The 132,903-nt window shown below is 38.7% G+C and overlaps 3 protein-coding genes and 3 long non-coding RNA genes across 13 annotated transcripts; 3 read left to right on the top strand and 3 right to left on the bottom strand.

Moving 5' to 3' along the window:
- Positions 1-20,961: 20,961 nt before the first annotated feature.
- Positions 20,962-23,576, bottom strand: LOC122644249. The gene is made up of 3 exons (XR_006330260.1): positions 23,446-23,576; positions 22,849-22,857; positions 20,962-20,972 (listed from the first exon to the last, which is right to left on the bottom strand). It is a non-coding gene; the product is annotated as an uncharacterized LOC122644249 (long non-coding RNA).
- Positions 23,577-41,397: 17,821 nt separating this feature from the next.
- LOC122643021 lies at positions 41,398-42,047 on the bottom strand. Its single transcript, XR_006330145.1, has 2 exons — positions 41,872-42,047; positions 41,398-41,624 (listed from the first exon to the last, which is right to left on the bottom strand). It is a non-coding gene; the product is annotated as an uncharacterized LOC122643021 (long non-coding RNA).
- Positions 42,017-61,467, top strand: LOC122643022. The gene is made up of 3 exons (XR_006330147.1): positions 42,017-42,027; positions 48,688-48,693; positions 61,390-61,467. It is a non-coding gene; the product is annotated as an uncharacterized LOC122643022 (long non-coding RNA).
- Positions 61,468-61,859: 392 nt separating this feature from the next.
- LOC122641789 (nuclear intron maturase 4, mitochondrial) lies at positions 61,860-64,513 on the top strand. Of its 2 annotated transcripts, none has more exons than XM_043835089.1 (2): positions 61,860-62,001; positions 62,174-64,513. In XM_043835089.1, the coding sequence occupies exons 1-2, from the start codon at positions 61,887-61,889 to the stop codon at positions 64,498-64,500; spliced, it is 2,442 nt and encodes an 813-aa protein (XP_043691024.1). In that variant the 5' UTR covers positions 61,860-61,886; the 3' UTR covers positions 64,501-64,513. The 2 variants fall into 2 exon arrangements, with proteins under 2 accessions (XP_043691024.1, XP_043691025.1); XM_043835090.1 differs by having other exon boundaries at positions 61,952-62,060.
- LOC122641791 lies at positions 61,938-93,087 on the top strand. 2 transcript variants are annotated; one of them, XM_043835091.1, is made up of 8 exons: positions 61,938-61,948; positions 78,331-78,983; positions 88,981-89,075; positions 89,155-89,277; positions 89,364-90,188; positions 91,192-91,405; positions 92,120-92,504; positions 92,541-93,087. In XM_043835091.1, the coding sequence occupies exons 2-8, from the start codon at positions 78,689-78,691 to the stop codon at positions 92,635-92,637; spliced, it is 2,034 nt and encodes a 677-aa protein (XP_043691026.1). In that variant the 5' UTR covers positions 61,938-61,948; positions 78,331-78,688; the 3' UTR covers positions 92,638-93,087. The 2 variants fall into 2 exon arrangements, with proteins under 2 accessions (XP_043691026.1, XP_043691027.1); XM_043835092.1 differs by lacking the exon at positions 61,938-61,948 and having other exon boundaries at positions 78,307-78,983; positions 92,120-92,484; positions 92,521-93,087.
- Positions 93,088-95,985: 2,898 nt separating this feature from the next.
- On the bottom strand, positions 95,986-109,316 carry LOC122643047 (transcriptional adapter ADA2-like). 6 transcript variants are annotated; one of them, XM_043836678.1, is made up of 14 exons: positions 109,032-109,316; positions 108,245-108,300; positions 107,511-107,689; positions 106,512-106,577; positions 106,244-106,369; positions 106,064-106,139; positions 102,143-102,206; positions 102,001-102,059; positions 101,770-101,883; positions 98,675-98,897; positions 97,544-97,754; positions 96,824-97,141; positions 96,056-96,253; positions 95,986-96,011 (listed from the first exon to the last, which is right to left on the bottom strand). In XM_043836678.1, the coding sequence occupies exons 1-13, from the start codon at positions 109,079-109,081 to the stop codon at positions 96,062-96,064; spliced, it is 1,734 nt and encodes a 577-aa protein (XP_043692613.1). In that variant the 5' UTR covers positions 109,082-109,316; the 3' UTR covers positions 95,986-96,011; positions 96,056-96,061. The 6 variants fall into 6 exon arrangements, with proteins under 6 accessions (XP_043692613.1, XP_043692611.1, XP_043692614.1 ...); XM_043836676.1 differs by lacking the exon at positions 95,986-96,011 and having other exon boundaries at positions 96,024-96,253; XM_043836679.1 differs by lacking the exon at positions 95,986-96,011 and having other exon boundaries at positions 96,024-96,253; positions 102,007-102,059.
- Positions 109,317-132,903: the final 23,587 nt, after the last annotated feature.

Here is a 132,903-nt window from a genome sequence, read left to right as displayed (position 1 = left end):
ATGTACCTTAAGCGGACCGCGGTGATCTTTTTCCCATATAATATCTAGCTAAGGAATGGCTTAGAGTTGCAATTTACCAAATTTTAGACTTGAATTCAATCATATTTATTCTTACATATTTATATATTCTTTTTCAGTATTTGACCAGCTTATTGTTTTTAGGACTAAGTTTTCCTCCACCCATAGAGGAGGACTGTTCACCCACCATTAGGGTTCACAAACCTCTCCTAGGGTTTTAGTATGTTTCCAAATACCCTCCCTATACCGTCCCGCGGTGAATGAGATCCTATTCACCGTGGGTGGAAGAAAACTCATTCCTTGTTTTTAGTACTTACAAAACTCTATTGAGATTGAAACTTGACATGTGAAACAATGATCTTGAGCTCTAAAATTCCATATATTTTTAACCATGGATTTAGTTATCAGGATACGGCCGATCCATATGGGTATAAACCGTTGACAATATTGATACCAACCCGATATCGAATCACTGGTACAAAATTAGGGAGGGGAAGTGTTTGAGAATAATTGGGAGGTAAAATCATCCTATCAAGCCTGATCGCAATATGGCTGATATGTAACAATATCCCGTGAACTAAATCCATGATTCCAACCCCTCTCGACCTCCCACATAGCAAAACTTGGACTGCATTCAGTTTGCATTCTAGGTCAAGAATGCATTCCAAGAAATCATCCAAATGCAATCGTAGTCTTCCACCCATGATCTTAAACATCTTGACCCACTATTTATTTAACTTATATTTGTCATCTCATCTTCTCAACCTTAACATTTTGTGGGTCCTTAGAATCCCACTCCCGAAGATCTTGAGTTGTGGTTAAAAGAATATACAACTATACTTTGAACGCATTTAAAATTATATAGTAGACTTTTTCAAATTAAAGAAGCATTTGATATGATTTCTAGAATGCATATATACCAAACGCATTATTAGTGTTCATCCATGTATTCCATTGCCTGGATAAAAACTTGGAAAAATTCAAACCCACTTATACAAAGTTTCATTTTCCATTTCAATCTTTTTTTAATTAGACTAAAATTGACAGTTCCTCATAAAAAAAATTTACACAATTTTTTTTCACAAAGGATGTCTTGTGCTTGTCACCAACCCTTTTGACCATGTCTCTAGATGACTCAAACTAGCACGGCACATGCTTATTATTAGAAGCATTTTTTTAAAAAAAATGTAATAGAGAGTCAAAGAAAGGTGGATGAAATGATTCTCTCTTCCTCATAAGGTGGAGAAAATTTGATCCAAATCATATAAAAAAATACTTATTTTGTAACTAAATTAAGGTCAACTACCGGATTCTTTGACTGACATTATCAATTAGGATTGACATTGACATTGAGAGACTGATGAAAGATGTTTAGTTGAATCATTCAATGGGAAAATAAAAGGAAAAATGAGTTTAGAGTGATTTTGGAAGTTTCCTTAGATTTACTATCAAGGCTATACAAGGTTTTGTATTACTCTCAATAGTTTTCTAAGGTAGCAATCAAACCCTTAAAACTGATTTTTTTCCTCAGCTCACTACAAACTTAAAAAACATTTTTTCACGAAACACACCACAACTAATGACAACATTATTAGTTGACATTTTTTGTGTGACCCAAGCCTCCACACAAGTATAAAACATTCAACAAATTAAAGTGAGAACTAGTAACCTCTAAGAAGGTAGAATATTGCAAATGCAAAGCACAAATTTCTCACAATCTCTAAAAACCTAAAAACAAAAATGATTCTTAATTATAGGTTTTGAGCAGTGTTGTTAAAGGTTTGAAAAACTTATATTTTGAGATCGCAAGGGAGGGTAAGTTACCAACATCTGTAGACACTGATGTAGAATCCTTTTTTGTTTAAAATAAATTAGTTCGAAATCAACTTTAAAACATTGTTCAGAGGACCACTCAAATAGTGTAGACTTCTGTTGGCCTCCAACGGTAATATATATATATATATAGTCTTTAGACTTCCAACAATAAAAAAATATCTATTGGATTTCTAACAGGTGAACGTGTGTATAGGAGTGCTGATGTTTGCGGCAGTCTAGAGGATGTTTGCATCAGTATGCGAACATCTGTCAGACCAAAGGACTTAGTCTTGTTTAAGATTCAAAGTTTTTGTTTCTGCGTCCGCTGAAGTATGTCGACGTCTCCTTAGAATACAGACGCCTACACCAAAATGCGGATGTACTCAACCAAGAGACAAAAAATTCTTTAACACTAATCGGGCATCTGCACATATGTGTGGACATCTATCCAAGGATGCAGATGTCTCCTTAAGTCATGCGGATGTCCTTAAGTCATGTCTCTTAAGTTATGCAGGCATACTCTGACAAAGGACTTAAAAGATATCTGGTTTTTATCGGACATCTCCACAAGAGTAAGGATGTCTTGTCCTTGTCAACAAACGTTTCTTTAATCACGCAGATGCACTTTGACAAAAGGCTTAATGATCATCCAATTTTCATTGGACATTTCCACAAGAGCACAAAGACGTCTCTTATAGGATGCAGGGACGACCACAGACAATTTTTTTTCTTCGGTTTGAAAAGATTTAACACAATTTTTTAGACACCTAAGTTTGGGGAATTATGCAATTGTATCTATAATGCCTTTTAAATTAATTTTGAGAATGAGGGATATACACCCATAGGATTACAAAGAAATACAAAATAAAGCAAAGACTATGCCATATGGAGTCTTATTCTTCTCGATTCTTCCAAGACTTAGTTTCTTCATCCTTTGATAAGCTTGGGTCTGTGAAACTTTCTCGATCATTAAATCTTTGAGACATGTTTTAATTGTTCTACATGATTCTTGCATACACAATGATAATCTTCTTTAATGTCGAACTACTCATGTAATTAATTAATCCTTTCACATGCACACACATATTAATAATCCTAACCATCAATATCTAAAAAGCTATTTTATCATCAAAACATGAGGTATGGATCTTATGGTTCAACGTCAAATCACCTTGGATGAAGAGATTCTCTCTTCATCTTCGGTGGATGGCGGAAACCTTTATCCATATATATGTAATGAGAATTTCTTTGCAAAGTTAGTTGTAACAACCAACATTCAATGATTCAAACAAATTTGACCCTAAAGCTAAAAATGGGCCATCGGATTTTTCTTCTTCCATGCCACATTTCGTGAACAGCTATGCCCAAGAATGAATTGTGATATAGCGCCGAATAAGCCACTGCCCATTGAGACTTTAAGGAAGAGGAAATAGGGGGCCCTATACCATACATCCTGCTGCCTCGGGACAACTGCACGTTACATCATAGTAGCACGACCAAATGGAGGGTCGTCTACGATCACAAACGGAGGCAACAAGCAAGGCCCCGACTATATACAATGGCTAGCGCACCCTTTAGAGTAAGTAAAGCGCGGTAGCGCAATAGTTTTCTTTGCGAGGCGCTCTGGTTGTGCTCCTCTCTTTTTTGTCCGTCCTTGGTACTCTCTCTTTGTTCCTACAATGTTCCCGCAACGTTTCACCCTCCAACAATCTTTGATCCTGCCATTTTGAAACTTTGCCAAAGTTCTGATGATATCTCTATCTAAAACAATAGTGTTATTTGTTTAGAGATGGGTTTAGATTTAAAATTCATGCTTAACATTTCATGATTTAAGTTTGACACTTTAGGCCGCCATCAAAAATGAAAGTTATCCGTGATTATAGCCTCATGGTTGACTGGTTAAAATCATCTTTGAGTTGTCACTTTCATAGAACCAGAGAGGAAGATCACTAGTAATGAGAAGTCTTCTTGTTTTTTTTTTTTATGAAAACTAGTGATGATAAGATTGTTTGAAAGAATATGGTAAATTGTTTGCTTAGCTCTTTAGCCTTATTACAACCTATAATGTAATAAGGTGTCTTTTCATATATGCTCAAATAAGTGTATAAGTTGTTTAAAAAACAACGAATAAGTCTACAAGTTTTGTTGGGTGTTGGACTATGTTGGTTCAGCTCCATGTGGAGTTGTTTGGGTGTTTGGGCTAAGTTGAGTCGAAAACCCATGTGAAGTCAATAGTCAATGAGTTGGCATTTACTACCTTCCTTAGTGGATTGTAAAATTAAAAGAGCCACTTTGTAAAGTGTATAGTGGGGGTTTTCTTTTAAGACAAATATATATATATATATATATATATATATATAGAGAGAGAGAGAGAGAGAGAGAGAGAGAGAATTAATGGGTTTTCTCTGAGGAGAGAGAAAATGCAAGGTTTGAGAAGAGAAAAAGGGTTTCAACTTTGTTGAGAAGAAAAGAAGAAGTTTGTTTTTAGTGCTCTTGGAGAAGAAGTACAGATTTTTTTGTGTGGAGGTTTTGTTCTCACATTTGGGCAATTGTTGAGGCTGTTTTGCTATATCTCACGCTCTACATCAACTGGGGAACCGAAGTTGCAGTTTGCCCTGTTCAGTTTGGGTTCTCCAAGTGGTCGTAGAAATTGTTGGTGGTTTTTTTAGAGGCGATTTAATTGGTAGTATTTTCATTAAAGTGCGAGGTAACCTTGTAATCTCTCCAATTGCTTGTTATTTCTATTCTTATTTTGTGGTGGATCTCAAGTTTAGGCATAAACTTGAGAAGTGAATCATTGTAATCCTCTATTTCTTTTAGTGGATTATTCTCGGAGTTGTCCCGTGGTTTTTCTTTTCACATTGAAGGGTTTTCCACGTTAAATCTTGTATTCTTTTGGTTTATGGTTGCTTGTTTTGTTTTCATTTCTCATTTTTTTGCTTCTTTGATTCACATAAGTAAGAAGGTTTTTTTGCATCTCTTCCCAAATAGTTTCACCCTCAAGGGATCTATCTCTGATGGCTTGGGACCATGCCTAAGAAAGTGTAGGTCATGAGTTTGATTTCTCTGTAACCATTGAGGGGAATCTTTAAACATTAGGGGACATCTGCCTTGTAATTGGTAAAGTGTGGAGCGGTAAAACCCATCCTATCAAGAAGTCTCAAGTTTGAACCTTGTGGTCCTCTTTTCTCCCTCCCCCATTAGAGTAGCTGAGTAGGTACTGATATAAAAAAATTAAAAAAATAGTCTTCAAGTTTCATAAAATGACATGAGTGCCATTTCACCAAATAGGAATATGTATAATGACATTTTAATAATTTTAGGGTTTTCCACATTAAATCTTGTATTCTTTTGGTTTGTGGTTGCTTGTTTTGCTTCTATTTTTCGTTTTTTTGCTTCTTTGATTCACATAAGTGGTAAGGTTTTTTTGCATCTCTTCCCAAACAATTTCACCCTCAAGGGATCTGTCTCTGATGGCTTGGGACCATGCCTAAGAAAGTGTAGGTCTTGAGTTTGATTTCTCTGTGACCGTTGAGGGGAATCTTTAAACATTAGGCGACATCTGCCTAGTGTAATTGGTAAAGTGTGGAGCGGTAAAACCCATCCTATCAAGAAGTCTGAGGTTCGAGCCTTGTGGTCTTCTTTTCTCCCTATCCATTAGAGTAGCTAAGTAGGTTCTGATCCAAAAAAAAAACTACAAGTTTCATAAAATGACATGAGTGCCATTTCACCAAATAGAAATGTGTATAATGGCATTTTAATAATTTTATGTTCACTTCAAAGTCATTAAGTTATTTTCTCTATTTATTTCATGTTCAAACTTGATTAGTGAGACAGATAGACTCGGCCTCAATTGATCGATTGAAGCTTGTGATCGCCCTGACCCCGGCCAATTACTAAAGGTGTCAAGCTCAAGCACCAACCGATTAATAATCGAGCATTCCCAGTGCAAGGTAGTGGTCTGGCGGTTGCGCGATCAGGACCAACCGAATGAAGCAAACAATAACTGACCGTTTATAGCTTTAGCTGTAGAAATAGGCTCTCTGCGAAAATAGAGGTAAGTTTGTGTACATTATGACCCTTCCCAGACCATGTAGTGGCAGGAGCCTTGTGCACTAGGTACGCCTTTTCTTTTTTTCTTTTTTATAGCCCAATTAGCACATTTAAAGACCATTTATAGCCATTAGTCAATTAGCCCATCTCCTTGGTGCAACGGTAAAGGTTGCTCAATTGTACGTGGCCAAGTGGTAATGGGTTTGAATTTGGAAACAACTTCTTTGCGAAAGCAGGGATAAGGTTATGTACATCATGACCTTCCCCAGACCCCGTAATGGCGGGAGCCCCATGCACTGGGTAAATAGATACGGGGCCTTAAATTGGCAGGGACCAATTAGGCCCAACTGAAACCAATCGGGCCAACTGATTGACACCCCTAAAACCCACCATGGTTGCTAATTCAAAAGTACAAAAATTAAGATAAATACTCATGCCCTTGTTTAAATAATTTAACAAGTATACAATTTCTACACAAGTAGGTCCAGGCAATCATCTCTTAACAAGTGTAGAGAAGGAATCTCCTCCTACCAAAAAGTAGAGGAGTAGTCAAGAATTTTTTTGGGGGAAGGAGAGGGAGCAAATTCTATGAACTAGAAGTGGAACGAAGGATTTCTAACACGTGAACATCGTATAGGAGTGCGGGCGTTTGCATCTGTCTAGAAGACGTCTGCATCAATGTGCGAACATATGTCAAACCAATGCACTTACTCTTGTCTAAGATTCAAAGTCTCTGTTTATGTATTTTATTGAAGTATATAGACATTTCCTAAGAAGGCAGACGTCTGCACCAAAGAGCGGATGTACTTAGCCAAGGGACAAAAGATTCTTTAACATCGATCTGGCTTCTGCACATATGTGCAAACATCTATCCAAGGATTTAGACGTATCCTTAAGTCATGCGGATGTCCTTAGGTTATGTGAATGCCTCTTAAGTTATGCATGTGTACTCTGACAAAGGACTTAGGGTCTTTTTGGTATCATTTTTTCATTTCGTTTTTCTTGACTCAAAAACGTTTTTACAAGTGTTTGGTATCATTTATAGACCCTATTTCTATTTTAAAAAATCAAAATAATAGAACCCATAATAGAGTTGAGACCTTATTATAGATTTTGGCCAAAAATCGTTTGTTAGTCAATTTTTTTGGAACTTTAATGAGCATATGCTTACAAAGTCCCAAAGTCGAGGGTAGAGGAGTCATTTCCTCCTTTAATTAGCAAGGACCGACCTCATTAATGTTCTGAAAAAAATGAGGAGTAATTTTTTTTGGATCTTCTTCTTCTTCTTCCTGCAAGAGTGCAAACGTCTTGTCCATGTCAATAGATGTTTCGTTAATCATGTGGATGCACTTTGACAAAAGACAATGATCATCCAATTCTCATTGGACGTTTCCGCAAGGGCATGAAGACGTCTCTTATAGGATGTGGACGACCAAATACAAATTTTTTTCTTCGATTTGAATAGATTTAACCCGATTTATTAGACACCTAAGTTTGGGGAATTATGCAATTGCATCTATAGTACCTTTTAAATTAATTTTGAGAATTAGAGATATACACTCGTAGGATTACAAAGAAATGCAAAATAAAGGAAAGACTATGTCTAATGGAGTCTTCTTCTTCTCGATTCTTCCAAGACTTAGTTTTTTCATCCTTGGATTAGCTTGGGTCTTGGTGAAGCTTTCCCATTAAATCTTTGAGACATGCATTAATTTTTGTACATGATGGTTGCTTACACAGTAATAATCTTCTTTAATGCCGAACTACTCATGTGATTAATTAATCCTTTTACATACATACAACATTAGTAATCCCAACTATCATTATCTAAAATGTTGTTTTTATCACCAAAGCATGATGTATCACTACAAGAAAAATGAGCATTTTTGACTATATATTTTATGACAATTTTTTCTCCATCTTAATAAGTATTATCTACAAGGGAAAAAAATAATTCAATGGTCGTAGTTAATTAAATTTGAAACTTAACATTCTGTCGTTAAAAGTCTATTTTTTTAGACGATAAAATAATGTTGTCGTTTGGCGACATGTGAAACCTCTCCTTCATTGACAAATCCCAATGGGTCCCTCCTACCCTCATTGTGGCTTTGCCAATGAATCAACCGACCACATCCTGCTAGGTTGCCCTTTCTCTAAAGCAGTTTGGTTCAGACGACCCTTGGCTTTTATGGTTCCTCAAACCGATGATCCAAAGTTTCATCTTTGGCTTAACAACCTTGCTTCTTTCCAAACATGGGAAAAGAAAAGGTACCGAGAGATCTCCTACTTATGCTCGTTTAGTTGCTAGCAGCTTAGGATTGCAAGGAATGATGTCCATTGCAAACATCGACATTGGTCTCCTATGGAAATTATCCCAACAGCGGTAAAAGCTTATGAAGAGTTTCAAAATGCCAACAATAAGAGTTCAATAGTTCCAGCTACTCCTCTACCTCTGAATTCTCAGGCAAAAACATCTTGAAAGCCCCCTCCTCTTGGCATTTTTAAGAACAACAGTGATGCCACTCAAAATCAGGAAAATTCTATCGGTGGTATTGGCTTTATAATCATAGACCATCTAGGTAACCCCAAGCTGGCAGCCTCAGAACCTTCCAAGTTACAATCTCCTCTCGTGGGAGAAGCCGTTGTTGTACACTCCGCCCTCCTTCATGCCATAGCTGAGTGCTTGGATAATATTCAAGTCGAATCAGATTGCAAATATTTCATCTCACTGTTGACATCCCAATCATGATCTCCACCATCTTCATCATCCCCAATCGCAGACCCTGAATTTTGTCACCCCCGACAATGACGACATCAGGACATGAGCGATCATCGGCACCTCACTTGGAAGTGGACCAACCCTGAGGAAAGCCAGAACCTTCACAAAACTAAAGAAAAGTCCCCCTAAGACTGCGAAAGTGTGACCACGGCACTGCAACCAAACCAAAATCCCGGCCTCGTGTCGTGATTGCGCACGCCTACACAGCGTTGCGCAACTTTAATGACCCCTATAAATAGGGGTCCCCCCCCCCCCCCCCGTTTTGAAGGAGGAGCTCCCCAACATCGGGAAGTGCATCCAACCCCTCTTTTCTCCCCTTTTTGCATGCCCATAAGCCCTCTTTTGAACTCCCTTTGAAGCCTTGTCCACTCCCATTCGAAACTTATATTCCTGTTACCCTGTCTGTGACCCGAGTCACCCAAAATCCCACTTTTTACTATTCTTGACTATGTATAATATTATTCCCAGCTGTTACTCTACCCAAAGTCCGAGTAGCAAGAGTTCATTTTCATCTGTTACTCTAGCCAAAGTCCGAGTAGCAAATTCTGGTCTATTGCAACCGCTACTTTTCTTAAAATCCGAGTAGAAAAATCCATTTTACATTGTCCTTCTTTTGTCTGATTAGAGGAAGGTGAGCCAATCATTTGTCTCCACCTGAGCCCTGAGATAATTAACCTATATCTTGTGTTTTTTTGTATTTTCATGTGCAAAGTATATTTTATTACATCTTTTGCTTTCATTTTTGACAAAATGTAGATCATTAAGTAATTTTCTGTTTAGTGTAAATAGTAACTTTTTTTTTTTTTTTTTAGAAATAACATGCTTAATTTCATTTTACATATTTGATTCATCATTGGATAGCCTTGAATGTGGACATATGATACATCATTATTGGAGAATGTTCGAAACCAAACATCTAGTAGAAAAATCGGTTTAACAGGACAAGGTGGGGTATTAATACATTCCCATCATCGTAATTAGACCTCTTACCTAGACTCTCTGTCCAGAGTCCAAATCATATGGAATCACGTAGTCCTTTCCATTCACCCTGAATGGAGCTACATCTATTGAAACCTAAGCTCGAATCCTAGGTGGCAACTCAATTTATTTTGATATATGTAGCATGATCCAAAACCCCCGTCACCAAGGGACCTCGATAAGCAACTACTCTAGGGATCCCGCCCACAAGGCAGATAACCCAGCATCCCGGGAGGTCACGGTACCTACACTTGTCATTTTGGACATCATATGGTTGGCTTCTCTATTTGAGGAATGTCATTTTCTCCACTTTTCTCGGGAGCTAAACAATACAACTGACTCCTTAGCCTGAAAGGTGCTGTCTTTTGCGTGCAAAACAACTGAGCCTACATCCATTCATTGACTTGTTGAATTATGTAATTCAGATGCCCCAATTTTGCCTATTTTTTGTTCTCACTAAATCTATTTTTTACAAAAAAATAAAATCGTTAATAGTTATTCAATCCATCATAAATGTTTTTCATCCGCGTGTAATCAATTTCCCCTTTTTTTCTTTTTGTTTTCCCATATTTATTTTTCATTTCTCACGAAACAAACCTAATGAGATCGGCTCCTCTATAGCGTGGGGGTGCGCTATAGATCTTGTGGTGCGGCCAGAGCTCACCATGTGGATAAGCTTCCATTTGGACGACGTGGATCGAGCTGAAAATCCAGAAAATTAAGATATCTTCTTGTCCATCATATGTGCACCACACTCAGAATTTTCAGTTCGATGGTCCGCACCATCCAAATGGGAGTTCGTCCACATGGCGAGCCCTGGTGCCGCGCCACAAGATCTGTAGCGCACCTGAGAACCCAAATCACCCACATGTCGAGCTCTGGTGCCGCGTCACAAGATCTTCTGATTTTTCCCGCTTTTTTTTTTCATCTGTCTTTCTCTATCACTCTCGCCCTAGTGCCCTAGGAACTCCTCTCATCGCTCTCTCGCCCTCGTCCTCAATCTACATCTGGTCTCTCTTTTGCTCTCAGTGTCTCTGTTCTCTCTCTCTCTCTTTGTGGGTTTTCAACAGCTCTTTGAGGAGAATAGCTCAGAGAAAACAAAAGAGGCTCCCGGAATTGCTTCGTCGAGGATAATCGGCTACTTAGGGTATTGCTTTTGCAGGTAATTTTTTTTGGGCGTACTGCGCACTGAGCAATCTGCTGCCATTCTCTTTCATTATTTGTTTTTTTGTGAAGTTTACCCTTACCTGGCTACTTCAAGAGATTGTAATGCATCTCTGTTATCCTCTCTCTCGCTCCGTGGGTTTCCAACAGCTCTTTGAGAAGAATAGCTCAGAGAAAACAAAAGAGGCTCCAAGGATTGCTTCGTCGAGGGGGACAATCTGCTATGTAGGGTATTGCTTTCCAGATTGCTTTTGCAGGTAAACTTTCTTTTGGCATATTGTGCATTGAACAATCTACTTACCCTACCAGTCCACTTCAAGAGATTCTAATGCATCACTGTTGTTCAGCATTCTATTCAAGTCTTTGTATTGAGTCTATTGACCATTTGATGTGTGTTCTTTCTAACAATCATTCATCTAATATTATAGTCTTGGGTTCCCCTATTCTTCTTACTGCTTTTGGGGAAAATCCCAAAATCTGACACCTTTATTGTATAATTATTGTCCAAGAGTATGTTTGCGGACTTAATATCCTGTGAATAATAGGTGGTGAAGTTGTAAATGCAAATAAGCAATCTCCTCTGATGGTTTTACTGCTATCCTTAGACGATTATCCCATGAAATTGGGGAATTGCATACCTCACCATGGATATAGTAGAATAAGGTTTTGTTCCTAACAAATTTGTACACTAATATAGGAAACTCAATCTCTAAGCAACAACCCAGTAGCTTTACGACACATCTATGGTTAATTTCAGAGAGAATAACCACCTCATTTGCGAATTGCTCAATATAACTTTCATCAACTATTTTTGATTTCTTAATGGCAATGGTTCTATGATTAGGTAGAATTCCTTTGTATATCTTAATGTAGCCTCCTCGACCAAGGATCTGGCTCTGAGCATAGTTGTTAGTCGCTCATTTTAGTTCTTCTGCTAGATATCTGTTGCTTTAACAAAAAACCTCCATCTGATCTTAGCCTATTGGAACGTGGGCTTCACGGACTGGAGCCTGCTGTCATAGCCACTTTTCCTATGAAGAAGTTCAATGATAATTTTTTGGAAAATTACAGGATTAGGCTAAATCAAGTTTGCTCTTACAAAATTAGCCACCCATTGTTTCAGTTAACAAAAATACAGTCTATTAAGTTTGAGTTTACAAAACTATCCAAAATAGTATCCTCTCTTAACTGAAGACAGTTTTACCCCTGAACCTTACCTTCTCTGTTCAACATGTCCACCCCAAAGCCAAGGGTGAGATCATCTACCATGGAAGATGAGCTTAAATGGGTCTCCTCTCGATCGCATACAAGAACGCCATCTGATCTTTGTGTGCAACCAAAGACAGTTTTTCCTCCTGATTTCTATTTCAAGGCATGGAACAAAGGGATTCTCTTTTGCAGTAGTCGACGACACCAATTTCAAATTTGAGATAGAAGACAAATTCGTGCCTTTCTTTGAGACATTGAATTACTATAAGGAATAAAGAGGAAGAGAACCAAGATCAAGGGGGGGAAATCAACAAAACCAAAGGACGGGGAGAAGAATTAGGAGGAGAAAGGAGCCAAGGAACAATGCATGGTGTTTTGGCCCCGACAGCCCAGTATTTGCTTTATTAAAAAAGGGAAAATAGAGAAGAAGTGTCGATGAGGGAAGAAGCAGAAATGCAGAGGGAGAAGAAAAACGAACAAGGGGCTAGGGGAGGGCAGAGCAGAAATGCAGACGAAGAAGAAAAATGAACAAGAAGGGGCCAAGGGAAAGAGCAGAAATGCAGAGGAAGAAGAAGAACGAAGAAGACGAAGTGGCAGGAGGATTTACCTGAAGTTTGAATGCTTCTAATATTCAATCTAAATGCTTGAATGTTTGGAAATTCATTTCTTTAAATTGTCGATTTCAACTGTTCAATCCTTTTTTTTTTGGGGGGGGGTAAGACAAACATTCAATCCAAGTCTGCAAACCGAAGGAAACTTTGATAATGAGCAACACAGTCCAACATTTCAAGTGTAAGAACAATAAAACAAACAAAAACTCAGAATTTATACATTATCTTGTTAGAATCATCAAAAGTGGGCTCAGTGTCGCAGCCTCCGCCTTGAACCCTCGTGTCCGTTTCTCCCCTCCTCTGCCTCAGCATCGCGCTACTCTTGTTGCTTATCCAAACGCTTAATTCCGCGTTATTCTAAATTTGTTTCACCGCCGGTCTTCTACCATCAACGAACAATCTGTAGGAAGTCCTTAGATTCCACCATTTCCTTGATCGAATCCGCTATATTCTGTTCCAAAAGGGCATCGGTGTGGTTTTCAATCCATTGCAGGCGATGGGATGCAGGCTAGGATGGGTTGAAGGAGGGCAATAGGAGCCAGAGGTGAGGTATCTCATCGGTGCGACTGGCCAGAGCCTCCAGTAGGTGGGGTTTGGGATGAGAAGAATTGCAGCGTTGGGCGGTCATGGGGTGATCGAGGAAGGAAGAGGAAAGGGACAAAAATGTCAAAAAAATATGTGGTGATGAGGGTGGGGTACTATTTTGGTTATTTTTGTAATAGTGAAATTCGATTAGGCTAGTTCCGTTAACATAAACACTGGATGGTTAGTTTTGTAAATTAAAACCCAATGTTAGCTAATCTGGTAATTTTCCCATAATTTTTTCATTTTTGTAGAATATTCACAGTAAGTTAATACTGTTCCTGTGCTTTTCTTTTTCTTTGCATTCACTCTCTCTATCTTCTATTAGACGTATAGGAGACAGAATGAATATGTATATCAGAGGTTTCACATACTGGACCTTTAACAAAGAATCCTTATCCGCTGGAAATCTTTCGCATGACACCTTCTTTAGAGGTCCAACACTGGACCATGTTTTCTCCAGATCACCCCTTTACCTGTACTATTTCAACCCCAAACCTATGATATGGTGAAAACAGAATATTTTCATAATACTGATCTTACAAGCCTTTTTATTTTATTAATTTTTAATAGTGATGTAGAACCATTCCTGGAAACCTGCTCAAAACCTCAGCAATGTAGATCATCATAATGACCGTCTGGACCTTATTATATATTTCTGCTCAGCAAGACAGCTCTTTTCCCCACTTCACTCTACCTAGGACTATGTATTCAGTTATACGTGAGTTTTCAATCATTTATTAGAACATCCAATGGCAATTTATATGAAGGATTTGACAAAACACTTCTTCAATCCATCATATTTGCTCAATCTATGAGGGTATTTAATAAGCATGTAGGGTTAGAATCAGTAAGAAAGAATAGGCATTGGACCTACTGCTAGAGAAAAGGTTGATGCTATTGTTCGAGTTCATCTACAGTTTGGGCTACTTTCTCATGATATCGATATACGTTTGAAATACATAGTTTGATTGGAAAATCATAGAAATGATTGTATTAGATATTTCATCTTATCTTCTTGGATGTTGATTAATGTAATTCTTAGTAAGAATATGGTTATAGGGATGCTTATGCTTTAAGAAAGTAAGAACATGCGTTTCCTTGAAGCCCTTAATGAGTTGGCTCATGTTTTAGTTGCTGGTTCGCATATTTTTAACCTTTGCTCACTTGATGGTGTCTCAACCACTGGGTTTCTTGCACCTATTATAACTCTGTCAAGGGATTGCTCAGTGTCTTCTACTGCTTAATCAGCAGTAGAAACTTGGCTTCCTTATGGGTTGCTGTTCCCAAACAAGCCATATAGTTACTTAGCTAGTGATTTGGTTTTGTACAAGCTGCTGCAAATTTGTGTGTTTGTTGCAGGTCTGCAGACAAAAAAATGCAGAGTACAAAGTGACTTTAGTGTATTCGATGCAAAAAGTTCTTACTTTCCTCATCAATGTGGTTGATTGGATGGAATTTGCAAATGGTTTAATTCTACCTCAATTAATTTCAACAATTGTATTAATACTGGAATAAATTAATTAAAATTTTGAGATAGGGGAGAGATTTCATTAAAGGAAACAGCCTCTCTGTGAAGCGGGGTTAAGGCTGCGTACATCTCCCCTTCCCCAGATCCTGTAGTAGCGGGAGCCTCGTGCACTGGGATGCCCCTTTTAGGGGAGAGATTTCAAATTCTGCTTGAGTTGTTGTCCTTTCTCAATTGAAGTGCCTAGAGAACCAATAAGATACCAATCAGTAGAAACAAGGAGCCTAAGCTAGTACATGTAAAGAGACATTGAACTTAATAAAGACACTAGAAGTTGGGACAAAATTAGGGTGCACATGGAGCCTAGATTATGTACTAATTGAGCAGTAGGAACAAGTAGGGATCTTTCTATCATCCCCCTTTTTGTTTAAGGTTTTCTAAAATTCTAATTTTATGCTTATAACGAAGAGGGAGGGGGAGGGAGAGAATGTATGTGTGTGTGAAGGGGGCAAGGACTATTCTGGTGATGTTGTTAGCAGCCCTTAGAACTGAATGCTTGAGTGTCTTAATTGATCACTCAACCCCTTTATTTATAATAATCCAGAATTACAACTTATTCCTACTCAAAGTAGGAATACAACTTATTCCTAATCAAAGTAGGAATGACTCAAAATAGGAATGCCCCCCTTGCCTATTCCTATTAGGAATTCCCATTACAACTAGGAATCCCAAATAGAGATCGGTCAAGGGGAAAAATTACAGAAAAGGAAATAAAAATAAAAGATAAAAACAATAAAACCAAAGGACTAAATTACCCCTATCGGGTAATTTAGCCTATCTCAACACTCCCCCTCAAGTTGGAGCAAAGATATCGATCATGCCCAACTTGACTAGATTGGGATGAAGCAATTTCCCAGACAATCCCTTGGTGAAGATATCAGCAAGTTGATCAGCAGATGTCACAAAGGGAATACAAATCAGCCCATCTTCTAACTTCTCCTTGATGAAATGCCTATCCACTTCAACATGTTTGGTACGATCATGCTGTACTGGGTTGTGTGCTATGCTGATTGCAGCTTTGTTGTCGCAGTACAACATCATAGGAAGACGAATAGGAACACCAAGATCTTGTAGCAAACCTTTAAGCCAGAGTAACTCACAAATACCTTGTGCCATAGCCCGAAACTCAGCTTCGGCACTAGAACGAGCAACTACATTTTGTTTCTTGCTACGCCATGTGACAAGATTTCCACCTACAAAGGAGCAATACCCAGAAATAGATTTGCGATCCGCAGAACCAGCCCAATCAGCATCAGTGTATGCTTCTATCCGTAGGTGACCATCTGTAGACAGAAGAATTCCTTTTCCAGGAGCTGACTTCAAATAGTGCAAGATACGAAGAACAACCTACATATGAGAAGAGTAGGGATCATGCATAAACTGACTCACAGTACTCACGGCGACAGCAATGTCAGGATGAGTGTGTGAGAGATAAATCAGCTTCCCTACAAGTCTTTGGTACCGGCCTTTATCAACAGGCTCACCCTCCTTTTCCTTGAGCTGAACAGTAGGATCCATAGGAGTATTTGAAGGATGGCAGCCTAACAACCCGGTTTCAGTCAATAAGTCTAGGACATACTTCCTTTGGGAGAGAAAAATGCCTTTAGAAGATCTGGCCACTTCAATCCCAAGAAAGTATCGTAGTTTCCCTAGATCTTTAATCTCAAATTCTTGTCCAATGAAGGTCTTCAACCGTTTGATCTCATCACCATCATTGCCAGTAACCACTATGTCATCAACGTAGACTATACGAACAGTGAGTTTTTCACCAACCCTCTTTATAAAGAGTGTGTGATCAACATTACTTTGCTTATAGCCCACAAAAATCATGGCCTTGTGGAACCGGCCAAACCATGCTCGTGGTGACTGCTTCAGCCCATATAGTGCACACTTCAACCTACACACTTTTCCTTGGTTTCTGTCACAAGAGAACCCTGGTGGAATGTCCATATACACCTCCTCATCCAGTGCTCCATTTAGGAAGGCATTTTTTACATCTAGCTGCTGCAAATCCCATCCAAGGTTGACTGCACAAGATAATAACACACGAACAGTATTTAACTTTGCAACAGGTGCAAAGGTTTCCTAGTAATCAATGCCGTATGTCTGACTGAATCCCTTGGCCACGAGTAGTGCCTTATACCTATCCACAGTGCCATCCACCTTCTGTTTTACCACAAACACCCATTTACATCAAACGGTTTTCTTCCCAGGTGGAAGAACCACAAGCTCCCATGTGTTATTTTTCTTTAAGGCCTCCATTTCTTCCATCATAGCTGCCTTCCACTTTCCATCTGATAGAGCTTCCTGCCAATTGTTAGGAATACAAACAGAAGAAAGAGAGGAAACAAAAGCACGAAAGGATGGGGAAAGAGAGTCATAAGAAACAACATGAGATATGGGATGCTGAGTGCAAGTCCTGACACCTTTGCGAAGAGCAATAGGTAATTCAGTAGAAAGAACATTACCAGGTGGTGAGGCAGGTTCTGGATCCGGATTCGGCAATTGGATGGGTACTGGAGCAACAGTTGATTGAACCTGCTTATGTTTCCTTCGATAGGTCTTCACAGTACTGTCATCAATCCTCCTCTGAAATTCACTAATAGTCCTCTGGACAGGAGTCTGGACTGGGTTAGTTTGCTCCCCCTGAATAGAGATGGTCTCCCCCTGTATAGGGATCTCTCCCCCTGACTCAGGGGAAGTACTAGGAGCAGGCCGAACTGGTTCAGACTCATTGTAAACAGACTGGAGTGGAGGTGGAGAGTCTATGGTCAGCACATCTTCACTAGCACTCTCCCCCTGAAGAGGTGGGGACACATAATATGAAACATTTTCATGAAACACGACATCCATGCTGACCAAAGTCCGGCGGGATGGAGGGTAATAGCATTTGTACCCTTTTTGTGTAGCAGAGTAACCTAAGAAAATGCAGCGGAGACTACGTGGTTCAAGTTTACTCGGGGACTTTGTATCCCTGGCATCATAGTTGTCATGGCGTCGCCATGGCGTCCTGGCGCTGGGGGAAAGGGCATATCGAGATCCGCCATGGTATATGTATAAATATCGAGCGATATGGCTTCCATGGCGTCGCCGATATATGGGTATGTCGACCGATATTTGAACATTTAATGTATAAAAGTCAGGTTTATATATATATATATTTTAAAAACGATTTAATAACTTAGATGCTTTTTCGTTAATGTGTATTGGAGGTGTAACTTTTTCAAGTTACACCTGCAATACACATTATCATAAAACTTAAATAAACATAATAACTTATACGGTTATACCCTAATGGGGGAAATAGAAATCGCAAAAGGAAAATCGAGAGGAGAGGGATCGTGACTCCGGCAACGGTAACTTCCTCGCTTCCTGCAACTCTCGAGTCTCGGCAGCCTTCGAACAAGTTCGAAGTTCGAACTTCTCCAGTTCTCCGGCAATCTCCAGGACTCCAACTCTCCAAGTAAATTTTTAATTTTTTTTTAATTTGTATCTTCTTCCTCCTCCCAGGCAGACCTCGTCTTCTTCTTCTTAACTTCTTCTTCTTCAGTTCTTCTCCTCCCAGCCTCCGGTAGTGATTACAGCCAGTAGTATCGTTTTTTTTTTGTAATTTTTTCTCTTGCCTTGCTTCCTCCTCCCAGGCAGACCTCTTCTTCTTCTTCTTAACTTCTTCTTCTTCAGTTCTTCTCCTCCCAGCCTCCGGTAGTGATTACAGCCAGTAGTATCGTTTTTATTTTTATTTTTTCTCTTGCCTTGCACAGCCACATTTACACACACAGTGACAGGGAGAGAGTCGAGAGACAGGGGGGGGATTTATTTCAGTTAGTAGTCCTCGACTCCTCTCGGTTTTTATTTTCTTTTCTTTTTTCTTCTTTGCTTGTACAGTCACGGAGACAGGGACATAGTCGAGAGACAGAGGGGGGAGGGATTCATTCCAGTCAGTGCTGTAACCATAGCCCTCTCGGTTTTTTTCTTTTTTCTTTTTTCTTCTTTGCTTGTACAGTCACAGAGAGTCACAGAGACAGGGACATAGTCGAGAGAGAGGGGGGAGGGATTTATTCCAGTCAGTGCTGTAACCATAGTCCTCTCGGTTTTTTTTTTTTCTTCTTTTTTCTTCTTCTTGCCTTGCAACTAGCTTGCTTACAGTCGCAGACCTTGGGACTTCTTGCCTTGCATTTTTTTTTTTCTTCTTCTTGCCCTGCACAGTGCACACATACACACAGTGTCACACACAGAGACAGGGAGAGAGTCGAGAGACAGAAGGGGGGAGGGATTTATTACAGCCGAACTATCTCTGTTTTTTGTTTTTTTTTTTTTTTTTCCTTTTTCTTGCCTTGCAGTTGCAGGGTTGCACAGTCACAGAGAAGGTGTTTGTTTTTTATTTTTTCTTCTTCTTACCTTGCACACAGCCACAGGCCCACAGCCACAGGCCCACACATACACAGTTACACTTACACACACAGAGACAGGGAGAGAGTCGAGAGACAAGGGGGGGGAGGGATTTAATAGTTATTACAGCCAGTAGTCCATCACTATTCACTGATTTCACTCACAGTCTCAGTCACAGACTCACAGTGTCACACACACAACAGCAGCAAGCACATATTCAACTCCATAATTTCAGTTTTTTTTTCCCCCTCCATCCATTAATGTTAATCTGCTAAAAACCAGTACTTGGATTTTGTGTTGACTGTTTTCCATCCTAGTTCAGCTTAATGTTAATATGCTAAAAATCAGTTTAATTGTTTTTTTTTTTTGTTTTGTTACCTTTGTAGTCTACTAGTGTCTTTCACTCAACTAATGGATGGTTCTACACCAATTAGTAGTAGGGGTGAAAATATTGTAAGTACTGGAGCTACTCCAGGATATGATCCAAGCAAAGACCCAGCAAGAAAGGCCAAATCAAATGACCCTGGGTGGAAGTATGGGTATTGGCCAGATCTAACAAACAAGAATGTTGTTAAATGCACCCTTTGTGGCAAAGAAATGAGTTGTGGAATTAAAAGATTGAAGCAACATTTGGTGGGTGGATATGGAGACGTTATTAAGTGTACCAAGACGAATGATTCTATTTCTCAAGTGATGAGGGAAGCTCTAAATAAAAAAAAGAAGAAACAAATTACAGAAGTATTGGATGATGATGATGGTGATGATGATGCTGTAGAAGTTGGAGGGCAAATACAATCAGAAGATACACTAGAAGGACAATCCTAGACTCCTACAGTTGCTAGGGTGGCTCCTAGCTCTGGGACAATTGCTAAGAAAAGAAAGGTTACTCAGCCTCAAGTAAGGGGTCCCATGGATGCTCATGTTAGACGGACTCCTGAGCAAGTAATCAATGAGAGGCATAATAGTAGTTCTACTCAGACTGCTATAGAGAACCGTTTTAGGACACCAGAACAAAAAGCTAGAGTTGATTATCACATTGCTAAGTGGTTGTATCAGCAAGGTATCCCATTCAATGCTATTAAGGCAAGGACCTTTGAGGTGATGTGCGAGTCTATTGCACATTATGGTTTTGGATCTATTCCACCTTCATATCATCAAGTGAGAGTGCCATTGTTAAGAAATGCTGTGAATGAAACTGCAGAGATGAAGAAAAAATATGAAGAGTATTGGAAGCAGTATGGGTGCACTCTTATGTCTGATGGATGGACGGATAAACGGGGAAGGCACTTAATTAATTTTCTCGTTAACTGTCCAGAGGGGACTTATTTCATGGGATCTGTTGATGCATCTGGTATGGTTCAAAGTGCACAAATGCTATTTGAATTGCTTGATAGCAAAATTGATGAGATTGGTGAGGATTATGTCATTCAAGTTGTGACTGACAATGCTTCAAACTATAAGTTGGCTGGTAAAATGCTTATGGAAAAGAGAAGAAAGCTATACTGGACTCCTTGTGCAGCCCATTGTTTAGACCTGATGTTGGAGGATATAGGTGGTCTGAGAGACTTTAAGAATGTGATAGGTAAGGCAAAAAAAATAACCACCTTCATCTACAGGCACACACGTCTTCTTGATGCAATGAGGAAAAGAACTGGATAAAAAGATCTTGTGAGAGCTGCAGTTACTAGATTTGCAACTGCTTGTTTGACATGTCAGAGCTTAGTTAGGCATAAGGATGCATTGAAGCATTTGTTTATTTCTGATGAGTGGAAGGGTTCTAATTTGTCAAAGACAGAGGCTGGAAAGAAAGTGGAAGAAACGGTGTTTGCTGTACCATTTTGGAACACTGTGGAGGATTTTATTAGAGCATCGAAGCCACTTATTGTTGTTTTGAGGATTGTTGATGGTGATGAGAGGCTTGCAATGCCTGAAGTTTATGTTGCTATGGAAGAGGCAAAAAAGAAAATACGTGAACATTTAGCACATAAAGAACGGCTGTGGAAGAAAATTATAAGTATCATTGACAGGTGTTTGAGTTAAAATAATACCGCAAGCGTACGGGTCAATCGTAGCTACGGGTCGAACACGAGGAGATATACGCCACTCTATTTAATTAACTTAAAAGTAATGCAAAGTAGATCAAATTAAAGTGTTAAATTAAACTAATTAAACTAATGAAAATTAATGCATCCTAACTCATAAGCATCTAACAAAATTAAGGGATTAAATTGGCGTCCTAACACATGAGCATCTAACCTATCAAACTAAAGCGAATTGAAAGGAATAACAAAAACGTAGCCACACTTCATAATCACATAAAAAGAAATAAGGGAATAAAAGTGCATCCACATACCACAACCATATAAAAAAAATAAAAGAAATAGAGGGAGAAGAAGAAGAAGATAGAAAGAGATAGAGGAAAGGGAGAATGAGATTAAGGGTTTAGAGAATGAGATACCTTGATGTGCTTGAATACTTGAATAAACTCACCATGGCTTCCTCTTCTAAATCTCCATGTCTTGTCATCAACATAGGAACTTAGACTAGGAAGCTTTAAACTAAAACTATTACAACCATTAAACTAGACTTATGAAATCAAAACTAAGAACTTGAAATCAAAACTAAGAACTTAAGCCAAAAATAGGAAAAGAAAAGAAAATTTCACTAAGTGAATGAAATAAAAATTACACTAAAAAACTGAATTAAAATTGAACTAGAAACTAACTAAAAACTGAACTAAAAAACTAACTTCTTATAACCTAGAGGGCAAGGGGTATTTATAAGGGGAAAAGAGGAGAAGAGAGAAGAGGGAAGTGTAGGAGAAATATTCCCTAAGAAAAGAGAATATTCTCTTCTCCTTCCTCTTTTACAATGCCTTGAATCCTAAGAAAAAAGAAAAAAAATAGAAAGAAGAAGAAGAGAAGATTGTTTACATAGACTTTCTATTTCTAGAAAAGTAAACTTCCAATTCTAACAAGTGCTTCCTTTTCTTTGTAGATATCTTCTCCAAGCAATAAAATCAAAGCATCTTTGATTTTTCAACTTTCCATAGGTGAGAGAATATCTTTCAAAATAAATCTATCCCAAGTAGAATTCCAGAAGTGCCCTTGAGAAGTTAGAGGAGAGAGAGAGTAAGGGTGATGACTAGGATTCCTTCAAGAATAAATAAAATAACCATTCTGTCCTTCAGAAAACGTGGAGCATGGGGTGCTTATATAGGCCTCACCATTGTGTTCCTTGTGAAAAATCACCCAAAATAGACCCAAATTTCGTCCAATTTGGAGTTCGGGAGCCCAAGATATCTCAAGTTGAAGTTGGACTGTCCAGAGCCCTCCAAATGGAATCTTTTCGGTACAAGAAATATAACTTCTGGTTATTGCGTTAAGACCCCTGGCATCTGAACTTTTGCTTCATTTTGTCCCTGTCCGACTGTCAATAATTATAAATAAACCCCTACAGACCAGTTTCGCGCTTCGTTATGGAAACGGCCGTAACTTCTTTGTTTCAACTTGGAATCAAGTGCCGTTTGAACCGTTGCGAAGCTGACTCGATGGGCTACGCATCCAAGCCATTAACACCTCTAAACAGCTTAAAAACATTTCCTTAGCATCATCTCCTCCATTTTCACAAGAATTCACCTAAAACCTGAAAAGCATAAGAAAGCACCGAGTAACTCTGTCCAATGTGGTAAAATGTATGTTTTATACCCTAAGATTTCACACATAAATGTGCTCATCAACAGGCGTTGGGAGTGTCAGATGGAGCGTCCATTGTATGGAGCCGCACTATTTCTTAATCCCGGAAAATTTTTCATGTTCAAGGAAAATGAAAATGGCGAACTGATTGCCAATCTACACATCTCATTGGTTGATGTCATGACCAGATTGGTAGTTGACCCTGCTATACAAGACAAGATAACTTTGCAAATTGATGATTATAGATATTCAAAGGGTTGTTTCGGGAGGGATATGGCGATTAGACAACGGACAACCATAAATCCTAGTAAGTAACTTAGTATTTTTAGTTTGTACCTACGTTGTATGCTACTATGTCTATGATGTATTACTATTAATTCAGTTTTTTTATTATATTTTTATAGTTACTTGGTGGAGTACAAATGGAGGTCGTGCTTTTGAGCTTTCAAAGCTTGCACGACGCATACTAGGCCTTTGTTGCTCTTCTTCTAGTTGCGAGCGCAACTGGAGCACATTTGAGTTTGTAAGTATTAAGTATTAACTTACATGATTACATTTACTTTTAATTTATTTTTTAGACTTTTTTTTTTCCACTTTTGTTATGTCTTTTTATTGAAAAATGACTTTTTTGTTCTCTCTTGTTTATGAATTCAGATTCATACCAAAAAGAGGAATAGACTGGAACATTCTCGTTTGAATGATCTAGTCTATGTTCAATACAATAGCCGCCTCCATGAAAGGTTTCAACAGAGACGTGAGTTGGAAGGCAAAAACAAAACATATGATCCACTATTCTTGATGAGCTGGATTGGTCTAGTGAGTGGATGGTTACCCAGTCAGAGGAAGATTTAGTCCATCCCAATGATGATCTCACGTGGGATGATGTTGGTAGAGCAATGGGGGCATCGATTGAAGCCCCCATCCGACCAAGGAGAACTCAAGCATCAACCTCTAGAGCCGATGTGACATATTCACGCTGTGGACATGCTAGAGGGAGAGGTAGCTCAAGGATGGCTGATGTTCAGGATGACTCTGAGCTAGATGAAGATGAGGAAGAAGAGGAAGATGATGTGAATGACGACGAGAATGTCGTAGATGACTATGTTGGTGTCGAAGAGCCACGACAAGAAAATCTGCCAAATGCAGATCTTTTAGATGAATATGATAATTAATTAGTTTTGGTCCTTTTGGATATTATGATTATGGATTGTTTAAACTTTGAAGTTTGAACTTTAAACTTTGATCTTTGAAGATTAGTTAAGGACTTAAAGTTATCTATATTTGGTTGATTACTTGACTTTAATAATTTGATCTTTGATTACTATATTAGTTATCTATCTTAAATTATTTTTTGGCTTTTAAATACATAATTTCCTCTCCTCTTTCATCAAATTCATATATATTAATATATACCTATTACTTTGTTCAGGTTGCTTTACTCCAAATCACACACACTGAAGAAAGACTATTGCTATCAAGCTTGATGAAACAGTTAGCCTATCATTTGATTTTTACTATTGCTTTCAATTATTTGATAGGTTATCTATATTTTCAATTTTTCATACTTTCATATACACTAATGGGTATTAGTTACACTTTCATGAATTAAACCATAGTGGCATAGTATATTAGTAGTAGTGTAGTACACTTTCATGTTGATTTTTGATGTTATAGGACATATATTAAAGCATACTCAATGACATTAAAAATAGAGAAAATAAAAAATTAAACATGGTCGACATGCTCGCCAAGGCAACGCCATGGCGGGCGACATGTCGATATATCGACGTGACACCCTTCCACCAACTTGGATCGCCGTGACGCCGTGACAACTATGCCTGGCATAACAAACGCAGCCAAAGACCGTAGGGGGAACGATAAAGGAAGAAGAGCCAAGTAATAGCTCAACAGGGGGTCTGGAATTAAGAACCCGACTGGGCAGCCTATTAATCAAATAGGCTGCAGTAAGGACAGCATCCCCCCAATAAAGGGAAGGGACATTGCGAGCAAACATAAGAGCTCTAGCCACCTCCAAGAGGTGGCGGTTTTTCCTCTTAGCCACCCCATTTTGGGCTGGAGTATCAACATAGCTGGTCTGATGGAGAATTCCATGGGCAGCAAGGTATTTTTGGAACTGACCTTCCATATACTCTGTCCCATTGTCACTCCTCAAAATTTGAAGAGTGGCATTAAATTGGGTCTTAACTAGTTGGTAAAAATGCTGAAAACATGAAAACACTTCATTTTTTGTGTGCATAAGGTAGACCCAAGTAAACCTAGACTAGCAGTCAATAAAAGTTACATACCACCAATGACCAGAAAGAGAAACTTTTCTACTAGGACCCCACACATCAGTATAAACAACATGAAATAAGGAAGAAGATCTTTTATTAGAAATGGGATAATTTGAACGTGTCTGTTTAGCTAAGACACAAGGCTCACAAAAGAAATCTTCCTTATTATAATCTTTAACTAATGCTGGAAATAAAGTGGATAAAGTACCTAAAGTGGGATGACCTAGTCTAGAGTGCCATTTGTGTAATTCAGAAGAGAAAGATGCCGGGTAACAGAGCCTAGAAGGTAAAGCCTGGGTAGATGCAAGGTCTCCATCAAGCAGGTACAATCGGCCATGTACTTTACCCGATCCAATCGTCTTCCCCGAGTCCAGTTCCTGAAAAACACAATGAGTGGGAAAAAATGTTACTTTACAATTAAGAGATTTGGTGATACTGCTAATGGAAAGAAGATTAGTGGTAAACTTGGGAATATGCAACACAGATGACGGTGTAAGAGAAGGAGAACAACCAACGGATCCTTTCCCTGAGATGGATGAGAGGGTCCCATCAGCAATTTTTACTTTATCTTTACCAGAAGCAAGAGAATATGTATTAAAGAGGCTGGAAGAACTGTCATGTGATCGCAGCACCGGAGTCTATGATCCAAGGAGTGGAGACTACTGATGCACAATGACCAAGAAAAGAAATACTGTCGAGCAAAGAAGGAACTTGAATTGCAGCAGATGTAGTAGAGGCGGCGGATGTGTTCAATAGACGTCGGAGAGCCTGGAGTTCTTCCTGGGAGAAACCAATGTCAGAAGTGGGAGTTGGAGCTACACTTTCAGTGTGATTGGCTTTGTTTTAAGGCTTAGCACGACCACGTTTGGCCTCAAAATCAGCAGGCTTCCCATGTAATTTCCAACACTGAGCCTTAGTGTGATATGGTTTGTGACAATGATCACACTTCACAGGCTCTTTAGCGTGCGATAGCAGCAACACTGTCGGAAGAAGTATCCGGGTGGAGCCAGAGTGTCGTAAGGCTGATCTCTCAACTTTGGGAGTGATCATCATGGCAGCCCTTCGGGTCTCTTCACTGTGAACATAAGAAAAGGTCTCCTCTAAAGTGGGGAAAGGAACCCGACCAAGAACTTGCACCCGAATAGGATCATAAACATCATCAAAGCCAACCAGGAAATCATAGACCCGAAACTGATCAACATAAGAGTGATAGGCAGTAATGTCAGTAGTAGTAGTAGGTTGAAACCGAGCATAGTGATCCAATTGCTGCCATAAACACTTGAGGGCAGCATAGTATTTAGTGACGAGACATGGGGGGCTCCTTGAGTAGTATTTTGGAGTGTCTTCACGATTTCATAAACTTGAGCACCACTACGAGCGACCATAAGTTCCCTTGACAGCAGTCCATATCTGAGTAGCAGTGTCAAGGAGCAGATATTGACTGGAGAGGTCAGTGGTCATAGAATTCAAAACAAAGGACATCACCATAGCATTGTTGGCAGCTCATTTAGTACGGGCAGCAACTTCTTCAGTAGGCTGTTTGGTGGTGCCAGTGAGATGGCCAGTGAGTCCCCTACCAGCCATGGTCAAGGATAATGATCTGGCCCAAATTAAATAATTTGTACCATCAAGCTTAATGGCAGCAGCATAGGGAAGAAAGTCATTCCTAGTCTGATTATCTCCTCCAGAAGTAGCAGTAGTCATCTCTGAGTCACCCATCGATCCACCAATTTGAAAAAAATCAGATCTTCAAAATTGACTCAAGTGTGGAGGATGGGTTTTGAAGTTGCAGTACTTTCAGCCGTCAGAATAGGCTGAAAAAAAGGTCGAGTGATCCTCTAGCAGTGGGGAAGAAGTCTTCCAAAAATTAGCTCTTTCTGATGAGCTAATAAGAAACCCTAATTTGATAAAAACTTAGAAAAAAACTGTGTTTGGAGAAATCGCAGATCTGGATCTGAACTGTACTTGATCCAATTCTGCAGTCTTCAAATAGGGAAGGTATGCCCTAATAATAGCAGAAAATAATCTCCAAAAAAAGGACAGATCAATCTTCAAGTAGGAAGAACTCGATCTTCAAGAATGGAGGAGATCTGCCGGCAGAATTAGGTCATACCAATAGTCTTCAGTCTTCAATGAGGTAAGATTGAGGGCAGCATCTAAATCTTCATCAGATTACCTCATAGTTGCTGCCCTGAGTGAGAGAGAGGAGCCGAGAGTGGTGGAGAAGAGAAAACCAGAAGCCGTGGAGAGGGGAAAGTGAAAACAAAAACAAAAAACTGAGAAAGCTGCTCTTTAGATCAGAATAGGCTCTGATACCATGTTAGCAGCCCTTAGAACTGAATGCTTGAGTGTCTTAATTGATCACCGAGCCCCTTTATTTATAATAATCCAGAATTACAACTTATTCCTACTCAAAGTTGGAATACAACTTATTCCTAATCAAAGTAGGAATGACTCAAAATAGGAATGCCCCCCTTGCCTATTCCTATTAGGAATTCCCATTACAACTAGGAATCCCAAATAGAGATCGGTCAAGGGGAAAAATTATAGAAAAGGAAATAAATATAAAAGATAAAAACAATAAAACCAAAGGACTAAATTACCCCTATCGGGTAATTTAGCCTATCTCAACAATCTCGGCTGTCCAATTGTCCAAAAAGAAATACAGCTGCAGGTGTAGGGATCCCCCCTACACCAACATAAAATTGTGGGCTTAGTTTAGGTCTTTATTTTATTTGGACTTTTATTGCTGAGTTGTAATCCTAATTGGGATTCCTAGTTTAGTTTGGAATCTTAGTTGAGAATCCTAGTTAGAGTTTAGCTTTTATTTATTTTTTTCAGCTATATATATGTAATTGCTCTGAAGAGCTACCCACGATTTGAAGAAATAAAGCTTATTGTTTTTGCAACCAGATTGTCCTGAGAGATGCTGTGAGGGTGAGATGCCCAGGCTGAGAAAGCCAACCTATCCCCCATCTTCTTCCATACTCGATCTCCCTTCTTCTTCATCAACTCCAGTACGTGATAACAAGTCATTAAACTTATCAATATATTCTTCAACAGTCAAAGTACTTTGTCGAATAGTGTTGAGCTGATCATGAAGTCGTCTCCGGTAAGGAGGTAGGTACTTCTCTGTGAGAATATCTTTCATAGCTTCCCAAGTAGTTGGTTCCATGTGACGGTGAGTTAATCTGCCCTCATGTGTGCGCCACCAATCTCTGGCCCCTTCAGTTAGTTTAGTACTCAACAGCTGCATCTTTCGATCCTCAAATAGTCGAAACCACTTGAAGTAGTCATCTAGGGCACTCAACCAATCATGGAAAGCAATGAGATCATGTTTCCCATTATATTCTTTGAGATCCAGCTTTACCTTATGCTTATCATCACAGTAATATTGCTTGCCATCATAGTCTTCATCATCTTCAAGGCCATCACCAGTGGCTGTTATTATAGCTCTATGTGCTTGGTGTAGAGGTGGACAGGTGGTCAAGGAACATTATTCACTGTAGGCTGCTGTCCCCCAGTATGAGTTGTCATCACTCTTAATTCTTTGAGCTCCCTATCCATGGAATCCATCCTCTCAGATAATTGCTGGATAGCTTGTAGAACAGCATTAGGAGCTTGCTTAGAAGCCTGATTAGAACTCTCTTCCATAGCTCTGATACCAAATAATGTAAGGGTAGGTTACAAGTAACCCTAACCCCAAAGATTACCCACAATAAAATCCAAGCAATCCCAGCAGTAGAGATCGTGGTCAACAGATCACCAAATTAGAAATAAAACCAGAATTAGAAGGTTAAAGATTAGGGTTCAAACCAGCCAGCAGATATACCTCATACCTAGATTGAGGGGAGCTCTCCAAGGGCGGAAATAACCCTTCAAATATGGTGCTGATCAGAGGAATGTTTGCAGGAATATAATAATCGATATAGCAAAAGAGATTGGCCTAGGGTTAGCCCGCTGATGTCAATTCCAAGGAGAAATTGCAGATCTTCTAAATCTGTTTCCAGGAGGTCTTCAAAGGCTGATCGATTCTAGCTTATACAGGGCAGAATCAAACCCTAGAATCTCACCTCTGTTAGTTGCAGGTATGCTGAAATTAGTCTTTGAATCACCAACAGAAAATAGAAAGTTGATGCAGCCGCAAGCTCTGGTTTGTTTCCTTCGATCCAGCTATCAAGTCAGGGTTGTTGTGGGACTCTTAGGTCTCAAAAGCTTCAATCAAACTCCAGAAACAGCACTCGGAATATTGGTTGCAGGGTTTAAAACAAATAGAAAATAAGAAGAAGGAGGGAGATCGAGTAGGGAAGAAGATGGGGGATAAGTTGGCTATCTCAGCCTGGGCATCTCACCCTTGCAGCCTCTCTTAGGACAATCTGGTTGCAAAAGCAATAAACTTTATTTCTTCAAATCGTGGGAAGCTCTTCAGAGCAATTACATGTATATAGCTGAAAACAAAAATAGAAACTAAACTCAAACTAGGAATCCCAACTAGGATTCCAAACTAAACTAGGAATCCCAATTACGATTACAACTCAACAATAAAAGTCTAAATAAAATTAGAATGGTCTATTCATCTCTCTGTTGCTCTATTTATTTCTTAGTTGGTATAATTTTTTTTAAAATTACTCTTTTTAGTTAAGCTCTGTGTTGCATTGCAGATCTGTGATGTGAACCAGATGATCTCTCGGTTGCTCTCGACCTCTGCTCCTTTCTCCAAACTCCAAATACAAGGTATGGATAGTAGATCCAAATTATGCACGATTGGTCATGGGTAATCTTACCCGTTTTGCTGGATATTACTCTGTATCTTTACAACTTTCAAGCTTGTCAATTTAATTATAGTATGTGTTAGAATAAATGGGCCAGAATACCGTAGGGTTATTCTGGTCCTTTTTTCCACTTTATCTCCCTCTTTATTTTCTGTTTTTATTATTCTGTAATTTGCCTTTTATTTCTGTATTTTTCCCCTTGTCGATCTCTATTAGAATAAACAAGGGGAGCACTCCTAGTTTGACTAGGAGTGTGCATTCCTAGTTGTTTCTATTTCTGTTATTAGCACTCCTACTTTGATTAGGAGTTGTACTCTTTGATTCTATTACTATAAATAAAGGGCTAAGTGATAGGATTAATCACTTAAGCATTAATCAACTAGTTATTCTCTCAACATGGTATCACAGCCATGATTGATCTAACCTAAATTTTTTTTTTCCCACCCTCCCATCGTGTTCTCTTCTCTTTCCCCTCTCTCTTGATCTCTTTTCTCTTCCTTCTCCTTGCTTCTTCTCCTTATCTAAGGGCAGCACTGCAGAGGTGATCTTAGGATCTAGTTGCTGCCCCTTCTCACCTCATTTTTTTCCTAATTCATGATCTAATTTTCCTGTTCGATGGTTGCTGCTGGTTCCCTCTTGCGGAAATTAGAGCTTCCAAATTTTATTGCAGATCAGGCCTGAGTTTATTGGGACTACTTCTCCCTATATTGGAGCACTTCTGCGACACTGGACTGCTGTTTTCCAGCCTCATATTGGTACTGAAGACCCCTTCTCCCATTCGATCTCTTATTTTCAGGGTTTTCCTACAACAAAACCCTGAGCCTTATCGATATTGGGATTAGGGCTGATTACAGTTGCTGTTTGTTTTTGGTTTTATTCTTCATCAAAGGCATACCCTGCAGGCTCTTGGACTGATTCACCTGGCTTCATCTGCAGCATAGTTTTTTGGTTTACTCTCCCCCCATCGATTGCTCTTTTTTTGGGTTTCTTCCAAACCCTAACTTAATCAATAGTGGGGAGGGCTCCTTGTTTGCTGCTGGTTTTTTGGGTGGTGTGTTTACCATCCCTGGTTTGGCTTCTTCAGTGGCTTTCTCTGCTGATCAGCTCCTCTCTACACTATGGGTGACTCCACGGATATCTCCACTGCCACATCTGATCAGGTTACCAATGACAAGTCTGATTTTCGTGATCTCCACCCTAACCCTATCAAGTTAGACGGCAGCAACTATCTTCTATGGTCTCGATCAGCCTCTTTTGCTATTGCTGGTCGTGGCCTCACTGATTATATTGATGGGATTATTCCTATGCTGACTACCCCTGGTGCTGCCCGGACTAAATGGCTAGCCCACAATGGCCTTTTTATGTCATATTTGAATGGTTCTATGATTTCAGATCTTGCACAGGGTTTTCTTTTACTTGATACGGCTTCTCAGATTTGGGCAGCTTGGTAATGATGCTCAGGTTTATGAGCTTCGCAAGAAGGTTCTTCATACTACTCAAGGGGACCTAACTGTGTCTAACTATTATGCCACTCTCCGCAGCCTCTGGCAGCAATTGGACCATTTTTCAGATTATCAACCTGATACCGCTGCCAACATAGTTGCATATAAGAAGCATGTTGACAAGATTCGGGTTTATGACTTCTTGGCTGGGTTGAATGTTGAATATGACCAGATACGTGTTCAGGTGTTGGGCCATTCACCTTTTCCCACACTTGAACAATCCTATGCCCTGGTCTCTTCAGAAGAAAACTGCAGGGCTGCTATGTTACATCCTCCTGTTTCGGACAGATCGGCTCTCCAGACTGCTGCCCCTATTGGTACGTTATCTGTTGGTAGTTCTACTTCTAGTCCTATTACATGTGATCACTATCACAAGCCTTATCACACCAAGGACAAATGCTGGAAGCTTCATGGGAAACCGGCTGACTTTGAAGCCAAGCGGGCTGCCAAGAAAAACCTTAAGAGCAAGGCACATCAATCTGAATCTGTTGCTATAGCCCCAGCTACGGACATTGGTCTATCCCAGGACGATCTACAGGCTTTCCTGCGTGTACTAAGGTCTTCCGCTGCTGCGGCCTCTACTACTTTCGCTACTACTGCCAATTCCTCGGCTCCTTCAGGTTCTTATTTTGCCCGGTCAGGTATCCCTTTTGGTGGTCATTGTGCTTCTGTAGCTTCCCATCCCTGGATAATTGATTCCAGAGCTACGGATCACATGACTGGCTCTTCTAGCTTATTTTATAGATACTCTCCCACTTCTGGGAAAGACAAGGTCAAAGTGGTTGATGGTTCCCTTTCCTCTATCTCTGGAAAAGGGATCATCAACTGCACTTCAAACCTCCCTTTGTCTTCTGTTTTACATGTCCCTAATTTTACTACTAACCTCCTTTCCATTAGTAGTATTACTCGTGATCTTAACTGCAAGGTAACCTTTTTTCCTTCCCATTATGTTTTTCAGGATCTGGCGTCTGGGAAGACGATTGGATTGGGTAAAGTTCACGGTGGGCTGTATTTGCTTGATGATGGTCATCTCTCTCCACCGGTAACTTCTCCACTACATCAGAACTCCTTGGTCTCTTCTGAACTTTACCAATGGCACTCTAGATTAGGTCACCCTCCATTAGGAATTTTAGCACATTTATTTTCTTCTTTAGTCACCAAATGTAATAAGGATAACTTTTTTTGTGAGGCTTGTGTTCTGGCCAAACAGACACGTGTAACTTTTTCTTTATCAAATAAAAGGAGTTCTTCGTGCTTTAATTTGGTGCATTCGGATGTTTGGGGACCTAGTCGTAAGACTTCTATTTCTAGCTACCGTTGGTTTGTCTCATTTATTGATTGTCATTCTCGTAATACTTGGATTTATCTTCTTCAGTCTAAAAACCAAGTTTTTTCTTGCTTTCAACATTTTCATAAAATGATCCAGACCCAATTCCAGGCAACTCTTAAGGTTTTACGGAGTGATAATGGCACTGAATATAAAGAATCCCAATTTCAACAGTACCTTGCTGATCATGGGATTATACATCAGACTAGTTGTGTTGATACCCCAGCCCAAAACGGTGTGGCTGAAAGAAAGAATCGCCACTTGTTGGAAGTGGCCAGAGCTTTAATGTTTGCTCGCCATGTTCCATCCCAATATTGGGGTGATGCTGTTCTCACTGCAGCTTACCTTATTAATAGGTTACCTTCACGGGTTCTGGATTCCCGTAGCCCCGCTAACATTTTACTTGGTGATTCCTCTTTTGTGGTCCCTCCCAAGGTCTTTGGTTGTGTGTGTTATGCTAGGGATACTCATTCCCCTGGCAAACTTGAACCCCGGGGGTTGAGGTGTATTTTTTTGGGTTATTCTCCAACCCAGAAAGGTTATAAGTGTTACCACCCTCCTACCCGCCATACTATGGTCAGTATGGATGTGGTTTTCCATGAAACCCTTTCCTATTATTCTTCCCCGCCTCTTCAGGGGGACCACTCTAGTGAAGATGTGGTTCATCGTCTTGGGTTTCCCTTCCCAGCATCACCTATAGCCACCAACCAGCCTCCCATAACTGCTGTCCAGCCTCCCGAGGTTGCTGTCCAGCCTCCCATGGCTGCTGCCCAGCCTCCAGTGGCTGCTGTCTAGCCTCCCGAGGCTGCTGTCCCTTCACCTGGGGATTCCAATACAAGGAGACCTTGGAAATAGGTGGTGGTAATGTTCCTACTCGGGGGCGAGCCGACTCTGAGAGGACCATTCGTAACTTTCGGAGGACCATTGACAATTCCACCATTCTCACTTATAATCGGAGATGTTCTAACAGAGGGCAGAATCAGTCTACTGCAGCACCGATACCCATCCAGTTGCCGCTTTAGGATCTAGATCCTCCTCCTGGTGAGCCCTCCTCTTCTGATCTACCCATCGCACATCGCAAAGGTACCAAGACCTGCACTTTACATCCTATTTCCTGTTTTGTTTCTTATAGTTCTCTTTCTCCTTCTTTTCGTACTTTTGTTTCCTCCCTTTCTTCTGTTTCCATTCCTAAAAATTGGCAGGAAGCATCTACAGATGGGAAGTGGAAGGCAGCAATGTTGGAAGAAATGAGAGCATTGAACAAAAACAATACGTGGGATATTGTAGCTCTTCCTCCAGGGAAAAAACCAGTGGATTGTAAATGGGTGTTTGTGGTTAAGCAGAAGGCAGATGGTATAGTGGATCGGTACAAGGCACGTCTAGTTGCTAAAGGCTTCACTCAGACATATGGCATTGACTACCAGGAGACTTTCGCACCAGTAGCAAAACTCAATACTGTCAGGGTATTGCTATCCTGTGTTGTGAACCTTGGATGGGATCTTCAGCAGTTGGATGTGAAGAATGCCTTCCTCCATGGTGAACTAAGAGAAGAGGTATATATGGACATTCCTCCAGGTTTTTCAAGTCCTGCTACCAAGGGTAAGGTTTGTCAACTGAAGCGTGCACTCTATGGCTTGAAGTAGTCACCAAGAGCTTGGTTCGGTAGATTTCACAGGGCTATGCTTTCAGTGGGCTACCAGCAAAGCAATGCTGATCATACCTTGTTCATCAAACGTATGGGTGATAGGGTTACTCTCTTCATAGTTTATGTTGATGATATTGTAGTGACCGGCAATGATGGTGATGAGATAAAAAGGTTGAAGCTGTTTCTTGGCCGTGAGTTTGAAATTAAGGATCTGAGGACTCTAAAATATTTTCTAGGGATAGAGGTTGCTCGCTCTTCAAAGGGCATATTTCTGTCTCAGAGAAAGTATGTCCTGGATCTACTATCTCAACCAGGCTGCTAGGGTGTCATCCTTCGACACTCCCATAGAAGCTACGACAAGACTCAAGGAGAAAGAAGGCACACCAGTTGACAAAGGTCGTTATCAGCGGTTGGTCGGCAAACTTATCTACCTATCTCACACTCGGCCAGACATTGCCATTGCAGTTAGTATGGTCAGCCAGTTTATGCATGACCCTTATTCTTCTTATATGGAGGTGGTTCTTCGCATCTTACGATACTTGAAGTCTGCTCTGGGACAAGGAATTCTTTTATCTTCCAATGGTCATCTGAAGGTTGTAGCATACACTGATGCAGATTGGGCTGGTTCATGTGATCGGAAGTCCATCTCTGGATATTGCTCTTTTGTAGGCGATAACCTCGTCACCTGGCGTAGTAAGAAACAGAATGTGGTGGCTAGGTCCAGTGCTGAGGCTGAATTCCGTGCGATGGCGCATGGCATCTATGAATTGTTGTGGCTTAAAGGGTTGTTGCAAGATATTGGGGTTGCTGTCCAACTTCCACTGATGTTATATTGTGACAATAAGACTGCCATAAACATCGCTCATAATCCTGTTCAACATGATCGTACAAAACATGTGGAGGTAGACCGACATTTCATCAAGGAGAAACTTGAAGTTGGACTAATCTATGTTCCCTATGTGAAGTCTACTGATCAATTGGCTGATGTGTTCACAAAGGGTCTGAGTGGCAAAGTGTTTCGTCCTTTTCTAGCCAAGTTGGGCATGTGCGACATCTTTGCACCAACTTGAGGGGGAGTGTTAGAATATATGGGCCAGAATACCGTAGGGGTATTCTGGTCCTTTTTCCCACTTTATCTCCCTCTTTATTTTCTGTTTTTATTATTCTGTAATTTGCCTTTTATTTCTGTATTTTCCCCCTTGTCGATCTCTATTAGAATAGACAAGGGGAGCACTCCTAGTTTGACTAGGAGTGTGCATTCCTAGTTGTTTCTATTTCTGTTATTAGCACTCCTACTTTGATTAGGAGTTGTATTCTTTGATTCTATTACTATAAATAAAGGGCCAAGTGATAGGATTAATCACTTTAGCCTTAATCAACTAGTTATTCTCTCAACAGTATGTTTAGAAATGAGATTGTTTTTCAGAAAGCTCATTGGTTATGCAATCCTTTGAAAGTATGATTTATTTATTTTTGTGGGTGGTGGTTAGAGTGTGAACAATGGACTATATATGTTGGTTCTGTTGCTATAGAGACCTTATGATGGGTAACAATGTGTTTGTTACTAGAAATAGATATGGTCATCTCATGAGAAAATATCAAATGACTGTATGTAGAAATGCTAGTGTTTTCATAGAAAACTTGAATTTTAGCTTGATAGCCGGTTAGATTTAAATGAACTGATGAGATGAACAGATGCTACCCAGCAAGGTTCAAAAACTCATCTCGACCCGGTGTCTAGACCAGGTCGAGACGACTGAGATCTCGGCGCATTATTGTAAATTTTCTTTTTTTTTGGTTTCGGTATGATGTTTCGGTGGGCAAATAGCCATAGTTGGCTCCGAAACTATAAAGAAAGCTTGTTTTAGGCTTAATAAACATATTTGAGTCTGCAAATTGTAAAAAAAAGCACCCAATTTGGTGTTTTGGATCTGCACCCTTGATTGGCAGTAAACGTCGAACCCTTAATGTAATATTGCTGATTCTACACATTGTTTGAGTGATATGAGACATAATTGGCAATAAACGTCGAACCCTTAATTTTGACACCGTGAGGTCGTAGATTGGCCTCTGGTGTCTGACATATAAAACATCTACTTTCATACAACAAGTATTTGTCATAGTTTTTGGGAATAGTAACTTTACCTGAAATTGTTGAATGTAGCCAAATCTTCCATAGCAAGCAACAATCTATCTCTTCGTAGTGATGTGGCAACCCCCAGTAGTATTGAGTGATGATGTGACAAAAAAATCAAGATCCAAGCTTTCCCCCCCTTCTCTAGGTCCAAAACCACGAAATTGTCGAGTTTTCTTAGAAATTTCAAAGACTGGGTAGAGTTGCTGCCTATTTTTAAGGTGATTTGTAGTTTGTACCATTTTGGCAAGTTTTTCGAAACGGTGTCGATTTGAGATTTCGTAAGAGATCTCATCTCGAGCAGCTCAAGATTCTTGAGTTTTCCAAAATCTCAGTGAGATCTCGACGAGTTTTAGAACTATGAGTAAAGTTGGATCTGTTTCCAAGTCATTCTTTGCTTTTTCTGTTTTTGTACTCAAGTACCTTTTTTTATTTATTTCACATTTCATGGAATCTCAACTTTGCACCTTTTTTCTTGTGGGAACAAAAGAATAGAAGTCTCTGTCCTTAGGAGGGATGCAATTATGCAAATGACCAGATTTATGGTATGATTATTTTCCAGGTAAGAAACTGAAATGCTCAATAAACAGAACCACAGAGCAAATCAATTTGGTTACGGCTTTTTAAAATTTGTTATTAGATTTTACTTTACATCTGAATCCCTTGGATATGAAAAATAAATAAAAATCACGTCTGAAAAGTATAAATTGGTTTTCATACTTGGTCGTGTATAGACTACATTTCCTTTTATTACAAGTAGTTACTTGTTTTATTATTACAAGTAGACATATTGTTTAAATGCAATTTTATGATAAACATTGGTTTGGGTTGGTCGAGTTTATGAAGGAGGTGAGTGTTTGATGAAACATCGTCATATTGCTACAATATATTCTAATGGTTGTGGTAGTCACATTCTTCTTAGAAATTACCATAATAATTTATGGAATGCCCTATGCCAATTGTGTATTGTCTTGGTTTGATATGCTACATTGTCATGCTATGTTGCAAGATATTATGGTCAGTTCCTCAAAATCAAAATCAGATGTTGCCAATTGAAACTCCAATGAGGTTAATGTGTTAGTAAGGTTAATGTTGGATAATATGAGGTCTGGCAACAAGACCAGCTCAACTTTCAATAAACCTGGGTGGGATGACATTAAAGCCCGATTAGAAGCCTCACTTGGTAAGAAGTTTGATAGGGAACAAATAAGGAACAAGATGAGTGCTGACTACAGTAGCTTCAAGCGATTGCTTGAAACCACGAGGTTTGGATGGAATTCAATCACTAGGACAACTACTGACGATGACAGTGTTTGAGACAGAGCTATTGCGGTAAACATACTCTTTTTAATACAAGTTCCTGTTCAGTTGTTACTTTATTTTAATTTGATTAGTGAAAGTATATGTCTAATTTGTTCTTATAATGTATTTAGGCACACCCATCATGGAAAAGGAGGAGTTAGAATAGTTGCTTGGTTTGGGAAATACTCTCTGGATGTTTTTTTAAATTGAACATTGAACTTGGTTAGATAGTTTACTATATTTGAATTTTATTTTATAGAATGCTTGGATATGTATGATGATTGTATAAGCACTTGATTAAGCTTATGTATTATATTAATCTCCTGTTACTTGACTGTCTTTTGCAATTTGATTAATTATAAGTGTTTGGTTAGATGGCTTTATATGTCTTTCTATATATATGTGGATATATTTTTTAAGTTTCTATATTGTTGTGCATATGTAGCAGTCATGGCAACAAATCAGATTTTGTCAAATGTTTCATCTAGCGATGAGGATGACATTATCTTAGCATCAGGAGTACTTGCCGCCCAATTGTTGTACACCAAAGAGTCTCATAGGGATGGTCTCCCTTCAGAACCAACAATAGTCCATGAGATTTTGAGTGGCTATGCGGACCGTTGTTTTCAGGAGTTTTGTATGGAAAGACATGTTTTTCAAAACCTATGTACATTAATGGTACATAATAGGTGGTTGACAGACACTCCATTTATTAGGGTGGATGAGCAAATTGCACTATTTATGCTTATAGTGGGAAAGGGTCTTAGCAATTGGGTGAATTGACCAATATGCAATGAATAATGACGTATCAAAGCATTAAAGACTCAATTCGGTAAGGGTAAACTTGACATTTTTATTTTTTTTATTATAATCTCATGAATTGACATTTATAATGGCATTTTTGTCAGTTCAATTTATTTCCATCCTTAACTCCGCCTCTCCCACTTGGATTTTTATCTGATCCAACGGCTAAATTTGAATTGAAAATTTTTACTTTCATTTTTCACATACCTCCTCTCTCTTTCATGAACTTCTCTTCCGTCTCTCTACTCCTCCCACTATCAAGAGAAGCCGCCGAAGACGTTGCCCCTGTGAGCGCAAGGATCTGCAGCTGCATTATCTCTCCGAAGATTGGTGGAATCCCTCCTTTGAAGCGATTAAAGGAGGAGTTGAGCAGCTGAATCCGGGAAGAGGCAAAGAAGTTACAGGGGATCTCACCGGAAAAGGCGTTGGATGAAAGGTCTAGGTACCGGAGATTGGGAGGAAGATCAGCTGGGATTCTGCCGGAAAGGAGGTTGTCAGATACGTTGAAGACCTGAAGATCGGTGAGGTTGGCGATCTCTTGTGGGAGACGGGCAGAGAAAGAGTTGAACTGAAGGAAAAAGGCACGGAGTTGGGAGCATTTGAAGATGGATTTAGGTATAGAGCCGTTGAAGTGGTTGGACAACAAACTAAGCTTGCGAAGCTCCTGAAGATTAGAAAGGCGATCAGAGATAGGGCCAGAGAGCTGGAAATGAGGTAACAGAGCTCACGAACACGGCCATTGTAGCAGAGGATACCACGCCAGTCGCATGGGGGCGGAAGGAGTGGATAAATCCCAGCCGGTTAAAGCAGCAAGAGGGTCGTTCAGATTAAGCTTGAACGATGTAGGGGTTCAATCTCTGCTAGAACAAGTGGGCTTCTTTGAGCGTAGCAAGAGAAGAAAACAGAGATTAGCGTCTCTCAAGAAGAGAAGGAGACGCCATGGATGATAATGAAAGGTAAATGTACTACTCCCTTTACGTCTCTCTCCGTCGATCAATTCACTCTACTGCTCGGCTCTTCCCATGCTGCTCACCCGAGCCTCAGTCCGCCAATCCCCTCACCTTGCTGCTTCCTCTGTGTTAAGGTGGTACATTTGCTTTCTCATTCTGCTGCTCCCTCCATGGTGGACGGCTCTCTCCGCCGATTGCCTCACTCTGCTGCTAGGCTCTTCCCCTGTTGCACACCCGAGCCTCTCCCCGTCTGGAAACCTAACCTAATCGATTTGGGAAGGTAAGGTTTCTCTGTTTTAATTTTTTTGAATTTCCTTAGCACATTTAGTTTGATTCATTGCTTATATCCTTGTTAGGTGAGATCTGTTCTGGCATGATTATTAAACCCAGGGGTATTTGTTGCATTTCTTTGCATTATTAGCTATAGTATGCTATTGGTACTGGTATATCTCTATTGGCTCACTCTTCCTCTGTGTAGTCTCTTCGGGTGTTTGGTTGAATTTTACAATTTCTCTCTTTAAGAGATACTCATTTAGTCATTTCTCATATCCATCCTTGGCAATGCCATGCAGAGAGTCTATATGTTTGTATTTGCTTTTGTTTTTGGTACTGGTAGTTGGTCATTGTCAATACCACTCTGTCCTAAATGAATTCTTGCTTTCTGAGTTCTTGTTAGACTTGCATATGCATTTGTTCCTTATAGATGAACAGACTTATGCCCACAGTCATTCAACATACCATGCTCTTTCTGAGTTCTTAATTCTGAATTATTCTTGTTAGACTTGCATATGCATTTTTTTCCAATAGATAAACAGACTTACTATAACAGTTATTCAACAAACCATGCTCTTTGCTCTTTCTGAGTTCTTAATTCTGATTTCTTCTTGTTAGACTTGCATATAGATGAACAAACTTATGACCAAATGCTAGCTAAGCATAAAACAATGAAGGCCCTATGGAACTCTGAAAGATAAAGTGAACACCAAGGGAAATTTAAAGCTGACCAACCAAAGATTAATGGAGAGAGCCACTATTTTATTTGACAGCCTCACCAAAAGAAATATTGGCATAAGTCTATTTTTCTACACTTTATAGTCTGACAATTTAGATTTTTTTTGATTGATTGCCCCTCAACTAACATGGATTATGCAGATATGTGAGTCTTTAGCTCAAAAAGGAAGAGCACCTGGGTTTCTTCCCAGGAGATGATGGTTCGAGTCCATCAAGACTCTCATATATGATTAAGTAGGTTCTTTATTTACTGTTATTGGATTTCTATTTAAATCTGGGTTCTTGATGATGGTGGTGAGACTATTTACATGTCCTCCTAGTTTAGTTTCTTTTACTGTGTTACTCAAGAATTCACTCAGTTTTGGGGTTGGTGATAAATCAGCTATTCACTGTCTCAAGTATTATGAGTGCACTAGGTTTTGGGTTTTTTTTGTAGATTTTTCTTTGTACTATTGGTATAAGTCTGTCTTCATTTTTAATTTTCTTGTTGAATAAGATCTCTCAAAATAAAACTAGCTTGATCAGGTGTCTCAAGCTAGTGTGAACCATTTTGAACCTTCTTTCCTTCTTTCTTTCTTCTTTTTGATTTCCTTTTGAAAATTTGCAATCTTATGAAATGTGGGAACTGGTATATAACTTCTGATTTTGCTTCTTACCAGCTTTTCTTTCCATATATGTAGCTTCTTATCAATGTGGCAGTTTAATCGAAGCCGTGGAACTTAGAAATGCTCCTACAAGTGCCATTAAAGACCTGAAAAAGGGAACAGACAAGGCCACAATGACTGCTAATCAATAATAAACTCCGAATCTGGAGGCTTATGGGCTTATTTTTTTAATGACATGGAAGCCGATTCTCAAAGCACTCACGATTGGTGTAATCATCAATGCATACTTTGTTATCGGATTGACCAAAGTGGTGAATATTGCTATCTTCGAGCTACGTTTCCCAGTTGGCAGGTTCAGTGTCACTTGAGAATACACATTTGATCCATACATAAGATATCCCAATATAGCCATTGATGCGTAACTCATAGTACAGACAACAAAGCAAAGCAACAAGACCTGCAACAAGAAACAAGGTTAAAAATAGAAAATTAAAGCCTAGGCAGCCAGAAGCTGTTCATTTCAAGGTTAATTACCTCAACATTCACTTGACAAATTTCTAGAAATTTATATAGAAAAGAAACAGAAGAAATTGATTGTATTCCTTATCTCAAACATGTAGTCCTTATGAAATTGAAAGAGGGATAAGTTAAAAACAGATCTACAAATGGGAATATGCTTGATTTAAAGACTTGCTTCTAATTACCTTAGAAAACTGATGTTGGTGTTTCATTGAAGTATTAAGGTGGGGAAAACTGGATGAGCACAATAGCTGAAAGAATACAAACTAACAGCAGTAGGGATACCACTCAAATTCAAAAGCCTTCCTTTTCCATGAAACCCAACTCCATCAACTTCTCCAGTCCAGAAAACAGAGCCAATGATAACTTAATAGCATGGTTTCTTATTTTTTTTTCCAAAGCCATTGGACTAATGGAAAATGAGCTCAAGGAGAAGAAGTTCTTCACTGTGTTGGCAGCACAGTACAGAAGATGAGCAGCCTTGTGCTGGTCAATAGCATCAGTCTTTGATAGTAATCGACCCCAACAACTAAAAGAACTTAAAAAATAATAATAATAAAGACAAGGACATTTTGACATTACATACTAGATAGCAATAGTTGGTAATATCATATCAGTTCAGCAGTATGAATCCTGATGGATTTGAACCATCATACCCTGGAATTCCCAGGTGCTATACCATTTTGAGCTAAAGACTCACCTTAAAAAAAACATGTTAGATCTCAATCAACATCTCCACCAAATTTTCAGGTGAAGTTTTTGGTCATATTCTAAAATAGCAGTAGCAAGCAATGTTATTCATGAGAACAAGAAAAAAAAAATGATTCCAGTACTTGATTTCATACTTCCACTGATTAGACAAAAGAAACAAACCTTTAAACGGGTTGAACCCTCCATCATGAAGGCATAAGGTTGTCTGCCAAATTTTATTAAGTTATTCAGTTGCCATTTTATCCATTTGCTTTGTCATTTACAAGAGATCCATTTTGGTTCTACATACTGGTTAGCAGGAAACTTTTCAGCTTGAACAGCAACAGTTGAGCTGGTCAAGTGAGATAAGATTCTTTTACACTTATCTCCTATGGCATGCTCAACAGAACTCTTCAAGTTAGGGTGACAATTATTGATCTGACCATCAACTTTACATAAACCAAACAAAGAGGGTATTGAAACTCTAGCAAGAAAGGTGAGGAATGGGAAGGAGATCATTTATGCAGAGATGGTAATATGGAACCATAGAACAGATAATAGGAACGATTGGTCAAAGAAACAGTTACTTTAGATTCATGTTTATGTTATATCTTAAGTAGAAACAGCAATGACTGAAGCCACACCACATCTCAAGGCTTCTGTTTCTTTAGTACCTCCTCCACCACACCTCATCCCTTTTACTTTAGTATTTTCAAAGTCTATATTTATTAAAGGACCTTAGCTGGGTATATGGAAGTTTAAGAAATTTTCATTTCAAGTTAGTTTAGTTAGTGAAGGGTAAAGATTTTGCAATGGGTTTATCTTCAGTTAAAACCAAGTGGCTTGTCCTTAAAAGGTTTTGATCAATCTCAGACATTACCTACTATTGTAAGATAAATTATTCAGAGAGAGAGAGGGGGGGGGGGGGGAAGACATGATGTGCACATTAACAGTAACGACATGGCACAGGATGTCTGAGACCTGCAATGTACTCAAGCTGTCAAACATGATAAACTATAACCAAATGGCCTATATTTTAGTGCTTTCATGGCGACACAAGAGTTTGAGAGAAGTCTATGTTAAAAGGGTAATCATGAGGGCTAAAAAAAAAGAAAACTAGATAGAGAAGGAAAGAACTGAGACATTCATTTAGCTGACTATCTGGTGTAAACTAGAGTCAGTGATTTGAACACAGTACAGGTTACAAAGTTGAGGCAAGAATAGGCCTTCCAACAGAGAGAGCCTCATTGTCTCGTTGCAGGTTACAAAGTGATATTATGAAATTAACACAATAACATGATCATGACCTCAGTGTCTAATGGAGCAGGAAGTGAGAGCCTCAAACATTATAGAGAGACAACCAAACCATGAGGCCTGGTCTTAGAGCCTCATCCACCAACCCACTATCAACATCTGTCAGCTGTCTCATTAGTCAGGAAGTGAGAGCCTCAAACACCAGAGTTTATGCATTGAATTTATGCTTTCAGTACTATCCATCCTTACATCTTGTTCATAGTAACATGGACCCAAGGATTTGGAACTCAACCATCCACTAACAGTTCACAGAAGAATATTCAAACTGAAGTTATGATTAGATGAAGATAGCAATGGTCTGATTGAGTTCTACACAGAAACCAAACCAGATCACCAAATAGGGTGTTCTGATTAACAAAACATTGAATTCTAATATCCTACTTCATAGTTGGGGAGATGAGAAAGATGACAGAGAGGTAACCTTACTGTAAATTGCAGCGGGAATACCTTCTTGAGAAACCCAAGCCCCAACTTCTATTTGCTATCATATCAGATTATGGGTTTTCAAACATTGCTCACAAATCCAGATTTGTTGCCTCTGGTTGGAACTTGGAACTCTAGAGATTTTGCCAGTTAGAATAGTTGCAATCATGAAAAAGATGGAGTTTCCAAAAACTGAAGAGAATCCTAGAACGGGAAAACAAAACATATTTCTGTTTTTAGTATTCAATCAAATGGTTTTTTTTTCACGTAAAAAAGAGTACAAAATAATAAGGAAGAAGTCAAAATTTTGATAAGTGATATGGTTCCTTTCATTGTTCTGTCTTTCTTTTATCCATGCATCATTTATTCTCTTCAGTGCAACTTCTAGTGATATGTCCAGCTTTGCTACCTAAACCAGCCTGGTTCAGAACAATGGCATGAAGATCCTGGTGATATGTTCAGCATTGCTACCTATACTATCGAATTCCACAAATCCAATTCTCCTTCTCTTGTGGGTTTCTCCAAAAATGGACTCAAATTCGTCCAGCAAAACAATCCTCCATTCCCTTTCAAACACTCAATGCCAGCTTTCCTCAAACCTTCTATGATCATTTATTCTGTAAAAGCACATCAGCTCCAAACAGCCCACTAGAGAGGAAGTGAGGATTAGGAACATCAACATGGACCTGAGGATTTTCCTCAAAATATCCACCCTGCTTCCTGATTTCCCACCCTGTTCAACAAATATAAGAAGAATAATAAAAAACTTACAGCAAGAATATTAACAAGAAAAATAGATAAATAAATAAAGAGATAGCAGACTAAGAAATATATATTATGCGCAATTATATGAAACTAAGCCCCTACATGGTTTTAATCTAAGAAGTAAGACAAACAATGATACAACAAAGGCTATCTAGCTTCTGGCACATTACTGATTCTTTCTTCCTAATCAAATCTTGGTGTGAAGGAACAAAAGCAGATATCCATATAATGCATGCAAAATGGAGATAGAACACTGGGGGTTAGAAGGAACATGTATTAAGACAGTCCATCAGAACATGAAATTAAAGCACATAGATAGCACAAAATTACAACAAACAGTGGCGCTAAAAAAATGATAACAGTATTAGAATAAGATGAGAGGAAAAGGTTGTAAGAGTCCCGATGGGTTCGAACCATCATCTCCTCGGAACAAACCCAGGTGCTCTTCCTTTTTGAGCTAAAGACTCATATACCTCCATAGACCATTATAGTTAAAGCCTATAATAAAAATTTAACGAATCACACATGGAATGATGTAAAGACCAAATAGTTCAAAGTTCAAAACAGATTCTTTCTTTAATTGGCTTCGATGATTAAATAATCAACTAACCGAATCATTTTTGGTGCACTGATCTAGGAGAAATAAAAAAGGAAAACTTGAACTAACAAGTAACATGGTTCTACCAACTAAGAAGCAAGAACAGAGGAAATGAAACTGTAACTAACAGCTTTAATCCATTAAAAAAAAGGACTACATTTGTTGAACAATCCTTGATTAATCTCTGCTATAACTTGGCTACAATCTGCTTGAATTTTAATGAAATCAGTTCCTTGATTAACAAATCTACTTAGCACACATAACATGAAGAAATCAAAGTAACATATTTACAGCATGGCTTGAACCACAAAATGTAAAAGAAATATTACTGTAAGAAATTTAATTCATAGGTCGGAGACCTCAGATGATTATTCCCCCAACAAAAGCACTAGTGACAATGAGACCACAAAAGAAACAAAGAATGAAATGGCAAGCACCTGAAGGAGATCTACAGTAGTATACGGATCAAAAAGGGAAAAAAATAAAAGAAAGAAAAGCTTTGAAACCGCATCTTCTACAGATTTCTCCTAGGTCTTTCACCTAATTTTTGCGAGTAGATCAAACCTTCTCAGTCCCTGCAGGGAAGAAAAATTAAAATAAATCCTTAAGAAGAACGAATAAAAAGACAGTGAAGGGAAAGATTATAAGCCGAAGATCATTTGACACGAGAAAACCATCAAGCACAAACACTAACAGTGATCGGCAGCCATTTTTGAGGAAATAAACAGAGGCAAGCAGATAAAAAAGCTTATAGTTTTTTGGAAACAGATTCCCCACTCGTAGTGGATATGATTTCTCAGAGACAACAATTACGAAACCCTTGTTTGTGTCGATGAGAGCAGGTGTAGAGGAGTGAGAGAGGCTCTCACATCAGGTACTTGAGGATCGAGATTCAAAAACAGAGTAAGAGAGAGAGAGGATTCCGTCAGGGTCTCCTGGAACACAGAGACGAGGCGTAAGAGAGGACGTCACCGTCAGGGGACTTTACAGACTTGAGGGCTCACCGTTAGAAAATTTTCCGAAGATGATCTTTATCACCTCCAGTTGGCCGCCCGGCCCAGTTCCCCAGTTCCTCTAACAAAGGGGGGCTGAAATGACCATTCTACCCATGCCCAAACACTCTGCCCGGATGGGATCCACCATCCCCCTATTAGAGGAACTGGGAACTGAGCCGGTCAGCAAACTCGAGGTGATAATTTTCCGAAGAGAAAGTTTCTACGGAAGGATACCATAGTCATATTACGTTTATACCCCTTAATTCAAAATTCAGACCTTATTTTCCTATTTTTATTGTATTCCAACTAATACTGTGAATTGATCTTTCTATCCCCAAACTTTATTTCCTATCTTGTCCTCAACTATATTTCAACAAGGGTAGTTGATGTCTTGTTATGTTTGGCTAAATAACAGACCCTTGTCATGTTAATAATTCCCATAATGATATATATATTTTTTTAATTTTGTGTTAAGATTGGTTAAGGGAGTAATGGCTTTTACAAGTGTTATTTGGTGTAGTAATGAAGGTAATGACATTATTGTAATTACTGCTAAATGAGTAAGAAAGGTTTTACCAAAAGCCATAGTTGTTACAAAATTGTTCTCAAAACAGTTTTGGAACAGATTTGCCAAACGATCAATTACAAACGAAAAACACTATTCTAGATCAAGAACAACAAAAGATGGTTCTAGGAAAAAAACATCCTTTAACGATACCAAACACAGCCTTAGTCACTAAGGATGGGAGCTTACTGTTTTTATTTAAATATTTTCTTTATTTAAGGATAGAAGTGTTACCATTCACTAACCCTCTCCCCACTCCCCCTTTATCCTACACCGATAGAGATGGTGATAGGTCAAATTAGAGTGAAATCAAAGTCGAGTATCAATCCTAGGGAGCCTAGGTAATACTAGAATAGTATCTCAATCCGTTGTGTGGATGAGAATTAATTTGAAAAAAATTCAGACTTGCGGTAGAGCAGTTAAAAGAATTAGGAAATATTTTATAACTTCAAATCAGATGTCTAGTTAGACCTCTTGATAATCTTACGAGAAATAGTTTTTGGTATTTTTCCGTTCCAAGAAACGGGAAAACACCCAAAAATCGCTTGATAACGATGTGGTTTTTGTGAGTGTTTTTAGAAACATGAATCAAAATTTATGCTCCCTGGAAGACTTTTGACAGAACATGTTGGACATGTTCTGTCGTTCGGTGCTGAAAATTAAAAGTTGTGCCCGATAAACTGCTCACGCCTCTAACCTCTCTCTCACCTCTCAACGTCTCTAACCTCTCTCTCACCTCTCACGCCTCTAGCCATTGAAACCTTATACAACCTGCAACTCATCTTGGAGGTAAGATCGACATCGTACTCTATCCTTTTCTTTCTCTCACTCTCTCTCTCTCTCTCTCTCTCTCTCTCTCTCTCTCTCTTTCTGTCGCTCGCTCTCTGTGCGCGATTTGGTTCACAAAAACCCTAAGAATCATGGTTTCTGTGTTCATCCATTGGAGTGAACTGAAAGCCGTGGTTATTAGGGTTTCCCACTTGAGAACCTTCGCGGCGAAGTAGGAACCCAAGAAACCTTCATTGTTGCTACAAACTTCAACAAAATCATCGGTTCGATATGCTTTTGCCATTACTAGAAACGAGAAGACCTCCCTCACTGAAAGCCCAATCGAAGGGAAATTTCAGGGTAGGTATCCGAATGGACTACCCTCTTAAGTACAGAGTACTTATTCACCCAAAAGATCAAGCCAGAAATAAAGCCAAGCCACTGAAATCATACCTAGTGGTAGAAACAGAGATCAGATTTGATTTCAGTTTGATATATGACTGCAGGGTTAGATTTAGGGTGTAAGAAACAAGGGCTAGGGTCGCACAAGAGAATTGATTCAGACCTTAGAGTTTGGGATGGAAAGATGAATAATTGAGAAGGATCTATGTCTCTCTTGTGGAACCAGATCAAGTTGGGACTGAACAGAACAAAATAAGGATGCATGGGTAAGGAAAAAATAAAAAAGGAAAGAAATTGAAAGGAGGAAGGGAATCGTACCAAGAGGAGAAGGGAAGAAATACAAGTCGGCCAAGTCAGCGACTCGCCAAGCAAACACACACAGAAGGTACGATCCATTGATAAAAAGATTTAAAAGCAGGTTGCAATTGCGGACAAGACCCATAATCAAGAGAAGAAGAAGAAGAGGAAAAAGTGAAGAAAGAAAAACGTTTTCCAGAACAGGTTTTCCAAGCGGGTCAAAAACGGTTTCTTAGCCCAGAAAAGAAAAAAACTGTTTTGCTGTTTCTCGGCACATAACCAGAATAGAAACAACAGTAAGGTTATCAAGCGGGCACTTATAGTTTCTCTTTCCAGAAAATGAGAGATGTATCTTGGGTCCTAGGCCCTCACCTGGGTGGCAGCTCCCATTTTCAGTTAGATATGTCCTTTTGCGACATTAGAGCATCATATTCCATAGGTACCCGTTCCAATGTACGACCACGCATGCTTGTTCCTTTAGAGGTACAGGATCTCTCCGATCACTATCTCTACAGTGACATCTCCGTTGGGGATTTCCCAAATACCAAGCTGTGATTCTGTTCTGAATATACTCTAAGATCAATTCTAGCAAAAGTTTACTAAGCAGTGAATTTGCTCTAAAAAATATGGAATCCCAAAAAAGTAAATCCACCCGGAAACAAGGAAATGAGAATGTAAGTGTTACCAATCAGTCCCCAAGCGGAATTCCACTCCCAAACTGTTCTCGCGAATAAAAATCAATGGAATCAGGAATAGGGAGTGTTAGCAATCAGGTCCTAAACCAATTCAATTTCTGATTATGTGTTTTGAAACCTTTATACAAACTCTTAGAGGCTGTTTGATAATACTCTAAGAAACGTGTTTTTCCATTTTTCTATTCTAAGAAATGGAAAAACACCTCAAATAGTGTTTGATAAACTTGTTTCGTTTCTACTATATTTTGAAACATAAATTAAAATTTATTAGCCAGAGAACGGGTTTGAAGAAACAAGTATGATTTGTTTTTCTATTGCTTGTAACAAATTGAATAAAACTGTGCCCGGTAAAATAAGGAATGGGGGGGAATCGTTTGCGATAAGAAGAAACTCAGCGTGTCACGCCCCCATCCCAACAAAGGATAAAATACATTATAAGGGGTGACTAGGACGACGCTTGTCATCCTACTAAGCTGCCAGGATCACTGACACAGTGTCCCAACGCACAGTCATAACTAATATTAAAATAATATAATATCAAAGTGCGGAAAGGAAGATATTACATTCCAAATGATCAATAGTTTTGCGGAAGCGTATAAAATCAATAGTTACAAGATGATCAAAGCCTAGATGATAAATACTGTAGTTAATCCATTTTTCATTACCATCTAATAATGATCAACAAGGGTATAGCAGTAAATGTTTATACATGGGCCTACGCCCTAAAATAAGTAGAAGGGGAACAAGTCCCTAGAATTCCCACGGCCCGTAGGCGCAATCGTCACAAGGACACCCGTTGCCATGTTCCTCTAACACAGCTTCCGGCTCCTCCGTACCTGCATCATAATCTAAAAATTGTGTACACGAGGGGGTTAGCTCTCCACTGAGCCAGTGAGGGGATGGGGATGCACAAACACACAATTCACATAGTCCAATGATGCATGCATATGTTAAGTAAATTTTCACCTAACATCACAACTAAGTCGGAGGTATATGCTCTGTGACAACTCGGGAGACACTGTGGGTCACTTAACTTATCGCCACAATGAAACCTCAATTGTCACATGGGACCTACGCCGATCGAAGCCTCCAAGACCACTCGTGGCGGACCCCGATAACCAATACTACCATGATCGGCCTCTCCCACCTCCACGAGAATCCGGTGTCGATTACCCAACACCTAAACCCCTGTTGGTAAGGGTCGTAGCATAAGGGTGTAAAATCCTAGCCACAGCTACATGCAAGTCCTATCGTCCCGAGAGGTAATCCGGGCGCATCAACTTTTCATCTGGTTTAGTTCCCGGTTACCAGCACGGCACGACGCATACAGTTCAACATGACATTCAACATAATTTTTTCATAAATGTATATAGTGTTTGGGGTTCCGGCACCGATACCCACCGGCACCGAGACCCATCAAGGTACAACATTACCAATCAACATCATAACATTCATATATAAAAATATGCAATATGCGCAAGCATGCTTAATAATTTATAATGATGACATAATATACAATGCAATAATAATATCAAGCCCAAACAACCAAACCCACTCACAACGTATACGCCAAGCACCAAGATTATCAGTTGTCGCCTCGATCAAGCAATAAGCCACAAGATGAATATATTAACCTAAACAAAGAGTGAAATAAGGTTAAACGAGCGAAGGGAAAGGATCCCCAAAAGGTCTCCCATAATCACTTAAGTATAAGGTTTCAGAAACAAAGTGGTTGCAGGAGTGGTTTCATGCCCAAATTCTGCAACCACATGTAAATCCTAGGAAACCAGGGGTTCAGGACAGTTTTAGTCAAGGTCGGTTGCAGATGTGGTTTCAGAAAACTGAAACCGAGTGTAAATCCTAGGAAACCAGGGGTTTAGGACAGTTTTAGTCAAGGTCGGTTGCAGATGTGGTTTCATAAAACTGAAACCGAGTGTAAATCCGAGCTTCACAGGGGCCTTCTCGGGAAGGTAATTTCAGGGTGGTTTCTTGCAGGTCTGAAACCACATGTAAATCCTAGCTAACCAGGGGCTTAGGAAGGTCTCTGCCAAGGGTGGTTGCAGGTGTGGTTTCTCAGGTCTGAAACCACATGTAAAACCACATACCTGCAGAATCGAAAATTGAAGGGTTTCTTGCTAGGGATTCATTTTCTAAGGGGTTTAAAGGTAGGGAGGCTTCAAGAAAGCTTCCTCCTAAGTCCATTAGGGTTCTAAGACCTCATTAGGTCCATGTAATCCCATGGATTTAAGAGGAAAAACAAAGAGAACCTAAATTAGGACATAATAGGGTAGAAACCTTAAATTTCTTAAATGGAAAGAGATTACTTAGGCTTAGAGGTTGTAATGGAGTGAAATAACTCCACCATAGTCTAGGTTTAGAGGTTCCATCGATTCCTTGGGTTCCAAGAGAACCCTAGGTCGAATCTCTCCTATTTCCCAAACCTCAAAACTCAAAATAGATGAAGAGATGTGGGTTTCAATGGCTTACCTTCCCCAATGTAGAAAAGCTCCACGTAGAGGGCTCCACAAGGTGAGGTTCCAAGCCTTCAACCAAGCTTTTCCATTCCTCCTTCTCCTTTTCTCCTTCTTTCTTTCTTCTTTCCTTCTTTCTTCTTTCTTCTTTCTCCTTTCTCTCCTCCACGATTTAGGTTAGATGGGAGAAGAAATGAAAATGAATGCTTCTCCCTCCCCCCTTTGTCTTATTTATAGAAAATGGGCTTGGGTCCTTTAAGTTAAATGGGTCAAATAGCTAAATGGGTGGATCCAAGATAAATGGGTCAAGAGGGCTTAATGGGTTGACCCATGGTCTTATTTAGGGTACAGGAATAGGTTAACCCATCTTTGGGTCAAATAGAGTCAAATGGGCCCTCAAGTTGAATGGGCCTCTTAACTAAATGGGTCTGCCCACAGGTTTCAAATAGAAAAGAACCCACTTGGGGATGGGTCCATCCACCATGGGATTATAACCCCATCACACGCTCCCTTAAATAAGTGGGACCCACAAATAGAATATTTCCAACTCAATTAAAATAGCCCGGGCGGTCCAAATCTTGACCCGCACTTCGAGGGCATCGAGGGAAAGGGTAAATAAATAAACTTAAGGGCTAGAACTTACTATTTCCTTGTCATGGTTTGTCCCTATGACCCCGAATAGTTTCCTCCACAGGTAAACCCGCACTGTGGTCAATAATTTTGTAGCTGGGTTTGACCACTAGTGAGAACAGCTCACCAGCATACGTGACAGTGATAACCACACGTCACGGGGAAAAATAAAAATTAATTATGATCCGGGGTGCGGGTATAACACAGCGCCATCATCATCCTCAAGCTCCAGCACCATGTCTACTCCATTAATAAGGAGAAACATTAGCGGGAGTTTCGAACTTAGAAAAGCCAATAATAAAGAGGAGAGACGATTATTTACCCCCTAAAAAAACGAAGAAGAGAGACAATTGACAGCAAATGGGGAAGAAGAAGAGGAGGAAGAAATCTATGTAGAAATGGCAGTATAAAGGCGGCCTTGTAATAGTGTTGGAAGATAGACTGTTAACATTTTATTGATAGATTGCCAAATGCAAACCATTGTATTTCTGAAAGAAATGGGCAGTAAACAATTTTCTTTTCCATTCTAAAACAATTCCATAGACTCTTTTTAGGTCAAATTGTTTATAAGAAATTGAAGGAACGAGCAGATCAATATGTTGCAAAAGGTCTTGTTAGAACAGAAGAGAGCAAGGAGAAAATTGGAGGAGCAGATGATGTTTCATAGGAGATATACCGGATAGAGAGAGTATCAATATTATTCAAGGAATTGATGCTCTCATCATTCTTACAAGTGTCGTGCCAAGGATGAAATCCGGATCTAATCCAAGGAAAGGTGGGAGGCCCGAATTCTATTTTGAAGATGGAGTATACCCTGAGCAAGTAATTGGGTCCATAGTTAGGGATGTAAACGGATCGGATTTGGCTTGGGTAGTGCTATATCCGCATCTGCATCCGCATCCGAGTAGTTTTCGGAGGGATTCGGATAGTGTTAAATGGATACGGATCGAATATTTTATCCGTTTACATATAAATATAGCTTTTTGGATAGCCATAGCCTATCCATATCCGTATTCGTTTAGCTTTCGGACAGATTCGGATAGTGCTAAACGGATACGGACACAGATACGAAAATGGGTTTCGGCTATTCATTTACATGCCTATCTATAGTGCTATCCTGGAATTTCAAAGAACATAGCAAGCTTGATTTTCTACAACTTTTTTGATCTTTTAAACCAAAAAGGTTAAAAAAAAGGGAATTTCGGTTTGATCAAATTGTTTTTTCTTTGATGGGAATTGAATATCTTCTTCCTAACCCTACACAAGGGGTTCTTCTTCATCTTCTTCTGTTTCGTGGAAGCGAGTTCTTAACCCCACCGTTTTCCTTTTCTGGAACAGGCTTATCAAATATCCCAAAAACTGTTTCTCAGCGTAGAAACGGAAAAAGCTATTTCTTTTGTTTCTCAACACAGACACAACACAAAGATTATCAAACGGTACCTTAGTATCATGACAAGAAAAAACGGTTCTTTGATTTCAATTCCTCTCAAAATTAGGAATTGGAAGTGTTACCAACAAGGATCTAAATCTTGATACAAACTTCTAGTCATGTCAAGAAAATACATATATTTCAAACCCTACCTAAACCTTGATACAAATTTCCAGTATCGTGACAAGAAAAAATGATTCTTAGATTTCAAACCCTCTGAATCTCGTTTATTAAAACCTGTTCAAGACTTCTTATTACACTCCGTGGGATTGTTTCTGATGTTCTTTTGCTTGGTAGAAACACAAAAAAAAATATGAATGTGTTTGATAAGTCCCCATTACACGTTAAGTTGGAATAAGACGGAGTTTGTTGTTGTTATGTTTGGTAGGCCTCGCTAAACCCACATCTAAGCACAAAGTGAAGAAACACATAAAACGAAAAATAATTGGTTCCGGAAGCAGAACACAGGAAACAAATCGAACTACCGAACCCAGTTGGAGACGCAATTTGCGAGCCTTGTGGTCTTCCTATAGAGAGCAGAGAGCATTCGCAGGTGCTCTCCCTTTTCTCTCTCTCATTCAGTTTTCTTCTACGACGCCGTCGCCGGTCATTTATCGACATCACGTCTAGCTCCCCTCTCCCTCTCCGGTATTTTCTCTTTCTCTGTTTCTCTCTCCCATCTCTCTCTCTTTCTCTCTCTCTCACACACACACACATATCTTCTTTTGTTTAGGCTTACGAACTAAAACCGTATGCCTCTCTTCCCTACCTCTCTCCCGCGTTTGTCTTAAATTTTGTCTCTTTCTTTTTATCAGCCCTGAATTTCCTAATTGTTTCTGTTATATTTCTTTCTTCTTCAGTGTTAGTAGATTTCTCTATTTGTAAACAAAGATTAAATTTTTTGTATATGGGATTTCATGGTCAAAGGAATTGGAGGACAACTGCTAGAAGCAGTTTGTACTTGGTAGTGTTGATAGGGGTAAAGCTCATCCTACCAAATTTCTTGTCAATTTTGTGTATCTTTTCCCTTTTCACCTATTGTATTTCTATTAAGAACTTGCATATTTTTCTTAGCCCTTTTAAGTTTGATATCTTTTATAAATCTTGTGTAAATCTCTGGTTTTAATTGTCAAATCTGTGGATTTGATGATTCTTGATTCTGCATGTTCATGATCATCTTCCATAGATGTTTTCTTAATCAAAACTGGAATATTTTTTTGGAAACCATTTCAAGTTAGAAAGATGTTGAACGGAACCAACCCCGGATTTCTCAATTCTTCTAACTCGGAATGGATTCACACCACAGATTGTTGCTAGTCCTGCTACTGTTCCCAAGTTTCTGATCTTTCAGAAGGTTAAAATTGAGCTCTTGTTTTATGAGTGTGATAGTTGTACAATTGTTGGATGGGAAACATAAGATCAGATTAGTGGCACTGCTGTAGATTTCTTGTAATTGTTAACTCAAGTCTTGTGCGTTGTAGGATGTTTAGTTTAGTTGGTTTAACAAATTATTTTTGGTTACCTGGTCAGTTTGGTTGTCAAAGGGATCTGGTTCAAGTGGATAACCAGTCCATAGGCTTTATGGATGGATTGTTTACTTCATTGTAATGAATGTTTTTGGTTGAGATACATGGATTCCTGTGGTATTTTTTACTGACTCATGTCTTGCGATTTTTTTTTTTATATATTAAAGAAAGTAGCAGAATACAACTCAACAGCCAAAAAAGTTGTCTTGCTATTTCCTTGGCTGCACCAAAGTTTTTTGTTGCTTGTGCTATTTCTTGCTGCTTCCTCTATATATTCTGCTATTCTTGTTGAGTTCTTTCCTTCTTTCTTGCTGGTCATACAATTTTGCTTATTCCTTATTTCTTGATCGTTCTTTTAAAGGGTCCTTAATCTTGAGTTTTTTTTTTTATTATCTGTTTTATTACTGTTTCTGAATTTACTAAAAGTTTTCTTGATTTCAGTTCAAGAAATCATTTGCTGTCCAAATTATTACTTATGATTTGAAGAGAAATGACTGTCAGATTTTGTGCTACAATAGAAGTCACTCATCATGTACCTGCAAAATCTCAAACAAAGTGAACTGTTGCATATGTTTCTCATGTTATGTTCTTCAATGTCGTTTAAGAGTGGCATTTTTGTAATTGTTTGATATTCCAAACTTGCCACATGGCCAGTATAACTAGTGTAACAGTACTTTTATAATACAATGCAAAAATCCTACTTAGATCGTAATGTGCTCTATAATATTGAAATTGGTTGTCATAGAAGTGCCAAAAGTGCTTCTGCTAAAGTGCCTTTCAAATGCATATTGTTTCTTTTCTGATTCAGAAATACTTCTTATGTCCTATTATCAAACGCGAATCTACTCCCGTAGAAGTGCTCCCCCATAACAGTAACATAAAAAAGCACTTTCAGCTCAGAAACAATCCTGGAAAGTAGAAGTTTTGTCAAATGGGGCCGTGGCCAGAGCAAGCATAGACTCAGAGAATGATTCGATTCTGTAAGATTGTTCAAGAATCGGTAGAACTTGGTCGGAATTCACCAGATTTGATGGATGAAGAATTGGAAATTGTCAGAATCATGATTGGTGGATCCCAAGATGAATCTAAGATACTAGATTTTAGCATATTTTCTTCCTTGATCGATCAAGACAGAACACCCATCTTCCATCTTCTTAAACTATTAGGTCTGCTGTTCAGTTACTGGTTTTGATAAAGATTTGGTACGTTGCTTGTGTTAGTTTAATCTCGTGAGACAAGTTAACCTCGTTCTTCAGTATTGAATTTTCCGAATCAATTATCTATTCGGATAAAATTTCTAATCTGGGCAGTACTTTGTGTGTGAAAGTTGAAACCCTTTGAAAGCCAAAGTTATAAATCCTAATTAATCTCTTCCTATGTTTTTAGATCGTTTGGTATCAATTCCATGGACCGAAATCTCGCGAGATCTCGCCGAGATTCTCGGTTTTCCAGGAATCCGAGATGAGATGCATGGCGAAACAGGAAGAAGTCAATTTATCGGCGAGATCTGGTCTCAAAGAGGGTTGAAAAAACAGGAAAAAATCAAAGGAAAATTGCAAGATCTCGGCAAGATCTCGGGTCGAATATGGGTCTCGGTTATGGCTTTGGGTCTGGGTCATTTTTACCCAAATAACTTGTTTTAACTTAAACTCTTTGAACTTCTAATTCATTTGGGGCTATTCTGTCGACAGAGAGCCTTTTGGTTCTCTTCTTCTCTCCAACTCTCTTCTTCTCTCAATCTTCTCTTCTCTTCTTCATTATTTGGTTGGATTTGAACATTTGGAAGGTGAATTTGGTGGCAAAGTGAAGATTGCAGCTCAATTTTGGAGGATTGCTCAAGTTTGTGAAGGTTTTTTGAAGGTAAACCCATTTTCCCTAAACCTATTTTTTTGAAAAAAAATTGATGAAATGTTGTTAGATGGGTGTGATTTTGAGTTATGTTATACAAGTTAGGCCGATCTATGACTTGATGGAGGCCGATTTTTTTTGGGTTATTAAATTATTTATTATAATTTCTAGAAAAAAAATTGATTTTTTTCAAAAAAGAAATTAAAAAAAAATAGGATAAATACTTATTGCTTGGATGTGATCTTGATGTATGTTAGACTAGTTTGCATGCTCTACAGCCTCATGGGGTCATTTTTTTTTTCACCCATTAAAAAAAATTTTAATTTTCAGATTTAATAATAATATTATTTAAATAGTTAAAAAATATATAAAATTAAGGAAAAATACCTGTTTTTGTTGAAAAATTATGCACAACAATTGTACATAATATCCAACTTCAAATGATGTCAAATACATCATTATATTATAATATTTTATATTTAAAGGTATAATTATTTTTTATAAAAATTATAAAAATTATTTTTAATTAATAAATAAATACTAGAGTTAGGGAATAAATAAGAGATAGGTATTTGATTATTGTAGTAGCTTCATATTATGTTTAATAGTTATAAATACAATACTTTAAGTGTTTAATACCTTACTTTAAATCTGTAATAGTTACTAATACATGTTTTTTTATGTAACAGTGTAAAAAATACGATATTTCTTACACAATGGGGGATATAGCATGGTTACATGGAGTCCCAATGTCTGAGGACAAAAAGAAGTCAAAGTGTAACTACTGTGGGAAGATTCTAAATTCTGGAGGAGCAACTAGGCTAAAGGAACATTTGTCTGGTCTGGGCAAGGATGTTGCCAATGCAAAAATGTTCCGAGCCAAGTGAAACTGGCAATTGCACAAAATATAAGAGGAGTACGGACAAAGAAAGCTGAGAGGGAAAGACAATAAATAGCTTTCGATGAGGCAGTGCTAGAGAGGTCTGGTGTAGACATCCATGGGGGAGTAGGAGATGATACTGAATGTAGGCCTACACCTGGTGAGTTCGGATCAGAGGCTGAATGGAGGATTTACCAGCAGACTTTGGTAGCGAGTAGGCAAAGTTTTCATTTTGACAATATAAGAGCATATGAGCAAGCAAGAGGAGCTGGTGGATCTGGCTCAGCTGCATCAGTGCAAGAAGATGAGAGGAGGAGAAGTGCTGGCACAAGAGATATCCCACGGCCCCAAGCCCGACCACGAGTACGATCCCCAAATATTATCTTATTAATTGAATGTTTTGTTTGAGTTCTATGTACATAAATTATGTCATTAATGTATATACTATGCTATTTTAATACGTCACCGCCTACCAACTAAGGGTCCGATGTAAAAGTCATCTTTGGACTTTGTTTTTGCAAAATCTAATAATGCCATTGTGTTTAAATGGCCTAAAATAGGCTGTATACCAATTTTCAGACCCAACAGAGGTCTAAAACCCACCGAGATGGGCTTCCGAGTCGAACAAAAAAAAAATGCAAAAACTCGCCGAGATCTCGGCCCAACTCGGTTTTTTCATGGGCCGAGATGGCTCCGAGACCCGAGTTTTCAAACCTTGATCAATTCCTGCCAATGGATTATATTGGTTTTGAATGGGATTTTGAAATTGATTTTATCTTTGCTAGTCAGTTGGTGTGCCTTATAGTGCTGCATAGAGAACTAAAGGTGCTGCTTATGATCTTTTAAATTGTACTGAGTGTTATGTGTTGGTAGATTTGTGTATTTAGCTAACTAAAATGGGAAGCTTGCATTGGACAGTGTTATGGTTCTATTACTGAGAACAATTGCAAGATATTTTAGACTTAGTTAAGAACTAATCTCTTGTAATGTTTTCCTCTATTTCCATCTTTCTACTGGGTACTCCACTCATAGAAGGGAAACTTTGCCTGCCATGACCGCCTGAGTTTGATTTTCTGTTGTTCACCTCTCTCTCTCTCTGCTTCTAATTCTGTTTGCTGGTTCCACTGAGGTTAATATTTTTCAGTTAACCTTTAGCTTTTCTCATCCATGTCATCTTTTTGCTGGTAGTGGTCATGATGAGCACCTGTATTGACTAGTTATGCTCTATATTCTAAAAAGCTTGCCCACATGATTAGATACTGAGGATGTAAAGCAATGCTGACATTCAGATAGAGATCAAAAGCTAGTAATGGTTTCTGAAAACAAATACTGCAAAAAAGTGAGATAGTGTTTTGGATGAAGAAACCCATCTAATTGCATGCTTTTAGGAAAAAACGAATTGGACCCTATTTTGTCACTTGTTCTGATTTCCCCCCTCTAAAATGTGGAAGAGCTACAATCCTCTAGTTGAGCCTGTTTGAAGTGTCCCTGGAACTTCCATTTTGATTCTGTTCAAAACTCCCCTCCCTCTCAACCGGAAAAAAAAGAAAGAAAACCTCCTTCTAAGGGGATTGATGTAGATCGAAGCATGAAGAAGAAAGGAACCAAAATTGAATATATCAAAAAGTTACTGTTCACGAATTACTGTTTATGTGAACAGTACCCGACTTACTGTTCACGTGAACAGTGTCACAGCCGTACTGCCTTGTGTGTGAATGCTGTTAGAAGACGATGTGGCGCCTAAGACCAGATTGCATGGAGGAAAATATTTACTAATTACTTCTACTTCCATGTAATAGCTAGATATAGTTTCTAATTTCAGATTTAGGAAGTGGGTTTAGCTTTTATTTAGAAGTTTCTATTTTTTTTAGTCTAAGCTAAGTTAAGAGTGTAGATTTTAGTTGTTTTTCTTTTTGATTACTTAGCAAAGTCTAATTACTTGTAACTAAAGTCTCAATTCTTCTAGAGACTTTCTATTTTGGGTTCAATCCTGTAGCCTATATATATTGTAATGGTCTCTAGAGGCCTCCAGCCGATTTGATGAATGAAGTTATGTTTCTGTTTTGCGATGCTTTGTCCTGAGAGAGGCAGAGAAGGGTGAGATGCCTAGGCTGAGATAGCCAACCCCCTCCTATCCCTATCCCTATCCCCTATCTAGCCTTACATTAGGTATGCAACAATCGGATGTGTCTTTTAAGGAAAGATGTATAACGTCTAGCTTATTTACAACAGCATTTTCAGATGAAGGATTTGGGTGCTCTCCGCTACTTTCTTGGTATTGACTATTGAGGTTTCTGTAGCAAAAAAGGCCTCAGTTTTCTCAACGAAAGTGAGTCCTTGATCTTTTGAGTGAAACGGGGATGTTACGTTGTAAACCTATAGATAGTTCTATGGATCCTCATCTCAAGCTTGGAGCATCTGATGACAAAGATTTTGATGTTAAGCATTAGTATCGAAGACTTGTCGGCGTCACGGTCAGACTAGTGTTGTTGGTTTTTCTGATGCGAACTGTGTTGGAGCTGATGGCGATAGAGGGTCCACTATAGGGTATGGAAAACTGGAGTTTCTTAGCATTTTACACTATAAATAAGCAATAAATAATGATTGCAAACTAATGTCAGGTAATTACTGTCTTCAAGGCAACTATGTGATTAAATCTTCATTGGCAAGTGCAATAGCAAACCTGCCAATAAGTAATAAGAAGCAATTTCCCAAGGGGGTAGCTTAATTGGCAAGGGTCATACCCCAACCAAGAGGTCTGAGTTCAACTCTCCTTGGGGCTTACCAATTAAAAAAAAAAAACGAAACAATTAAGAGGGATGAAAAAAAAATCTAGGTATTTCAAATGTTCACTGGCAAGTGCAAATTTTTACTTATTTAATCACTCCTAGGTCGTTTTGGAGTCTAGATTGCATCTACTTTGGTTTCGGCCAAAAAAATCAGAGTATAAAGTTTTCTTTCAAAATTTGGAATTTTTTGGGTTTTTGTAGCCTATGTATCAACCGTATTGGTCCCGTATAGATACATATCGGTAGCATATCGGAACCTTATCGTTTTGATACAGTTCTGTACATAAATGTGTATTGGTTCTATGTTGTATTTACATGGCCGATCTTCATATGTATCGCCATATCGGTCATATCGAGACTTGACATCATGGATTTATCTGCATCAAGAGTTCTTGTTCAATTGCCTGCCTAATGGATAGAAATTTCAAGGGCACAATCTTTGCAACGTGCAAATATTGCCTTACGAGTTTCATGGTCTCTATCTAGTTGATAAAGACTGTGTTTTCCATCATACATGGCATCTTTCCAGAGAGGTTGGGCCTTGGTGCAATGGTAAGGTTGCTCCATTGTGACCAAGTGGTCACGGATTCGAGTCTGAAAACAGCCTCTTTGTGAAAGCAGGGGTAAGTCTGCGTACATTATGACCCTCCCCAGGCCTCGCAGTGGCAGAAGCCTGGTGCACTGGATACGCCCCTTGTTTATGGCATCTTTCCAGAATTCTCCCTATACCTCAATTTGTTGTGATTTTTTTTTCTATATTCCTTTTCCCCCTTCATATGAACTCTTTTCAGCTAATCAATTATTTGTAGAAAAGCCTCTGATAGTCTTTTGCCATTGAGTTGTCCTTGCATTTTTAGGTAGTACATTGAACTATTAAAATTGCTAGTTATTGGGAAGTTATGAAATTGCGCAATTTATTCTTCCACAGTGTTGGAGTTTTATTGCTTTCGATAATTCTACCCGCCTTTCTGCATTAAATTCTTTTGAGCTTCAAATTGTCTACATTTATTTTAATTTGAGTTTAGACTATACTCATCATGCTTGTCCCATAAAGCTTTTTTTTTTAAAGTAAATAATTTTGGATAAAATTTTAGGATTCATTATTGGGAACGAGAATGTGGTTTATGGGTTTCTCAACTCATCACAAGCGAGATTTGTTGAAGTACTCTGTCTATAAGTTGTGGAGCATGGATCTTCCTTGTGTTAGTTCATCATTCGTGGTCAACCTGGGTAACTACTAACATGCTTTCTCAATTGTTATGTACTTCTTTTGGGTCTGTGATATTTTGGTCAATTGTGCAGCTCTTTCCCCTCCCTCTCAGCAATCTTAACAGTTGTGACAATAGGTTTTGTCCACTTCCCTATTTTAAATCTAAACTAATACTCTGTATTTCTGGAGCAGGGAAGCGTTACAAACAATTTGAATCTTTTGCAGTATATTGTACTACTGAGGCAGTAAGCAACAATGATGACAAGGGCATTAACCAGATACCATTGTCAAAGAGCTTAGCCTGTTTAATCGATGAATCTTCTACTCCTACCAAGACAAGGCAGAAGACCCGAATGGAATTGAAGAGGTTAATTGAAATGCGCATCAAGAAAAGAGTGAAGGAGCAATACATAAATGGAAAGTTTCAGGGCCTAATGAGAAAGGTTATTGCCAATCCAATGACTCTTTGTGATGCTTACCAATGTATTAAGCTCAATTCCAATGTCGATTTAGAATCAGATGACAATGATATGCCTTTTGACTCAATGGCAGATGAGCTCTTGAATGGGGGTTTTGATATCCATGCCAACACCTTCTCTATCTCAACAAAGGGGGAAAGGAAAGAGGTCTTGGTCCTTCCTAATTTGAAGCTGAAGGTCATCCAACAAGCAATCAGTATAGTTGTAGATGTTGTTTATAGGCCTCACTTTTCTAAAATTTCTCATGGCTGTCGGAGTGGAAGAGGTCATCTTTCAGCATTGAGGTACATCTGCAAAGAGATCCATAATTCAAATTGGTGGTTCACGTTACATGTGAGAAAAAATGTTGATGACAATGTTCTCACTAAACTCATCTTAACCATGGAAGAGAAGATTGAAGACCCTGATTTGTTTTCTATCATCCGTAGCATGTCTGATGCTGGAGTGCTGAACTTGAAATTTGGGGGTTTCTTGAAAGGCCATGGTCTTCCACAGGAGGGTGTGTTATCTCCTATTTTAATTAATGTATATCTTGATTTATTTGACCAAGAATTTTACAAAATGTGTATGACGTATGAAGCTCTTGATTCTGATGTTAACGCCTCTGAAGATGGTTCCAGCTCCAAGCTGCGTAGTTGGTTTCGAAGGCAGCTAAAAGACAACAACAAGAACAACAACAACAAACACCCAGGTGATATGAATTCTGGTTTAAGATTACATGCTTGTCGCGTCATGGATGAGATATTTTTTGCTGTTTCAGGCCCCAAAGATGTTGCTCTCAAGTTTAAGGCTGAGGTGCAAAACTATCTTGAGCACACATTATATTTAGATGTGCATGATCAGATGGAAATCTTGTCAACCAGTGATCCACGTGGTATTCGGTTTCTTGGCATTGCGGTGAGAACAAGTGAGAGAGAAAATCCCTCTGTTAGAGCTGTTCATAAATTGAAGGAGAAGGTTCAATTAGTTACTTTGCAGAAACAAGAAGCCTGGGATGCTGGGATGGTTAGGATCGGGAAGAAGTGGCTTGCTCTTGGTTTGAAAAAGGTTAAAGAGTCAGAGATTAAGCATTTGGCTGATAGCAGCTCTGTCTTGTGCCAAATTTCATGTTTCCGTAAAGCTGGGATGGAGACAGATCACTGGTTTAAGGTCTTATTGAAGATTTGGATGCAAGATGTGAATGCCAAAGCTGTAGACAATGAGGAGACTGTCTTATCCAAGTATATCGCAGAACCTTCCATTCCAAAAGAACTAAGAGATTCCTTCCACAGTTTTCAGAAGTGTGCGGAAGAATATATTTCCTCTGAGACCACTTCAACTCTCGCGTTGCTGCCCAATTCCAACTCCAGCACCCAATCTACTATCATCATAGAAATTCTGGCCCCTGTTAATGTTATCAAGAAGCGTCTCTTACGATATGGTTTGATCAACAGTGAGGGACATGCCCGTCCTGTTTCTGCACTCATCTTGCAAGACAACATCCAAATCATAGATTGGTTTTCTGGTCTCATCTGCCGGTGGCTTAGGTGGTACAGTAAATGTGACAACTTCAGTGAAGTTAAACTTATGATTGTTAATCATGTAAGGAAGTCTTGCATCCGGACACTGGCAGCAAAGCATCGACTGCATGAAATTGAGATTGAGAAAGTGTTTGGGTCAGAGCTTAGTGTGCTCCCATCTAACCTAGAGATGGAGATAGAGATGACACATGAGATATCAGAATTTCAGGTTTTTGATGCTGATGAGGCATTGATGTATGGCATTTTCTCTAGTGGCTTATGTTTACTATCTCTGGCAAGAATGGTAAGCCAGGCACGGCCTTGCAACTGTTTTGTAATAGGGTGCTTGGTTGCAGCACCATGTGTTTACACTCTTCATGTGATGGAAAGACAGAAATTTCCAGGTTGGAGAACGGGATTCTCTACAGCAATCCATCCCAGCTTGAACAAAAGGCGAGTTGGGCTTTGTAAGAAACATGTAAAAGATTTGTATTTAGGTCATATATCACTTCAATCCATTGATTTTGATGCTTGGAGATGATGATTTTCCATAATTGTTGCTTGGCTGCACCAAGGTTTTTTGTTGCTTGTGCTATTTCTTGCTGCGTCCTCTATATGTTCCTCTATCCTTGTTGAGTTCTTTCCTTCTTTCTTGCTGGTCATACAATTTTGCTTATTCCTTATTTCTTGATCGTTCTTTTAAAGGGTCCTTAATCTTGAGTTATTTTTTAAATCTGTTTTTATTACTGATTCTGAATTTACTAAAAGTTTTCTTGATTTCAGTTCAAGAAAGCATTTGCTGTCCAATTGATTACTTATGTTTTTGAGAGAAATTGCCTCTAATCTGTCTTTCTATTTTTTCAATCTGACGTTATATATCAACTTTCTTAACCTAAAGCTTGATTAACTTATTTTATCTTTCCACCCTATTCTTCTTGCTTTCTTCTATTTTTATTGGAAAGTCCAGATACTTACCTGTTGGCCTCCCTAGCAGTCTTAGTTCTTCATGGGGTTTTCTGAATTCTTCTGATTGATTTTGTCTTTGTCCTGCTACTGCTCTCATTATATTCAAGAGGTCTTACTTTTCTTATCTTTAAATGCAATTTATTTTTTGAGGTGGGGTATGGATGACATGACTGTCAGATTTTGTGCAACAATAGAAGTCACTCATCATGTACCTGCAAAATCTCAAACAAAGTGAACTGTTGCATATGTTTCTCATGTTATGTTCTTCAAAGTCGTTTAAGTATGGCATTTTTGTAATTGTTTGATATTCCAAACTTGCCACATGGCCAGTATAACTAGTGTAACAGTACTTTTATAATACAATGCGAAAATCCTACTTAGATCGTATTGTGCTCTATAATATTGAAATTGGGTGTTATAGAAATGCCAAAAGTGCTTCTGCTAAAGTGTCTTTCAAACGTATATTGTTTCTTTTCTGATCCAGAAATTCTTCTTATGTCCTATTATGAAACGCGAATCTTACTCCCGTAGAAGTGCTCCCCGATAACAGTAACATAAAAAAGCACTTTCAGCTCAGAAACAATCCTGCAAAGCAGAAGTTTTGTCAAATGGGGCCGTGGCTAAAGCAAGCATAGACTCAGAGAACGATTCGATTCTGTAAGATCTTTCAAGAATCAGTAGAACTCGGTCGGAATTCACCAGATTTGGTGGATGAAGAATTGGAAATTATCAGAATCATGGTTGGTGGATCCCAAGATGAATCTAAGATACTAGATTTTAGCATATTTTCTTCCTTAATCAATCAAGACAGAACACCCATCTTCCATCTTCTTCAACTATTAGGTCTGCTGTTCAGGTACTGGTTTTGATAAAGATTTGGTACATTGCTTGTGTTAGTTTAATCTCGTGAGACAAATTAACCTCGTTCTTCAGTATTGAATTTTCAGAATCAATTATGTATTCAGATAAAATTTGTAATCTGGGCAGTACTTTGTGTTTGAAAGTTGAAACCCTTTGAAAGCCAAGGTTATAAATCCTAATTAATCTCTTCCTATGTTTTTAGATAATTTGGGATCAATTCCTGCCAACAGATTATATTGGTTTTGAATGGGATTTTGAAATTGATTTTATCTTTGATAGTCAGTTGGTGTGCCTTATAGTGCTGCATAGAGAACTAAAGGTGCTGCTTATGATCTTTTAAATTGTATTGAGTGTTATGTGTTGGTAGATTTGTGTATTTAGCTAACTAAAATGGGATTTCCTAAAAGTAGCTTGCATTGGACAGTGTTATGGTTCTATTACTGAGAACAATTGCAAGATATTTTGGACTTATTTAAGAACTAATCTCTTGTGATGTTTTCCTATATTTCCTTTCTACTGGGTGCTCCACTCACAGAAGGGAAATTTTGCCTGCCATGACTGCCTGAGTTTGATTTTCTGTTGCTCGCCTCTCTCTGCTTCTAACTCTGTTTGCTGGTTACACTGAGGTTAATATTTTTCAGTTAACCTTTAGCTTTTCTTGTCCATGTCATCTTTTTTCTGGTAGTGGTCATGATGAGCACCTGTATTGACTAGTTATGCTCTATATTCTAAAAAGCTTGCCCACATGATTAGATACTTGAGGATGTAAAGCAATGCTGACATTCAGATAGAGATCAAAAGCTAGTAATGGTTTCTGAAAACAAATACTGCAAAAAAGTGAGATAGTGTTTTGGATGAAGAAACCCATATATTTGCATTCTTTTAGGAAAAAACGAATTGGATCCTATTTTGTTGATGTCAATCCACTTGTTCTGATTTCCCCCCTCTAAAGTGCGGAAGAGCTACAATCCTCTAGTTGAGCCTGTTTGAAGTGTCCCTGGAACTTCCATTTTGATTCTGTTCAACACTCCCCTCCCTCCCAACTGGAAAAAAAGAAAGAAAAGCTCCTTCCAGGGGGATTGATGTAGATCGAAGCATGAAGAAGAGAGGAACCAAAATTGAATATAGTAAAAAGTTACTGTTTATATGAACAGTAGCCTACTTACTGTTCACGTGAACAGTGTCGCAGCCATACTGCATTGTGTGTGAATGCTTTTAGAAGACGATGTGGGGCCCAAGACCAGATTGCATGGAGGAAAACATTTACTAATTACTTCTATTTCCATGTAATAGCTAGATATAGTTTCTAATTTCAGATTTAGAAAGCAGGTTTAGCTTTTATTGAGAAGTTTCTATTTTTTTTAGTCTAAGCTAAGTTAGAGTGTTTATTTGAGTTGTTTTTCTTTTTGATTACTTAGCGAAGTCTAATTACTTGTAACTAAAGTCTCAATTCTTCTAGAGACTTTCTATTTTGGGTTCAATCCTTGAGCCTATATATATTGTAATGATCCCTAGAGGCCTCCAACCGATTTGATGAATGAAGTTATGTTGCTATTTTGCAATGCTTTGTCCTGAGAGAGGCTGAGAAGGGTCAGATGCCCAGGCTAAGATAGCCAACCCCCTCTTATCCGTATCCCCTATCTAGCCTTACATTAGGTATGCTACAATCGGTTGTGTCTTTTAAGGAAAGATATCGTCTAGCTAGTACTGAGAAAAACAGAAGAGTTAATGTAAAAAAATTCCTGAACCAGTAAAATCCAGCAAGTGACTAGCACAGACAGGATCACAGAAACAGGGAATATAAAACAGATATAGGAGAAAAATTATAAGTTTATAACTCTGGACTGAGATATCAAAACAAGCTAAATACCTGGTCGAGTGGCATTTCTAGTAAAATAACAGCCCAGCAAAACATGGTGGAATTCTTATTACAAATCATGGAGTTGTTGAAGTGCTATATGGAAAACTGATGGCAAAACCAGAATTGATTGTAGACCAGTAATTCCTTACATAAGAAGAACCAGAGTTCCTTTGAGAATAAAATCAGGAATTAGTGTGCAGAACTAGAAGCTATTTTGAGTGGTATTTTTTATGCAGGAACGCTTCCGTGGATGGTCCTAATCCGTTTGGGAATCCAGATAGAGATGAATTGGTTCCATTTGTTTTTTGAAGTCTAGTAGGATATTAATAAGGGAAAATTACCTAGATCCACTAGATAAGAAAAAGTATTACAAAACAAGTAGGTTTGATTTTGTTTTACACTTACTTTTCTTGTAAACCTACTTGTTTTTGTTGTCTCGTCATGAGTCTTCTCTGGTCGAAATTACCAGTTTGCTGGACCCTTTGGTGACCACCGTAGATGGTAGCTGGTAACCTAGATCTTTACGGAAATAGGTGGCCGGAGTTTGTACACTAATCCAATTGGTTCTTATAAGAACTAAATACATAAGAGAAAACCAGACATTTATCTGGGGCACCCTATTACTATGGTATCAATAATAGACTGTCTTCTCAATTGTCTATAGAAAAGAAGGGATGTTGAGGATGAAGTTGCATTTGCCAAATGCAAGGTACGTCAATTACATCAAATAGGGTATAGAGCTGTGGAGGGCATGGTTTCAAAACTCAGAATTGGATTGGGGGATCAGCTGTTTCTTAAGTAATTTAGTTTCGTTTTCATTAAAAAAAAAAATCTATCTTTATAAAGCATGCTCTTGTGCACATGTTCTACAGAGCCCATTTACTTGACCACTAAATGGCTGCCCGTCAAGCTACAAGAGAAAAGATCACTTGACCGGTCACCTGATCAAGCACCAAGGGAGCTTTTCAATTTTCCTGTCGAGAACTGCACTCGTAGGTTTGCATTTCAAGGTAATATGAAGCAGCATGTGAAGGAGCTTCATGAAGAACAAGAGTCTTCCTCTTGCGACACTGGGGGTCAAAAGCAGCATGTTTGTAAGGAGTGTGTAAATGTGTTTGAATTTGCTTCAAAGTTGAGGAAACATGAGGATTCCTATGGTAAAGTATGTTTACTGATCAACCTTCCCCTACCCCCTCTTCTATAGATATTAATTGATCCCATTTGTGTACAAGGATATCAAGTGTATCAAGAGCTCACTATGGGCCTATACAAGTTTCCATTACTTCATTTCCTGTTACCATTTATTTAATTTGTATTGGCTTATTACAACTCTTGCATTATTAATTTTTTGACAGTCTTTATCACTACAGTTAAACTAGATATTATGGAAGTGATTTGTGGCGAGCTTGTTTGTATGAAACATTTCACTAATGATGAATGCCTTAAGCCCATATCCAGTTTTGTAGGCAAAAGCATCTGAAAAAGAACATTAAGTGGCTACTGTGGATGCATTAAGATCCTTGATGTGAACCATGATTCCAAGCAATAATCATGCACTATGCATTTTTGATCTGTCGCTTCTTTTAATGAAAGCAGGTGGATTTACAGTATTAGTTGCAGCTTAATTAGGGTTGTCGATACGCCCAAACAAATTGATAATTCAGCTGGTGGAGCTGGATTCTTACACAGCAGATGCACTATGCAGTTGTACAAGGCTTTCTCTCAATCAAAAAGTCAGAATCAGTTGCAGTGTATATATTGATGCCTAAACTTTGTCAAAAGGTTTGGAAGCTCTTCTAGCTGTTTCTGTTCTGTTTGGCAGTACATATTGATGCCTAAACTTTGAAGACATGTCTGTTTCATAATCTTGTCATGAATTGATTTTTAATCTAATTAAACATCACCATGTACTGAAATAATGTTTTGAAACGTATATGAAAAGATTAGCTCTGTTTCAAGAAAAAGGATCATTGAAAATAGAAGGGGAAACAATCCAAATCAAGGCTTTATGTGAAGCTTATTCCTCAATAGAAATTGGGAATTAATATGAGTTGAGCCAAAATATAGACTCCCACAAGCTTGATTTACAAACCATTAACCCCAACCTGAACCAAGCATAAGATCTTGTTTACACCAAAGTCAGCCTCACAATTCATCAAAATTTTTAGCCCCATATTATCTAATCAGATTATTCTTAAACAAATATTGAAGTACTTGTAACTGCTCCCATAGATCTGTAAAAGTCTTCCAATTACTTCAAATAAATACAAACAAGATTTGTGGTTGTGTTTGGGGATCATTTGTTCAAAACTTGGACTCATTTTTGGTTTATTTAACTAATAACATAAATGAGTTTGAATGCTTGGTTTCGTTCTATCATAATGAGATAACTGACCAATCCAATATTCACCCTTAAATGCATTGACACCTAAATGATAAGATAAGGACATGTTAAACAGAGTTGTTGTGCAGTCACGGGACAATGATATTGTGGTGGCGCCACCAGGTGACATTGGTGGAACTTACGCTGATACGATGGGGCATTCGTCGTAGTCAAGTAAGGAAGCCCACGAAGAGGAAGAGGACAATGGTTATGCCAGAGAATGTGATTTTGATGATCACCATTGCTTCTCTTTTCTTGGGTTCTTTGATTTTGCCTATCTAAAGTTAAAAATGTTATTGTATTTCCATGTTGTTTTTTCTTTTGGGTAAATCAAAATATATTCAATTAGGCCCGAGGAATAGAAGGAAATCCCCTCACAAAAAGGGAGGGGAAAGCAAAAGAAAGAGGGAAAAGAAAAACAATACAAACAAAAACATTCTCATTGAAGCGTCTTCCGATGAGCTATTGAATCAGATATGAAGGTCCACTAATTAGCAATGAATCTATTTTGAGAGGTGTCCATGCAAGAGCTTTTGAAAGTTTGAATCTTTTCCTAAACATCAAAGGCTATTGCGTCTCAAATTTGACGGAAGTTTCTAGACTCCTGATACGATCATAGGCTTTAGGGTATTCTATTAATTGTTAAGGGTAGATGGGTAATTAGAAGATAAAGGTAGATGCGTAATTTCATTAGATAGGACTTTATATAGTAAGGGGATAGTGGTAAAAAGCATGAAGAAATATATCAAATCCTTCCTCTGTTCTTCTTCTTCTTCTTCAATCCCCCATTCTAGGAGGCTGCTCTCCTCGAAGTGGCATTTATCCTTTCCATTACAGTAATTTCCATAGCAGTTCAATACTTAATCGTATCAATGGTGCTTTCGTTGAGAGACTCGGCAACCCCCATGGCCGACGGACTCCGCCTCACTCCATTCTCCACCTCTGTCCATCGTCAATCTTCTAGGTTGGAACCGTTGGAATTCCCCCATTTTGATGGGGAACTTCCCTTCTGTTAGATATTCTTGGCTGAGGAGTTATTCTCCTACCATGGAACTTCCGACGACCTGCGTCTCTTTGTGTCTTCCGTTCATGTGGACGAACAGGCTCGACAATGGTTCCAACAAGTACATCGTTCCACACCGGTCACCACCTGGTCCACCTTCACCAAAGCTCTCACAAACAGATTCAGCCATTCTACTTCCCCACCAAATCCTGCTTCATCCACTTCTCCGTTGTTGCTTGACGATCTAACCTCAACCATGGCTCACGCCGATCTCCCATTCCCCTCGATTAACCCCATCGTCATCACCCCATCCGATCCCATAACCGAACCCACCGTCACAATTGACCCTTCTACAACCATTTCCACCGCCATACCCACCTACAACAGAGCATCCGTGGAGCAAGAAGGAGATTCCAGCACCGAGATAGTTGAATTTGACGTTGCTTCAGCAATTGTGGCAGCAGAGATCAATCATGCCTTCGTCGATCAAAATCCAATTGCGTTGAAGATCGTTGCAGCCTTCATGGACGAGATTACAGATCAGCAGGAACCTAGAAACGATGTCATCATCGATCGTGGAAACCAGGTCCTCGACGATGCAACCATGGAGCAACATGATGATGATTCCAGCACTGGATCGTTAGAAGCTCCATTGCAGGATTCAATGTTGTTGCAGGCTTCGCTGGATTTGTCGCTCACTGAACCAAATTTTTGGGTCAAGAGGGATGCCCTCAACCTGCTCGATTCAATGACTAGCTTGAACTCCTGCTTGCGTTTGTATTCTGATTGCGATACAAAAGAAGAAAAGTTGTTTTGGGCTTTACCCGATTGGCTTCAGGATATGACTAGTTCCATTGGTTCGTTTCTTCCTTGGCTCCCTCTATCTCCCTCCGAGTTAAATTCAACAACCGTTTTGGGTGTCCTCCACCAAATGCGCATGGTGGACTGGAACCCTTGACTGCCACCAGAGCCACCACCACCTCTACGCATATCCAGCTGCTGCCATCTCAGTTGTTGGACCAGCAAAGGTTCGGCCTATATAGACGCCATAGATTCCATTTTCAGTTTCTTCCCATTTCTTCTTTCTCAATTTCTATTCTCCATAAACCCACCTTACAGAACCGAAACCCACTGTCACTCTATCTTCTTCCTACATCAGATCACCAACCCTCTTAGTTTTACATCTCTAACCCATTTTCTCCATTTTTCTCAACCAAATCCATTGCTTCCATTTTTTCCAATTTTTGTTCTTCATTTCCCATTTTTGTTCTTCTTCATTTTCCCTCATCGATCCTAACACCATCTCAAATCCCACCAGTAACCCGTTCCAACATCTCCATTTGTCCTTTCTCCATTCCTCAGTGTCATAAGCAATTTTGTAAAACTGACCAGCATCCGGGAACATAAGATGAGGTTTGGAAACAGAGAGGGCACGAGGTGGTTCAGATCTCTGATTTCTGGTGACTGGAAAAACGTGCCGACCATGCTTGCCTTGTTTTTCGTTCTAGTGTCATCGATCTTTCAGATTTCACAATGGCTTACCCTATTGGTGCCATGGACTGCATCTTCAAAAAACGAAAGAAAATCCCTTGGAGTTACCGTTGTCTTCTCCGTAGAGAACCGTATCGGACCAGACCATGCTTGGTTTCATTTTGAATTGCATGCAGCTACTTTTCCATTACCTGTTTGTGCTAATGTCGAGCTAACCACGTGCTTTAAGCCTCTTGATCCAGGCGGTTATCAAAACCCCATGATGGGAATGACGACGTTGCTCTTTCGCTTTAGAGCATTGGAATCGCAGAAATATGAAGAAGATTTGATGTGCTTGAGAACAGGTGCCTATAATGGTATACTTGAGATTTTAAGAAGGATGAAGCACGATGAAGTGATACACTCGGCGTTGTTTGATTCACTGGATGCAAGTTGTGGAGAAGACAACATGGGGAGACACGTTGTGGAACAGCCGCTGGCTCACTTTCTAAGGGCAAATGTCCAAGTCCCTGATGCTCAGTTCATAAGCCTGGATACCGTGTCGTTAATTGGCATAATTGTGAAGGCTGCAAGCACAACCAAGACGCACAAGAGGAACGAGACCGAGATCGACAAGGCTGAGACCAAGCGGCGAAACGAGGCTGATTTGTCACCCCACAAGGGTTGCCCAGACGCACAGTTTCAAGCTTTTGATTCTGTGTTTGCCACCCCACAAGGACTGCCACCTACACGTGTACCTAATTGTCTCGTGCCGACATGGGCGTGCAGCTTATATCTATCTGTCGACAGGGACTTACGACTGACAACCCTCTCAACATTTCAATCCGGGTTGGCAATGGCAATGCTGATCAGCACTCTCGTGAGAATGTTGTCATCAAGCTGCCGATTAGGGTACGATTGGTGTTCGATCGTGGGAAGATATGTTTACTGTGTGTCAGTTTTATGCAACTGAACCTTAAGGACAAGGTTCTTGTGAAGCGGATGGCAATGATACGCAATGATACGATCATAGGCTTTAGGGTATTTTATTAGAAGATAAAGGTAGATGGGTAATTAGAAGATAAAGGTAGATGGGTAATTTCATTATATAGGACTTTATTTAGTAAGGGAATCATGGTAATGAGCATGAAGAAATATATCAAATCCTTCCTCTATTCTTCTTCTTCTTCTACAATCCCCCATTCTAGGAGGCTGCCCCCCTTGAAGTGGCATTTATCCTTTCCATTACAGCAATTTTCATAGCAGTCTGATACTTAATCGTATCAACTCCCGACTCCAACATATGAAATCTCTTTCCATCCAAATACAGAGAGAGAATTTGACTGATTTCCACTCTATCCAGCTCCCCAATCCTCCTTGTGTTTTCCAAGTTTTCGTTCTTCTTTACACATTATATTCAATAGTGACATCAAAACAATTTCAAACATTTAGACCAAAATCTCAATCACCCAAAGTATATGAATTTTGATTTGGATTTTGATGTGCCACACAACTACAATGAGATTTCTTCATTCACAAGAAACTCTCATTCCCATCACTCCTGTCGAATACTAGTCCACGTTGCAAGTAACTTAAGATCATTAATGGTTTTTACCTTTTTCTTCTCTTCTTCTTTTAGTCTGACTCTTCTTTTTTAATTCATAAAATGGTGACATGTGTTTATCATGCTGCTACGTGTTGAACATATGTCTATCATGATTACATGTTGACCACATGTCTATCATGCAACGTTTATCATGGTTGCATGTTGACCACATGTCTATTATGTTGTTGCATGTTGATTATATGTCTGTCATGATTGCTAGCAACTCATAGTTGCCTGTTGACCACATGTCTATCATGTTATCATGTTGTTGCATGTTGATCATATGTCTATCATGGTTGCTAACTAGCAACTCATAGTTGCATATTGACCATATGTCTAGCAACTCATGGTTGGATGTCATGTTGACCATATGTCTATCATGGGTGCAACTAGCAATCCATGGTTGCATGTTGACTACATATTTATCATGTTTCATGTTGACCATATGTCTATCATGCAACGTTTATCATGTTGTTGTATGTTGACCATATGTCTATCATGATTGCTAGCTAGCAACCCATGGTTGCATGTTGACCACTTGTCTATCATGCTGTTGCATGTTGACCACATGGTTGCATGTTGACCACATGTCTATCATGTTGTTGCAAGTTGACCATATGTCTATCATAGTTACTAGCAACTCATGGTTGCATGTTGATCATATGTCTACATATGTCTATCGTGTTGTTGCATGTTGACCATATGTCTATCATGGTTGCTAACAACTTACAGTTTCATGTTGATCACATGTCTATCATGTTGTTGCATGTTGACTATACACAATCCACCTTGGTCACTCCAGATTAATGGGAATCAGTATTGGCCGACTATTCAATTTCAATTTGAAAACCCTCAAGATATAAAGAAGAGAAGGGTTTTTTATAATAATGGGACAAACTCGCCACCTGAACGTAATTAATTTACCACGAAGGATGAAGGTGGCATTATATGATTGCGTTGGGCCAGATTTCACCCTGAGACTATACTGAATTTTGGATAAAGTAAAACCCTAACTTGAAAAGAGATATATAGTGTAGATACTGATTGGTGTCTTGAGTAATGGAGTGGGTTTGGTCAAGAGTTACTTAACTGTGAGTTGTAGACATTCATCTTCAAGAGGTAGAAAATCTGATATAATGGGAATGAGATAATCTGACAAAGACGAAACCCATAACCCAGGATGTGGGTAATACAAAGCCTAGGTGGCCTACTGGTTTTCTGGTTGGGTGCAACCTTAGTTGGATATACTTGATTAAATCCCTAAAATGATAGATTTAATTTCATTTGAAAAGTATATCTCAAAATAATTATTTAAGTAATAATATAATTTAAATGTTTTTGTGAACAATTATAAATTGACATCAAGTTCGAAATTTCATCTAATCACAATCAAAATTCTCTCAAGATATTTTCCCTGATTGGGATGTGGTTCCCATGTTGAGCATCTATTTGATTCATAGAAGAACAATGTAAATTCAACACACCAACACATAATTAGGATAGATATCAATACATCAAAACGCATAAGGTCCAACTATAATGGTAAAGACCTCTCAGATATGGGAACAAAATAATTATCATAGGATCTTGTTGCTAGACAATTGACAGTGATTCTTGTAAAACTCTCAGAGTGATCCAATCCGATACACATACGATATAAGTACTCATATTTATATTTTAGAATCACATTCTTAAAATATATAATGTGAAAACCTGGGGGAATGCATTGAAAAAGTGCAGGTGGAATCCAATAGTCTCAAGTTGGTCAACCTTGTCCAAAACCATCATAAGCCCAACCCATTTGATGTCTCTCCAAGTGTTGAGGATATTCGCCATTTGTCCTCTTACTTTATGGATTTCTCGATTACCCATATTTTTAGGGAGATTAATAACGTCGTTGACTCCTTAGCCCGGAAGGCCCTGTCTTGTACGTGTGAGACAGTTTGGCCGATATCCACTCATTGGATCCAAGACTTGTGTAATTTGGATTCTATGGCTGTAACACGCTCTCTATCTCAGTAAATGCTTCTCATACCCAAAAAAAAAATGTGAAAATCATATGAACAAAATGCCTATTCCTGCCCCTAGTTGTAAATACTTTTAGGTTAAGATTTATGAACAACAATTATCTATGATATCATACAAATGATTAAAGATAAAGCCATATAAAATTAAATTTGATAGACACTTTAAACTCCCTTCTCTGTCCGACGTTTGAAATGGACACATTATCTATCCACGTGGCATAATATATGCCTTGTGATTTTTGAAAATAATAGCCTTCTGTGATACTAATAATTTGCCTAATAATAGACGTAAAATTGAGGACACAGAAAAGGAAAAAAAAGTTATTCTTAAGTCACAATAAACTTGACACGTACGTGTATTTATGACTCCAATACAAACGTGTCTTGGGACATTACGATTTATGACTCCTCCATGAAATAGGAGGCACCTCAAACGAGAAATTAAAATTATTTCCAAAGAAAGTTGGAAAATTAGAATTTTTTTAAACTCGACTTGCCCTTTTCAAAACTTCATGAGTTGGCAACTCACAATTTTTTCTTATTTATTAATATCTTCATTATTCTCCTTCGAGTGAGGAGAGATTGAAGCTATGGTTGCTTAACAAAATCACGGGTGAGAAGAAAAGGAGGAGCTAATATTGATAGCAACAAACAAGGATTTTAGGGTTTTATGTAGTTGTATACCAAACTTATAGTCTTTGAATAATATATGACCTAGTAGAAAAAAGACTCGATGAGTTTAACAGTACTCGGGCCAAAACATTGAACTAATAAAGATTTCGATTGACTTGGACCTAGTTTAGTCATTTGATAAACATGAGCGAGAGTCTTTGTGATTCCCGAGTCTTGACAAGGTTTCATGTTTTTTTTATTAGACTTTGGTGACTTGCCTGAGTCAAAACCTGGTTTTTCTACTATATTTCCAAAAGGAAAATGATCTCATGATAGCATCATCGAAAGGCAATTCACCAATCATTCCATGAGCTGAAAAAAAGTATGCAGTGTATAGGGTAATTAAATGGCAAAAGTATCATTGAACGGGTATGTCAAGGGACTTTTTTGGTTGAGCTGACTTAATTTTGCCACATAGAGGGTGATTTGATACCTATCATCGTTGGATATGTAGGGAATGATCTAAATTAGCCACATTTAAAATGTTAAATCAAAATTCAATCATTTACTCTCCTTGTAAAAGGATGATACCTTTCAGTGGTGGTCTATACTCTATACACTACTTTGGTGGTCCTTTTTTTTCAATACTTTATCGTGTGATTTGACAAACTTTGTTTAAACTGAAACACAACATCTGAGTAAAGGACACTCGAGTTTACAAAAGAAAGGATTGTCGAGATAATTAGACTATAATTAAATTGGGAAAGGGTTTCACGAGCAAAGTGACGTAGAGAAGCACACCAATAAGATACAACAAAAGGATTCAAACATAAAGTAAAATAGAACAAGATCATTTCATGTGAAGAAGAGAGAGAGAAAGATAGAAACAGAGATATTAAGTTGGGGATGGGGAGGGGGTCACGTGAATCACTGCCCCCATTAAAAGTAATAAGGGAATTTCAATAATTACACTCCATAGGTAATCCAGAATGCTTCAAACTAATTTCAACCCCTCTTAGAGATAGAGAGGGACGCCTTAATCTATCCCAAAATTTTTTAATGCTTAAAAAAAAAAAAAAAAAAAAAAAAGTGAACAAAAGAGGATTTGATAATACAATTCTTTTTTTAAGCTCATTTGTTCTCTCTCTCTCTCTCTCTCTCTCTCTTCCCCACATATCAGTTCTAATGGGATGTGAAGTTCTAAAGCTCCACACTTCAGACTCGTTTTATGGCTTCTCATCCTCCTCCCCCTCTGTCATCGATATTGATCCTTTAATTGCCACTTGCCCGTGTAAAGATGAAAAAGAAAGAATACGTTTTTCTCTCTGCTTCGCTCTTAAAGCTTTCAAATCAGTTTCAGTATGTTCAGGTCTGAATAATCACCTCTTCAACTCCTATTTTCTCTCTCCAGAGTCCTCTCTGTTGTTGAACTGAGGTGCCTTATTTTGTTTCCTAGATGGGTTTTGCCAACAAATGCATGGAAGGTTTTTCTTTATGCTGGTAGGGCTTCCGAGCTGAAAACCCAGTTGTTCTTTTTTTTTTTTTTTTTTTTTTTTTCTTTTGACTGGGGTTTTGGTTTTAGAACCCTAAAGCTTCTTTCTGATCTTGATTGGAATTGTTTCGTAGTCAGTTCTGTATTACTAGTGATTCTTCTAGTTTAATCTGGTGGTCCTGGAGAATCAGTTCTGTTTCTTAGGTTTTTCCAACTGGGGCCAGTTTTTATTTAACGTTCCTCCTCTGATCCTTGAGCACCCATAGGGTTTTCATTCTTTCCGCTAATTCCTGCCCTCTCTTGGTCAAGTTTCGTGGAAGGTGTGATCCTCCCTTTGAGGCAGATTCTAGCTTTTTGGGCTGGATTTTTGACATCTGATCGCTCTTTTGTTGGTGTATGAGGTTCGGGTTTCTGTGGGATTAGGATTTTTTCGCTGCTCTCCGACAAGATGTCCACAGATGTTCATAGTTTCGTGGAATGGAAAGAGCAGTTTGTTTCGCAGGAGCGCGGTAATCGTATAGTTCACTATTTCTTGAAGAATGCTGCCGGGGATTCAGTCCTTGCGGTCGTGGGTACGGAGAGGAGTCTTAGGCACATGATCTATGTTGTTGCGGAGGAGTTCTTACAGTCTCATGGGTCTGAGAAATCCATCAATGCGGGCTTCAAATGGAGATCAAGGAGAGAGGTTGTCGACTGGCTCACGTCGTTGCTCTCGAAGTATCAAACTCCGCTTGATTATTCAAGTATGTACTGCATAATTCAGTTTAATCGGAACTTCTAATTTCGTTTTGTTTTGTGGGTTTTACTTGTTTATTTGTGGAGTTCCATGGTTTCTAGCATCTCGCAGATTGTCCTTCACTTGAGCCATCGCTTATTGTTGTATTTTATAATTTTCTTTACCTATATTTGGTTTTGTGAATTTTACTTGGAAGACTCTTAATTGTACCCGAACTTGGGGACAGAGACCTAAAAATTCATGACTAAATAGAAAGTAGACATTTATGCATTTTAATGAGGCTGTGGGCGTACAACTCTGTTGTTGAAATCAACAAAGGACTACCAAAGTTGGTTGTTCTAATTCCCTAAGGCCCCGTTTGTTTTAGGTGGTTTTGATGGGTTGGGAAAGTTGCCATACTTTCCCAGAAACATGGGTTTTTTGCATACGCTTGGATATACAGGGTGGGAAACTTAGCAGACAGAATTAGAATGTCAGAAAACCTTGCAGTAGCGGTGTTGAAGGAGATGGATTTGGTTCCACTGCAGTGGATGGAAAACGGATTGAATTCACAAGTGGCTGCTCTTTCGTCTTGGTTCGATAGCTCGCCTGGAATACAAGAGCAACAAGAGAATCAGAACTGGAATAATGTGACAGAAGCACTGACACCCATTTGGTTCCACTTCGATTTTTTATTTATTTCTGCAACCAGGTACTCCGGTAAGGATCTGATCACTAGGAATTACTTTATAATCTGGTGATAAACATGTGAATGTAGCAAGTATAAAAAATTTCGTTGCTGCTGATAGTGCCATTGAGTTCTAGAGTGGAATTCTCTCTTCGTCTGGTATTCGATTTTCTAACCTACGAACCCCCAACAGACCAGCATGTTTGTATTTTAAAATATGGCAAGTTTAACAAACGGAGTACCTGATTGCGGAAATAAAATGTGGCAAGTTTTGCTTTTACCTGTGAAGAGATTAAGAAGAATGAAATGTTGATATAGTTGCGAGAGTAGTAATTGCAGATTTTAAACTTACCTTTTATCTATTTTCCATAAATTAGGGTTTGCAGAAAAGAATAACACACACACTCTCTCTCTATATATTTATATGTACTCACACCCTCTGCAAATCCCCAGTGGAAGATAATTTTGAGAGAGAGAATCCCTGCAAATCTAGGATGATTTTCAGAGAAGAGAACTGGCATTGAATCCTTTGACGATCTGCTCAGTCGAGCAATCTGCATCTTCCCTTGGTGTTCCAGATCTCTAACGACTATCTCCAAGGCATTCAAGAGGTAATCGTCTCCTTCTCACTCTCTCTCTCTCTCTCTCTCTCTCTCTCTCTACCCCTTCTTTAGTGAGAGCATTCTAGAACATTCTTCGCGTAACAAACAAACGACTCATTGGAATGGTAAACTTCACCTCCATTTTACCTTTCTTGTCGTTTACCCCATCACCAGGTGGGTCCCATACCCACAAGAATCCCACCCCATAGTCCCACCCCATAGTCCCCGTGAAACAAACAAGGCCTAAGGTTCCATCTGGTTGCAAGTAAAAGGAAGGGAAATAATCTTTGAAAATAAAAAGGGAAGTATTGTAATTGCGATTGTGTAATCAAACTGAGAGCGGGCCATGGTGCAACGGTAAAGGATGCTCCATTGTGATCAAGTGGTCATGGGTTCGAGTCTGGAAACAGCCTCTCTGCGAAAGCAGGGGTAAGGCTGCATACGTTATAATCTTCCCCAAATCCCTTAGTGGCGGGAGCCTCGTGCACTGGGTACACCCTTTATTGTGTAATCTAGCTAAAACTCTTACTATATTTAGTAAGTATACTTTTTAGATGTAATCTTTATTTTATTGTTCACATCAATTGATGTGAATTGATTGCAAAGTAAAAGGAAATTAATAGCCAAATTTGGAATGTCTTAAAAGTAGCTACACAATCATGTGATGTAATGACATTAAAATTCTCCTTATTAGTATTGATTTGATATCACTTCCTTTTGGTTTACTTCTCTTGGAACCAAACTAATGTAAAGCTAGGACTCAAGGAACCTGTTCGCTACTGTTTCACCTAAAAGCTCGAACCGTTAGGGAAGGGCAGTGTCAATGTATACATCAACAATCCCCCGTACGTGCAGGCCAAGTCCCCATGGTCCTTGCACGTGAAGTTCACGCAGCACCAAGGGAGAAGAAATGTCGGGAAAAATCTTCCGATGCACTTCCCAGGAGTCGAACACTCGACCTAACTGCTCTGATACCATGTTAACTACCGTTTCACCTAAAAGCTCGAATTGTTAGGGAAGGGCAGCGTCAATGTATACACCAACAGAACCTGACCCCAAGTAGGATCTTATTATAGCGATATCAAACCATTAGATGAACATGAAGTCACCATCAAAGGGAGGCTATATTTTTTGTAATTGACTGCCAAAATTGTAACACAGGTTGGTCACTAGAATGCAGCTCGAGGGGTCTGAAAATCTCAGCAAGACATCACGGAAAACAGAACCACAAGGTATCTTCTTGTCTCCTTCAGTCAGCAACTGATGGCAAGCAAGGAATCAAACCAGTAATACCGCAGGGTATAATATAAAAGGGAGAGAGATAGGCACACTGCTCGTGTGCGGTAAGTTAGTAGGCGGCACCAATGGGGGCATGGGACGGAGCATCATAGAGGAGGGGCAGGGGATCATTTCAAAGGGGGGGGGAAGAGAGATAGACACAGAGTGCTGGGTTATAGTACACCGGCGATGTGCCCAGCCTGTTTTATGTGGATCCGAGGTTCGAAAACCCTATTTGGATTGCTTATGAGCCCTACCCAGATATCAAATGCCAAGTTGCAAGGAAGGAAGGGTAAATTTGTAATAAACTGGAATTTCTAAGGGTTAAATTGGTAGGTAAAAAGAGAGGACCTAAGAGGGATCAGCATTTATTTGTCAAGGGAAGACTTGGAAGCAATTATATGGTATGGAACAAAGCAGAATTAGCATACAAGTGAGGGGTAAATTTGAAACTCAGCCATTAAGAGGGATTAAAACCAATATATCGTGGATCGATCTTCAACCTCGTGATGGGGCTTTTACGGTAGACCAGATCTACTTCGAATAGGAAATTTCAATCGATAGAGTCCCTTTCAATCTGAAATTTCAGGTAGGACTTCGTAACTCTCAGGCCTCTTAAGATTATCCAAGCACGGCCTCAAACTTAAGTGTTACTTGACTAAAATGAGTTTCAAGCAGGGGAGAATTGATGTAGAAGTCACCTAAAGGGTTTATTTTAATGAAAATAATCTTTGGGTTGGGTTATGTATGTGTTGGGCCTTTGATCCCGTGGGTTTTCTTTGTAATGAGCTACTTTAATGGGAAGAAAGTAGGAAAACGGAATTTACTTCATTAGTGTAGTTATAGTCTTGTTTTTAGCAAGTTACTTTCATTATTTTAGTTTCATAGTCAGTTTATGTTACCTTATTAATTAAGGATTAGTTTAGGCCTTTCCTTTTTAGTGTCTATTTTTTAGTCTTATATATAAGTTTGTACGGGGCTACATTTTTTTTTGATAGTTATGCCCCAAGGAGAGTTGAACTCATGACCTCTTACTTGTGAGGTGTTGGTCTTTGTCAACTGAGCAACCCCCTTGCGGTTTTTAAGGGGCTACAGCCTTGTACACGAATTTGATTTATGAGATTGAGGAAAAAAAAAAAAAAAAACATAGCTTTGTGCTTTGATTTGTGAGAGAGTATGGTGAGATGCTATTGGTAAGAGAAGACCAAAATACGGTGTGAGGCCATGGGTGAGAGACCCGAGTCTGGGTGAGACTACCCTATCTTCAATTTCTTGTTTTTTTATTGTTCTGAAATTTCCTGCAAATCTGAGAACCGATTGAAAAGCGTTGTACTGTTGTTGGACCTGAAGTTTGTGATCCTCGTGTGGATTGGTTATCACTTCATTCACTTGTGACTGGTCTACATTACCCAAAGTCAGTTTTTCTCAAGTCGTTGGCTGCTGAAATCCAGCAGCTATCCCTTATAATAATTAATCAATTACAACAATTGGATCCTTCCTTGCGTGGAAAGGATCCCCCCTACAGGCTAGACATTATCTTAACTGGGAACTAATTACAAATAAAATCCAATCTATCTAGTTAACTAAAATAGAAAGAGTTCTAGGAATAAAAAATTACTAATTATATGAACTAGTCTATAAAATAGAAATTAGCTTTAGCCAATGAAATCCCCCACGCAAGGAACAAAACTTCCTTAAAATGTAGCACTAATATAAGCTCTCAATTCTTCTATACACTTCTCCACGTATTGACCATGGGCTGACTTGAATATTTTGGAAATTAATCCCCTTCAATTGCTGGCCGATAGCTAATATCTTTCCCAAATAAGCTGGGTCGACCGGGGGGGGGGGGGGTGATGAACCTGGACAGGTTGTTGTTCTCTTCTCTCAACCACCATCGATCTACATCAATGCTCCCTATCTTGAAAAAAACTCATCCACGAGTTTGGTAGAGACACCCAGCGTGGTAAGCACTACTCAATTGCTCCCTATCTTGAAAAAATCAAAAGATGCTTGGAATCTTGTCCGGATTAGAAGTGATCTAGCTCCTTGGAGAAAGCTTGTCTGGTTCAAAGGCCACACATCCCTCGGCATAGCTTCACTGTTTGGCATGTCTTCAACAACTGTCTCCCAACGTAGTCCTTCCTTCGCCACCGTCAGATCCCAGTTTCCCCTTCGTGTAGTCTTTGTTGGAACGCAACGGAAGACGCGGCCCATCTCTTCTTTGATTGCCCGCTTTCCTCGGCTATTTGGAAGGGAATCCTAGGCAAATGCTGGCCTCACAGTCGAAGAATCCTTCCCTTCTCTAGGGAATGGTTGTAGATTGATATGACTTTCTCGGGCTCTTCGTTATGCGACATAGTTGGTAAACTTGCTTTTTGTGCTACCATCAACCAAATTTGGATGGAGCGTAACATTAGGAGATGGACATCCAACTCCAGGATTGTTGGCCAGATTTGGGACTCCATCTCCTTCGACATCAAAGGAAAACTCACAAATGTAACTTCCCGTTGTATTGATTCCCCAAGGAACAGACATATTGTTGTCTCCTGGGATCTGCTCCTCTCTTCCCTCCAGCCGACCTCCTCCTTTGTTTGAGGATGTGTTAGCTAGTCTTTTGTTTCTCTCCCCCCCCCCCCTTTTTTTGGGGCCTCTGTGGCTTCTTTCTCTTTGGTATTATAATTCTTTTTTCACCCAAAAAAAAGGTAAGCACTACTCAATTTTTTTTTTTTGGGGAGGGGGGGGGGGTAAGTGAGGTGAGTCATGTTGGGACTTGTGGCCATCATCCCACCCTCCAGCTGGGATCCACAAATCGAATAGAACTAATTATCTGGCATGGTCACAAGTGCCACAAACACCTTGTTGGCCCATGATGCCCTTGTCATGTCTTTTCTTCTCAACTCTATGGAACCTGTTATTAGTTCCAGTTTTATGTTGATGAATTCTGCAAAAGAACTCTAGGATGCTGTGAAACAGACTTATGCCTAGACGAGTAATTATGCTCAGATCTACAAGTTTCGTCGCCTAGTTTGCAACACCTCGTAGAAAGAACTCTTGCTGACTACCTATTATGCTACTTTGACTACTCTCTGGCAGCAACTGGATTTTATAATCCTGTACCGATGTTTTACACTGTTGATGCTCTCACCTTTCTTCAGGAGCAAGAAATGGAATGTGTGTATGACTTTCTTACGGTCTAAATCTAGAATATGACCATATCTGTATTCAGTATCAGTCGTGATACATTCCCTACATTACTTCAGGAACATAATATCCTTCGAGGATCAAGAACTCGGTGCCGACATTGGTTTTGACCAGCCAGAAACCGAAATTTCCCAGGTTTTGATCATATCTCGGTCAAAATATGTGCCTGTTTCTATCGTTGGTTAGGGGTGGGTGTGGTTAGGTTTTTGGAGAATAATGAATGGAGGAAAAAACTTGAAACAATGAGATTGGCTGGGCAGAATTGGATCAGCTTTGGATTGCATTCTCCAAGGGGGGCAGAGGGAGACTCGATCAAGTTTTGGAGGGTTTTCAATGGCTGGTTTAGGCTATACTGGTTGGGGATGGTCTAGAAGAGAAGAGAATGGCTAGGGTTTGGATCAGATTCAAACTTGTTGACGATGGTTACACCTTGATAACAGCTTGCTTCAATGTAGAACAGTAATGGAGCAATAATGAAGAACCAAAGAACCACCCGGGCTTCCCACCGCAAGGTGTCAATCGGATCAAACACCGATTATGTCAGCCTTGATCAAACACATGACAAAGATCTCTGCGAAGGAAGATAAAGTTGCAATCAGCAGCTTAATTTTAGTTTTCAAAATTGTGAGAGGTGAAGAAGAGCCTCCCACAAATTGTCTTTATTTGTAAGGCCTAAAGGCCAACTCCTATTCAGCCTAGGAGTGGGACCCCCCCTAGCCGACTCTATTACAAAAACAGCTCATCTCTCAAAACTGTGGGGAGGAGTGGGACCAAGGTTGTAGGTCTCGGTTTCCCCCTGGTTTTGCCCGGCCACGAAACCGAGTTCTGCCGAGATCTCGGCGAGTTGGTGTATTTTTTTTTGTCTTGATTTGGTGGTGGGTTTTGGTGGCCATATGGCCAAGATAGGTCCTGAAACTTGACATGTACCCTATTTTAGGCCTTCTAAACACAATGAAAACATTAGTTTTTACCAATTCAAACCCAAAATGGTACTTTGACTTCGGACCCTAGGTTGGTAGTCTACGACGTAGGTGAGCTCTACCCTAGGCTATTCCACACTATATTTAGAACACATAATTAAAGTAGAGGTGTAAAACAACTTAATTAAGCACTAGGAATTAAAAAACATCAAATCATATGTCATTTACGCATTAGGCATCATATTCATAATCATACATGGTGATGGTTCGACTGTTTGTTAATAATTGTTAAAAACTTGGAAAAAGACAGATTAAATGATGTTGAATCTTGATGTTCTTGAGATGCAATGCAGCTCCTCTCTTGATGTTGAAGCTTCAATCTTGACTCTCCAAGCAATAATCTTCAGTTGATGTGAGATTTGCCAAAAAAAAGCACAAAAACCTTCACTTAGAGGTGGTTTTCATTCACAAAAGAGCGAGAGGCGAGATTTCGGGTTGAGGTTGAAATCTCTCCAAGACAATGCCTTTTTATAGAACTGAGTCGAACCGAGATTGAGATATAACTCAAGATCTTGGCGAGATACCGAGATCTCGACTAAGATCTTGCACAAATCCTGTATCGCCTACCATCTCGTCTCGAGACTTCATGAAACCGAAATTTTTATGAGATCTTGTACTATGAGTGGGACACTTAAGTTGTGACATGACCACTAAAACAAATTACAAGAAATCTACTTAATTCACTTAAATTGAACCATTGGTTCAAACCAGCTCTGGACCGGTTCAATTTAAAACACAAAAACATGAAAATAAAACTTAAGTATGGAAAACTACTAAAGACTAAACAACTACGTGGACTTCTTCTTGCGAATGTAAGTCTTCAGGTTTGCATTAGATTGTTAGTCGATTTCTTCATGATCCATAGGCAGCTCATCTCGAGGCAGTATATCGGATCCTAAGATATTTGAAATCTGCCCTTAGCAAGGGGATCTTATTCTCCAAAAATAGAAAGTTCAAACTCGAAACCTTCACAGATGCTGATTGGGCTAGCTCAGTTGATGATCAACGTTTGACTTCAGGTTATTGCACATTCCTTGGAGGTAATCTGGTTGCTTGGAGAAGAAGTAGTCGGTGGTCTCTAGATCCAATGTCGAGGCAGAATATCTAGCAATGGCACAAGGTGGTTGTGAACTTGTGTGGCTCAAGGTATTACTTAGTGATCTCGGGATAATTACTGATGAGCCTATGCGTCTTTACTATGATGATAAAGTTGCCATCAGTATCGCTCGTAACCCGGTACAACATGATCGGATGAAGCATGTTGAGATCGATAGGCATTTCATCAAAGAGAAGCTTGAGCAAGTATCCATTTGCATTCCTTTTGTCACCACACAAAATCAGTTAGCTGATGTGCTTAGGAAGGGCTTACATTGTAAAGTCTTTCACCCTATTGTATGCAAGTTGGACATGTGTGACATATATGCACCAACTTGAGAGGGGGGGTGTTTAAGTATCTAGGTTCAACGTATGTGTCTAGATATGTTGTGCACATGTTCCATATGTTAGGATAAGGATTGTGAGTCATCCTTAGCTAACATTCTACATTTGTAATCCCTTCTACATCTATAAATAAAGTGGTGGCCTCTGTCATTAGTGGCAAGCCAAGTGATTCTCTCATATTTCAACTCTTTCTACTTCCTCTTTTTTCACTGGTTTCTGTATTCTTCACTGTGGGCGACAATAACAGATTTAAAAGAATCCCACTGATGACCCAATAGCCCCAATCGGTTGGCCCAGAGTTTTTGGCTGTTGAATCATTTCCTAGAGTGATTCATACCTTAGAGATTCATATCCGGAAGCTTCCCTTGCTGTGAGATGTTCTGCTGCCATAAGCGTTGAGTTCTCTCCTACCGCCTGGAGAAATTTCAGAGATCAAGCACTCTTTATTTAGTTTTAATGGAAGCTGTGATGGATTGGAGCCGATATAATTCAGAGCTGCAACCATTCGCCTGAAATTTCAGGCTACACGAAGTCCTGTAGAGGGATTCAATCGATTGAGTCTCTTCCTCCTGCCGCTGGTGTTCACGATCAAATGTTGAAGATGACTCCTCCTTTTCCCTTTGGTAATAAAAAACCCTAACCCCCTTTTCCTATTTTACCCTTCCCTTGTTCTGTTATTACTTTCTACCTATATCTTACTTACCATTCAAAAACTACCCTTTCAGTCTTTCACTCATACGCTACCTTTTCTTTATTTGTGCTAGTCTCTTGTGGTTTAAACTTTACTAATTACAAATCTGTCACTCTCCTATGAACTTCAATTTATTTACAGAATTGCCACCCTCCTTGTAGACATTGAATTATTTACTGTTTTGCTACTTGATGTTGGATACCTGGATTTGAGTGTTTCCTTGCTTGGGGCCATCCCCAAGCAACCCAACAAGGGTTATTCCAACCTGGGTTTGCACCATATCCCTTATTTTGTAATATTAATCAATTACAGCAATTGGATCCTTGGGTGGAAAGAAACTCCCTACAGGCTGGACATTATCCTAATTGGGAACTAATTACAACTCAAACCCAATCTATCTAGTCTAGTCAATAAAATTACAAAGCATCAAAATAGAAATAATGAAAAAATTACATAAAGCAGAAAGTGTCCTGAAATAGGAATAAAAATTACATAAAGCAGTCTATAAAATAGAAACTAATTTAGCCAATGAAGTCCTCTCGCAAGGAACAAAACTTCCCTAAAACATAGCACTAATACAAGCTGGCAATTCTTCTATACTGTTCTCCATTTATTGGCCATGGGCCCACTTGAATATTCTGGAAATTAATCCCCTTCAACTGCTGACCGATAGCTAATATATTTCCCAAACAAGCTGGGTCGATGGAGGGATAAACCTGGACAGATTGCTGTTCTCTTCTCTCAACTACCATCGATCTGCATCACAAACGGAGCCTAAACTGCAAAACTCCCCCTCCAAACCACCCTCCCCCCCCCCCCAAAAAAAAAAAAAAAAAAAGGACCTAGGTGGGCGGTTTGTTATTTTATCTGATTACCTCCCTTGTCTCTAAGTGATGCCAGCTCTTATTCACCTAATGTGGGATGTATGTTTTAACTTTTGAGAACCAAAGACCATACCGTTCACCCTGATGATGACATGGAATTTAGATACTGACTACTTTTACCTGACAATGGCATGTTGGGCACTTTACTAAATATATGTCAAGCCATAAATGTAACAGTTGATAATATTTCTTCAAAAAACCCTTGCACTTTGCCACTGAAGTGAAGAATTGCTCAGGAATCTTAACTTTGCATGACAGAATTGCCAACAAATGATTCATCACAAGCTATTGGAGCTTCTGATTACCCTATCACTGGAGTTGATGCACGGAGAAACCATCTTCCTGATCACATGGTATTTATTTTTGATTTCCTTAAATGCCCTCCATATTTTCTTGTTTCATGCTTTTATGATTATCACCTTCCCATTTCAGGGCCGGATTGCAAGGAAGTTAAAGGGCCGCAGCACAGATATTTCGTGGTCAGGTGCTGCCTGGACATGTGGTAAACAGCTCAAGCATTATCCAGCATTTTACAGGAATGAAACCACCATAGCTGTAAGTACTTAGAACTTTGCTGCCATTTTTTTTTTGATTTTATTGACACTTAATTCTCAAAGTCTTGTTTCTTCTCTGATGTCCAGATTCATTCTTTTGTTCTCGTCATGGCTAGAGAAGAAAATCACTATCTCGCATACTTGGAAGATATGTATGAAGACAAGAAGGGACAGAAGAAGGTAAAAGTGCGATGGTTTCACCATAATGAGGAACTCAAGGACGTGGTTCCTCTGCCAAATCCACATCCTAGTGAAGTTTTCTTCACACCTAATTCCCAGGTCATCAGTGCAGAGTGTGTTGATGGTCCTACAACAATAGTAACTCCTGAGCACTATGAGAAATGCTTGGCTGCTCTTCCTGAAGCTTCCTCAGTGAGAATCCATCTTTGCTTTAGGCAGTTTAGAAGTAACAGAATTAAGCCCTTTGATCTAAGTAAATTGCGTGGCTATTTTGACCAAACCATCCTCTCACGTTTAGATCCCATTCCCCTTGCCAAGCATAAACTAACATGTAATAGCTTGACTGGAGTAGTGGAGGAAGAGTTTAGCCAAGGAGGCACTGTGAGGCAGGGAGCTAAGAGAACTAGGAGTTGCAGGGGACGTCAGAGGTTTGTATCGAATCGTTCTGTTGTCACAGTTTCAGGTCCAGGGAACCAGATAGCACCATATCAACCAGCACACCAGAACTTGAAATTTAGGTTGTCAGGTGGGATGCCATTGTCTGTTAGGTCTCATGCTCCCCAAGCCTGTCTTACCACACCTTTTAAAGTTCATGAAAAGATAGAGTTGCTTTGTCAAGATAGTGGAATTCGAGGCTGCTGGTTTAGGTGTACTGTCTTGCGGGCATCTCAGAAGCAGCTGAAGGTTCAGTATGATGATTTGCAGGATGCAGATGGATGTGGAAATCTTGAGGTATGCTTAAGAACCTGAGCCCCTTCTAATGTGTTTGTTTTTACTAGTTGTTTAGAAGAGTAGTAGGGCAAGAGACCCATGTGACTATCTGCAGTTCCTTTATCATGTACCATGCTTGGCTGAGCCCAATCACATATCTGTGATGGCTGTTCAGTGTTCAGTAGATGGGTTGGCCCTGGTGGGGCACTGGCATGAAAATTGTTTTAATCAGAAGAGTCTCAGGTAGCATTTGGCATGTGCTGTGTCAGCTGCTTTTTGAGCTTATAGATTAAATGAAGCCAGCTTCTGTTATATCGGTTGTTTGAGTCATCTGGTAAGAATGCTTATTACTTTTTGCTTTCATTGGAAGCAAGTGTTTTGGCATGCAGTCGTCTCTTTAATAAGGATTTCTCAACGTGGGACCTGTCATATCACATTGTAGATTATTGCTAGAATACCACCTGAATGCTTTTTATGTTTCCTAGATTTTTTTTGTGCCCCAGTACAATCAAATGTTCATTTGTATCCCTTGTGATTTACCTAAAAGCAACACTACATGTACACAAGGATTGAGATTTCAGTTTCGGACCTGGTTTCGGTCAGGCCCAAAACCGAGCTGTGCCGGATCTCATTTCGAGGTTTCAACACTGCGCTTCCCTGGGTTTCGTTTTGGCCAGGCCTGAAACCGAGACTGCTCGGAGATTTCAGTCAGTTTCACCGAGATTTAGTTCCATGCGTGTACGTGCTTTACTTGAATGCTTATCCAGAAGGTCTAAATTGTTGGATAAGAGCCTAAACATTGTGTTTACTTTACATTCAAGAGTGAAAGTCCACAACTTACCAGCCAGGAAAACACACTGTTAATGAGTGTTTGGGCTACAAATGGTTGAAGAAGTCACTTAGTGATTTAACAGTCAGTGCATTGCTACCTATGGCTTTGTTTGAAGGACAAAAAAACTCTTGATCTCATGGAGTCACGCCATTTCCTGCAGAAAGTTTGATGACATGTTTCTTCGATATGCAGGAATGGATCCCCGCTTTCAAACTTGCAGCATCTGATAAACTAAACATGCGATGCTCCGGTCGCCTCAGAATTCGTCCATTCCCTCATGGTTATCCAACAGACATTCCTTTTGAGATAGGAGCTCCAGTGGATGCATGGTGGAATGATGGCTGGTGGGAGGGGGTGGTAACTGGTGTTAACTGCACAGATGATAGCCTTCAGGTTTACTTCCCTGGTATGCTCCTTATTTTCTTAGACTCTTGTTTTATGTTTTTATTAGTTGTTTTTCATTTGTCTCCTGCATATGTGAATGGTGTTTCTTATCGTTTGTTGAGAGATTGATATCCATATCAAGGTCGTTGATTGTCTTTGTGGGTCTTAAAATGAGTACATATCTGTGTTTTTCCGTGTGTGAGTTGGGGAAGGGGGAGATTCTCTGTTTCTTTTGTTGGGGGGGGGGGGGGGCAGGGATGATAGATGTCAGATGAAACAACAGATACTCTGGAATGTGTGGTGCAAGGGTACTCCTGCATGCTGCATTTAATGGCGGAAAAAGTGCCAGGGTTGTTTCAGTAAATTTAGACATCCAGCCTTTATTGCACATAGTATCCCTCAGTGCCTCCACTTCTGTGAGTGCAGCATGCAGGGGTTATCCTAGCACATAATATGCAGTCCCCCAACTTCTTGTGTTCCTGACTCTGATTGGTGGCCGACTTTATTGAATAGTTCGTAGTATGTGCGGGCATGCCTTCCCTCGTCCTCTCACATCCCTGACACTCTCTCTCTGCCCTGACCATGTGTGCCTCCCATTGATGAAACCGATTCCTGCGCCCCAATTGGTGTGGCATGGGAGATTCCCCCCACACCCTGTGACGGAAACCCTCTTCCATATCTTTATTTGAAGGTGCTTAGTAATATTGAGGCTAGATTTTGCTTTCCTCTATCTCAGGTGAAGATGTGTTCTCAACTTTCCAGAAAAGGAATTTAAGGAGTTCTAGGGATTGGGTGGGGAACCGATGGGTTGATATTGAGGCAAAGCCCGATATACTGTCTATCATATCTGCAGCTGTCAGCCCTGGCACAAAGCTCTCTGCATGCTCCACTATGGCAAAGGGGACTGAGTCTGGTGGCTCGGCAATGTCAGATCGTGAAGGCCCCTCTGCTTCCAGACTTGAGACAGTTGAAGAGGACAATCAAGAAATGGCTGTTTCAGCCGGATCTGATGGCATGCTGGAGAATGTCAAGTGGGTGAACTCAAGGAAACAGCCATGGGTTAAAGATGACGTTAGGAAAGGTGATGATGATGGGCATGATGATGATGGCGATGGTGATGAGTGTGGGCATGATGACGGTGGTGATGATGATGACGATCATGTGAGTGAGGACAGGGTGGATATGGAAGAAGAATTTGCCTGTGCTGGTCAGAAATGTGAAGCGATTGAACTCATGGAAGTTGCTGCTGCCTAAGACAGAGAATGATGCTTTGTTTCAAAATGATGGTGATGCTTACAGGTCAGGCAAGTCTATGGAAGTCGGCATAATCGGATATAAGGGTTTCTGTAAATAAGATACAGAGGTGGCATGCAGTATTTATAGGGTTATTTTTGCTTCAGCTTAGGAGCTTGGCCAATGTACAGCAAGGTAGTTTAAAAAAAATTCTGATAGATTTTTCTCTCTTAGAAGGCAGATTAGAAATGTTAATTGGGATTTAGAACTGGTGAGGTAGAGTTCCCTCCTTTCCGAGGGGCATGTTATTGCTGGATTTGTACCAGACACTAGGGAGTGTAGCAGCAAGGCACCATCAGACTCTAAATTGTTATTTTGCCCTTACTAGGGGCAAATGGTAATATAATGTATATCGAATTAGTTCAATTCTGTGTTCGGAATGAATCATTTGTGCTGATGTTTGTTTTGCAATCAATGGCTTCTGTGCTTATGTGGTTTTAGGCTCATTTTAGCCAGTTTTGGACAAACAAATTATGAAGGTGACCTGTGTTCGGTAGTATGCACAGATAAGTGTTGAGGTTCCGCCATTGATCTACTTCAATGTAAGCCCTGTCCAGAAAAGGCCTTGCTCATAACTGAATGATTTTGACCATGGCATGAGTCCCCCATAGATTGGCTCATTGGCCCTTCCCCCTACATTTGTTTTTGCTGCACTATACCAAAAATTCATAATTTAAGTTCCTGCTTGAGAAAAAATTTTCTACTCCCAAGTAAATAACCTGTCTTTTACCCTTTCAAAAAACAAAAGCATTGTTGTAAGAGGAAGCTAGGGTGTCACCTTAAAATGAATTTGTTTCAGGGAAAATCATTCTGAATCATCATCATGGATAGTATTGCAGATAGGTTCTTATCTTCTCCTTAATGTATCTCCCAAGCTCTTCCTAAGTAGCTACTTCCAGCCCCTTTCACCCTTCAATTTACTGAAGACCACTTAACTCGTTCTCAAAATTCCTATGAGAAGCTGCGGTTTCTCCAAATTGTTCGGCTGTTGGATGTATATAGTACATTCCTGCTCCAAGCAACACTCTCTTGTGTAGATTCCAGACATGAATATCTTTTCCTGGTAAAGTGATCTTGCTTCGCCAAATATGAAGTCAATGTGACCCCAAAAGTAACCTTGATTCTAAAGAAGAGACGTGTTCAGAAACTCAGTTCAACTAATTGCAGGAGCTGCAACTTCAGTATCAAGATTCTATTTTTTGGGTTTTGTTCTCATTGTCAAATTGTAGAACCAGGAGAGTATTTCTTAATTACCTCAAAAGTGATTCCCATTGCACAGAAGTAACTGGATTCTACAGCAACTGTTGCAGTATTGTAGGTCCTGATGTTCTCCCCATTTACTTTTTCATCAGAAGCTTTATTATTCCATGAAATCAGTTTTAGACCCTCAGTTTCCCTATAAATGAAATTTGAGGCTTGGTTCTTGGATTAAAAACTCTATCATGTAAGGGATTGGATATCACAATCACTCAATTACTGTTATAGCCATTGTTCAGATTCAGCCTCCCCCTACCCGGTGCTGTTCCACCTTTAAATCCTCTCCAAGTAATGGAATTCTTGGGGGTAAGGTCCATGGATGGAAGTAACAGAAGGGAGTGGAGATGAAAGGAGGAAAGGTGGTGGTGGTGTGGTTGATAGAGTAGTCAAAGTTTAATTCTTGAACCACAGTTACGCATGCTTCAGCTAAAACTGAAAAAAAATTTAACTACTTTTTGTTAGGACCAAGTTTTTCCTTCTACGGTGAACCAAGATCTCTTTAGCCACCTTTATAATGGCTGGACGAAGATTTTTTTTTTCTTTCCCAAAACTTCAAGGGGATCGAGTTTACCTTCACCTATGGTTAACCGAGAATCTCTTAATCCATGTGCCCTGATGGTTGGATGGGACTCTTGGAATAGTGCCAAGGGCATTTTAGACTTCGTAGAATAAGGAGGAGGAATAATGACATCCCAATGACTAGAATCTTCACTCATGTGATGAAAAACTGTTGCCACAACCTAAAGTCTCAACGAGCTTGGCTCAGGTTCTCGTACGGGAACAGAGCTTGGCCATCCGGATGGAATCTAGAGGAGAAGTGGATTCCATCTGAATGGCTGAGCTCTGTTCTTATACGAGAACCTGCCCCAGCCATAGTCTTAACGGCCTACTCTTTGTTCTGAGCTCTGTTCTTATACGAGAACCTGCCCCGGCCATAGTCTTAACGGCCTACTCTTTGTTTGCCATTGTCATGAATTATCTAATTTTTATTAGACTGAGTTTCTTTTCACCCATGAGGGAATCTCTACATCTAAGAGATCTGACCATTTGGATTAGCAAGAGGTCAGGTGTTTTCGACCTTATACTAAAGGAGATGGGAGTTATTGATGATTCAGGAGTTCAATCATATGATCACATCACCAGTGGAAAAGAGAAATTGACCGACAAAAAAAAACTTTCAACTTTTTTTTTTAATTTATCAAACCTTTGTTCAGTAAAATAGTTACCATATGATATACTCCATTCAACTAATCATAAAAATAGACATACTTGGACTTGCCTCCGATGTCACTTGTAAGCCTCATAATCATGGATCAAGGTATCGGTATCATCATATTTGTTATGTAGAATTCGAAATTCACTACTCATACGATACTGATGCAAATTGGGAGTATTGACCAAAAAATGTCTCTAATTTTCACCTGACACAGACCAAAGTCGTCCGATCTGTATCCGGATCGTATGGCCGCCGACATCAATACCTGTAACTTTGCTCATAATACCCTTTTGCCCCAAACTTTTTGCTGCAAGAGAAATGGAGAAATTGACTCGTCCTTTTATTTGATGTTCATGTCTGTGGGTGATGTTCATTCAACAAGGCTTGAAAAAAACGGGAGAAGGGTCAAGGAACGGTTATCCCAACTCTTGGCCGATCTGATACTGATCCACTGGTACAACCTAAGGGTAAAAGATAATAAAAACTGATTTTTATTAAAAAGCAGGGGCAATTCTTTACTATCCAGCCCAATTCAGGGCTATCCGGATCAGTATCAAATCGGGATCGGTTTGGCCGATGCTGATCCGATTACTAAAACTCTGGTGTATACAGAAGTTAAACCAAGCAAGCTTTTGTTATACAACTTGATTGATCCTTTATCAAAGCCAATTAATTCCTAAAAATGTCTCAAAAGTGTTATAAACCACCAAAAAAATAAGAGGCAAAAGAACACTAATTAAAATTGACCGACCTACTAGACGAAACAATAAACCAGTCCAGGTATGAAGATTAAAAAAAAAAAAAAAAAAAAAAAACAGTAACTACACCAGGACACAAATTTTACAATCCGAAGAATTAAAAAATAATAATAATAATTTTACAATCCGAAGAATTAAAGAATTTTCATTGACCTCATGGTTGAGCAATACCCTTTTTAACAAGCATGTCGTAAACTCTATCCACTTTGCTTGGTTCAACCTTAAAGAACCGATACGCATCAGATTTCCTGGTGATATTTCCTATTAAAATCTCGACTGACATTGTCTGTTGCATACTAAGGTAGTGAGGAGGGAGTAACTTCAACTCTCGGCAAAGCTGTTGTTCCTGTCAAATACCAGAAACAACCAAGTCAAAATCTCACATTATGCTGTAAATTAGCAAATGCTACCAAACCAGAAACTATTAAAATGTTTACTAAATCCCTGATATGATTCCACAAGTCAAAAACCATATTAGGGTTTTTGACAAGACGAACATTTTGGACATCTGTTTTACTTTAGCGGCATAATACTGTCAAGCAGGGTGAATAAACACTTTAAAAAGTAGCAAACTACTTTAAACTAAAAATTATGTAGATCCAAAGACCCTAACGATCTATAAAAGAATAATACCAATCCCACATTGATCCAAATAGGCTGCCTTTGAAATATAGATGGCCCACAATCAATTTCCTGGTTAAATCTTATTTACAAGAAATCATGTATACTGACTCTGCCACCCAACCAAACAATTTAGTGTCAGCAATGAGGTGTTTCTACCGGCACGCAGCCTCCACTGACCATTTAAGAAAAATATTCACACACGAAATATTTCATTTTTCTCTAGTAAAGAAAGACCAGACTCAAACACACCCTACATAGCACACAAAATAGAAACTAACAAATGTGCACTTACAGTTTCAGAAAGTAGATCTGTCCCAGGATACCCCGTAATATCCCAATCATCCAGAGCGCATGCAGTAGCCTGTTTCACAGCTGTAGAAGATGAATCTTTACCACTTGAATCCAAACCCAAGGATCCCTTTACACCACCCCGAGGGCTGCCATCAGGTTCTCCTTTGGGGCGATTTATCCTTTGAAGTACTTTACCACTTGGACCAGACTGAGTGCTTTCCTTCACCTTACGGGCATTTTCTTCAGTTTCCTTCTTCCTTTTCTGTTCAATATATCTATCAGCTTCAGCTGAAAGTCTGCAGCCAGCAGCTCGGGCTTCCTGCATGATTATAAAGCAGAAAAGAGGAAATTTGAACCATGAAGTTGAGACAAATGAGCCCCATGATGTTAATTAGGAGAATAGAAAAGAGAACCATTATGCCACCAGGATGTTCTACCACATTCACAATATATAAACTGGAGAAATGTTTTCAATGCCTCATGTTGACATGCCATGAGTAATCTTTAAACTTGGCATTCGATTTCATTGACAGTAGTGGTTGAACTTTGATTTCAAAAAAATGTTAAAACACAAGTATACACATGATGAGCATGGCTCACACCTTAGCAGGAAATAGTTAGGAAAATAGATATGGTTATTGAATATTATCTTGTAAATATAATAAGAGTTATCAAAGATGAGATGGAGAGAGAATGAGACAAAGTTGGGAGAACATAATACCTGAAGATCTCTAATTCGTTTTTGAATCCGATGTTCTTCAATAATAGTCCTAATCAACTGCTCGTGTTCTTCTTTAGAATGAAAACGCATGAAGACCTTGTAGCGCTGATATATCTCCCTTTCCTCATATGAAAGTTCCTTCTCCAGAGGATTAGGAAAAAGTAAGTTCCTTTCTAATATGAAATCCTTCCTACACTTCCTCTCGTCAAGCCTGTTAACACACTTACATACGTCTGAACCTTGGAGTAAACGAGGCAAAAAATATATCATATTTTAATAAATCGCTTCATACTAGCTCATAAATGTAATGTTGAAATTTAGCCATATATATTCAATACAAACACCCTGTTGGTATTAACGCATTGCACATTATATTTTAAATGAGTATAGACAGACAACAAATAACAAATAAAGCCTGTCATAGTGCCATAGCTGAGCTACTTATCCCGACCTGTAGGCAGCTAAGCCATGTTTGCGCTAACCTATGTTGCATTTGTACAGTTCTGAGAGTCAAAAGTTGAGCATAAGAATCAGCGAAGAATAACTACTGGCACACTAATGAACACTACGTATTTCATCCATCAGATGACTCTGAAACATGTATGATCTACTGATAAAAGAAATAGAAGTAAAATGCCCTACATTTGTTATTTATCTTATGTTGTCTGGCTATTTTGCCTCATGTATTACTTAGTATAGTATCGTACGGTGAATTTCACATGTTATCCATATAGCAACATCTGATGAGATGATGCACAAAACAAAGTAACAAACATGACTAGGAGTTAATACCATTTTGATTCATTAGTGTTTCAGTATTACCCTGGAAATGTCATTTTGTATTTTTATCAACTTAATGTAATGGAATACATAGAAGAAGGAACCCCCACTTTGAGAACTTCCATTTGGATTCAAGAAATGGATCAATCAATCAACCTTTTAAATTAATCTATGAGGTACACCACACCTACTATATTTTGTTTCTTTTTTCCTAAATTCCCCAGGTTGCCGAGCATAAAAACTTATATGAGAGCATGCATATGACCATTATCCATGAGCAAGATCAGATTCATAAGTTGGAAGCAGTTAACTTCTTATTTATGTACATAAAGAAAGGAAAGTTATACAAACCTTTTTAAATAAATACGCAACACTCTCAGCTTCAATTCACGCTCAGCTTCAGTGTCAGTTTCTTTGAATTCCATCTCTGCCAATGATTGTTCAGCATCATTATCATATTCAGGATCAAACTCCTGCCTCTTTGGGTTATATCCACTCAACTCAGTCATAGAAGGCCCTTCATCACTCAAAGATTTAGGTTTCTGTCCTCCAACACTCCTATCTACTTGACAATCTGCAAGCAACACATATCAAAGACATGATTGCTCTCATTATAAAAATATTAAGAAACTTTAATAGATAATAAAGAAGGATAAACTAAACTTCAACCAGTTTCCCAAATAATATAACTATAAAGTACTTACATCAGTTGAAAATCAGCTCATATGGCTTCTAAAAACTTTGTTAAAAACATTATACCTGGATGATTACAACAAATGTTGTTGACGTATGACTGGACAATTTGTGAGCTTTGAAGTCAAGAACGCTGAAGGATAATGGGTCTAAAAATTGGAGTAGCAGGTTCAATAGAAGCATAACTGTAGGCAGCTATGGCTCTGAAAATTGCATGTTCAAGAGGATGGAATGCAATATTAATGGATAGCGATCGAGAGCCAATGTTGAGATGGCTTGGGGGGCGGGGGATAAGAGTAGCCCATGGAGGTTTCATCACATCTTCTGAAAAGCTCATTGTCTAGCCTCTGCCGAACAACTAATACCAATGGCACCAGAGTTCCAGGAATGGTTTGGCTGATGAACTAACAAAAAAGGGGTACCCTCAAAAAGCACATCATATTGGTCCTATCTCCTTATGGAATAGCTACTGACTTTGATCATTTGGCTTTTTGCTTCCTTTTCATTCCTTTTATTTTTTTGATCTTCATAAATTGTATTTCTGCTCGGCCTTTGTATTGGATAGCTTGTATGGATCTAGTACAGATACCTGAATTTGATATTGATTTTTCTCCTTCTATATCAATAAAAGTTGTCATTCATCAAAAAAAAAAAAATTTTAAAAATTGTAGAAAAAGAATGCTTTTGAGAAGACAGTAAAAAGAAAATAAAATATTTTAGACTACTGTCAGACACACAATGACAGATCATTATGCTCCCAAACAAATGGCCCCAAGACAAGAGTCCCAATTAACATATGGTCTGCACCATGGTTTGCTGTACCAGGTCCAACCAGGTGTTCCAACCTTCCAATCATCGACTATTTTTTGTGAGCGACAGTGTGCTGACTCAGCAAGTGAACTCATCCACTCTGTCAAATTGACTCAACTTTTAAGTATGAGCCATCAAACCAGGCTAGTGAGTACAAATTTGCATCAAATGGACCAGGTCAAGGAGTTGACTTATGGAAGCCAACCCAAACTTCCTTGGTTTCTGGCTTGATAATTGAAATAAAAAAGTTCATTTGAACTAAACTTTCATGGATTTATCTCTCAAATTTTAAATGTAAATTTAACTTCTCCATAGAGAGGTGAAGGCTTATAACTACCAATAAGATTAATCTAATCTAAACTTGAAAATATGGTTAGTAAGGCAATCAAAGAAGGGGAAGATTAATACCTCCATAACTAATTGAGAAGTCATAAATCTTATAATTCCTTTATAAGAAAATTCAAATTGACCAGATAAGTACTAAGAAGCACCAACCCGGGCCAAACAGTTCAATCATCCACCTCAGGCAGTGCATCGAAAAAGCGGGCAGTTTATTAATTCGTTCCAATTTTTGAAGCACTTTAGAGTCGATGACAATGACTGATCCAAAAGCATGACAGACTGACTGTTCTTCTTCCACTTTTTGATGCAGAGGTGAAGGGATTTGAATCCTCTCCAGCGCAGGGGGTGGCTGGGGATCTCCCCATCTGACATGTGTGCTGGAGAGGATCCAAGGGCTGGTCAATCTTTCCTATTTTTTATTCAAAAGTTATCAATTTTGTTATCTTTTTTATTATTTATAAATTCTTATTAATTTTTATTTTCATTCAAACTTCCATTCTTTTCTTCCTCTTTGTGCAACCAAATCCACTTTCAATACTGATCCAATACCAACTCATTATCGATTCAATACGAGATTGACCCATATTGTATCCATATCAAAATGATACCATACGCGATATATCGCTATGACCGGACAGGTGAAGATATCTCACTTTACCTTAATTTATATTTTAAGACACTTGTAAATTTTAAAAGTTAAATAACATCACCCAAGATTTGATCCCAGTGACTCATAAGTTGAGTCACTTCCCAATTCAGCAACCTAGGTGTCAGTCCAGACCTAACTCGCAACAGTTTTCAGGCTCAAGAAGCTTTGACTGGTAAATGATCCATTAAGATTCTCATGGTCAAACCATTAAGAGGTGTACTAAAATAATATTTCAGAGAGCATTGTGGGATCTCACTCACAAACAACATGTGAATGCAAAAATCACAGTTTTAACACTGGCCAGTTGTTTTATTCTATTGACCATTCTCCAAAGCTCCATGACCTTCTGTATTATTATAATCTACTCAACTAACTAAGCCCAATCCCAATTGCTTGGGTTTGCTACACATCTTGCTTCTCAATTTAATTCTATTTTAAGTCCATATATGCTGATAATTCTATATTATTGTTATAATACTATAATGTTTTTTCCCCCGTAAATGACTACATACTTTATTATAATCTACTGGCCAGTTGTTTTATTCTATTGACCCTTCCAAAGCTCCATTCCCTTCTATGTTATTATAATACTATAAATTCCCCCCCCCCCGGTAAATACTTACATACTCTGTTTGCAAATTTCATCACAGTTTGAACTACTCCAAACAGTCGGACTGCCAATACCAAACTAAAATACATTGGAAGAAAGAATAAAAGTTTAAAACACTAGTGAGTTGTTTTATTACAATGCCTATTATATTTAATAAAAATTGTTTATAGCTTCAGTCAGATTGTCAACATCCAACATCAGTCCTTTTTGGAGATAACACAGAAGATGGATTATTAAACCAAAGCAACGAAAGTGGGAGGACGTTATTAAAGATCCGAAGCAATATACAACTATCCAAGAAAGGAACCATACAATTTACAAAGGAGTGTCTTCAAATCATACCTTCCACTTTAACGGAATCAGGACCATCTTTAACCTTGGCCATGTTTGATGCCTTCTTAACAGAACTTGTTGCCATCAGATTTGTGTTGCCAGAACCAACTCCAGAATCCACATCTGAAACAGAAGAGAGTATGATGTTTCAAGCAGTATGACTAACACATCCTCTAATTATTTGAAGAGACAGACAAGCCACTAACAGAAACAGCTAGTAATGAATATCCCTCAATATACCTGCACTTAAGCTAGATGGGGAACGACCTGCTGGAGCTTCTTTACTCAAATCTTCAATCCTGAGCAATCACAGCCAAGTGAGTTAGCATGCGAGGACTTAATGGCCAAATTGAAGAACTGATGTACCCAAAAAAAAACGTACTTGACTCTTGAAGGGGAGAAAGGAGACTCTTCCTTCAGTGTAAGGTCCCCAAACATAGGAAATCCTGAGGCAGTCAGAAGCATGTAAGAATTTGTGACCTATTTGAAGAAAGAAATCGAACTTCTAATCTAAGCGTTTTAAGTAATAGGATGCAATACCAAAGACAACTAGACCAATAAGTGTAGGTGTAAAGATCCATCGAAAAAGACAAGTCATTGATGTTAAGAAATATATCACAGGGGTGTTAATTAAAGCTTATCTGCAATTAATCATTAGTCAGGGGTGTTACTTGCAAATAATAGAATTTTTATAAGACTAATAAATATATGGTTAGAGATTGAGTAAGATCTTCAAAACCCCTCTGATCTGGTTATCCTTTTGTCCCTCTCTTCTTCCTTATTTATCTTCTTTCTCTTCTCCTGCAGATCCTCTTCTCTTGGATCTGTGTTCTGTTGTTTCTATTTCTGTTTACTGTTGAATATAGTCTCTGATTCAGTAAGAACAAATGAAATTGTATTTCAAAGTCTCTGTATTTCAAACTGTTTTAAGTATCTTGCTGTATCGTATTGTATCGGCCGATACGTATCGGTATTGCAGGGTATCGATACGATACGGTGAGATATGTATCTTTAAAACAAAACAAACTGTATAAATTGTATCGGCTGATACGGGCAGATACGATACGATACAACACGGTTGATACATATCGATACGTCCTTCATTCCCAACTTTATGGCTTTAATACGTATTGATATGTATTGGCTGATACATATCGATACTGTCGATACAGTCACTTAAAAGTCACCAAAAAGCCTTCTTTTCGACCCAGCAACTACAGAGGCAGAAAAACCACTCTCCAACCACTCCCTAAACCTTGAAATTTTGGTTCTAAACCAGTTTTTTTTCCCACAAATCAACTTAGGGCTTCCATTCAAGACTTGAAAATGACTCAATCTGTGGAAAAACACCATCCTTTGCATCATCCAAGAAGCTGAAATTAAAGATTGAAGGGGATTTCGTAGGGAAAGGTTTTTTTTTTTTAAACTTGATTTTATTCCTCAAATCTTGCTTTTTAGTAATGTTTTTTGCTATAAATCCATGCATTTAGATTCAAGTAAGCTATTGGATGCATGGATGATGAACATTTGCAAGGATTTGAACTCAAATCCATGATTTTTTCACCCAAAAACGAAAATGTATTCCATAAAGTTCAATTTTTAGATTTCTTCCAAAAATCAAGTCCATGCTTACGGGAAAAATATATGTGCCACATACACATTAGATCTATCACGTTCAATGTTGCACTTGTCTACTTACACATTATTCTCCATTTTAGTGTTTATGCATGATAGAGACATAGAGTGACTCTATATTGCTTGTTTATATTATTTTTTGTGTCCGTTTTTCATGCGTTTCTGCACCGTTCGATACGTATCTCCAATATGCTACGATACACTATGTCTCTTAAAATCACCCGACCAATATGATATGCGATACCGATACTTTAAACCTTGGATAAATGTAAGTGAAAAATTATCAATGGGGAATGAACTATAACTACGATTGCATTTCAACAAGGGTGCCCTCAATGGCACAGTTCTTTGTCTAGTCAGCAGGTTTGGATCACATATCAATGATAGATCACCCAAAAAAACAAAGCTATAATTTGATGTAGATCGGCTGTCTAAAACCAGCCACAGGTGTAGGGATTCTTCCCTACACCAGCAGTAGTGTAGGCGTAGGGATTTCCACTACACCAGCCTAAATCGTGGGATTAGGTTTAGAGTTTATTTAATTTTTATTAGTCTTTTATTTGAGTTCTATTTGTAGTTGTAATCCTAATTGGGATTTAGTTGGGAATCCTAGTTTTAGTTTGAGTTTGATTTTAGTTTCTATGTTCAGCCATCGTGGCTATAAATAAAGTTGTAATTGCTCAGTTGAGCCCACGATTTTAATGAATACATAAATTTTGTTTAATGCAATTGTGAATGGAAGAGTGAGACTCCCATCCATAGTTGTCACGGCGGTTAGGTGACCCAAGGCATTGGTGAGGGTCCAAAATAAAGGCGGCACCAATTAGGCAGACAAGGCGCCAAGGTGCCCGCCTAGGCGCCCAAGTCGACCAATGTGCCTGGACGCCTAGGCGACGCCTTGACAACTATGCTCCCATCATCATACTCGATCCCCTCCCTCTCCTATTCTTCTACTTCTGCTGCTGGTTCTTCAAGGTGATCCTCTGCAACTTCAAGAGGTTTCTTATCAGATTTGATGATTGTTTTCAACCACTAAAGAGGGCTACTCGATCCATGTTGGTGAAGAATCAAGCCACAGATCTGGTTGGAATCTTATTTTCTCCCATTGAAGACTCGAGTTATTTGTTCTCCAAGCTTCTTTTACTGCAACTTCTGAATTCTACTTCATGTTATTGAATCTGGATTTGGAGTACAGCCTGCAAGCCTTATCTTTTCTTCTCATTCCAGATCTGACATTCCATTGATGACTGGTTTATCTGAAACCCTAAGTTTCTATTACTTTCTAATTAGGTGATTTCACCATAACTTTACATCAGGCTATCAAAATCCACCCAAACTTGGGACCGAATCTTCCTCACACCTGGTGGGAAACTCAATCTTGGTTATAGCCCCAACAGACAACTCTAAACCCTAGATTCCATCATTATTCTCTTTCCAGAAAGCTAACCCTAAATTGCTGCAGTTCGATTCCAGCACACTTTCCCCCCTCCCATTAAAACTTAACGTAACCTTCACTAATAGACTCCCCTACATCAACTTAGCCTAACCCTACCATCAAACCCTAGGTTCCAGTAAACCCTAACCCTAATTTGACCAAAATCCCAATTTTGGCCTACCCAATTTGCTAGTTCATAGCAGATACTGGTTACTGGCTCCTAGTCGAATTATCTACCAATCTAGTACTACCGACTACATTACAATTCCACCTGATGTCTGCAGTATGTGCTTAAGTTCAGCAACTATTTATGCAACTCATGGAGGTTTTGAGTCTTCTGGGCTTTCCCACTGAATATGAATATATGTTCTTGACTTTTTGGATTGCGCATACTCCACCCCTCTTGGATCGTGCATACTCCAGCCCTCAGCCATCAGGCTATGGAATATTACAGATTATGCCAGCTGCAGTATGCCAGTCCATGCAGAAGGAAAGAAACAGCTTGGAATTGATAATCACTTGGAACCAGCATAATGGCTATAAAAATTATAGAGCTCTTATGTTTTGGGGGGGGGGGGGGGTCTTAAAGCCTACTGGAACACCTTCAACAATCTGTACCTCTTATTCTGTATGATCTTATATGCTGGCCACGCAAAGTATGGTGAGATCTTTATTATCAAAAAATTTTATAAACAAAGAAACTTTAAAGAGTAAATTAGTAGAGTTTATTTATCAGAAACTGAGTCAACTTCCAAAATGATCAAACATCCAGGATGAATATAGCTTGTTAGCAGTGAGACAGATATTCTTCTGTCTTAAACCCCTCCCTCTTCTTTTTACTTTAATTACTAGAAAAGTAAATAAAACAACTAGAATAGTGGTTTATTAAGTGACAAATTTCATTCAAACATGAGTGCCATACAACAAAATTCAAACTGAGATTTGGGCTTTTACAGCCTTGTATACTGTATTGGGGCTGCTTTGGGACTATCCTCTTCTGCCAATTTAGACTTGTCCAAAGAAGAAATTTTCAACTCAACTACTTCATCTATTCTTGTAACTTAGAAGACAAGCATGAGAAAGATGGATCCATAAAAAAGATATAATATTTTGACAAAGCTGTTCTTTCTTTAATCTGATAGTTAAAACACTGAAGGGCCAAAAGAGTAATTAATTGCCTCATTAAGAGTGTCAAGCTAATGGAAGAAAAGGAACCCAGTCAATGTTGCTAACCTTTCTTCCCCTCGGCATGCCCTTTAGCCATAGCAAGAAGCTCCTTTCTGTTCTTTCCAACAACATGAGACATATCCTTCAGAAAAAAGAAGAAGAAAAAAAAAACATTAAAACATAAGTATTCTCATGACAGATGCTGATCTAAAGAAAAATCAATTTGGATTTAAGTAAATGTAATACCGGCAGAGGAAAGCATGGTGAATTCATGTATATTGTTGTATAGTGATCAATACACTGTGCTTTGATCTTTGTACCAACATGTTCCGCAATTTCAGCCCAGTTACCCATTCCATACATCTCAATTCCCTAGAACAAGAACGTGCAAAAATTTATAGCATGAGCACCCTAACATGCATAATCCTTCAAAAATCAAAAAGAAAATGTGCAAATTGACAAGGACCTGATCATTAGCAGTCACTAGCATAGTTGGACAAGGAAGTAGACATACCTCTAGCAGCAATATCTCTTCATCTGCATTCCAATCTGGACAAATAAGGGGGAAAGACAAATTGTCCTATTGAACAAATCACACAGTGAATAAATTTACAAAAAAAATTATGTTTTAGGACTTCATAACACTAGCAGAATCAACTAATGATGTATTTTTACATGGAAAAATGAAAATAAATTCATATCAGACATTCAAAACGCAAGCAGTTTTGAAAAACTATTCTCCTATTCAGACTTCTTCTACAATGAAACTGTATGGTTAAAAGGTTCATGTACAGTAATGTACTGGTGAGCCAAAGAGGAGTTAATAATAAAAACAAGCAAGCTGCTATGATCTCCATGGAACAGCAGAAGAATTCTCAATTGTTTATGAATTGCAGCAAAAAAAGAGAATGGTTTACTTGAGAATCTATGGCACATTGGCACATATTTTTTTCTTGTATGAAGAATATGTTAGATCTTTGAACATCAAAGAACTGCAAATAAAAACTTGTTTGAGCTGGCAAAAGGCCTGAATTTTTGTGTAACAGCTCTTTTGTTTCAAACCATTTTGCCCATATGTTAACCATCTGATCAGAAACAAGTTTACAGAGTGGCAATGCCATTTTTAATGAGTAGATTCTTGTTTATTGAGTTGGCAATATGTGCAGGATGAGAACATAACCTGATTATGCCTCATCATCTGGACAAGGTGCATTTGGGGTGGGAATCAGATTCCAGAACCTCACCCAAAAGGAGGAAGGGGACAATTTTTATATTTTAAAAAAAAAAAATGTATTGAAAGTATGGTTAAGTGCCTAGTTAAATGCTCAGGAAAACAAAAAAGAGATAATACTTACAATGATTGGTATAATGCACCATGACCATGAAGGTCGTGATTTTTATCCCAGTTCATGCAGTAAAAGAAATAACTGCTTAATGAATCATGCAAGAAGAATATGCAAATTTACAAGAGAGCAAGGCCTTGACAGAATATTCTGTGAGTAGTTTAACTAACCATAACCCTGTAAGGGTGATTGCTTTTGTGAGGTGTAACCTCAGCTCCAACAGAAAAGCACTCCACACATAAGTCAAAATCCGGGCATTTGGCACATTTAATGCGAATCTTCCCAGAAATATCTTTATTGCAATAGTTGCAGTGGTATAAAGCTCTCTTCCCCTCATTTGATCCCTGATCTGTCCCAACAGAAAATGGAATTACCATTAGAAATCATGGACAAATAGAAAATGAAACGTTAGATGTTGTATCAAATAAGATGGTGGTTCAAAAGAGGGAACCCTGTAAGTTCAGTCAGATATGCCTCACCAATCCTAAGTGTAAACATCAGACTCAAACCACAGACGTCAGAAAGTCTACCTAAGTACATCTCTAAATTCATAAATCAAAATGAACCGCCACGTACAATCTGATAGACCATAGGGAAGGTCCACCAGAAGAATGAAAATGCAAAATGTGCAAGGAGGTTGGTGTACACGGCAAGGCAGAAATGGACCTACTTAGGGAGGTCCACTAATCATCGGAGGAGGGGGAGGGGGGGGAGGGGGGGAACCCAGGCCAAAAACCCACCCAATATGTCCAATCTATTGATCTTTTGGTAGCAGTTAGTTAAATTATCCCCGATTACAGTTGGTGTAACTTCCCGTACTGAAGAGTTCAAACTTTTGTTTCAGTCCGTACATTATTAATGTTCCAAGGAATTCAGTATTTGATTAAAGTTAGTGACACCATACCTGATGCTCCAGATTCTAAATTGTCTCCACTTGAAGCATTCCTCTTTCTCTTCGTTCTATAAAACAGACAAACACAGTGCAGTTTTAATTGAAGCAAATGAGAATAATTATAAGCAAATTATACAAATTATAGATGCATTTTCGTTTCTATAAATTCTCAATCTTTTCAAGGGATAAAATGATGCTACCATAAAGAACATACTGAAATGTGGATGAACCGGATTGAGGGGGTGGGAGAGATATATGGAACGCCAGCAAAACCAGCGTTGTATCCAATGGTCCTAAAGTCTTTTCAAAAGACACGGAATTTCTTAAGAAAATCCATGATAAAGGAAATTGAAGATGAGAATAATAATTGCAAATGATAATCAATAAAAATAAACGATAGTAGGCGCATCAAATGTGTTAATACATCAGTTTTTTTACGCTTTTATCTTCAAGTAAGACGATGTCATCTATTAAACTTGCAATTAAAATATAGCACCGAGATGCAGTTAATATAAGGGGAAGGGAGAGTTAAATAATTAGAATGCAAGACCCAGATATCGATTGCAGCCATCCCAACGGAGCGGCCTACACCGTGCCCTTCTAAACACTAACATTCGTCTAAATCAAGTTCAGTGAAATTGACTGCTCAAAAATTATGTGCCATGCAAGCAAAGCTATCACCAAGCAAATAAAACAGTTGAGTTGGAACTGAGACTCCATCAAAAACAGTTTTCAGCTTGGGATGGTAACGAATCAAGTATTAGTAGAGTGAAAAAAGAGACCAAAATGAAGAGGGAACCTTTGGCTGGGATCTTCGTCTGCAGAACTGGGAACGCGAGAACGCCCCATCGATCATCCAATTTTAAAAGAGAGATACAGAATTGAGAATTGAGCTGCTACTGCTAGGGCTATCCACTATCGATTAGCAGAAGGAGAGCCGGAAAATTATAAACGGTAAAACCCTAGATATCTTCTCCGCCAATTATCTCGACTCTTCGATCAGTTATATGCAACGGCAGTCTTCGAATATGGCAGTTTCGCGGGAGATCCTCTCCTTGAAAACTAAAAAGTGGAAGTATTGAACGTGAACCATTCTCCATTACAGGGATACATTTTTTCACATTTCTTATACATTTTGTTTTACCATGAAATTCCTTCGTAAAAAAACATGGGAGAATGTTCTCTCTGCCTAGCGTAGGGTGCGTCCAGGCATATGGCAGACTATGCAAGGGGAGGGTCGTCATTGCGTCTGTCCCCATGTGCATTGGCGCAGCCTGCATCGTGGCACAAAGAACAATGCCCCTAAAATATAATATAAAGAGGGATGAGGAATCCCCATGCGGACAGTGTGGGGAAATCTCTCAAGTCACACCAATCATAATGTGGAAAATGGTTCTATCCACAATAGGGGCACACATGGTCAGGAAAAAGAGAATGTCAGTTCTAAAGGTGTCAATCGGTTGGGCTAAATCGGTTTTGGTGGGGCTTAATCTATTCCCGCTAATTTAAGATTTTGCACCATTTCCAACCGTTTAGGTAATCTAGCCTCGTAGGCCAAAGCATAGACACATTTCTATTTAGTCCATCGATTACCGGTTCATAATCAGGCTATAAACGGGTTAATTGACCAATTAGGCAATACATTGTCCTTAAATGGTCTGTAAACAGGCTAGAAATCGGGTTGAATGTGTTTAAAAGGCTAATCTGACTATAATAATAGTTATCGGTTGGTTCCATTTGAGCAACCATCGAGCCACTATATTGTACTAGGAATGCCTAAATATTAATCAGTCAATGCTTGAGCCTAACATGCTTGGTAATAGATCGAGTTAATCTCGAGCTTCAACTAATCAATTCAAGTCGGGCCTACCAATGTGGGCTAACTTTTGACACCCCTAGTCAATTAGAACCGAGATGGCCAAAATGTGGTGGAAGGGTCCCCATATTGGTAGCTTGGGAATCCATCTCCCCGGATCATGTATGCAATCCTTTTATCTTATTTAGTTTTGAGACTATTTCACTCTTCTTTTGTTTTTTTTTTTTGTAAATATAAGTAAAAATAAATAAAGAAAATGATGAACAAGATTAATGTATAGGCATACTCAGACGAAAAGATAAACCATGAATAGAGAGATCAAATCAAATAAAAGAAGCTAAACTTTACAAGATCCAACAATCAGCTATCAAACCAATACCTAGGTCGCCTTTGAGCACCCCAAGATATGTTAGATGTTACAACTTCCAAATGACAATCTCAAAAATAAGAATTTCTTAACCGCGCAACTTTGTTTGCAAGAGAGTATACTACTAGATTTACTTGTTTATAACAATGAGTTATCTTCCAAGTAATGGATAATTGGAAAGGTTTAGAATAGAGCCATTTCTCAAGGAAAACCCAAGGAAAAGATCGATTATGAAAACATAGGACTACCAATAGAGAGTCACATTCAATTCATCGGTTTTGAACCCCTTTCTCCTTAGCCATATTGTAACCCATGGAAGAATGCAAGGTTTTAACTTTTTTTTTCTTTTCAATTCCTTCCATATCTGTCGATACTAATTGATATGATAGTTTTTTTTTATTTTTTATAATATTAATACATGTAAGAAACCTTATTCTTTATATATAATCAATTGAATGCACTTATCTATTTACCCCCAAAAAAATTGAATGCACTGATCTCATCCTACTTTGTTTTCTTTTTTATACCTTTCATATTTTACGATATAAATTTATATTGTTCTGTGCTTCAAAACTATCTTATCCATATATCTTAAGGAAAAATGTTCTTTGTGCCAGGGGCGCACAATACGCTCAGACACATGGGGGTGGGCGAAATGACCACCCCTAAATGGCGGAAATGCCGTCTCCATGTGTCTAGGACGGAGCAGCTTGCGCTGTGGCGCAGAGAACATCGACTCACATTCTAAATACTTCCATTTGTTTCTTTATCATTTCCATGTGTATTTATTGTATCTTGTTTCTATCTGGTACAATACAATACTTCTCTTAATATCACCATTCTGATACAATACCTGTTACTGATATTTTAAACCTTTGAAGAAACTTTTATTTTCTATGAGAAAAAAATTAAAAAATTAAGAAGAGAGTAACAAAACTACATCATTCGAGAGAGAAAGCCTAAGTTTTGCAATTTGAGCACTTTAAGTAAATTATGGGCTATTGAGAATCTAGTACATACTTCAGAAAAATACTAAGTATAGGCATAATATCCAAAAGAAGAGTATAAAGCTCTCACGAGTCATGACCAATCTTCATTTCCATCTCTTGCCACTCAACCAAATTGGAACAATCAGTCCAAATTTCTATGATTATAATACCTAGCTCCCTTACGCTCTGCAATCCATGGTATATGGCTCTTGCTGAGATTCCTACAGAATGTTGAGCTTTTTGTTGCAAAATTGATACAAAATACCAATGTACCTCACGAAGCACTAGATACGATTACCAACATGATTATGTAAAACACCACCAGAGCTACCGTAGCCATGATTTCTCAAAGCACACCCATCAATATTTAACTTAATATATCCTATCTCCGGTTTTCACCACCTAAGTTTCAAAATCCTGGAAGCTTCACTATTTTGGTAACAACAAGATGTATCATTAATTAATAATCTAACAGAGATGGAGATCGAAATATGTATTTCTTGATGGATTAAATCTGACACCACAGAGAAATGCTTTGGATCTTATATCTCTCGCATCGAATTTACCGAACAAAAAAATATTGATCGAACAGGAAGAAATAGAGTTACCTTAGAAACATAGTTGAAGCTCCTCCTCTAGATAATAGTTCTTCCACATTCAAGCAATGGTAGAAATCAATGCGATCAACCATTTGATCCATCAAACTCCAATGTGCATACACTTTCGCTTCACGATTTGGGGTTTCAAACCCTTCGCTCAGTGGATTATGAGAGAGAGAGAGAGAGCTCGACTAGGCAGGAGGTAGAATCGAGTGTGCGGCTCTCCATCCCATTGCTATGCATTAAATAAGAAAACCTAATAGGGTTTCCTAGTTTGACAGGGAAGGTGTTTCTTATCTATGTGCGCCTTCTAAGACGTGCACAATCTCTTAGTGTTATGAACTTCTACATTGCTACAAAGAGAATGAAGAGGTAGAATCTAAACTTACCTAATTTAAATATGAGAGAAAAATGCTGCCTGGTTGCGTGCAGCGCGCAGCCCTTACGCCTAGACACAGACTGTGTGAAATAACCGTCGCACCCTGATGAAAAAGCAAAAATCCCTGAGGGCGCGACGGTCTAGTGTTTGGACGCAGGGGCCACGCATCACACGTGGCCAGGTAGCGTTCTCTTTCTCTTAAAATATATTGTCCATATCTATTTAATCTAATTAAACGATATAGACTCTTACCAAAAAAAAAATTAAACGATAAAGTCAATAATCAATTAGATAATTAACATATTTAATTTTCTCATTTAATTACTCAAGCATAATTAAAATATTCTAATTACGCAAATGACCCTTTGCTAAACAATATCACACAATGAAAAATATAGGGTATATAGAGAAATACTGCATAACCCCAATTCATTGTACAAGTCTATACCAAGACTCTGTGATGATGATCGGACCCAAAAAAACAATTTGAAACAACTTTCAAACAATAGTTCTAATAAATTTGATAAAATAAAATAACTTTGTAAACCATTTACAAGATTGACATTGGATCTAGATTCTCGTTTGATCAAACACATATTCTTTCTCCTTGATATTTCCCAATGAAGAGTAGTGGATTCTATGTTGAGCATCTCATTCATCCATGATACTCTATTGTGAATCCAGTGCACCGATATATAATCCAAAGGACATCAACCATTAGTGTACCAAAATCCATAATATTGCATCACAACAATAAGGATCTCTCAGGTCAAAGGGCCAATAAAGTAACAAGTAAAAATCTCGTCCTTCAAAAAATAACATAATACATTTTTTACCAAACAAAAAAACAGTATTACATGCAAGAGTCTCACATGATTCTTATTCTATACACATACAAAATGTGTACTTACATTTGTACCTTGGAATCAAGTAATCAACATTCATAGTAGTAGACAATGCAACAACCATATGACTATAATGGCTGATCCTATCCCTAGTCGAGAAAATGTTTTAGGTGAAAACATAAGGACAATCTTATAAGCCCGTGAATGAATTATATGTCATGAATAAAATAATATAGCATAAATGAACTTGAAACTAATTCTTGTTTGATGAACACATAATTCCAACATTTCTAATTCAACAATTGCTGATTTTACTTTTACAAGCAAATTCGAATGCAATATATAATATGTTCTTCCACAATAAAACCAATAACCATGTTGAATTTTTTTCTATAATATGAAATTATTAGGGATTTAATTATAAAAAACCGGCCAATTTGATTCATTAGTATTTTATTTTCTACAAGAGATTCAAACAACAAACAACAACAAACTCACCCTTATCCCAACTGAATGGGGTTGACCACATGGATCCTTGCAAATGAAGTAGGAAAAACTGAATGAAAGTAAAAGGAACAAAAAAATGAAGACAAAAGAGATGAGAAATGCAAAATAAGAAAAGAAAGTCTGAGGAAAGGGCACAACCCAAGAAGTCAGGAAAATCTCAGCTAGATCAAGTCGGCAACATGGATCGTTGTCCTCTAATAAGCTCTATCTGAGGTCATACATGGTACAAGATCCAATTTTCTACAAGAGGTTGATTATTATAAAAAAGGTGCATCAGGTAAATTGGTCCAAAATTGAAGTTATTAATTGATGTTATGGACAACATGTCCATTGGATTTGAGCATAATCATAATGTCATGTAGCAATTGTGTAGGATTATATGTGCCAATATTCCCCTAGTATAAACAAAATATGCAAATGAACAATAACAACTTTACTTACATATAAGGAAAAGGTTGGATATGCTAGTATGCTGGCATACCCAACCTCTCCCTTACATATGATAAGGTTATTAATTATTGAATGAACCTTTCTACCAAAAAAAAAATTATTGAATGAACCTTTGATATGGTTTATGGGAGAAAGAACACTAACAAGTGCTGTGTGAGTGTGTACCTGTGCCGAGACACAATCCGATGTTAAAAGAACACCACACCCCCGGAAAGGTGGAAAGATCCAAGGGGTGTGGCGTGTACCTGCGCCAAGCCCGGGCTATGTCTAGGCCCAGGTACAGGCCCACACACAATACCAGTTAGCGTTCCTATTCCCATGATTTTTTTTGGTTGAATGTAAAGTTATGCATTAGAAATATACCAACGATTAAGTTCAAGTACATCCCAAAGAAAGTAGGGGGCATACCCACCCATTTACAAAGTGATGAATCATGAAAAGAAATTCCAAAAGCAGCTACAAGATGTGTTGAAGAGTTTGTAGATCGCACAATATGTATGATAAAACAGAATGAAAGTGTAAAAATAAGCTCCAAATGTCATGCATAAGCGGTAAAATTTCCCATGATGGATTAGAAAGATATCTGAAATATTTAATTAAATCTGCACAATCTGATTCCACCGGCAAGTCATGAATCTCTAACTCCAAAGCAAGCAACAAGCCTAGTCTCATGACTGTTGGATTCCGTCTTTTGATAAGAAGGGCGTCTTTTCAGTCAAGTCGGCCTACTATGTTTCCCTCAAATCATCTTCTCCCTCAACTAGACCTAACAATATCCCTTCTTCTACATGGAAACTCTCCCCCCCCAAAAAAAAAAAAATTAAATCTTTTGTCTGGAGAGCCCGTCATGATGCTTTGGCTGTTAAATCCAACTTGGTTGAGAGGAATCAAATCTCTGACCCTTCTTGCCCATGTTGTAATGATCCAATAGAAACTGTTGCCCATACCCTTTTGGCATGCAAGCATGTTAAGTTAACCTAGTTTGGATCTCCATATTACCTTCAGCCTTCAGCCTTCAGTGTTCTACTTTACTTTTACAGAGTGGGTTAAGTCTTGGTTTGAGGTTCTCGATTTTTGTAAGAGAAATTATAAAAAATTAGCCCAATTTTATGTTATTTTCTCTTGGAAATATGGCGCACGAGAAATTAAAAAACTTTTAATAATATTATTACTAACCCACAAGAAATTTTACTTTTGACCAACAGAATGGTGCAAGAATGGTGCAGGACTTGGCAGCCACCTTCATTGACAAACCTCCATCTATGATCAATCCCTCAAAAGAATTACACGTTGAACATCTCCTATACAAAGATATATCAAACTAAATTCTGATGGTGCCTTCATTAAAGGAACAGCTTTTGATTATGATGATCTCATCCGAGATGATCAAGGTTTTTTCTTAATAGGTGTTGCTCTAAAAGATATTCCAAGATCTGCCTGTTCCCATGATTTATATTCCAATTTTTTGTTACGACAACTGCTTGTGCTTGCGCAGTTGGTAGTTGGTACTAGCGGCTACTAGCTTTGCCATTAGAGTGCATGCTGCAGGAGTTCATGGGTTCGACTCTTCCATCTTCCCCTCAGTGCTTTTGTCCACAGTCCACCGAGAGAGAGAGAGAGAAAGGGAGGGGATGGGTGGAGGCTTTTCTCGGAGCTCCAATGGCTGTGCATTCAATCTCTTGCGTGCTTCCTCTTACCCCACTCAGCCACTCCATGATGTCTTCGAAGCCCGAGCAGCCAGCTTTCACTCAGTCCCAAAATTTCTTGGAAGCTGCAAGTCATTAAATCTAGGCACTCATCTAGGGCTTTTGCCTATTCCACAGCTTCTCCAGCCCGAAGAAACACTTGAATCAGCACCACCAGCTTCTTGTTTGCACGTACCTTCTCCTTATTTACCCTAATTCAGTTAACCAATGTGCTGGATGCTTCGGGAGTAACTTGGATTTTTTGAAATAAGAGACTTTTTTTTTTTTTTTTTCAATTTTTCAGGTGGAGGAATCCGAAACCTCAGGCTCCTATACACTCGCCACTGGTTCTTACGTCGATAAGGTATTTAGTCCTCCATCCCATCCCACGACAGTTCACGTGCCTACAATGATGTTTTTTCATTTATCGTTGGGGGTTCTTTCAGGGATATTAAAGCAATTGGGTAGTTGATTCTTCTGTCAATAAGTTAGTTTTCTTGTATTGCTGGAGCTACTGAAGTAGTTTAGGTTTGATTTTGATTGGAAATTCTTGTATCTGATATACCAAATTAACTTCATTGCAAGGTAACTTGTGAAAATTATGCATACTTGATTGAAAAGAAAACAAAGAACATTGACCACAACTGTGGGGAACTTGAAGGGTCCATTAACTCGTTTGGGTTACCCGGTGGAAATTTTGTTTAACTATTCAATGAGGCACTTTTCAACTTCCTTCTGTTTCCATGAGTCATATAAGTTGCAACTCGCATGGAAATGGATTCAGTTTAATGGAAGTGATTCAATGTGTGCTATCATCAATATTTTCTTTTTCTTGCTATGCTGTAACCTATAGTTAGCTTTGATAAGGTTATGCAAGGGTCTATTAATTCATTTGGGTTAGTTTGTTTTAGACTAGATAGGATGAGTTTTTTGGGCCTTAGGAAGGCTGTCTGGCTTCCTTTCCAGTGTCTTGGTGATCATGGGATTTCAGACAATGATCTCTCAATGTTGGATAATATATTGCTGAATTTTTTTTTTTAAATCGTTCTGTTATGAAATATAACATATTTCCTTTAATCAAGCTCATATACATGTATGCATAGAAATTTAACATGTCCTTCATGCATAATATCGGACCAGTCATGCAAGTCACTGAGGTTGCATATATGTCTGAAAGCACTTCCTTTGGTATGACCTAGGTGGTATCAACTGTGCTGGGAACAGCCTTGACCCTGTGCGCCCTTGGACATATTGATCAGTTTCAACCAAAGTGGAGGTCTCAGTATGGAGAGTTAATTTGGTAGAATTCTCACTGTGGATCATATTACCTAGGAGAACAGTTACATCCTGAAGATAAAGAAATAAATAAAGGGGTTTTGATGGTTATCTAATCATCCAAAGTCTGGGATTAGAAAACCAATTAAATATCTAGAACCACAGGTCAGTAAATCGTCAAACTGGACAAAATCCAGTAATATGACTAAGGTGGCTCAGATCTGGTCCAAATTCCAATATAGTGGCCTGGAGGAAATATAAATTAATGTCCCAGAATTTGGAGTTAAACTAATGTTTAAGTCGGGAGAATTCAAAAGAGCACCAAATTAGTAAGTTGTTGAAATTAGAAATTGAGATTTAGTAACTGCAGAAATTTAGTAATTAAATCAAAGAATAGCAAGTGCGAATAAAAATGGAAATAGGATGGATTAGCAACTAAGGTAGATAATTTAGTAAGTGAGTTTGCAAAATAGAAAGTAGCAGAGCAATAGAAAGCCAGCCATCCAGGTATGATTTGGTGTTGCCGCAGGACTCAAGAGAGGGCAGAATACTACCAACAGGTAGTGGAATCGTTAGTCTATTTCAGAACTAGGTTATGGCCTGAAATTGAGAAGAAATTCAACAATTTTAGTGGACAGAATATTACTTAGAAGATTAAAACACAATGGAAAAGAAACAGATATGCGCAAGGTATAGAGAAGGTGTAGATCCAACGTTGAATGAAGAAGAAGAATATGAAAGAAGGATATGAACTATACCTCCCATGTAGAACTTGACTAGCATCTCATTAGTCCTCTTGGCTTCTCACAATGGTTGTTGTTGCTTCTCACAATAGCACTCTGCATATCACAGAAAACCAGCAAGGATAGGCTAAGTGTTTGTCAAAATTGTGGGGGGTAGTATGGCCCCCTACTCTTTATTTTTAACTTCATTGAAATTAGAAAAATAGGAAACCCCCATGCATGGAAAGAGGAATCCCTACAACCTTAGTTTCCACAAAATAGAAACCCTTCTAGAACATAACAAAAAAGAAACTAAGGGGCTGGTAGTTGTGACCATAGTTAGCAAAAACGGGAACGGTAATAAAACGGAGTTTTACGGAACGGATTTTAAATGGTAAAAAATGGCAAACAGGCGGTCAAATAAAACGGTCAAAAAAACAGAGAACGGTAAAAAACGGAAAACGGACGGTGCGGGTTTTAAACGTTTATATTTCAAAAAACGGGAACCAAAAAAATGCCACTATTCTCATATAAATTGTGGATTTTTTTATTTGAAATACATGCTTCTATTTCCGGTATTCATGCATTGACTTTGAGTTGAAGGTGATATCATGAAAAATGTAGCCCTTCGAGTCATCTTTATGTCGGTGAAAGAATCAAGCCGATCAGAGTTCGGGAGAGAGAGATATGGTCAGTTAAGTCAAAGGTTTTAAAAAACGCCAAAAAAAGGGGAACATGTTTTAAACGTGTTTAAAATGGGAATGCTTGCCGTTTGCCATTTTTTACCGTATGTTGGGGAAGCATACGGCAAAACATGTTTAAAACCGTAAAAAACAGGAACGTGTTTAAAACGGAGTTTTAAACGCGTTTTTGCTAACAGTGGTTGTGACACCTGGCCAGCCTTTTAGAAGCAACGAAATAAAAAATAAATGCAACTTAAATAAACCCCATGCATGGACTAGAAGGAACTAAACCCAAGCCTGAACTGTGGGTTCAGTTTAAGACCCAAGACTGATCTAAAACTTGGACCAAAAAGTGCTGAATCGATAGGACTTCAGGTCTGGTTATTGGACTGATTTCTTCCTCTGCACATGTACTTGACAGTGAACCTTGAATCTGCATTAGGTTGTTTCTCAACATTCTTCCCACTATGTATTCAATTACTTGACTGAAGAAGAAGGTAGCCTACCACAAGAATAGATGGGAGTGGATTCATGTGATAGACAGCCATCACACCATTTCACTGGCCAGATTTCTATCCCAAAGTAGTAGGGGAGTGCTTTGAAAGTTAGTGCAAAGTGAGACTGGATCTCCAGATTTGCCACTAGATTCCATTATGACAAAATACCATTTTGCAATATTATGGAAGTTCGGGTAGAGCCTTGGCGCAAAGGTTAAGTTGCGCTATTGCAACCATGAGGTTGCTGTTTTGAACATGGAAACAGCCTCTCCGCGAAGTGGAGGGTAAGGTTGTATACATTTGCCCCTTCCAGACCCTGTAGTAATGGGAACGTCGTGCACTAGGACACTCCTTTTTTTTTTTTTATGGAAGTTTGGGTAGACCATGAAGCCTCCTATTGGTGTAAGATATTTCCAAATAATTGGACCCTCGATTAGGGGGAGAGTGATGGGTTCCCAGAAGCCTTAGATGTTAGTTTCCAGAAATCAAGAAATATCCCGAACCACAGTGAAGTAAAGAACCAGAATTCAGGAGGAAATAAATTATATTCAAACAAAGATTCTGATCTGGACATAAATCTGGTCGAAGGTCACTCTAATAGGTAGAAATAACTCCTCAATACGATTGAAATTTCCTAATGCAGTTCACATGTCTAGAGTATGTATCAATAAGAGAGCATAAGACTCCTACTTTAATTCGACACGTGTCCTAATTAAAATATAACCATATCGAATCAATTGCTTATGCTGAAACAGTTCCCTATGCAAAAACTACAACCTCTTTCATTTCATGTTGATCCCTTATTATTATTATTTTTCTTGAAACCTATAATGGGCTGTGGAATATATATGTATTAGTGTTGGATGTTATAGTTGTTTTGAACATTAGATGTGGGTATTCAGGTTATAATTCATCTGTTTATATATGTATACTGCCGTTTTTTGGTCCTTTTTTTTTTAAATCTACACATTTAAAAGCCGTAGCATCCTTTTTTTTTTTTTTTTTTGGGCTGTTCTTTGTTTTTTTTAAACCTCTTATTGACCGTACCGTCCAGAGTTTTGTGCCGTTTAAAACCCGTACCGTCCATTTCCATTTTTTTGCGGTTCCCGTTTTTGCTAACTATGGTCCAGACGAGCAATTAACAAAGGATAAGAATAGTAATCATATATCAGTAATAGGACTCTAGGAAATCAATGTCAAAATCAGATTTTGAGGCTATGAATAGATTAAGAACTTAATCCTGTTGACAGATCTGAAATCAGATTTGAAAACCAAGTTCTAAATTTGAAGATTTCAGAAAATCATTGTATCCTACTATGAAAAGGATTCTACTCAGATCTGAAGTTTCAGAACTGGAAACACAACCAGCAGTATAATATGATCTAAGAAGTAAGAACAGAATTAGAAAGTGTGTAGGATAGAAGAAGATATACTGATCCTGTTTCAATTGATGGGAATGAAGTGCAGGAAATAGAAATCAGGAATCCACTTGATTACCTTGCTCAATCTGCAGCAAGAAGCACATCTGAATCCATTAATGCAATACTTAGAAATCCACTGTGCCAGCCTGCAATCCACAGACCAATTGAGCTGAAAGCTTCTTCTTCATTCAAATTCGTGTACGAGGCATAACCTTTACACATGCTTAAGTAAAAGACTCAAAACAGGAATAAAACTAGGCCTAAAACTTCTCCAGCCAATAGCTTACATTGGAGGTAGTTTACTACTAGTATAACTCAGTCTAAAAATAAGAAAAATAGCTTAAAACAAGGCTGGGCTCATAGAAACCTAATCCATCACCAACTAAAACACTTTCATAACAATTAAAAATAAGAATTGGAACTCTAACTAAACTAATTAAGTAAATCTTGTATTACTACCTCCTACCCATATTTTAGGTCCATTAAAGTGGCCCATTTCAATGAATACCCATTGTACCAAAAGCCCTAGATGTATAAAATTCAACCCAAGGCTTATTTCAGTGGAATTAAGCTCACTTTTGTGTTTTATCTACATCTGAGAGGGTTCTGCTCACCCCAGAAATTGGTTTGATTCCTCTTGGATCACATTCGGAAATTAAGTAGGGGTTCTCATTTGAGAGTGCTGCAACTGGGACAGAGTTTAGAACCTTGTTCAGTGTATAGTCTGGTTAGTTTCATATGAAACTGACACTTCTATTGTTTTGTGTTCCTTTCTTAATAAATATTTTGACATTTTTGAGGAATAAGCACAGTTTATTAGAGAAAGAGAAAGTCCAGAAGTACAAGAGTATAAAGAAAATGAACAGAACAGAAATACGACAGAAGCATACAACAAACCATGCAGCACCCAACAAGGACTTTACTAAACAATGCAGCTACTACTACAGCATCAGATAATCCCCATTATAAGCAAAACTACTGTAGTTCTCCATCTTTCATGAGTTCATTGGTAATGTGTTGCCTGAATTTGGTGCACAGCTGAGTGAGATTTTCATCATAGATGCCAAGGACCGAGCTTGTGGAAGTAGGTGTTGTTGGTGCCAAGAACTGACTGCTATTCTTGCATTTATTTTGTGATCTCCTGCTGCACTGCTCTTGCTAATTCCAGACCCATCAGCAGGGCTCTTGATGCTGCTTCTGTTGAGCCTGTGACTCCAATGGATTGAAACATAATGACTCTTTTAATTTTAGTTTTTAATAATTCCTCCAATCCCAGCGTGGCCTGAGTTCCCCAGTGATCCCATCAGGATTGAGTATGAATCTCCCTATTGCAGGAGGTACCTCCCTTATAGCCTTGAATGTATTACACTATACCAATCCCTGACAGAATATCTTTGAAAATATCCAAGGTGTAGCTCACTAAGCCGCACAAGATGTCATTTTCTTTGCAATAATTTGTAAAGTTTCTGTAACTATTTGTAAAAATTTGGTTATTTTCCCTCCAAATGCTCTGCACTCTTTCTCAGAAGCATATATCACCAAAGCTATCTTCCTCGTTCATTAAGGTGAGGTGGATGCTGAGCTCTATGGAAGCCCATAATACCATAAAGGGAAAACACCTACTAAACCAAAGAGATTGAGGAAATAAGTGCAAATCTTTCTAGCAAACATGCAGTGAATGAAGATATAAGGAACAGTCTCACCACTCACCAAGCACATCTGACACAAGAGAGGACATTGCACGTACACTAAGTACTCAATACATGTTCTTTTTGCTTCCTGAAATGCCCCTCAAAACACTCTAAATAGAAGTGGGTGTTACATGTGTCGAGCACTGAGCGCTTATGCAGCAGAACTGGACTCACCTGACACACATTTGATTGCAGAGCCTAATTGTTTCTCCTTCATTGGCGTGCATTGCTTATGATGGTTGACCTCCCAAAGCAGCGATTTGTATTTGGGAGGAGCTTGGACTTTCCAAATGGTATTTAATGAAAAGGGCTGACAAGGAAAGCTGGTCTGTTAGCCATTAGTTTTGGTTTTTTTTTTTTTTTTTTTTGGGGGGGGGGGTGTTGACATGGTCCATAATTTTGTTTAAATTTTGAGCTTCACTTACTTTGATCTGCTGGTTCCTATGTAGATTCTTCTTGGGTTTCTTTTATTTCTGTGATGCATATGAGCTTTGGCAAAAATTTGTTAGTAGAGGTGATTTTGGGGTAAGGCTGATTTCAGGGCTGAGGAGGAAAAGCTGGTCTATTAGCCCTTGGTTGGGCTTGGGAGAAAGGGGGCACCATATATTATTATTATTTTTTTTAAATATTTGGAGTTTCACTTAGTTTATTACAGAGTTCTTAAGTGGATTCGATGCTGATATCTTTTATTACCATTATACATATGAAGTTAGGCAACAATTTTAGTAGAGATGATTTTGAGTCAAGGCTGTGTTCAACTAATGTAGCATACTGCTCTATATGTTGGTAATTTGCAGCCTTGAAAGGTTTTCTTGTGATTTCCCAGTGCTCTCTATCCATGTGTTAAAACATTAAATGGTGTTTAACATAACAGCTAAGGCAATTGTAACTAGGATATATGATTTTACTGATATACAATATCATATATTTTCTTGTCTTACTTTGGGTTTTTACATTCCTGCTTTCATAATCAACTGGGGATTTTCTTTCTGTTTTCAGATGGCACCAAAGCAGAAGATTATGATTAAATTGAGATCTTACTGGGTGTGCCTGATTGAATAGATTCATTGATGCAGCTCGACCTACCTGCAGGTATGGATGCGGAGATCAAACTATGATCTAACACGGCGGCGGCAGCAGAGGTGAAAGTAGTTTTTTTAGTTTTCTGTTTAAAGTCTTATGTTGTCATGTACTCATAACTCATGTGTAATGCTTTAGGTGCCGTTTGGTTGCAAGTACAATTGAAAGGAAGGGAAATTAAAATTTTAAGTAGTCTATACAATCATGTTGGGTAATGATTACAAAAGTTTCCTTTTTAGGTTTGAAAATTTTACTTCCCTTCTCTTCAATTTCCTTGCAACCAAACAGTTTACAGAATTTTGTGATTTCATTAAAGGTTTTTCGCATATGGAATGCATTGTGAATATGTCAAGGAAGCTTGTCGAATGTATGCACAACACAACTGCAACTGTAGAGGGCAATTAGATCTAGTGCATGGAGTTATTCATCATCCTTGACTGTATAGGTTGTATTTGCCAAAGACTAACCAGGAGAGGAAGTGACATGCGGCAACAAGAAGGTATGTGATCATCCAACCAACCCCCCGCCCCTGCACAAAATACCGATTGGTTAAGTTTGGAACTTATTCATCAGCATACCCAACCTGACCAAAAGTCTGAGATGGCCAAACCATTGGCGGCCATGGATGATCCTCTTGTACCCCAAAAGTCCTTAAATGGCTTGGAACATCTATGTATAAGATTAAAGGTTGTTTGGACTTGGTGTCTAATACAAGAGTGGATTGCTAATTTAAATCTTTGGGGGCGCTGTTCTCTGTGCCGCAGCGCAGCCTGTGCCCAGGCACATGGGGGTTGGGTGGTCATTGCGCCCACCCCCATGTGCCTGGGCGCAGGCGCTGCGCTGCGACACAGAGAACATTCTCCCTAAATCTTTTGGAGGAGTTTGTGTCAGCTAGAAAGGTAGGTGGAACCATTTTTTTGACAGAGTCAAACCTCCTGGAGTGAATTACAATTTAATTATCTAATGTGGCTGCCCAACCTCATTTACTTTCAAAACTTTAGAGCTGAAAGTCCTGATATCTAATTATGATAACTTCCCTTGCAGGGTTTAAAGTTTAAACCTATAAAGAATGGAATCGGGATCCGGATCAGTCTTGACATATTCAGTCAGAATCGGTCAAATTCTAACTTAACCCTAGAAATGCTATACGGATCGGTATCTGCCACTTCAAACCCGAGTTTTGAAACCCTGTTCATCTCTCAAACTTGGCATGATCTAGTTTGATCTTGATCTTGAGATTTCTTTTGAGTTCTAGTTGTAGAGAATTAATGAATTAATTTTTCCATAGATGGATTTGTTGCTAACATTGATGTTGGTCTTCATTAATAAATCAATGCCTGGGAACCTTAATTATTTGGCTATCGCTCTTCAAAAGAAAAAGTATACTAAAAGCAATTGTGATTGATAAGTTGATGCTAAGGGGATGTAATTGATGATTTAGATTCTTTCTTGACCATAGACATGGATGTGGACTGGTTCCTTAGTTTAACTTTCTTAGATTTCTATGGGCTATGGGTTGGTAGAAGCATTTTTTGTGTCTTTCTATAAATAAATAAGAATAAAGCTACTTCTCATCGTGACACACCTGAAGTTTTATCAATACATGGAGGATTGTATAGTCATTTGGGTTGAAGGAGACTTTTTACAGTATTTTTATTTTGCCAGCTTTCAGTAAGGTAGCGGCGTACACTAGTCACAGGGCTGGACATAAGAGTGCAAGGGGGTCTTTTCTAGACGAGGAGGAGAGATCACAAAATTTTAATCAATAGAATGAGGACACATAACCCTCTTATTTATTGATGTTGGAATTTTTAAAATATTGATGTGGACTTTTAGTCCACATCGCTATAAAAGGAAAGCTCATTGGGTTTATATGTGTTAGTAGTTAGTAGTTATTATTATCACATGAATGCTAGAAGAGATTACGGTGCACTTCGGCGATAATCCGGCGCTGGGTGCGTCGCGGCGCAATGTGGCGCTTTGATGGCCCACTTTGCATTAATCTTTCGATCGAGGTGCGATCAAGGGTGCTTAGGATCGATCCGCGTTGGATCGGTGGCTGATCAAGAGGAGTGCAACCTTTGGTTTAACATTGATCCCAGAGTTGCAGCCCACGAACAGCCAAGGAGCCACCCAATAGTTATGACCTGTCGGTCAAGCCATATGAGCCAATGGGTGTGACCCATCCGAACAGGCCTTGTGGGCATAGATTTCGCAACCCTGTTAGGATGGTGCAAATCTTAAGGATGAGATTTCGTCTCAATTTCTAACAATTGAGGTACAAGATTTCCGTTTGGTTCCAATGTAATTTCGTCCATGTTTGCGACACGTTGTTTGAAATAACCATAAAAAACATACATGATATCACATGTAAATAAGGGGATAGAGTATTCATCTAAACCGTAGACATATCGAGTCAATCATGTTGACAAAAAACACCAAATACAACATCATGAACCTAGAAAACCATAAAGAAACTTAAGGAATCAGTGGGATTAAGTCGTGACAAAAGTCACTCTCTTTAAGATTATAGACGCCTCTCTATGGTGCAAACCGGGTCCTTGTGAATCGGCTTCCAAGATAAAACAGCACTCCAAATATGAAATTATCTAGTAGTACTGATGTACACTTAATTACTAGGCTACTAAGGGCACAGAGAGTTGCAATCAATTGGATATAAATAACGAAGAGAGAAAGCCAAGAGGAAAAACAAAAACAAGATTTATCTCAAATTGTTAAAAAACAGCAAGTCCTCTTTCTCTTTATATAGAAGAAGATATGTTCACAAATCAAGTCTTTTACCATAAGACTTGTTTATTGACTATTCAAGTAAGTCTTTTAATAAGCACACCCATTGGTCAATTAGTTGTCTATTAGAAAACGACAAAACCCTCAAATATTTGGAATCATATATAAAATTCCAACACACGTTGAAAAATGCTCATCCAACGTCGGTAAAAATTCTCTAAATCCAAGTATTAGCTTTGCAACAACCAAAAAGGAAGACATACAACCCGACCCATGTATGAAAATAAACGCCAAACCTCATTGGGACAAAAGTATAGTGAGTATTTCATGTATAGGACTCTACCTTTGTAGTTCTCATTGAGATGTAAGTTTTATTTCATTCTTTCCAACTTTGATGGGAGATTAAAGATTTTTCATTCTTTTGCTTAGCAAGATTCAAGAAGCAACATCAGGAAGGATTCGGGTTCAACACTTATGGGAAAGGAAACAAGGTAAAGCAAAAAGAGAGATATTTTGAAACTTTGTTTTGTTTTTAATTTTTAATTTTATACTTTTAACTTAGTTTTGTTTTAAACATCATTTAAAACTAACATTCTACGATTATGACCTTTAAATATGGGTAAATAGGAGAGATAACTAGCATATGTTTGGTAAACAATGAAGTTAATTAGTGTAAAACAAGAAGGAAAAAACCTAAGCAGAAAGTGAATTACTATCAATGGAGTTCACATAAAAAAAAATATATTTTTTCCAAGTTTTGGAATTACATAGAATTCTTTTGGGTCTTTGTGGGGACAGTTTTCCTCCACCATCCGGTGAACATTCGGCCACCATCCTAGGGTTCACAAGCCCCTATTAGGTTTTAGTATTTCCTCAAAATATCCTCTTAATACTTTGCACACATCTGAACCCACCTTCGTAAGTGGATTCTCATTCATCTTGGTTGAAGGGAAACTCGGTCCTTCTTCATGGGGTCTAACATTTTTTGTGTAATATTTTCCGTTTTTCATTATTAGTTGACACAAACGATGATCATCAGAGCATTTTTTTGTTGTTATTTCTCTCTCTCAACAATTCCACTTCCAAGTAAGCATCATATTGAATTGTATGTTTTATTTTATATTTTTCTTTGGATCGAGTTTTCCTTAAGCCGTGGTGAATATAATAAATCCATTCACAACCATGGGGCTTCAAAGATGCACGTGGGAGGACCTTATAGGGTTTTGTGAATCATAGGATGGTATGGTGACCCTTCATTGCGTGGTGAAGGAAAATTTTTCTCATTTTTATTTTCTTCTTTTACCTCCCTTCTAATCAAATGAAACTTTATGATTATGACATAACAATTTAAATTTACGTGTAAAAGATTGTCAACAAATTAAATTTATGTGTAAAAGATTGTCGTGTGTGTGATAGAATGTTACTACATGAATAAATTGAAATACTTTTGGAAATGATTTAATTCATGTGCAATTTAAAAAGAGAAAGAGAGGAGCAAGAATCCTGAAATTGTCACATCCAATACTGGGGAAGGAAACTTTTTCAGGGAATAAATAGGCTAGCATCTGTTTTTAATTTATTTATCAAAACCAAAGAAGCACCTAAACTAAGTCTAAATAATATATATGTTAGTTCTGTTACATTATAAGTTATGAGAAAGTTGTTTGAGGTACCATGACCATTTTCAATGGAGGCCTTTGGATGCTCCAATACGGATGAGTAATTTGATTCAGATTGAAGGAACTAAAAGAGCCAAGAGCAGACCTAAAATGAACTTAAGAGAAGTGGTGAGGAAAGACATGCATAGTTTAGGTCTTGTATCAAGTATGATCTCAAATACAGTTGATTGGAGGGCAATGATCTATTTAGTCGACCAGAAGTCCTTCGTTCACTTCCATTGATTGCTTTGGCATGCGACTTACGATTCGAGAACAACCAAATAGGGCATTTCTTATTGAAATCCCGAAAAGATCTAAAAAAATATAAACACCTCCTGAAATACCAGTATACTCCTCTTCCCAGCCTTCCTCTCGGTCCCCCTTGGGTTGACCGTAATCGGGACTTGTGTTTTGTGACAAGGCAATTAACCTTTAGGGTTGTATAACTTGTATTCCATTTTGTTGGGAAAAAGCTGAGCTAATTAATTCTTGGGCAACGTGGAAATGACGTTGATACAAAGGGGAGCTTTATTAATAATTTGACATTTTTTTGTGTAATATTTTGTATTTCTCATTCTCAATAGCATAAAGGGCATACCCAGTGCACAACGTTCCCACCACTGCAGGGTCTGGGGAGGTTCATAGTGTACACAACCTTACCCTTGCTTTGCGGAGATATTGTTTTCAGAGACTCAAACCTCTTCATTCTGAACAACTCATGCCCTTAAAAATGTCAATGTTCGGAGTAAAATTTTCTCTCCCCCCCCCCCCCAACAATTCTACTTCCAACTAAACATCACATTGAAATGTGTGTGTGGGTGTGTTTTTGTTTCTTCTTTCATGTCACTTATCTCAAAATGGAACCTATACTTAGGCTCCGTTTGATTGAAGGAAAATTATAGGAAAGGGAAGTTAAAATATTTAAATCTTAAAAGGCAACTTCTTAATCATTACCCAACATGATTAAATAAATTATTGATTTTTTTACTATATTTAGCAATGGTACTCTTTACTTGTAATTTTTATTTTCCTTTTCATGCCTAAGGGATTTGGATGCAAACTAAAATGGTACTCAATAACTAAATACGTAATGATTTAGAGTTAGAGATAACATCATATGGGGGACTGATTATAAATTATTTTTTTTTAGTTTAGAAAAATTCACTTCCCTTCCCTTTTTCGTGCAGCCAAACAGAGCTTTATGATTATAACTGGGCGAATTTTATGTAAGAGAATGTTAGATTTTTTTTTGGGGGGGGGGGGTGAAAAAAGAATGTTAATAAGTGTATAGAAAGTAATTTTATTCATGTGCAAAGAGAGGGAAAGAATCCTAGAATTGTCACATCTAGGGGACTAGTGGTGAAAACTTTTTGGGGTAATAATTAGAGTAGCATTTCTTTTTTGTTTATCAAAATCAAAGATGTACACAAACTTAAGGGAATGGGTTTTTGTTTTTTTATAAAACTTAAGAGAATGTTACTTTTTTTTCTTTTTTTTCTTGGTGAAAAGAGAATGTTAATCGGTGTATGGAACGACATACTTTTGGAAGTAATTTTATTTAGGGGCGCTGTTCTCTGTGCCGTAGTACAGATTATGCCTAAACACATGGGGGTGGATGCAATGTCCATCCTGCCCCTAGAGTGGCAGACCCATGTGCCTGGGTGCAATGGGCACAAAGAACATTCTCCTTTGTATTTATGTCCAAAGAGAGGGGAAGAATCCTTGAATTGTCACATTTAATGGTGGAAAAGGAAACTTTTGGGGGAATAAGTAGACTAGCATTCCCTTTTTATTTATCAAAATGAAAGAAGCACACAAACATAAAAAAGGAATGTTATTTTTTGTTTTTGTCAAAAGAGAATGTTAACAAGTGTATAGAAAGGCATATTTTTGGAAGAAATTTTTATTCATGTGCAAAGAGGGGCCAGGGGAAGAATTCTATAATTGTCACATCTAATGGTGGAAAAGGAAACTTTTGGTGCGGAATAACTAGACTAGCTCAGTAGCATTCCTTTTTTATTTATCAAAATCAAAGAAGCACACAAACTTAAGGGAATGTATATATGAATGGCACCTCTAAAGTATATCCATGAAAACATCTCATTTACACAAACTAAACCGCACCATTACATTCATGAAAATTAATCTCACACATAAATTTTTTGTGAATTGTGATTGCTTCTTGTTTTATTTAAAGTTTATATTTTTCATTATGTCATTTTCAAGAGTTGTCGTTGTTTTTTTTTTTTGGTAAACCAGAATTGTCATTGTTACACATCTGTTTTGTGTACACATGAGAAATTATAGGATTTTATCCTAAATGTGCTATGCTAAATGGGTAAAAAACAAAAATAAGGGTAAAAATTAGTTAATACAAAGAGGTATCAATATCGATATCAACTGTGATGCAGGTGATGTGAAACTTAACATGATGCAGAGAAGAATGGAAATCACAAACACAATCACATAATGTGCATAAAGATTTACGTGGTTCGGCAAGGTTGTCTACGTCCACAGTGAGGTGAGATGTGTTTCACTCTCAATGGAGAATAGGGTTACAGTCGTTTATTCCTCATACCTCTCATAGATTTGCAATACAGAGAAAGAACTCTCGCTACAGATTTATAGCGAAACCCTATATAGGAAATTTACCGAAATACCCATCAGAGGTCCATACAGCTGTCCATCATCAGAAGTCAAGACACCAAAACCTCAGCCGGTGAAAACTGCAGGAGGATCTTGGCTGTCCAAGCTAAGGAATAGATCTGCACACACCAAGAAAGGCTCAAGAGGGGGCCAGTAAAAACTCCGGGGATCCTCCAATGCCAAAGTCAGTTCTCCGAACAACCAATCAAGGGTGAGAAACACATCAAACAAGTGAGAGAGAGAGAGACGTCTGAATCAGATTGTGTTAACCTCCTTACCTGGAGTCATTGCTCTATAGTTATAGAGAGATTGGAGAAAAGATTTGGTTTGGCATGGGGGTGGAGATGCTTGAGTGTTTGACGTCGACATGGGTGGCCCGTCGAATCAACATTCAATGTATAGGCAAACCCGACAATGGGATGTCTGCATTAATTGTTGGGTTAGGCCTGTCAGACGGGTGCTCGAGAATTTCGGAGGGTGCAAGGGCCAGCCAGGGGTGGACTTGCATCATACGTTATCACACCGAGTCGTATAATTTGACCCCACCGTCAAATTGACAGAACATGTTTGGGATGCGGATGGTGTAGCTTGTGTTATTGATGAAGCCTGATCTCAGTTCTAATCTAGAAAGTTCTGTAGTGATTCTTCGGCGTGTTGTTTCACCTTCGAAATGCGCAAGAAGGGCCAAACATTGCATACATCAATGCCATAGGCATTGTCTCATATAGAGCTCGTCGAGATCTTAGATTTGATATGTATTTCGCCTTATGTTGGTTCAGGTCCGAATCACATCGGGTGGATTTTTGGGGGCAGTTTTGTACTTTCATGGGTTAGGGTTTTCTCTATTGTAACTATATATATAGTTGTTATCTCTTTGAGAGAGGTGAGAGTGTGAGAGAAGTTTTGTATTTTTCTTCACAGAAATGGATTAGATTCTATCGTTCTACCGTGGATGTAGCCTACCTTCTTGGGTGTCAATATCATAAAAAATCTCTGTTTTGTGTGTGTGCTCTCTCTTTCTCTTTATTTTTCTTCCACAAATTGCTATTCTCTGGCGTTGTTTTTCTAACTTGGCCCTCAAGTCACCAGCCATAAATATCATGATTTGCTTTATCCTTGCCATATGTCACTCACCCATAAATTGAATCATTCTTGGTATATCAAACCGAGATCGATACAAGTACTAATACCATACAGATAGATCACCTAAATAAACCCCTCTTTCAATTTTCAACTTGCAGAAAAGAAAGAACATTGAAAGTAATCAACTACTCCCAAGACCAAGTTCCTACACAGTAAGTTTGTGTTTAAAATTAAACCAACAGCGAAGGGCCTAAGTTTCTTCAGCTTATGAAGCAATTCCTTTGGAGGATCTTCCACTACATCGACCTAACCACAGACTTGATCAGCTTTCACAACCGCAAGCTTAGTTTGCCAATTGGACATTGCAACTTCCCTTCTGACGTTGATCATTACCAAATCGATAATATTAACAGTGAGACTAAGAACAAGAGACTTCAAATCCATCCATGCAAAGTATTATAGAGTGTCTATGGGGTTTTAGGCCAATAAGTCTGTGGTTAGGTCAATGTTAGTAGTGAGACTTCACAGTTTTCGTATTTTAACACTTCAAATTGGAGGACTATAACTCTTGAAGTAGATATGGAAAAAAGATCCTTATGATGCCAGAGTGGGTATTTCTTTTCATGTTTTCTCACATAATGAGTCATGGGGTTCACATTGACACACACTCTCTTTCTTCAAATAAAATATGAGTTCTTTAATAAATGAAACCGTCGCCACTTTCATTGGTGCAGTTTCCCACTCTAGCACTGTGGGAACCTTAATTTGCCTAGATGATTTGGAAGAGGTTTCTTTGCCTGGTCGTGTGGTCTCTGCATCAATGCAACGATCGATCACAATGCACAGGGGGAGCATCAATCAGGGTGGGAGTTTTTGCATTGACGGGATAGGGCAACCATTTAGCCTCCCTTTGTGTCTGGGCATAGGCAATACGCTGCTGGGTAGAACTCTTTTCGGTCTACCCTAAATAGTTGCCCAATGATATTATAACTACCAACTATAAGAGATATCTAACCACTAGGGGATGGGGGGGGGGGGAGAGGAGATGCCTTTTTTTTCTAGCACAAATATGCAAAGGACAAGATCACAACTATTTTTTCTTTGGTTGGAGGTATAAAAGGAAGGCCCCAACTCTTAACGATGGTCGGTGGGCGCGGCTTGGGAATTAGTGATACTCAAACTATCCAAATTTAAATTTGAAAATGTATCTTTGCGTTGTTGGCGGAGGTTATGCCACAAGGTTATTAAACTTGGATCAGATCAAAGATCGTGTTGAAATCAGTTGGGATCAAGGTTCGTAATCCAAGTATTGGACTCGGGATCAGTCAAGGACAATACCAATCTGATACTGATATGGATTTGTCAAAATTAGGTTGGATTGGTAAAAAATTGACCAAAATCCAGGTTTTATTAGATCAGGCTTGCAATTGGTAAAGGTACTGATCGATCGGTCAAAATACCAAAAAAATGTCTAGTATCAAATCAAATTAGCCGATCCAACCAAATTGATTAATCCAGGAATACCTTGTT

The sequence above is a fragment of the Telopea speciosissima genome, chromosome 10, assembly GCF_018873765.1.
Source record: "Telopea speciosissima isolate NSW1024214 ecotype Mountain lineage chromosome 10, Tspe_v1, whole genome shotgun sequence".
Lineage (NCBI taxonomy): Eukaryota > Viridiplantae > Streptophyta > Magnoliopsida > Proteales > Proteaceae > Telopea > Telopea speciosissima.
This window is presented reverse-complemented; position numbering and strand designations above follow the sequence as displayed.

Bases quoted from the DNA above. Each gene is read 5' to 3' on its own strand.
- LOC122641789 (XM_043835089.1), top strand. From the start codon at position 61,887: ATGTGGTTTATGGGTTTCTCAACTCATCACAAGCGAGATTTGTTGAAG. The intron at 62,002-62,173 runs GTAACTACTAAC...TTTCTGGAGCAG, and splicing joins ATCATTCGTGGTCAACCTGG to GGAAGCGTTACAAACAATTT.
- LOC122643047 (XM_043836678.1), bottom strand. From the start codon at position 109,081: ATGGGGCGTTCTCGCGTTCCCAGTTCTGCAGACGAAGATCCCAGCCAA. The intron at 107,690-108,244 runs GTATGGTGTCAC...CTGTTGGGACAG, and splicing joins TTTAGAATCTGGAGCATCAG to ATCAGGGATCAAATGAGGGG. The intron at 106,140-106,243 runs GTATTACATTTA...TTTTTTCTGAAG, and splicing joins CACCATGCTTTCCTCTGCCG to GATATGTCTCATGTTGTTGG.
- LOC122641791 (XM_043835091.1), top strand. From the start codon at position 78,689: ATGTCCACAGATGTTCATAGTTTCGTGGAATGGAAAGAGCAGTTTGTT. The intron at 78,984-88,980 runs GTATGTACTGCA...TTTGCATGACAG, and splicing joins AACTCCGCTTGATTATTCAA to AATTGCCAACAAATGATTCA. The intron at 90,189-91,191 runs GTATGCTTAAGA...TTCGATATGCAG, and splicing joins ATGGATGTGGAAATCTTGAG to GAATGGATCCCCGCTTTCAA.